Source organism: Diadema antillarum, unplaced genomic scaffold (assembly GCF_040938485.1).
Source record: "Diadema antillarum isolate AM-2024a unplaced genomic scaffold, OU_Dant_1.0 scf00000017, whole genome shotgun sequence".
Taxonomy (NCBI): domain Eukaryota; kingdom Metazoa; phylum Echinodermata; class Echinoidea; order Diadematoida; family Diadematidae; genus Diadema; species Diadema antillarum.
The window spans coordinates 597563-721428 of record NW_027270906.1 but is presented as its reverse complement, the minus strand read 5'-3'; the positions used below and the strand labels follow the sequence as shown (position 1 = coordinate 721428).

General features: G+C 38.6%; 4 protein-coding genes across 5 annotated transcripts; 2 read left to right on the top strand and 2 right to left on the bottom strand.

Annotated features, from left to right (window-relative positions):
* The first annotated feature begins 3038 nt into the window (after positions 1-3038).
* LOC139727071 (arf-GAP with dual PH domain-containing protein 1-like) lies at positions 3039-65173 on the top strand. Of its 2 annotated transcripts, none has more exons than XM_071638060.1 (8): positions 3039-3214; positions 29056-29192; positions 53945-54036; positions 55444-55636; positions 56995-57141; positions 61809-61892; positions 62457-62591; positions 64291-65173. In XM_071638060.1, the coding sequence occupies exons 1-8, from the start codon at positions 3130-3132 to the stop codon at positions 64543-64545; spliced, it is 1128 nt and encodes a 375-aa protein (XP_071494161.1). In that variant the 5' UTR covers positions 3039-3129; the 3' UTR covers positions 64546-65173. The 2 variants fall into 2 exon arrangements, with proteins under 2 accessions (XP_071494161.1, XP_071494153.1); XM_071638052.1 differs by having other exon boundaries at positions 3039-3238.
* A 12113-nt stretch (positions 65174-77286) lies between these two features.
* On the bottom strand, positions 77287-87400 carry LOC139726180 (N-acetyltransferase 9-like protein). The gene is made up of 8 exons (XM_071637256.1): positions 87313-87400; positions 86106-86195; positions 84844-84953; positions 83014-83070; positions 80863-80943; positions 79730-79789; positions 77962-78056; positions 77287-77409 (listed from the first exon to the last, which is right to left on the bottom strand). The coding sequence occupies exons 2-8, from the start codon at positions 86180-86182 to the stop codon at positions 77287-77289; spliced, it is 603 nt and encodes a 200-aa protein (XP_071493357.1). The 5' UTR covers positions 86183-86195; positions 87313-87400.
* A 14576-nt stretch (positions 87401-101976) lies between these two features.
* Positions 101977-106503, top strand: LOC139725368 (valacyclovir hydrolase-like). Its single transcript, XM_071636455.1, has 4 exons — positions 101977-101982; positions 103276-103429; positions 104893-105044; positions 106393-106503. The coding sequence occupies exons 1-4, from the start codon at positions 101977-101979 to the stop codon at positions 106501-106503; spliced, it is 423 nt and encodes a 140-aa protein (XP_071492556.1).
* Positions 106504-113660: 7157 nt separating this feature from the next.
* On the bottom strand, positions 113661-117325 carry LOC139725357 (D(1) dopamine receptor-like). Its single transcript, XM_071636446.1, has 2 exons — positions 117200-117325; positions 113661-115124 (listed from the first exon to the last, which is right to left on the bottom strand). Exons 1-2 carry the CDS (start codon positions 117323-117325, stop codon positions 113661-113663), a joined length of 1590 nt encoding a protein of 529 aa, XP_071492547.1.
* Between the last annotated feature and the right edge of the window lie 6541 nt (positions 117326-123866).

Here is a 123866-nt window from a genome sequence, read left to right as displayed (position 1 = left end):
TTTTCATATGCTTGCTTACACTACATTTAAGAATGAATGAAGACTAGCTGTAATTGTGGAATTTCTCATGAATAGGTTATAGAGCATTCAAACCCTAGCCATTATTCAGGACCATTGTCCTGCCATTGTCTGAGTGTTTATCTCACACTCCTATAAACACCAATTGTACAGAGGATTTAATATAGAGCAAAATCTGAAACCTAACTCAAAAATAAATCCTGAATTTAATGAAACTGAATTATGCTTTCATTTTACCTCTGAAAAAATGTACACTATTCATCCTGTTATTGCTCATATCAATGTCAGTGTTATCTGATATATAATTTTTGAACTATTGAGGATCATAAGTGGGAAATGTTTTTTGTGACACCTAGTATATATGATTTCTGCAGGTTCTGCACATATGGTACATAATTAGGATGGCCTTCCAAAGATGTCAAAATGCTAACATAAAGATACAATGTTAACCCACGTTAAACATCAAAACCTGACATTTCCATTATGTGTATACTGTATTTTGCCTAGATTGGCCAAGAGGATTTTTTTTAATGAATAATCAGCATAAAAATACAGGTGATGGATTTCACACTCCATATGATAGGGCCTACTGGGAAACTTCTAGTAATTCAAATGTTTTGTTGTTTTTTTCTTATTTTTCTAATTTGTGGATTAAAAAAGGATGGGTATGATATGAGATAGAATACATAACTTTGTGAATGATGTGTCACATTCTTTTTTGAGCCATAAACCTTTAAAATCTTTACAGATAAAGACATGCTGTTCATCATCATCATTGTTATCATCATTTAATGTCTGGATACATCTATATCTATCTATCCATCTCTCTCTCTCCCTCTCTCTCTCCCTCTCTCTGCATGTGTATGTATATTATACATACACACATATATATGATGTGTGTGTGTGTGTGTGTGTGTGTGTGTGTGTGTGTGTGTGTGTGTGTGTGTGTGTGTGTGTGTGTGTGTGTGTGTGTGTTATCGTGTGTAGAGTTTGCAAGCAAAAACATATTAACCATTTTCAATTTTGTTAAAGCAAGGTCATCTAGTAACAGATAAAATCTTTTCAATGATTCTCCATACATCACCTAACAATGATATTTCGAAGATTATATACACTGTATTCCATTATCTCATAAGTAACTGTGCATCACAAAACCAGCAAAAAAGTTGCTCAGCCTGATTTTGCTTGAGGACTCAATGGATAAATTGGGTCAATGTAGTCAGTCTTGAGGCTTTCATATTATCTGAAAGAGTAATAATTCTAAATTTTCCAGAAGCATGGAATAAAGAAAGAAAAAAAAATGAATGGGAAATAGTGTTTTAAGTATTTTTTCCAGAATACTTTTTATTGTTGTTGTGGAATAGTGTGTTACCTTTATGTCCTTTAGAAGTCCTTTTTCATTATTTTCTTTAAAACCCTTTACACATTCTTCACTTTCAACTCTAAACTTTTGAAAGGCTGATGTCACTGCTTTTAAAATTGCTATTAGTCATGGACAGAGTGTACATAGTAGAGCACAGCTAATTTTGAATTAATCTGATATATCGGATTCCTTCATTGTTGTTGCCTCAAGTTAAGGATTAATATCAAATCGCCACAAACAGCAAGTGAATAATCGATTGATTCGCAGATTCGCAGAATGTACATTAAATAGCCGATTAAGAGAGTTTCAGTTTAAACTGATGCATGGTATTGTTTATACAAATCACCATCTTTTCAGGTTTGGTTTTACTGCAAGTAATTTATGCTCTTTTTGTGAAAAAGAAGAAGAAACATACAAACACTTATTTTATATTTGTGAGCATGTGAAATTACTCTGGGAATCATGTGAAGAAATGATGGAGAATGTTGAATTTAAAAATTGTACTTGGGAAGAAATTCTGTTTGGGTGGAAGGAGGATAATAGGGGAAAACATCAGTTGTTAAATCACATTTTAATTTTGGTTAAATATTTGATTTTTAAAAGTAGAGAATATGGAAAGCCGTCTACATATCGTGAAATAAAAGATAATATTTTAGAGGATAGATTTGAGGAAAAGAAATTAGCATCAATGAAGGGAACTTTAACCATTCATTTTAGTAAATGGGAAAATTTGAAAATAAGTATGGAAGGACCCGGAGCCAGATGTCCACGGGGAAGGGGGGAAGGGAGGGGAAGGGTAGAGGGAAGAGGGAGGGGGAGGGGGAGGGGGAGGGGGTGATTAACGGGAATATCGATTCCATTTGGTTGTATATCGATTTTATTTGGGTGCATATTGATGTGTTAAATATTTCTTTGTATGAAGCACCGTTACGCTGAAAGTACAGCTCCATTTAATATAAATATTTTTTTTTTTTTTGAATGCGCTGTCATGTTAAAAGGACAGATCCATTTGATTTTAATGAAAGCAAGTAAGCAGTGTATGGTGTTGTTTTTTTTTTCTCGGTGAATTGTATTTCCTTTGCTAATGCACTGTTCCTGCTGAAAGTACAGCTTGGTTTGATTTCATTATAATTGTGTTTTGTTAAATCGTGAATTCTGTAATACATATGATTCGATTTATCATGAAATTGTATTGAATATGGAATCAATAAAAAATTATGGAAAAAAAAATAAAGAAGGTCAAGTGTGGACAGACATTGTATGCGTACTAGCGTACGTGCGGCAGGGGGCGATAAAGGGGAAACCCCTCCAAGATTGGTAAACGCCCTCTTTCTGTATTATCGGCTCACCATCCATGATCGCAAATGATACCGATCATGCAATCTGTGCATGATGCTGTTCACGTGTGTTGTCAGTGCGATTGAGCGATGACTGCTCTTCCGATACGATATACAGTCATGATTCCACTATGTTTTAGTTCGGTGTATACAGTACGTAAACGTGTAGACGGAAACTTCTAGTGCATGATTCAGTTTAGTGTGTGTGCATACAACACACAGCGTGTGAATGCGGAAGAAGTGGCTACACGTACGTCTCGCCGGGACTGCGCGGCCAACCTACCTGCAAATTACGTGGAGAAGGCGCATACTAGTAATCCGACATCTCAGTTTGCCAGTTTGACTTGGACGCTGGAAGTCAAATTGGATATATACCTGGAGTTTTTAATCTAAGAGCTTCTCGTCGGCATCATGAATGAGAAAAACAGAAAGAAGCTGTTGGAGATCATGAAAATGCCAGGCAATGACGTCTGCGCAGATTGTGATGCACCTTTGGGTAAGGACCATAAGACGACGCGAGGTAAGGGAGCCCAAGGTAGGTCAGCCGCTGGGCTGGCCGGGCTTGCGGCTGGTCCTCTGGCCACCGTTCTTCGTACCTCCGCACGCACTCCACTTCGCTGCATACCATCGATAAATTACACTTGCAAAATAGCTCATCTCAAAATAAAATTAGCTGATGATGGCACTGCAATTGCTCTTTCTTCACAAAGCACTTGTTTGATTCGCATTCTATCACCTGTGGTCTAGACTCTAGATACTCAAATCTCTATCGTAACGCAAGCCGGTCATAATTCGACCGCCTCCTGCGCACGGTCGAACCTTGTCCTTGGTACGGGAGGTCGAACCTTGGTTTGTATGCCGATAAATCTAAAAATCTATTTTATCTCTTGACTGTTAAAACAGTGAATTGTAGACTGTACTAGTACAATGACCATGATGACTGCTTCAACTATCCCAAAATGTTCTTGGTGATGTGTCTTCTGTATCTGCAATCAGTGTGGTGGTCAGTGTCTTGCTAGGTTGTTAGTACCGTAAAACGGGGTGAATAGGGACAAATTTAAAGTTCTCATGATTGTATTTTTTTTTTCATGCAGCCCAGAGACTCAATCTTATGTGGGGATTTTATGTCCACCTAAAATACCTTTAATTTGGTATTGTGAAAAAACAAAAAATATTTGGGGGAAAAGTATGTTTTTTGATAAAATGATGCTGTCCCTGTTGACCCCAAATTTGGGGTCAACAGGGACAACACTAATTTTGATCCAAAAAAAAAAAGCTGTTTGGAGGCATTTTTTTTTTTTCAATCCATCCAATAGATTGGATTAAGGGAACAACTGCAGAGTTTAAAAATGATATACAAACATTTAAGAGCAATCTATTCCATCGTTAAATCAATCCTTAACAAAAATTGCAACAGCCCAACATTAGGCAACAAAATGAGCTGATATACAAAAATGTGACCCATCAGGTCAAAGGTTAAGATTGAAAAGTATGTCAAAACTTTACAAATCCATTGAATTGCACTCAAATGTGACCCGCTACAACAAAATGATCCTAAAGTCGGGCGAGGTCTATTATATGAAAATTGCATGACACAATTTCCTAATCTTTCTGCTTTGAATTGATATATAACACGTCTTATAAAAATAATCGGCTGCGGAGATATCGATGTTTAAAAGAGAGCAAGTCAAGACGTCTGGGAAATCACTGTTTCGAGAAAAGCGCCCTAAAAGCTCTCCTTGCGACGCAATCACAATCAAGAGACACGCAAGTCTTTATTCACCTCCGGACAATAGAAGTTAAGCCCTAGCAACCCCCGGAATGCTCATTCAAACACAGCGTCGGCGGTCTCCTCACCGACCAATCAGTGACCAGGATGTCAGGAGAGGCGGCTAGGCATAGTGCAACCCTCCCGCACTCACCAGTCGACTGGGCAGTGTGCGAGCTTCATGCTTCTGTTAGCGGCAAGCAGCAAACTTACCAATGAGATCACTCTGGTCGTTGTTAGGGGCGGAGCCTATGTGTGGCGCTCTATCCAAATGTTCGAACCAGTTTCTGCTTCGTTGAAACGCCAAAAAACATGGCCCAGAAAAACGCTATTTTTTGGTCTTTCCTTTCGTCATTTTGCTTCAAAATTTCGACAGATGATAGAAGACATGTCAGACTCTAATAATGTGTCAAATTCAGAAAATTGTAAGTTTTGACCAATTTTGATGCTCTAACTTCAAACTCGATTTTCACGGCTTCGACGGTGCGCGACTTTAGGACCATTTTGTTGTAGCGGGTCACAAATATTAACCCACTTCTTCTTCAAGTGGCAAATCATGATGTAAAATCTTATTCATACACTTTAAATTCAGTGTAACTTGACTCTAATGATGTCGGGGATATTTTGAGAGTTCTTACAGTAATTATAAGCTGGCACTTATAGTATGGGTCTGGCCCAAACAGATGTGTTATTGGCATTAAAACATGCAGAAGACAGAGAAAAGGGTCATGAAATACAAGTGGAAAAGTCCTAGCCTGTCTTAGGCAGTAAAAATAATTCCCTAGAGGGTGGCCGGGGGCGGGGTTCCCAGACCCTTCCTGCCCTAGTTAGGGTTAAGACAGCAAAGTTCACTCTCATCTATGTATACAAAAGTGAAGCCACATATCCAAAGATCTTATTGCTCTCTTGTCAGGAGAATTAGAATAAAAAATCACACTTTTGGAAATAGCTGGACATAAACATTTCAGAGCAATTTATGACATTATAATAGTTAATCATACAGAAAATTTAAAGGGCCAATCAAACGACACCATGGTGTCCCTATTAAAAATGCACATTCAAAAAACTTTTCTTGGTTTTGTCCCTATTCACCTCGCCATCCCTGTTCACTCCGTTTTACGGTAGTAGTAATTTAATTGCTTGTGCTTGCCCGTGAGTTGGGGAATTAACGTTAAGCTTGACGAATGTCATGATACTTGATGAGATCATCCCTTACAATTGTATGTGTGCACATGAATCGCAGTGGATACTATCTAGCATTCAGTGCTTGACTTTGTTATGTTCATGCACCATGGACCTCATAGATGCCAAGTTCAAAAAAATTTTATGAGTGAGATTTTCATGACTCAGCATCTCGGCACGCGCACATGTGCGTGAGTGAGGGAGCGAAGCGACTGAGCGAGGGGAGGGTGTGGGAGGGGGGTGTCCTCCCTCCCCACGGTAGGGAGCTTTTTTAATTTGTAGCTCTTAATGGTGCAAGCTGGTGCATACTTAAGTGACTATTTTTTACTTATTTTGAAAGACAAAAGGGAAGTATGCCTTCAATTGCAACTTTCACTTTAATCCTTTAAGCTATGCTCCCAATACGTGAGAAAAATGGGTGTCATGCATGAGATTGTGAGACGGACCCTAAGTGCTTGAGTCTCGCTCACAATGCGTGAGATTTGGTAGCTCTGGGACCTACAACGTAGCCCATGATGCAACAAAGCACATAAAAAACCTAATTGCAGACGGATGTTGCTTTCTTTGTTTGAGATTTTGATTAGCGTATGTTTGTTTCTTGATTCTAGACTTTGTTGTTTGTACTATAAACATCACACGTAACTTTAGATATAGACAAGATCTTGAGTTTTTAAGGGAGTTGCCCACCTAGAGATCTAGAATTTAGTCTTTAATAACTGGTCAGCAGAGTGAATAACACATGATATTTGATGCATTTTAAATGCACAGTGTAAAATGTTTCTGTACTACAATGTAAGACCATTTCCCTACCAGCCATTGAGTCACTCTAAAGCCACTGAGGCTCATCCAGACCCAAAACCTGGATTCCTGTAGGACTAGGAATGGAGGGATGGAGATGGATCCTGTGGTTGTTGAAGCTAATGACAGAGGATAAACACATTTTGATCTAATAAAATCTGATTTGATCCTCATAATTAATACAAAGTCAGGATGCTGCCAATGTAGATGAGTTGTTGTGAGGAAGTTCCTTTGAGTTTAATTGTTTACTTCTGAAAGTAATTAATAGGATTTATATTTGAATATTTTGTATTGACCATAGACTACGCAAAAAAACATAATCACAAAATGAAGAGAAACTTGTGTTGCTTGATGATAGTGCTTTGAATTTACATGTACAGTGGTACTAGGTGTTTCAAAAAACATTTCCCACTTTTGATCATAAATATTTCAAAAACTTTTCATTCGATAAAACTGTCATTGATATGAGTAATAGCTGGATAGTGTACAATTTGGTTGGAGGTGATTTGCACGTGAAATCATAAATCAGTTTCATTAAATCTAAGATTGATTTTGAAGTAAGGTTTCAGATTTTGGTCAAATTTTAACCCTCTGTACAAAAATTGAACTTCGCACAGGAACCAATGATGTGTATGTGAGTGTGTGCTGACAATGGCCCTGAACAATGGACATGCCTGAACCACCTGTTGACTAGGCGTCAGTCTGGCGCTCCCTGGCACATGAATGCTTAATCAATAATTCATGTGGATTGCCCTGGGCACTGCTAGTCTGAATTCATGCACGGTAGAGTGCTTGCAAACACCACATTTCATTCCAGCTGGCAATCATTTTCAAATTTTGCTTCTGACATATCACTAAATTTGGGACATAAATAAGCATGAATGATCTAAAGTTCCTCATTTTAATACAACTGTCTACTAATTAAATAGTCTGACAAATTTTTCACTTTTTCGATAAAAAGAGATCATTTTTGGTAAAGAGTTCAGCAGCATTTATCATTGGGGCGATTTCTTTCAGAGTACATTTATTTAAGGCTCCATATACACAAGTGTAGCCTATATAATACTCTAATTGATTTTCTTTACTTCCCGTCACCACGTTTACGATACAACAGAAGGTATTCATTGTAATTTTGTTTTTCAGAAGTAGGGAGAGCACTGACGCGACTCTACGACAGTATCGACAGGCGTTTGACTTTACACAGATACTGCCAGAGGCTGAATAAAGACTAGCTGTGATAGTGGAATTTCTCATGAATGAATAATGAAGCATTCAAACCCTGGCCATTGTTCAGGACCATTGTCAGGGTGTTAACCACACACTCCCATACACACCCATTGACCCCTGTGCAAAGTGAAATTTTGTACAGAGGGTTGAAAATAGAGCAAAGTCTGGAACCTAACTGTGAAATTAATCATGGATTTCATGAAACTTATTTATGCTTTCATATTTAAACTACCTTCAACCAAATTGTACACTATTCAGCTATCACTCATATCAATGGCAGTGTTATCTGATATATAGTTTTTGAATTATTAAGAATCAAAAGTGGGAAATGTTTTTTGAAACACCTAGTACCTCTATACATTTCTGTATCCAAAGCACGGATTTTCTAGCGTGCAAGCCTTGTCACATTTTATCATAAGATGAAATATAAAATCTGAGCTTTTAAATAACAAAGTTGATAAAGATGAAAATACAACTGATTTTAATAGCGTACATTGTCACATCACATTTGAGATTATAATCAGATTTACAGAATGGTAGAAGTAACATCAGATTCAGACATAATCACAAAGTTGCAGAATCTCATATCATTGCAAGTTTTGACAGAGCTGTGGTATTTGTAGCAGCAATTTCTGGTTTGTTCACAGAAGTGATAAAAGTCCAGTTTTGGCAGGACATACAGCCCCTTCTCCTTGTAGAGTAGTCAGCAGGTTGCTAGGTTGTTACATGATGAAATAGCAAATGCAGAATATCGAGATTTGTTTTCCCCCAACTGCTTTAACTTCAAACAATCAAATGAAGAAACACAGATTAAAAGCGTGTCAGATTCACATTGATCAGCAAATGTCAGATCTGTTTTAAGACTCTGTCATTGTTGCGAAGGATGCTGAAGAGCAGAGTGAAGATACCACCGAAAGGTTGTAATTTGAAGTGATCATAAGAAAAGAGGAGGATCTACAGTCAATCGTTGAAGAAGCTGGGCTGTGTAGTAGTTGTCATGGTAATAAATCTATTGCTGGGTTGCCAAATGACACAGATTCTCTCAGAGGCAGAGCATGACAAGAACAGCTGTAGAATAGACTGGACTGCCAATTGTCGTGCCATGCATGCCCTCAACCGTGCAGGCTTAACATCATTAGAGCTAATGGCAGGCTACATTGTACTTGGAGCAGGAAAAACTATAAAGGCATTGTGAGTTTGTTCACAGAATACACTGTATAGAATGTGGAATGTAACCTGTACAAAGTTTAACAATTGTGCAGGCATGTACAGCTAAATGCATGCCTCCAGCAGGGCGCATTTCTACTATTCAAGCATAGCTCCAATCAGGTAAGATTACCACATATATTCATAGAAATAATTGGAGATGGGATAGATATTTTTTTCTTTTTTTTTAATGGCAAGGGCCAATTACATTGTACCTAGTAAGATACTCTATGCCTGTATGCCACGTAATACCAGTATTCTGTGGGGTATTTGTGTGTGTGTGTGTGTATGTGTGTGTGTGTGTGTGTGTGTGTGTGTGTGTGTGTGTGTGTGTGTGTGTGTGTGTGTGTGTGTGAATATTGCGAGTCAGCTAGGTGCCATTCAGGAATTTTACAACATTGTATGCAAAAGTACTAACTCTGATCTTGACATTTTTTAATGGGACAGGCGTGCATACATTTCTCCATTCACTACTTTATTACTCCACAATTCAGGGGGGTCTTTCATCAATGTTTGTCAGCAAAATCCTTGGTTTTTATTGGCTGAGATGCTCTGGTCACTGACTGTTACTATGGTGATTCAAGTTGTCAGCGCTGACAAACGTTGATGAAACACCCCCCAGATTTAATTTTCTGTCACTGCTGTGTAAAAGTTGTGCCTTCCACTCCCGGACAATAATACAGAGCTATAGGCCATTTGAGAGAACAGTACCGGTAATTGATCACAGAATGTCATAGAATTTTACATCATGTAGCAAAGCTTGAAATTTTCTGTACAGTTTTGCTCATTGCATGGCCAGTATAGAAAAATTATAAACTGCTTGATGGATTTGAAAGAATGCTTTAAATTCCAAAGCATACAAATGTACATGTACCTGAGTTGCAGTCTCAGAATAATGTGGCACACAGGGGGTTTATACCATTGGGCTTAAAGGACAAGTTCACCTTCATAGACATGTGGGTTTAGTGAATGCAACAATATTAGTAGAACACATCAGTGAGAGTTCGAGCAAAATCGGACAATCCGTTAAAAAGTTATGAATTTTTGAAGTTTCTGCCCAGTCACGGCTGGATGAAAAGACTACTATAGCTTGTGATGTCACATGAGTACAACGATATAAAGAAAGAATAAAGAAAATTCAACATATTTCCATTTTTCTCCCATAACAAAAGAACACTTGATTTCTCTCTTTCAGAAGGCAGGGGGAATAATATTACCCTTAACATACGTCAGTAGCAAGTCAAAGAACTGTGCACTTTATTCAAGAAGTAAAGTTTTGTGAAATTCTCTTTTCATTTTCCTTATATAGTTGTTCGCATGTGACATCATACACTGTAGTAGTCTTCTCTTCCAGCAGTGACTGCGCAGATACTTAAAATATTCGTAACTTTTGAACGGATTGTCCAATTTTCCTCAAATTTTCACTGATGTGTTCTACTAATATTGCTGCATTCTCTCAATCCTTATGTATATGAAGGTGGACTTGTCCTTTAAAGAGTTTTAAAAAGAAAAGTTTTCCAACCCCTCTTTAGATACTGGGCACTTTTTAAACTTTATGAGGAAAGGTAATGGGAATGACTTATTTGTTGTTGTGTTGGGTTGCTTTACAGTCGTTGTGTGTGTTTGTGTGTTTATGTATGTTCACATGTTATACACTGTATGCATTATTCATTCGCTGTGGTGTGTAGTATGAGTTTCACTTGTTCAGGGTAAATGATAAGTCGCTTTACTTTTAGAAATATGAGTAATAAGGCTGGTGACTCAAGGACCTAAATTTAGAAAGGGGAGTTCTTCATACACTCATTGTACAACAGTGATAGCGCTGTCACCTACAGCTTAGTGCCTGTCTTGTAGCCCTACGGTACAGCATACTGCTCTCTGTGATATTTTAAGGTACATGAGTAAGAACTCATTTGGCTCTATCATTCTTCACTGCTCAGTAGATCCTTGCTACTGCAATATGTTACTACCCATTGGCCTACTAAAACTTGCATGAGGCAGAAATAAGTACACACTTGCCTTGAGCTGTTGAAGAGTAGTTTATACAAAGAAAAAAAAAAGTTTATGTGATATCTGTAGTGTGCCTCTTACTTGTTTCTAGTGACCTTGCTCAATATAGGCCTATACACTGTCAGAGACTCCAACCCAAACCACCTTCTGATCTGGAGATTCTCCCGCCTGAAACCCCTAGCAAACGGGAGACTCCAAGTTGATGTGTGCGAAGCGCGAAGTTCCTATAAGGTTCTAGATGCTCTCTGGTGCTATCGAAGGCTTAGTTTTTTAACATACAATAGCAATAAGTAAGAAATCCTTTCCAACGGGAGACACAGAGCCAGGGCGGGAGAAATTAAATCTCAAACTGGAGAACGGGAGACTTTGCAAAAAGGGGTTTTCGGCGGGAGATCTCCCATCGAAAACGGGAGAGTTGGAGTCTCTGCACTGTCCCCATTGCCTACAGTGTACACATTTCCCAGCTAATCAATTTATTCTAATTATTCCCTTCATTTATGCTAGTACTGTTTGTCATTTACTGTAAGTCATGGCAAATATAGATCCAGGGAAGTTGCAGTTTGTATCTATTGAGTTCTGGTATCGACAATTCAAATCTCATTCTAAAGTCACAAGTTATTCTCTCTTTTGATTGAAAGATAAACTTCGTTTTAAAAGTGTATGGGTGTGGAGAATATGCTATCTGTTCAGAGGTTGTAATATCAGGTAACCTACCATTTAAGAAAAGTTTACAGATATAACCAATATTATGGGTAAAAATAAACCAAACAACAACAACAACATCAAAAACAAAACATATCTTGCCAAAGCATAGGGGAATGTGTATTAAGATAGATCCCAGGCTTTCCTGGAGCTATTCATCCTGTCTGTGAGTTCTCATATTCACCAAGTACCGGTACTGAAAAACCAGGAAGTACAAATTTGTAATAATGTGAGCTGCATTGTGTGTGCATTGCAATAATAGAAACTGTGTTTATTGTAGTACATTGCTGTACTTTGTGCCAAAAGTAAAGCTGAGATGAATGTGCAAAGGTCAAACTTTGCAAGCAGTAGGTGATTTAACCCTTTGAGGACGGGCTGATTTTGCTACAAAACGCATTTCCCATAGACACCTGCCGAGTAGGCCTACAATGTATACTCAGCAGGTGTCTATACTAGGCAGGTATACTCGGGACTTGTCTTCAACAAGTTAAAGGCAATTATATTTTTTATCAGCATAGTATACATTTCTAGGTAAGAAATAAACAATTTAATATTCAAGTCTTTGTGTATCTCATTCTTACAGTCTTTGTATCCCATTCTTGAAGGGTTAAGAGTTTGGCCAAACCAGGCAAGCAAGCATGTGTTATTTGAGCATCTCAGGTGAGGGGAAATTTGATTCAAGTTTTGATTTGGGGTCCATTTGTTAGCTCACCTGAGCCAAAGGCTCAAGTGAGCTATTGCGATCGCCCTTCGTCCGGCGTCCGTCGTGCGTCGTGCGTCGTGCGTCGTGCGTCGTGCGTCGTCCGTCGTCCGTCGTCCGTCGTGCGTCGTGCGTAAACTTTTTACATTTTCATCTTCTTCTTGAAAACCCCAAGACCGATTTTCATCAAACTTGGCAGGTAGCATCCCTAGGGGGTTAGGAACTCAATTTGTTAAAATGGGCACCATGCCCCACCCAGGGGGCCCCCAGGGGGGCCCAAACCCCCCAAAATTAAGGAATCTGTAAAAATCTTCTTCTCTAGAACCAGAAGTGATAGAGCTAAGTTAATACTATGAGTTAGTACATTGATGACTGTAGTTTCAAGTTTGTTCATGGCAGAATCAGGGGTGCCCCCCTTGGGACCCAGGGGAGGGGGGTGGGGAAGGGTTCTAATGGGGCCTAAATTGTACATTTTCATCTTCTTCTTGAGAACCCCATGACCCATTTTCACCAAACTTGGCAGGTAGCATCCCTAGGGGGTTAGGAACTCAATTTGTTAAAATGGGCACCATGCCCCACCTAGGGGGCCCCCAGTTGGCCCAAACCCCCCAAAATTAAGGAATCCGCAAAAATCTTCTTCTCTAGAACCAGAAGTGATAGAGCTAAGTTAATACTATGAGTTAGTACATTGATGACTGTAGTTTCAAGTTTGTTCATGGCAGAATCAGGGGTGCCCCCCTTGGGACCCAGGGGAGGGGGTGAGGAGGGGTCCTAATGGGGCCTAAATTGTACATTTTTATCTTATTCTTGAAAACCCCATGACCCATTTTCACCAAACTTGGCAGGTAGCATCCCTAGGGGGTTAGGATCTCAATTTGTTAAAATGGGCACCATGCCCAACCCAGGGGGGCCCCCAGGGGTCCCAAACCCCCTAAATGAAGGAATCTTCATAAATCTTCTCTAGAATCAGAAGTTATAGAGCTGAGATAATATTATGAGTGAGTACATTAATGACTGTAGTTTGAAGTTTGTTCATAGGAGATCCAGGGGTGCCCCTCTTGGGTAGGGGGGGGGGGGGTGGTTGGAAGGGTCCAAATGGGGGCCTGAATTGTACATTTTCATCTTCTTCCTGAAAACCTCATGATGGATTTTTGTCAAACTTGGCAGGTAGCATCCCTAGGGGGTCAGGATCTCAATTTATCAAAATGGGCACCATGCCCCACCCAGAGGGCCCCAGGGGGCCCCAATCCCCCCAAATTAAGGAATCTTTAAAAAATTGGGCCCTTATTGTACATTTTCATCTTCTACTTGAGAATGCCTGGTCAAATTTTAATTTAGATTAGTGACTGCGTGAAAGGTGAACTTGCGATACTCAGGTGAGCGCTAGACCCGCGGGTCTCTTGTTTGTATGATACTCTCTGAAGTTTGAAAGTATTGGCAGGAGTGTATGGCAAGCCAAATGCCCCATAGATGATTAAAAAAAACCCTTAATTTGTCAACCAATAAACTTAGTTTATCACCAAAGAACTTACTAGTTTATCTGTTAATAACCTAAACTCTGTTTATTGAATGAAAAACTAAGTTTATCTATTAATTCTGTTTATCAAATGAAAAACATTTAGATAATGATAACCTTTAGTTTTTCGCATAATAGATTTAGTTTATCTGCAAAAAACAAACAAACAAACAAACAAACTCTGAAGGTTTCCATACTGATATCACTATTTTATCAGCTGACAAACTACCATTAGTTTTTCAGGCATTACACCAAGTTTATCATTGATAAACTCAATTTATCACCTTCATGGAACTTTTGGGTTGCCATATGGCGAGCCAAATGTCACATAAATCAACAAAGTCAGTTTATCGACCTATAAACTCAGTTTATCACCTATAAACTCAGTTTATCACCCATAAACTCAGTTTATCACCTTTATGAGACATTTTTGGCTTACATAGTAGCTCATGATAAACACAGAACATGAAATGATAGGCAAGTCAAAGTATGGATAAATTGCATTTCTGTATTGGTGCAATGGGTGAACATATGTGAACTTGCAAATTCAGATTTAAGATTATATCCAGGTTTTCTCTGTTGGTTCTGACCCAGCTGCTGACTGGGCTGTGAAGTCCGTTGAGTAATTCCCAAACTCAACAGTTGTTTCCAATCTTGAGGAAGCTGTCATGTGACTCGTGCATGCCACAGTCATGAGCTCTGCTGTCTGACAAGGAACAATCTCTCTTGTCAGTAACAGTTCAGGTTTAGGCAAATTTATTGATGATATAAAATGTATTATCATACACATAAAAAAATATTTTTGTGCCTGAAATATTGGAAAACTGTTATGAAATAAAAAGGAATATTTAATTGTGGATAGATCTGTTAACCTTTTTTTGGGCAATTATATCGTATTCTGCTTACTTTGTTTATTTCCTTGAATTTCCAAGAATGACCAGCTGTCAATGTCTGCGTTTTGCTGTTTTGAGAATGAATGCTGTTATGACTTCCAGGAAGTATGATGTTATGTTGTAAGTCTGTTTGTCTGTTTGGTTTTATGGCTTTTATCTGTACGTTCATTGTAAATCTTAATCATTCTAAATTACTGTGTATTGTATTTCTGTCTGTTGATCAATTCTGGCTTACCGCACAAAACAGTTACCACAGAAACCAGATTATGTCGACTCAATGTTCTTGAAGTCCTTGAAAATTGATCTGCTTTTCCTCTACAGATCAAGAAGGCAGTTTAAAGTGACTGTTAAAACTTTCTGAGAAGTCAACCAAGGAACATTGGATATATGTGTGTCTTTTTCAATATTTTTTTTTTCTTAGAAAAACACAGAAATAACATACTCCTGGCTCCACAGAATATAATTTTGTTACACAAGGAAAATTACTGGTTTCATTGGGGAGGAAAAAAAATAAAAATGAATAATTCATAACAAAAAGTGCTGCGAGTGACAAGGTGTGGTAGTACCCCTGTTATGATGTGTGACAACTTTCCAATTTAAAGGAGGCATACACGAAGGTTCCTGTGGCTACTGAGTTTGAGGGTTGTTTGTGTAAATATGACCAAGGTTGAGTCAGAAGTTTCAGTGGCAAAAGTGGTGTTTTGTGGTTGTCCTTGAGCTGGCCTGCTGAATAGATATGCTCTCATTGTCATAGTGTCGCATGACAATATGTCCAGGAAGAATGACAATGGCATTTTATTGTTGCTACAGCACAGCATTGAAATATTGTTGACATTTATGCATTTTTTTCATTAACTCTGAAATGTTATGATTCATAAGCTACACGGTCAATAGTAAATGCATTTACTTTTGTGTGCCCTGACCCTCATGTAGTCTCCATTCATTTCATTTTCATTTTATGTAACATGTACAGTACAGTACATCCTTTGTAATGTTCATTCTGGTTTTTGTTTCATGTTTGTAATGTTTATATGTATCCTATTAAAATTCTTTACCTGGTCAAATAAATAATAATGATAATAATTCATATACAGCTGTTAGCATTGTAAATATCTTTAAATATTGATCATTTAGTGATTAATGTTTACCAACAGGCTTTTGAAGATCAATAACACGCTTTGTCATTCTAGTCACTCAATGTTCTTGTTGGCTTTCAAAATCAGATTCAAGTTTCATTGGATGAATGATCAGAAAGTCTTAAAAACATTTGACGTGTTTCTATGAATTAGTTGCAATGACATGCAAGTGATATGAGGTGAAATCATTGTCCCAGTCTCCCACTGTTACAAATTATGGCATTCACTAGCACATACATCATTTGCTTTTAAATTTGCTCTTTCACCTGAAATAGGGTAATAAACTTGTGTTCTTTGCAGCAATTACAGTATTTGTTTTGTTGTAATAACATTTACTCTGCTAATGTACAGGGGGAGTGGAATGTAAACATCTACTTCATTATCAGCCAAAGAAATTTGTTACTATTATCATCTTTCTTTCTTTCTTTCTTTCTTTCTTTCTTTCTTTCTTTCTTTTTTTGGCAGGGGGGGGGGGGGGGGGTGGCGGCACAGTAGGGTCCTTGTGTGTATAAACCAGTGGTAGGTTTGTGAGAAGATGAAATGTTCACGATCCATTTCAAAACTTCTACTGTACAGTGCGAATTACTCTATCTATTGAAGTCAATTTGAACACAGAATTGTACTTTAGCCTCTGTCTCTTGCATAATATGTTCCTCCCAATTTTCACAAAACCACCATACACTGTTGTATTATTACATGAAGATAGAACAGAATGTTATCACTGATCTATCAATTTCAATACGCTCCTTGTTTGTTAAGCCAAATAGACCGAAATGAGAGTAGTGCTCCCATACCTTTCTGAATTTTATTAGTGTGTTTATGTGCTGGCTTGTCATAATTAAGGTCTGAGTGATGCATTTGATAAAAAAAGCAAAAACACAACAAACAACAAACAAATGAACAGACACTCCGAGATACTTGATAAGATTAATGATTACTATCAACTCTTGGAAAAAAAAACAATGTCAAAATCTCCTTCACTACCACGTACCACTTTTTGAGATGTGTCTGTCCCACCATCTAGATGAACAATGCCCGCTGGCATGTATCGTAGATCAGCCTATGGTATGCCAGTCACAACTTTCTAGAGAATTACATAGACTATATCTACCTTTAATCTGACACTCCATGTACGAAGTAACTTGCCATGCTACATTTGTATCTTCAATACTGTACACATGAGCCTGCTCTCTCTACCTCTACAGTGTGCTAAAACAAACTTAACACAGGAAGTGTAGACTTACTTTACAAGCGTGCGTGAAGAGTGCGGTACATGTGCACAAGAACTACAGTACTGTATCAAATTGCATTGCTCTGTACATTTGTACATTTCCATATGGGTTCCATAATGATTGCAATGGAAGTTTCTATAGATACTGATTTTGTCTACTTGTACTTCTGCTAAAAGGGAAGCCAGCTCTTATTCTAATAGCATTACTGCCTATTAAAGATGCCCTTAACATACATAAATCATATAGAAATGCTATGGGTTTTATTATCAACTGCATCAAGAAAATTAAAGTGCAAGTCTTTTGATTAAATCAATTCATTTCATGGAGCGGAAGTGCATCTATTGTCATATCAGCACAAAGCATTAAAAGCATGTTGTACTGTATTACTCCCATTTGATACACATGACTATTACAAATCATCGGCTGAGAATTGGAAGGGTTTTATCGCAGTTTTGGGGAGTAATGAGTTAACAGTATCATGTTGTAGAACTCAATCTCCTCTACATTAAGGTGCCAAGTTTAAATTATTTTCATCTTCAGTAAATTGTTAAAATTCAAAATTGAGTGATATTTTACCCTACCGTACCTTTTTGGAACAATAGGCCTACTTGAATAGATCCACCCACTTTTGATTAAAGAAAATAAACTTTTAAATAATATTTCATGAAAATTGATTGTTTCGTTTTTATTTATGTTCAAATCTTAAAAAAAACAAGAGACCCGTGGGTCTAGCGCTCACCTGAGTATCGCAAGTTCACCTTTCACGCAGTCACTAATCTAAATTATTCACAGCTCTACCAAAATTTGACGAGGCATTCTCAAGTGGAAGATGAAAATGTACAATAAGGGCCCAATTTTTTCAAGATTCCTTAATTTGGGGGAATTGGGGCCCCCTGGGGCCCTCTGGGTGGGGCATGGTGCCCAGTTTGATAAATTGAGATCCTGACCACCTAGGGATGCTACCTGCCAAGTTTGACAAAAATCCATCATGAGGTTTTCAGGAAGAAGATGAAAATGTACAATTCAGGCCTCCATTTGGACCCTTCCAACCACCCCCCCCCCACCCCCAAGAGGGGCACCCCTGGATCTCCTATGAACAAACTTGAAACTACAGTCATTACTGTACTCACTCATAGTATTATCTCAGCTCTATAACTTCTGATTCTAGAGAAGATTTTTAAAGATTCCTTCATTTGGGGGGTTTGGGCCCCCTGGGGGCCCCCTGGGCGGGGCATGGTGCCCATTTGAACAAATTGAGATCCTAACCCCCTAGGGATGCTACCTGCCAAGTTTGGTGAAAATGGGTCATGGGGTTCTCAAGAAGAAGATAAAAATGTACAATTTAGGCCCCATTAGGACCCCTCCTCACCCCCACCCCCCCCCCCCCCCCCCCCCCCCCCCCCCCCCGGGTCCAAAGGGGGGCACCCCTGATTCTGCCATGAACAAACTTGAAACTACAGTCATCAATGTGCTAACTCATAGTATTAACCTAGCTCTATCACTTCTGGTTCTAGAGAAGAAGATTTTTGCGGATTCCTTAATTTTGGGGGGTTTGGGCCCCCTGGGGGCCCCCTGGGTGGGGCATGGTGCCCATTTTAACAAATGGAGTTCCTAACCCCCTAGGGATGCTACCTGCCAAGTTTGGTGAAAATGGGTCATGGAGTTCTCAAGAAGAAGATGAAAATGTACAATTTAGGCCCCATTAGAACCCTTCCCCACCCCCCTCCCCTGGGTCCCAAGGGGGGCACCCCTGATTCTGCCATGAACAAACTTGAAACTACAGTCATCAATGTACTAACTCATATTATTAACTTAGCTCTATCACTTCTGGTTCTAGAGAAGAAGATTTTTACAGATTCCTTAATTTTGGGGGGTTTGGGCCCCCCTGGGGGCCCCCTGGGTGGGGCATGGTGCCCATTTTAACAAATTGAGTTCCTAACCCCCTAGGGATGCTACCTGCCAAGTTTGATGAAAATCGGTCTTGGGGTTTTCAAGAAGAAGATGAAAATGTAAAAAGTTTACGCACGACGCACGACGGACGACGCACGACGGACGACGGACGACGGACGACGCACGACGCACGAAAAACGGTAGTGCCCTTCTGGTTCTCAGCTGACGGAATGTTCTTATTTCATGTTATGAGAATAAGCTTCGCTGTCAAATTACTGTAAAAGTGGTTTCTTTCGCGGTGGTTTTATTTTCGCGCTTTTCGCGCCTTGAGGTTGAACCACGAATTTAACATCATGTGAAAATGTTTTGAACTCGTCGCTTGTTACAACGCTATCATTACCAAAATTTAAACCGCGAAAAGTCGGCACCGATGGAAACTGCGAAAGTTTCTGTGCACGAAAGAAACCACTTTTACAGTATTCAGTTCCATCAAATCATTTCCTTTGGTACATTGGTTGTTTGTTGAATATGCCTGATACAATGGCCAAGCATTTGCTATCAAAGGAATCAGATTTCAATCCCCAAGTGCTGAAAAAGTTATTTGTTAGTATTATTGCAGCACAAAGTACAAACATATATGAGAGCTATGGAATATTATGTTTTTGCAGTGCTCATATTCACAACACTTTGTAAAAGGCCCTTTGCAATATATGCATGTGGTTTTCAAAAAAACAGGCTTGACTCTGGTAAAACACACTGTCTACAGATGAGGAGGAATGTGTTCACTCTACATTTATTCAGGGGTGCACACTAACAATTTTTTTCTACTGGTCTGTCAGACAGGTCAACCAGTAGGTACCCAGTTTTCCCAATTTTTACTGGTCCATTCCTGAAAGAGTTACTGGTCCGACAGTGATTTGTACTGGTCAGGGACCGTCGGACCAGTGCCAGTGTGCAGTGTCAACTTATTTCAGGTGCAACTCATTATTAAAGGACAAGTTCACCTTCATAGACATGTGGGTTGAGTGAATGCAGCAATATTAGTAGAACACATCAGTGAAAGTTTGAGGAAAATCGGACAATCCGTTCAAAAGTTATGAATTTTTGAAGTTTCTGCTCAGTCACGGCTGGATGAAAAGACTACTATAGCTTGTGATGTCACATGAGTACAACGATATAAAGAAAGAATAAAGAAAATTCAACATATTTCCATTTTTCTCGCATAACAAAAGAACACTCGACTTCTCTCTTTCAGAAGGCAGGGGGAATAATATTACCCTTGATATACGTCAGCAGCAAGTTGAAGAAATGTGCACTTTATTCAAAAAGTAAAGTTTTGTGAAATTCTCTTTTTATTTTCCTTATATAGTTGTACGCATGTGACATCATACACTGTAGTAGTCTTCTCTTCCAGCAGTGACTGCGCAGATACTTAAAATATTCGTAACTTTTGAACGGATTGTCCAATTTTCCTCAAACTTTCACCGATGTGTTATACTAATGTTGCTGCATTCTCTCAATCCTTATGTATATGGAGGTGGACTTGTCCTTTAAGACATCACGGTGTGCCATCAACTAAGAACATTACGATGATTTACAAGCATAGTGAAGGAAAGTTTCACATTGCATTAGTCCAAACCCACAGGTTTAAACAAAGATTTATAGAGGACACCAGCATACATGTATTTGTGGACTAAATTTACATCAAATGTCACATTTGCTATACAAAAAAAAAGTATGTTTCTTATCACAGTGGATGGGACCCACTACAAATCTAAAGTAATTTTATCCAATTTAGCTGTCAATGTTGGTCCCAGTGCAGTATCTTATCATTGCACTGCCATACTGTTGGATTATGTGGCAGTTCATTAGACCATAGAACAAGTCTCTTTTGTTCTGGTAGTGGTTACAGTATTTCACAAGGTCTTTATGCAGATTTCATGAGTTAACGTTGGATGCTATTCACCAATTTTGCAATGCATGAAGTCTGTGAATACATGAATGTGACGTGCACATGTGAATTTCTTTGTCATTACTGTACTCAATGATCGAGAATTCAACCACTCATGAAATTGTTGGGAAGTCCCAATTAGCAAAAAATTGAAGACTCGCTAAATAATGGCGTTCACCTTGTCCCATAATGATACAATTGTATGTGGGCTTTAAGAAGGTTATTGGCGCCCAGCCAGTCATTTCTCTTAAAGGGATGGTACAGTATTGGTGGAGATGAGAATTGGGCTTTTAACTTTTTGCAAGATACCAAGAAAATAATTATGATATAGTACAGAGCATAACCATTTTAAGAGGAATTCAAAGTTAATTTGATGAAAATCGGGTTTGGAATGTCTGAAAATTCCAAAAACAAAGTAAAACAAAGCGATTGTAATAAAGTGTGGGTCCCACACTTTAATAGAATCGCTCTTTTTTGGATGTCTCAGCCATTTCGAAACCAATTTTCATCAAATAAACATTGAATTCCTCATAGAATCACATGCTCTTTTCATATTTCATAAGATGTTTCTCATCATCTCTCCAAAAAATGTTAGAAACCTGAAATTAGGTCTCAACCAAAACTGCACAATCCCTGTAAGTGATTTCCTTCTCTACCAGGGCTTCCAAATCAGCCGAATGAGGCAAGCAGCGGTGTTACAAGACTGCACTGTCTCTTTCTGTCACATTTGTGAGGGGCTTGACAATGATTCAGTTTGTGAGTTGCTGTATTCTGAGCCAAGCTTGCTCTGAGAAAGATCAACATCCAGTAGAATCGTGGTGAGGAAAAATAAGATAACCAATCCAGATTCCCAAATAATGGAGGAAAGGGCAAGGTTTTTCTTTAATAATAAATCACATAATTGAGACAATGTGCAGATAGAATCCTTATCTACCATCAATAAGATCCAAACACACTATGTCAGTGATTTTATGAGAAAATACATTATTTGTACGAATAGGGATAACAGATACATTGTCTGTCACATGCTGGGGGGGGGGGGGGGAGATTATATGATCAGAAAACATTTTAATGCTGTTACAATGACTAGTTGCTCGAATGCTGAATTCACATAGCGTCTCCTCCCTGCAGACTATTTAACCACTTAAGTTTTGCATGTATTATTTTGAAGCATTTATAAGAAATGAGGGCTGCATTGGCTATGCACATATCAATAAAATTTACAATTCATCATGAATACAGTTTTAATGAGGCAGAAATATTAATAATCGCAAACCACACCGACAAAGGTTTGTTCAGATTGATTCTCTTCTGCAAAGTAGCATCATTTCAATGCAAACAGTAAAGCAAAGGATAAGATTTACTAGAGGGCTCTCTGTGTGTTTTGGTCCATGTCATACTGCAGTGAAAGACTGCCAGAGTGCAGTTCACAGTGCTCTTCTAGCCTTTCGTATGCACAGCAGGATCTCATTTTCTTCACAATAGTTCCAGTCTTTATGATGTCTTTCTGGGTGGTATACAAATGAACCAACAAGCCTGAGGGCATTGTTCCCATGAAATAATAGTTGGCAAGCCATAGTACACTGCAGAAAGTATGTAACATGTATGTAATTCAAACAAAATATCCAACTTTGTGATCTAGATATCTGAAGCTGACATGTCTTCATTAGGCCAGTTTTCATGAGTATATTCTTTGAGATTTCCGTAAAGAGACTGCCCAGTAAATGTTGTGAACATGGCCGGTGCCACATATTCAAAAGTGGGGGGCTCAGTTTAGATTTCTGGTGCCACTTCTGGGTTTCATCAGCTTTTAGGGTGTGTACAGTTCTGGTTGAGGTGAGGATTTAGCTTTTTAACATTTTGCGAGATATTCAGAAATCACTCTATGAGATGTCACAGAGCATGCAATTCTAAGGGGTATCAAAAGTTTATTTGATGAAAATCGGCTTTGAAATGGCTGAGATATCCAAAAACAACGTGAAACAAAGAGATCCTAATAAAAGGCGTGGCCTGTCGCCTTTTATTATTATCATCACTTTTTTGGATATCTCAGCCATTTGAAAACCAATTTTCATCAAATAAACGTTGAATCCTTCTTAGAATTACATGCTCTTTCATATTTCATAAGAGGTTTCTCATTATCTCACTTAGGAGTATTCAAAACATGAATCCCCACCTCAACCAGTACTGTACAGTCCCTTTAAACAAGCACACAAACAAAAAAAAAAAGGAAAAAAGGGCATCAGCTTGCAACTTTCTAATTCCACTTCTGGGTTTCTTCAGCTGACAAATGAAAAAAACAAAAACAAAACAAAAACAAAACAAAACAAAAAAATGCTCTGGTACAACTTGTTAACCACATTTTATTCTTTTCTAGTGCCACTTCCGGGATAAAACAAGTGGGGGCCCAAAGTGGTTCCACCGGCCCTGATCAATGGCATTAATAAATGTCGAAAGATCGCATGTTGTCTCTTAGTAACGCATCATGCTCTCTCTCCCTCTCTCTCTCTCTTTCTCTCTTTTTCTTGAACTGTTTCAAGTGGTCTCTGTCCCATCAAATAATTGAAGGGGTCGGTGCAGTATAGTGCTAACCCACACAATAGTCATTTTGAGAGAATCGCTGTTGAATCTTTGGAAAGTCCATACATTGAACATTAATAAAACATGAATGCATGCATTTTTTACCATCTTATTGGTTGAATTCAAATATGATATTTTCACGGAGGTTAGAGTGAAGGATAAGGATCAAGAAAATGCATGTAACTCAATTTTGACAAAAGTGTGGGTTAGCACTATATTGCACGGACCCCTTCAATTGGAAAATTTTAACGCTGATATTCCCTTTGAGAATCAATTATTTAAAAATTATAGAATATATCCATGGCATTAGTCTCAAACATTGGTTATGGCGTTATACACTGTACTTTGTAGGGTGTTCATTTCAAGAGCTGCTAGTGTTGTGCCAATCAAGTTTGAGACCCGTGTGATATGAATGCATTGCAAATGAGTTCTCCTATCTGTGTGTGTGTGTGTGTGTGTGTGTGCACCAGCACATGCATGCATGTGTGTGTTTTTCTATGTAGTCCATGGGCCAAGACCAGATTTTTACGATATTGGTACCACTTAAAGGGACAAATTCTGCTTATGCATTTTGAAATGGTATGTATCTGTAGATGATATTTTGCTATGATAGCAATTCCAGAGAAGTAGCTTAGGCCAAAAAAAAAAGATTGTTGTATTGGCGTAACCCGCCCGACCCTAAAAATTCCGCCGACCCTATGTTTTTTTATTATTTTTTTTGCTATCGATATCAAGTATCTTGTTGACTGCGATCGCGATCGCAAAAAACCCGGAAGTGGAAACGGCTCTGGGGCTATCGGATGTACGAGGGAGCTCCGGAGAGATCTCGCTAGCGCCTCGCATAGCCTCGCTTGATCAGTACGTCATCTGTTTCCAACACGGACGCGTACTCTATCAAGATTTATACAGTGTATACTTAGCATTCAGACTGCAATGTATTGTGCACAGTTTTGCCATAGGTTTCTTGTGTGGAGAACTTACACAAATCTGTATATGTGGGACTGTAATAGAGATTTGCCGTGTGCGATGAAAAGATCGTACATATGGGTCAATTTGCATCTATCTTATCTAAGTCAAAATAGTAAAATATGAAGTGAAAACATTCAGGATAGGGATTCCAACATTTTTTAATTCTGTGAAGGGGTATAATTCGAGTAATATCGGCCTCATAAATGATTTGTAGAACAGATGAACATAGCACATACGGTGCAGTAGTTGTAACTGTTTACCGAGCACGAGTTTTACACGTAAAATGCAGGTAGCAAAAAAAAAAAAAAAAAAAAAAAAAAAAAATCCGCCCGACTCGCGACCGACCCTATTTGAAAATCTCATGTTACGCCAATACAACCTTTTTTTTTTTTTTGGCCTTAGTCTCAGTATCAGCCGTTAACCCTCATAACTCCAAATACCTTTTTTAAGCTCGGTAAACCATTTACGGCACAATCCGCTCCCTCTATGATTTCAATATTTTTCAATCAATTTCTCTGAAATGTGGCACAAATGTAAATCAAGACATACTCTACAAAATGGCACCATCAAAACTTTTCTTGGAAACCACAAAGGGGGGAGCAATTTGTCAAAATACAAAGAAAACAAAGAGAATTCCATTAAATGATATTAAATTAACTAATTTTAAGACATATGTCGGGCAGTTAAGGCGAAATTGCAACTAGTTTTGCTGTTGATTTCTATCTAGACATATTAAGACATATTTGAACTTCATTTCAACCTTTTCGAAGCATTTACAGGTCCAAATCTTAAGAAAATGGTGCTCACCACAGAAAAAAATTAAGACAAAACACAAGAGGGCTCTGTAGCTTTTTCAAACGTGATATTGAATGCTTCCTTTAAAAGTATAAAATTTTATTAATTTATGTTGTGAATACATAAAATGATAAGTAACAAGAAACTAAAAAGGGGTCAAAATGTGAAACGGAACTTATGTTTATTTGTTGCCATGGTAACCAAAATACTTTAACACTAATTAAACATAATTATCTTATACAATGTATGATATGCGTAATAAGTTTCGGGAAACGACATCAAATTTGGAGGTGATCAGACAAGATATGAAACTTATAGTGAGCAAAAATTAATTTTCAGTATCAGCGAAGCACCTCCCTCTCCAAATTTTTGCTATTTTGGAGATAATAACAATTCATCCACTGTCACATTTAACAAATGCGAGGGCATCCCCATTCCACACACGCGAGCTGTTGCATTCTTCGTGTTCTTAGAGTTGTTATTCAACTACGCGGTCAACACTTTGGGGAATATTTAGGGGGAAAGAGTGAAAAAAAAAACACCAGCATTTCAAACTACACTATCAATGGCGAAATTGTATCTGTCACCTTTTGTTAAAATCGTGATTACTATATTCGTAATCAAATAATTCTGTACTACTCCAAATAATCAGAGCCACTATCATCACCAACATTTCAATATCATTTTGACATAGACACCTCAACAAACAACTCCCAAGTATCAACACGCCAATAGCGAGATATCTGCATATTCAGCAAAATTAAGAGCGCAACGAGAGCTAGCAAAGCATCATTCTTGATACTAATAATTCTGCAAAACGCGTGAGTTGATGTTACTAAATATACGAAACACTCTTTAGAGCAAATTTACTTCGACACTTAATAGAAAGGATAAAGTGACAGGAAATAGGATAGATAGTGCCATGATAATCATACCAAAAGATATACAAAAAAACGAACATTAATGCTAATTCAAACAAACTAATGAGCAAACACAAAATAGGCACGCAGATGTACTATATTATGGGCGTTAATCGAAAAGAGAGAGTTTTGGGGCGGCTTTGTACTTCTGTTTTGTTTTTATTGGTCACCGCCATGCAACTTCAGAAAGTCAGCAAGCCTCGATATATTACTGGGGAGTAGCAAATGTCCGCAAATGCAAATAGAGCTATGTCTACGGAGCAAATTAGTGTTAGTTGCAGAGTATTTGTCAGAATTTTCAGAGCAATTGCATTTAGGTGGAGTTTCATAAGTCTGGAACAGGGAAGAATTATTATAGCGATCCCCTCCGACACAAGGTATAAAAAAAAAATTCAAGTAGATACCGAGAAACAAATAGAATTGCTAAATCGAAATTACTTTGCTCCTTGCCATGCGTCATGCAAGAATAACCATGTTGCGAGAAGCACAATTAACAACCCCTCCCCCCCCCCCAAAAAAAAGAGGATAATTTCTTTAATTGTTGAATGACTTACTCAATATCTGACAAATCATTTGAAAATGTGATGTCCAAGTAAAAAAAATGGTATGGTTTTGGGGTAAAAGTCTAGGAATGGGAATGGGCAAAACCCCTCCAATTCCCTTGCTGTATACAACCCTTAGGGTACGACCGCGGTCATTTGCTGCATGGTATCAAGATCTGCAAATACCTTGTTTGACGCTGTTAACTAACTTTATATATATAATGGAATTTACATCAGTACTCTCTTCCGCTCTGTATAATCTTGTCATTTTGAACTGCCATCTTTATTGTGATTACTCCATAATTCCAATTTTCATTGTTCTTTCAAACAGGAAATTTAATATCACTTATCTTATCAGAATAATGTGTAAGCCTTGATTAAGCTATGTCTTAAATATTCATTGATACAATAGTCACTCATCCAGATGTAGCCCTTGAATTGGCTATAAAACTGTATATAAAGATATGAAAGTATGCACAGTGGAATGTTGCAATTTATCGTAGAAATAAATTTCCATTGGTATTTTAGCAAGAAAATGAATGGCAATGAATAATAAGGAAATACCGTTTTGCGGTACCGTCTCCCATTCCATACAATTTTTCCTACATAAAGAGAGAGAGGTACCATGCAGAACAGCATTTGGATATGGCCGCGGCTGCCTTGAACGTAGACTATCACTCCACAGAGGGATACACCGCGTTCAAATCAGCGCGCTCCGTAGAGACCGTGCTTTATCGTTCTGTGTATAGTCTCGGTTCAGACGCGCGGGCTGATTATTAAAGCCCAGAAGGCATTGATTAAAGACTACATTTTTCATGACTAAGCTACTCATTTGGAATTGCTATCATAGTTTGATACACTTATATATCCCTAACAAACAAAACGGCACCACAAAAGTTTTGTCCCTTTTGGTGGTACCAATATCAGACCTGGCCCATGGACTAATGTTTTAAGAGTACAGGTATGTATTGGTATGGGTTTCTTAATGCAAACCTTAACTGCTTCCTCATTTTGCAACCTCAAATGCTTCAACACGCCTCAAATCCAATGCGTCTACTATTAGAAGCAGAAAATATGAGATGCACAATGCTTTCTACACAGTGTTTTATAATTTGTCTTACGGACCACTAATTCTTTTTGAGTACAGGTATGAAAAGAGCAATAAGGCCGTAATGCAACCTAATGGAACCTAAAGCATTGTACAGTAATCAGACCGCAGCACAGTTATCTTGATATTCTACTGCATTAGCTAGTTTATGCTCTTTTCTACTGAGTTTTATTAGTTCATTACACAATTTTAAAACTGCACTCACTCTCACAACACTCTTGCTCTGTCATAAATGTGGCACTAAAATGAAATTGATGAAAGTGAATTGAAATTTTATGAAGATAAATTTGACCTCATTGATTTGTTTTCCTCTTTAAAATTTGCTCTGAAGATTTTTCATGTAGGCCAAAGATAAGCACTATATACGCCATATATTTCATAGGGTTTTTATAGTTGTGAATTTCGTCGGATGCTATTTCACGAATTTATCAACATTCGAAAATATGAGCTCTGATCCTGACTGGAATGTGATGTGCACGCATACATTTTTCCATTCATTCCTGTACCCCAGGATCATGAAGTTATCAATCAACTAAAATTATGTAATTGTTGGGTAGTCCTTCTTCGTGAAATATTAGATTTGCTATTTATATATGGCGTATATATGGTACTCAGTTTGTTTTTACTTGTGTTGTTTTCTAAGGTGCTATTCCCGTACCATGATCCAATTTTCTTTCATGATCAGAGAAAATCCAACAGAGTCATGTGGTCAATGGATTTCTGCAAATTTGGACTTACACTGTAAATTGAACTTTCACGTAGTGTCATATGAAATATTAAGATTAGTAACAACCATATGAATGATGAATAAGATGCATTGATTGATGTCATAGACCCACAGGTCTCCCATTGGCCTACACACAAATTTTGACTCTTCTGAAACCATAAGAAGAAAAGAAGAATTATACATAATAGCAAATGTGAGAAGGGCAAAAGGAACACAATAGTGTGTATTTGTGTGTTTAATTATGTAGACGTAAACGTGTTGGTCTGTTTACACTCTCTTGATATTGCTGATGCAATCTCATCAGTTTGCAGTGTGAAGAGGTCCATTATATTTTAATAGCATTAATGTCTCTTTCCTAGTATGCTTTGTGCTAAACAATGTATATGTCTGTTTTACTCATATCTTTCTGTTTTCTTTCCATATTCATCCATCTTTCCGTCCATCCATCCATCTCTCTTTTTGCCTGCATGCTCCCAACCCAACAGAGGACTCAGACTGGGGGGCCTACAATCTGGGTGTCTTCCTTTGTGTCCATTGTGCCACCATCCATCGCATGCTTGGAGTTCAGATCAGCCGCACCAAGAGCATCCCACTGGACCAGTGGACGGATGAGCAGGTGGCGGTAGGTACTCCTCTCATTTCCGATTGGGCCTTTTCTTATAACAACTAAATGTATCCATGAGCTTAAGGTTTGTATGAGAAAAGGTACATGTTTTCAATCCTCTTACCCCTCCCCCCCCCCCCCAAAAAAAAAGGGGGGGGGGGCTGGTTATAGGCTTGAAACTCAATATTTACACTATACATTGAATTTAGATAATGTAGTGATTATTATGAGAACACATCATTTACCTTTTCCTACATACATACCATGTATTAATTCTCTTATAAGTGATTTCAGTATACATACACAAATTACATAATCTTCGTGAACTTCCAGAGGACCAGACAACCTGATACTAAAAACAATTTTTAGGAGTAGTATCCTGTAGGATGAGTCTTTGATTTTGCTCTTAATGTAGATCTTTCATGGTTCTCACAATGATGAGCTCTACATTGTGCTCATAGCTGTGCCGACTGTATATAAGTGTCAGTTTTGAAATATCTTTTGGTTGTAAGATATCTGGCTTGTTCCTGTTTGTCATGAGTTTGTATAAGGTTGGTTACCTATTCTATATTCACATTCACACGTGTCGAAACAGTGTGACTCGGATTGCCATTCAAATTAAGATTCAAATCATACTTTTTTGCACTCTGGTTCACATGTACACAGGCAGGAAGAAAAGCCCACCGGTTCACAAAGCAAAATTGCAATTAAAAATTGCACTCTATAAAAGGGAGACCAAACTTCGCATGGGTGAAACTTAATGTTTAACCTGACTTTGACCTTTTTGTCCTGCACACCTTGCATAATGGGATACAGAAAACTGGTGTGATTTCTCACAGCGTTCATCATACTTCACACTGCAAATAATCACGACTATACAGAAAAAAGCTTGACTATTTCAGAAATGTCACACTTTTTGTGGTGAGCAGATCGTGATTTGAATATCACAAATAGTCATGATAAGTACATGTATTGTCCACACACATTAAAAAAAAAATTCTACCTTGCTTTTCAAATCCAATCCAAATGATTGTAACTATTGGTGGCTGTGTGAATATGCCTGTTGTCTTACAAGTGTATAATTTGTATTTCAGAGTGATCAATAGTTCTTCAGATACAAATTGATAAATAATCCATCAAGATCATTTAAAAGCTCATTTGTAATACAGTTGATAAAGCATTATACAAGATTTCCCTTTTACATGTAATCCATAGCAGAGGTTGCAAACATGTCTATCACTGTATCAATGAAAGTCTTCTGGCTTATCCAGTAATACTACCACATCTTGTATTGCACACTTGCTTGTGTGGGAATCTGCTGTCATGATGTGTCACACAGTGTGGTGAGGCAATGCAAAAGACTTTTATATATGCCCATGCAGTGCCAAAAGGAGTATTCCTCTCTCACAACTAAGCTAGCACGCAACAAAGCTGAAGCGTGTACAGGGAAGTGTCGGAAAGGAGAGCTGCGAAGAGCGAAATAACATTGTGTGGAAAGTTGTCGCTCCATGACAACTACACACACTGTTCATGTGTGAGTTAACCTCAGAAAAGATTCACTTCATGTTACTCTCTTGATCAACAGCTGTGTAAAAATAAAGATAGTTCTTAGCCATGTGCAGGGAAAAACTAGAGTAAGTATCCACTATGTTTGGATGGCCAAAGTGTCTGTCATACATTTTAACCTGCCTGACAGTGATTTATGGTTGCATGAGTAAGCCCATGTGGATTTGTAGTACCCTTCTTGGCCACAACAATCAAGTCAAGGAGCTTGATGTGCATTCTTACCATACCCCCCCCCCCACACACACCCCCCCCAAAAACAAACAAACAACAAACAAACAAACAAACAAACCAAAAACAAACAAGCAAACAAACAACAACAACAACAACAAACATACAAAAGAGACATTAAACCATGCTAATCAAGATTTTCTTTGTGAAAGTCATACAATCCTGTGATTTACTTTGTTTGCATGCTTATATTATGTTCGAACAGCACTTACAAAAAGAAGAAGAAAAAAATGAGGATTCCATGTCGCAATACAGTGGGATCACACAAAATCATGCTTCTTTCATAAAAGAAGAATTGTATAAAATTCTTTGGTAAGAGTTGAATTGTAGTACATGCAGGATCACTGCAAAATGTATAATAGAGCAGCGATTTGTTATCTTATACATTATTCTAGTGAATGCCTGTGTGTCATAATTCATGGTATTAAAAACAGGATTCTTTTTTTCAAAATGATAAGGCCTAATTTCTTTCTTTTGTGTACTCCAAGGTGCAGAGTTTATGGTGTGCAGATAGCAGTGTTTATTGAGCAGCACACTTCAAGCATTGCTCATTGTGTAGAAACCATGTAGGAAATGATGTAGTGGAAGACACTAATGTGTGCTGTAGGAATGTGTTTGATGCATCATCATGTACATGTAGTACAAATTTAAATTGAATCATTTATAATGAAGGGAGAAAACTTCTCTAGTCATAAAGGGATAGCATACATTGTATTCATTTGAATGCTGGTTTCATATCTCAGAGCCATGGTTGCAGAGAAACATTAATTTTATATTGTTATTTTGTCAAGGTTATTTCAGTTTCATTTTAGGTACAAAAGAAATGTTAACATAATTATGGGTATTGTAGCATTTGTTAATGTTATACAGCTGGACATAATTGCTGTGATGCATACTGTGAGAGCTACCAATGCCTCCATGGTGGCATCAACAGTTTTGGCTTGATTCTGAAATGCGTGAGTGCACAACGTAATTTGTTAGTTTAACAAACACACACACATTATACATTCAATTAGTCTCAGAGCTGTGATCACTGGAAATGACCTTTTCTTTGTGTTGGGTCACAACACTAGTCATTAATTTTGTTTCACCTGAAAGCCATTCAGCTTGTCAGTGAGATTGGCCATAGGTTTGGAATTTTCAGTAAAGAATAGAATACAGAGTCTGATTTTTTAAGGGGAATTCTGGACCAGTTAGTCTGATAAGAAAAGATAGAATTTTTTAAGCACAAAAAGTGAAAGTTTGTTCAAACTGGATGAAAATAAAGCAAGTTATGAAGTTTGAAAGTTTAGCTAAGTTTTCACAAAACAGTTCTTAAACAGTGAGTATGAATTTTGAAAGTTTAGCTAAGTTTTCACAAATCAGTTCTTAAACAGTGAGTTGATGATGTCATTGCCTCATAACTTTCATTGTACTGATAGTTTGTACACAAATCTTGTAATTCCAGTTTTGTGTTCTTTGTTTTTGGTTGTGTTCTTTCTTTTGTTGGTGTTGTTGTTCAAAGACCGTCATGCCCAAGTTTCATTTCATGATATATGTGATTGATCATTATTTTGAAGTTATTTAGCAAGGGATACGATCAATGGTTTGCACTTTTATCACAGAAAATTTGAATTTTGTCAGGTTTTTTTGTATGTAATCAATACTGTAAAACATGATATATTCGCGGCATGAAATTTTCACGAATTGGAGCTGACAGCCTTTTTCGCGGCATGAAATTTTCGCGAATTGCCACTGGCGTTCAATGCATGTAGTGTAGACAAAAACTTTCGCGTGCATTTTAATTTCGCGAATTTTGGCGCTCGCGAAATTCGCGAAATTAAAATGCACGCGAAAATTTCTCGTTTTACAGTAGTATACAAATGATGCACAGGATAGAGTGCGTTAGTGTAGGTGTATAGTGCACTCGAGGGTATTTACAATTGTGAAACATGCACGAGGCGAAGCCGAGTGCATGTTGCACTACATTGTAAATACCCGAGAGTGAGCTACGCCTCCACTAACGCCACAAAATAATCCTGTGCATCATTTGTTTTATAAAATGGGTCAAAAATTCGAAAACTAACAGCATTTTTCAGCGTTTTTTCACGGACCTTTGTGGGTCAAGACGTCCGAAGATGTTCGTCCCAAACATTTACGCATGTCGCACTCGGAAATCCCGCACATACAGTGTGATGGGGGGTTGGCTTTCCGGACACTTAAGTTCCCGCATGAAAACTTACTTATTTTACATAGAATATGCACCCTTTACCTTAAAGACTTGATATAGACTCCTCATATAGGCCTACTAGACAACATACTCTGAAAACGGCGTGAGAATTAACCTGCTAAATCTTTGGATTTGCCCTTCAAAGTGACTCCATGTACGCGTCCCGGTCCCACAACGCTTGGTCTACTGTACTGTACAAAGTGTAGCGAGTATACGTACGCCACACATGTTATGCACAAGGGAAGAAAGGCCGGCCGGCCGGCAGCCCGAACTAGAAGTTGTTTACAGGATTGACAGCGCGTATGCATGCAATTGAATTCAAAGGAGCCGCCGCGCGCACAGACGATCGGCAATAGGATTTAACACGCAGTGCAATGGGACTAGAATAAAGGAAGCACAAGTGACTCATTTCAGCGCTTCCTATTGGCTACATTCTTGAACCCATTTTATAAAAAACTTTAACATGATGGCATCAGCTCACTCATTTGCATATTCATAACTGTTAGAGAACAGTTTTGCAAAAAAAAAAAAGTTATCAGAGCTTCACAATTTTGTAACCTCCTTAATTTTTATCTGATTCTGATCAGATGTTTGCTGTTTTTCTTATAAAATGTTATTCTCTCTTTTGAGACTAACTTTTAATTAACTCTCTGAAATTCCCTTTTGATTACATCCTTATATCAGGTTATCAATGAATGATTCATCAGTTGAACATTTCTTTTTATGATATTGTGATCAATATCGCTCTCTTTTTTTTATATGAATCATCAAAATTCCACACATCTTAAACTGGAGTGAAATTTCTGCATTTCAGTTTCTTTGACTTATATATCATAAGTGTGTTTGATAAAGTTATTCACCTGATAACTTGAACAAGGAGAGGTATTCAAACATACAATAATCATAGACACACATCCAATCCTAGTACTGCACTGAATGCAGAAACCTGACCAAGTTTTTGAAATGTGGCCAGAAAACTGAAATTGGCAGTGAAGACATGTTCTTGATTGTCTTGTTGCCTTACTGGATGATGTTCATTATTCCAAAGGTTTTTAAATCTGAAAATGAAATAAGGTTTGTTATTCTGAACCACACAAGTACCTTGTACTAATAGACTTTCCTTTATAATCAGAAAATGAAAAAGGGTTTGTTATTAGCCTGAACAGTTACATTTATTTCCAAGGTTTGTTTACCTAAAGTTCATTAATCTTAAAATGAAATATGGTTTGTTAATCTGAAAATGAATAAGGTTCATAATTCTGGAGGTTTTTGATTTAAAAAAATCCCAAAATGTCTGTTAATCCAAAAATGAAAGCAAGGTGCATACTAAGGAACCTTTTGAATTACAAACCATAATTTGTTTTAGAATCAAACCTTGGATATAACAAACCTTCGGTATATAATGGACATTTAGAAGACCAAACCTTTGGAATAAAAACCTTTTGGATTAACAAACCTTCAGAATAACAAATATTGCTTAAATTGCATGTATATTCCCAGTCTTGGAACACAGACATTGGTGAATTCTGTGCATCAAATCTTTCTGAATATGACAAGTAGCTGTACTTCTTTTTTCATGCTCTTTTCAAGAGTTTATGCCCTCTTTTCCTGCCATGGCTGTTCATATATTTTGTAAGCAATTGTTTATGTTGTGATGTCCTTTGTCCTGATATTATCCGTTATCATCATGAGACGATGTAGTCATGTCTTTTACATTACCATTGTCTTGTCAGCTCAGAACCCTACAAGGACTGTAATTGTTTGTTTCATTATACCCCTGTCACACTTAGTGTGAAGGGGGTATATTTCCTCTGGCCATTACTCTCTGAATGACAGTAAAAAGATTGACAATAGACAGCCTGAGTATTTCAGTCCTCTGTCTGACGTATTCGTTCATCTGTCAATCTCTTCCTTAATCTTGCCCCGTAAAGTGAGGACCCTTGGGATATACTGCAAAGTTTTTTCATTCTTGTTGCACACATGAGTCATTGGGAAATTCATTCATTAGTTCCTCTGGTGCATGATCTGCTGAGGTTAAAGGTCATGGTCAGGTATAATGCCATTCTCATCATGACTAAACATTATAAAAATGTTGAAGTGATTCTGGTGCATTATGCTGATGGAGATTAGCCATGATTGTGGTGCATTATGCAGATGGAGATTAGCCATGATTCTGGTGCATTATGCAGATGGAGATTAGCCATGATTGATTGTTAACAGTTCAGTTGAGATTAGCACTAACTAATGACATTTTCATGTTAAATTGTTATCAGTGAAGGCATTTTGACTCAAAACTGAAATGCCTATTCATTTGTTTGTAGCTTATGTATTATCTGGAATATACATCAATTAGTCTGTGTGTTTATTGGAAAGTTGATAGGACAAAATTAAATTTGACATAGTGCTCAAACTACGTATTTCCCATTTAGGATTAATAATAAAAGGCCCGCTGAATTGATACTGTTATAAGGGAGCTTTTGATTTAGGACGGCAGTACTACGGGACACAGAATTTTCCTTTTGTTCAATCTGTGGGAATATTTGAGATGAAAGAAAATTGTGATTATGTATATATGCAATGTTTATGAGGAGAGTTGAGGAGGGAAATGACTTACACCGTATAGGAAGAGTGTAAGGAAGAAAAATAGTGACAATGGAGGGGCAGCAGTGAGCTGGAAGTTGAAATGGTGCATCTGATAGCGAAAATAAAGTCCTTGCTTGGCGTTGCCCTGTAGTATTTTTAACTATTAAATGTATAAAGGCATAATGCTGTTCATGAATTCAATGTACATTGTAAAATCAAATATGACGTATTTAAATCAACATCCTTGAACCAGGGCTGCACACTAACCCATTTTTTTTACTGATCTGACATGTTTGTTGGACCAGTAGGTATCCAGTTTTTTCCATGTTTTACTGGTCCACTCCTGAAAAAGTTACTGGTCCAACAGTAACTTTTACTGGTCAGGGACCGTTGGTCCAGTGCCATTGTACAGCATTGCTTACAGACTTTTAAATCTAATAACTCAAAACACATTTTTGTCAAGAGATTGTTTGTAAACTTCTAGCACATCAGGAGCTCTTACAGCTCACTAGAACACATAATTTGCACTAATATGATTATGATACAATTTTAGAATTCACCAGAAAATTCATCATGCTCTTTGTTACATACTGGAGGAAGTTTTGCTCTTTTAACTTGTCTAAGCCTTTGACATGTTAGCATTTTAATCAACATTCAGGTTTGAATCACGTAGTTTTAATATTTGTGACCCGCTATTACAAAAAGGTCCTGAAGTCGCGCACGGTCGAAGCCGTGAAAATCAAGTTGAAGTCAGAGCATTGAAATTGGTCAAAACTTACGATTTTCTGATTTTGATATATCACTGGAGTCTAACATGTCTTCTATCATCTGTCGAAATTTTGAAGCAAAATGATCAAAGGAAAGATAAAAAAATAGCGTTTTTCTGAGCCATGTTTTTTGGCGTTTCAACGAAGCAGAAACTGGTTCGAAAATTTGGATTGAGCGCCACAGATAGGTTCCGCCCCTAACAACGACCAGAGTGATCTCATTGGTCAGTTTGCTGCTTGCTGCTAACCGAAGCGTGAAGCTCGCACACTGCCCAGTCGACTGGTGCGTGCAGGCGGGGTGCGCTATGCTCAGCCACTTCTCACATCCTGGTCACTGATTGGTTGGTGAGGAGACCGCCGACGCTGATGTGTTTGAATGAACTCTTCGGGGGTTGCTAGGACTTACCTTCTATTTTCCAGAGGTGAAAACTGACTTGCGTGTCCCTTGATCGCGATTGCGTCGAAAGGAAGACTTTTAGGGTGCTTTTCTCAAAACAGTGATTTTCCAGACGTCTCGACATGCTCTCTTTTAAACATTGATATCTCCGCAGCCGATTATTTTTATAAAATGTGTTATATATCAATTTAAAGCAGAAAGATTAGGGGATTATATCATGCAATTTTCAAATAATCGACCTCGCCCGACTTTAGGATCATTTTGTTGTAGCGGGTCACATTTGTTTTCTCTACTCCAGTACTGAGTAGATTCATAATTTGCTGGGCATAAAATGGCACAAGTTTTACCAAAAGAGGAGAGTGAAGTTCAGATCCAAGTGAGGTGTACGTAGTACCCTGAACATCCAGTTTCAAATGGTTTGATGAGAGGCTTGTTGTACAAATGTATCTTGTAATGACAACGTGGGAATGGCAATGAAAAATGGCAGCATCATCTTTTTCAAAAGCCTGTGATGTCTACTCTACTTTGACCAAATGCATTCAGAATTGAGCACTTTCACAGTAGTTACAATTATATTGCAAAGATGGTGTTGTATTTTTTTAAAGCAATATATTCATATTCTTGACGATTTTACCTCAGTATAAGGACCTACAGTAACGAAAAGGTAGGCCATCCACCTGCACACATTAATGCATTTCGATACTTAGAATCCAGTTTGTGTGCATTAGATAGCTATTTGCTATCGGGCAAGCCTTGGGCAAGCTTGTGGTTGTCAAGAACAATTTTTGATACATGACAGATGCTGGAGGCAGTGACCTTTTTTTGTGTGTGCTATATGAGCCATCATTGCTCGACATTTATGGCGGTGGTGGCCTGGTAGGCCGGGGCCACTCAAAATTAGTATCTGTCCACCAAAATTATCTTTGGTAGCCCGATCGGGCAACTAAGATTCATAGTGGATCAATGTTACTATAGCTTTTATTTCAGGCCACTACATATCTTTTTCGGCCACTAAGACTTCAGGTTCAAAGATTTTAGTGACCCGATGGACCACTAGACAGAAAAGATAGTGTCAAGCCCTGCACATACACTGTATATTATCACCCATAAACATCAGAACTATTTCAATAGTTATTGGACTAATTATAAAACTAACTTTTTCCAATAATGCAATCATGCTTTCTTTTGCTGGGTTTACATGTTATAATGATACATTTAATTGATGCAGTCGATGTAACATAGAGTGATACAATACTGTATGTATTGCTGGCCCATGCATGCATTCAGTCGTAAATACCACACATAATTTTGTCTGGACACCTACAGTATTGTATGTGTACTTGCATGTGTGTGACCAATGCTTTACTGCTGTTGATAGCAGTGGACTCAGTAATTTAATAGAAGCAATAAGTAAGAAACATACATTGTACGTACTCATCACTGTGAAAATGCAGAAACAGACTAAAGTTGCACACAAGATTTGTATACCGGTACTCAATTGCTTCCATCAACTTCATTAATTATTGTGTGGTTTTCTCTTCATGCTGTAGATATACCATCAGCATGTGTTTTTATTGAAAGCAAAAGTAGCTGAAACAAGTTTTCCTTTTATAGCCTAGTTGTCACTTTTAGCATGAATGCCTGAAATTTGAGTATCAGTAAATAAACCATGTTATCATTCCATTAGGTCTATTGTACAAGTACCTTTTTGGAGACAGAATACTGGTATCCTGCCAACAGTACAAGTATCTAAATTTTATGTGCTGCACAGTTTTAATAGCACCTAATTAATCTCGGAAGTGCTTCCATAAAATTGGCAGTATCATAATTGAGTACATTGTGTCCCACAGCCCACTAGTCTGACAGGAATATAGTCCTGTCTGAATGCATATGTATGGGAAGTACTTTAAAAGTGGATACTTACGCATGAGTATTTTTTTTTTTCACTCAGTAGGGCAAGATGAATTTTGTGTTTTTTTAATGCCTTGAAATCAGAACATTGATTACTGGAACATGGCATGCAAAAATATTTTTATGCTTTTATTTCCACGCTAGCTTCTGGTTGTGCAAAATGTGTAAACATTTTCACACAGTGAAAATTCCCACTTATTCAGTAGTTTAAAGTAGCTATATATGTGTGCTGATCTACCACTGCTCAAAATGTGAAAATTTGATAAGACATTTACTTTACAAAGTAAGCGGAATTGGACATAGCTCTAAAACGAAATTATTCCCATACACCTGCACAACAAATCCATGTTTACTCCTGCATCCTCATCAATACTATCATGGGACCTATTTTGTGACAATCTACATAATTCAAAAGAACTACTGTATAAGCTGTTATTTTTGCAAGGGTTTAATTTTTGTGAATTTTACGAAGGTTTAATTTTCATGAATTTCGCGAATTACAGTTGGATCACAAATTTAACAACATGCGAGAATGTCCCCATACACTTTTATTTATAGAGCATTAATGTAAAGGTCGGCGTTGATTCGCGAAAACAACATCTCGCAAAAATATTTATGACCTCGTCATCTGCGAAAATATACACAAAAATAACAGCGTATACAGTATATTGACTGTTTATGACAAAATGATGAATTGCGAAGGATATTACTCCGACCATTAAATTGAAATATACCCACCCTATAGACTATATATCCAGCAGTCCAATGCATGCAGTAACTAGGGTAACCGCTAGATACTGTACGCCATATATTTAGTGAGTCTAATTTTTCACGGGACTTCCTAGCAACAATTTCGCGAGTGGTTAAATTAGGCTTGTGGAATACAGTACTGAACACAGAAAAGTATGCATGCATGTTAACCCGTTGAGGACGAGTCCCGAGTGTACTCGGGCAGGTGTCTATGGGAAATGCGTTATGTAGCAAAATCAGTCCGTCCTCAATGGGTGAAATTCATGTCGGGATTAGAGTTAATATTTTTGGGTGGTTGCAAATAGCACCCAACTTGTGAAATTCGCAAAAGTTAAAACCTCACGAAATATTCGGCATTATATACACGTATGTAAGCAATTACCCAAGGGAGCTTGGTGCATGTTTTCTTACATGTACGTATGTGACAGTCAGGGGGAGAAATGCCGACATCACGTGTAAGTCATTTAATATTTTGAGATTCCTGCAGTGAGCATTTTATTCATAAATATATTCCACATTAGACTTTACCAGCTAGGGTAAAAATACATGTATGCTCTCTCTTCTTTGTGAGTTTTGCATTAAACAACATTATGTTTAAGGCTGTTGATACAGTTGCTTGGCAACTTTGAGTGAAATGTTGCAGTATTTGTTGTGTGAATTTTGTCTTGCAGTGTGTATACCGGTAACCCTTTTAGTCAGCAGTGCAAACCTCAAGGAGCAGGGATACAATGTAGGCTACATGTTCATGAAGAAAAATTATTAGTTAGGTCTCATTAAAATATTTTAACAATATCTGTGCATGGACATTGAGCTGCATGTTTCAGACTTTAGGAGGCGGTATAGCTTATCATAATCCTATTTGTTCCTTGCCATATCAGGTACCCTGGTTACTGCAAAACCAGACATTTTAGTGTGCATTAAACTTTTGTGAATTCAACAAGAATTCAAATTCACGAAAGTAAATATGCACGCATAAGTGGTGTTCTTTTTTAATATAGAATGCCAGTGGCAATTTGTTAAAGTTTCACACCATGAAAACAGCCATGATCATCTCCAATTCATGAAAGTTTCGTGCTGCAAAATGTTTCTGGTTTTGCTGAAGTGTTCAAGAGCTCATAATTTTGTGTACTTGTAGAGTTTGTCATTTCTCCGCTGCTATCATTCAGTGGTGTGCAGCTTATCCATTGAAAGCGAGACTGAGTGCGTTGTGTGCATTCCTAGCTGCAATGTAGACAAATTGTCATTGTGTCACGTCTAGCAAGAGACCACATGCTTCCAGAGTATGGGAGAATTTGACCCCGTGTTGACTGATAGTGGAGCGGATCCTGCTGTAGCACACTTCCTGGTTTGGAGTCAGCAGCCAGCTCGATGTCGCAGCCTTGATTGTGTCATACATTATTGTAGGAGGGAATTCTGTAACCATTTTACTGTACACGATGGTTTAATGGAGGTCACCTTGCATACATTTGTGTGTCAAACTTGCAGGATCACAAGAAATAACCAATTAACCGACTTGATGAGTTAAATCCTCTATTTCAGTTCAGAACAGTTCAGTTTTTATTTATTGTCCACTTAGGAAATTTGCCTTGTTTGCATGCATACACATTTTTTGGTGCATACATACAATGAATACATACATAGCAACAGACATAGATCTTCTATGAAACTTCTTTTTTCTTCTGATGTTACATGAGCAATTGAGCTTTGACATTAGATTTTTTTTTTTTTTTTTTAGACAACGTGAAAGCATATCTTTCGAACACTATGACAGTCTTAGGTTAAAACAGTTAAGATCCTGTTACATCCAGCAGCATGGCGGTCCTACTTGTATCCTCTCTGATTTCCAATCTTTTATTACTTTAAAATGGTATCATACATAGTAAGGGTTATCATATTTTCACCTTCATTCACTGCATGGCTATCATGAACCCACTAAGTGAAACATTGTTCTCATTGGCGAAATACCACAGTAATACTTACCATGCAGGATGCTACATAACTTTATTTTACCACTTGCCCGGTCGAGAAAGCAGATTTTCATATTTGCTGCAAATTCACTTGCCCAAAAGGAAAGTCCAAAATATAAGGAAATAATACAGAAAATCATATGTTAGTCAATGGCTTAGTAAAACACAATCATTGGAATATTCAGAGCACACATTGATTTGCACGCTTCTTTGGAGTAACAAACTTGGTCCAATCAAGTATTGCCGTTGCATTGCATTGGACTTCTTCACATACGTGTTGGAAAGTTGCTGAAATGAAATATTCACACCAGCCATTATCTTTGGGCTTCTGTATGGTTGACTTTGTGGGTTTGTTTGGGGGGGGGGGGGGAATTTCGAAAAGTGAAAAAAAGGTAGCTTCAAAACTTTTTGCCTGCCCAATTTGTGTTCTTACTGTTCAAAAACCCTTGCCCGGATTTGATTTTCACTTGCCGCGGGTGATCGGGCAAGTGCTTACAAAGTAGCACCCAGCCATGGTATTTCTATTGGTACCGTTCTCATTCACAAAATCCTGTGGTATTTCTGCCCTGAAAGTACACCTCTCTGAGGCAAGCACTGTGCATAATGCATCTCCTATGGGAAGAAGACATAAAATGTGCCAGGTAATGTGAGAAATACACTGCTATGTAGTCAGTGGTTTTTGTATCATACACGATACACACTCAAAGCTCAGATGTGTATCATGCGTGAAGTTTGAATTACAACCCTAAATACCACGGTATTTCATTATGTATCATGTGAGGTATTTTGCAGTGTATATTTGCATTCACATTATAAAATACCACACAAGATATAGACCCCGTTTACAGTGCGAGGCTCGGCCGTGGCTCGGCCCAGCCCCGCTTCAGTGTAAACGCGCAAAAGGCCAAATGCGGGGCCAAAATTGGCCTCGCATTTGGCCTCGCTCTGGAGGTGGTCTCGGCCGCGACCGAGCTGCGGCCGAGCCCGGCCTTTTCTCAGTGTAAACGTAAACTGGGCCAAATGCGCGGCCAATTTTAGTCTGGCTTCCAAACCCTCTGTCTGTACTATTTCGTTATTCAGGATATTAACCACCTCAACGTCGAAAACTAGTATAGTTTAAGGTGGTTTTGTCCTGCAAAGAATTTTTCCTTCGGAAAAGGCCTTTGCCCGAACTGCGACTTTGTCGCCACGGAATCCAGTTGGCAAAGGGTCTGAAAACCAGACAATACCAAATTGTGTTTGTTTACAAGCAGAGCGCCACTACGACAATATATTGAAAGGTTTTAATTAAAAGTGCGGCCGAGCCTGGGCAGTGTTAACGGACAAAATTGCGGGGCTCGGCCTCGCAATTGAGTTTGGGCTTGGCCGCGCCCAGCCCCGCACTGTAAACAGGGTCTACACAAGTCTCCGTATTTCAAATACCATGGTACATGTGTTAAACCGTAAGAATGAATTGGCCTTTTTTCTCACTCTTGGTCTTTTAGGCTAGGGCCCCTTACTTTGAGCAGGTGGGTGGCCATTCATTCTTAATACTAGCCTGACAATGAGTTTTATATGCTCGGGGCAAGTGGGCAAGTGACCTTGTAACATCCTAAGATGTTATTGTACTTTCCTAGAATCGTCTGCATGAAAGTGGCAGTGTCCCATGTGATGTGACATGTAGTTACAGTTAGTAGTAGCTGAACATTATTAGAAGCATAGTATATATATGTGTACAGGGATTAGTATTATTCAGCTAAGACTCCATTTTTAGCTCACCTGAGCCAAAGGCTCAAGTGAGCTATTGCGATCGCCCTTCGTCCGGCGTCCGTCGTGCGTCGTGCGTCGTCCGTCGTCCGTCGTGCATAAACTTTTTACATTTTCATCTTCTTCTTGAAAACCCCAAGACCGATTTTCATCAAACTTGGCAGGTAGCATCCCTAGGGGGTTAGGAACTCAATTTGTTAAAATGGGCACCATGCCCCACCCAGGGGGCCCCCAGGGGGCCCAAACCCCCAAAAATTAAGGAATCTGTAAAAATCTTCTTCTCTAGAACCAGAAGTGATAGAGCTAAGTTAATACTATGAGTTGGTACATTGATGACTGTAGTTTCAAGTTTGTTCATGGCAGAATCAGGGGTGCCCCCCTTGGGACCCAGGGGAGGGGGGTGGGGAGGGGGGTGGGGAGGGGTCCTAATGGGGCCTAAATTGTACATTTTCATCGTCTTCTTGAGAACCCCATGACCCATTTTCACCAAACTTGGCAGGTAGCATCCTTAGGGGGTTAGGAACTCAATTTGTTAAAATGGGCACCATGCCCCACCCAGGGGGCCCCCAGGGGGCCCAAACCCCCCAAAATGATGGAATCTTTTAAAATCTTCTCTAGAATCAGAAGTTATAGAGCTAAGATAATACTATGAGTGAGTACATTAATGACTGTAGTTTCAAGTTTGTTCATAGCAGATCCAGGGGTGCCCCTCTTGGGGGCGGGGGGGGGGGGGGGGGGGGGGGAGAGATTGGGAAGGTCCAAATAGTGGCCTGAATTGTTCATTTTCATCTTCTTCCTGAAAACCTCTTGATGGATTTTCGTCAAACTTGGCAGGTAGCATCCCTAGGGGGTCAGGATCTCAATTTATCAAAATGGGCACCATGCCCCACCCAGAGGGCCCCAGGGGGCCCCAATCCCCCCAAATTAAGGAATCTTTAAAATTTGGGCCCTTATTGTACATTTTCATCTTCTACTTGAGAATGCCTGGTCAAATTTTAGTAGAGCTGTGAATAATTTAGATTAGTGACTGCGTGAAAGGTAAACTTGCGATACTCAGGTGAGCGCTAGACCCGCGGGTCTCTTGTTCTCTAAAGGCAGCTGAAAAGGTACTAGCCTGAAGTTTAATACAACAAATAGACAATATTTAATAACAGAGAAAAATAGGCTATTGGAAAGAAAGTCATTGATTGATTGTGATTAGAGTACTCTCTAGAAGTTCATACAGCATTACATTCGTATGAGGAGTGGCTATGGCTAAGACCTGCAGCCTTTTCGCCGCACCTCACTGTATGTTTGCAATGGTTACAGGATGTATGAAAAGAGGCACATCCTTGCTGCTATAACCAAGGATTGGACTCTGCTCATAGGAACACTCACAATGCAGTGATCAGGGGCAATAGAGAGGAAAGTCACAATTAAATGATCATTTCCCCCAATACAATGAATCCTTTGCATTACAGTGATGATGGTGTAACATTATTCAATTACAGTGGAAATGAGTGTGGCGCATAATCATATACACTGTATATGAGTCAGTATGAGATCTTTCCTGGAGAACATACCCCTCAAAAGTACTTTTCAGAATTTGATCTTTGGGAAATTAGCTTGTGGTTTGTTTATGAGTAGTCATATAAGAGAAGTGGGATGTTGCTCAATGTATGTTTTAATAGTCTTAGACAGGTTTCGTGCTGATAATGCTCAATTGATTTTGAAGTAGCACCCATATAGAAGTGTAGACTCTCAACTAAACTCCTAATTGCAGGGCATTATTTTATTTTATTTTTTTTTATTTTATTTTTTTTGGGGGGGGGGGGTGTTTTATATTGTATTCAATGATACATTCTGAAAGTTGCTTTTTGATGATTTTTTATTGAAAGGAGATTAATGACTTCTTCATATTGTGAAAGTGTAAGATGTAAATTTCAAGACTCTTTCATAGTTTTTTAAAAACTAAAACTTGTTTGAGTGCAGCTTCGATGATATTTTGATTGACGATTGTGTACTTTATTTGGATGATGACTAAGTACACAGAATATTCTATGTGAAGGTTTTGAAATGTCGATAGGCACTTAGTTCTCTGAAATTGTACCCATATCTGAAACCATGAGATGAGAGCTTTCTGTACTATACAAGCACCAAGTCATTATCTGTTATATCAATAACTTGGTCAAAGTACTGTACATATGAAAGTATCATTATCTCTGCCAAGGGAGGAGGTTATATATGTTTTCATCAGCATTGCTTTGTTTGTTGGTTTGTCTGTGTGCAAAATAACTCAAAAGTTGTGAACGGATTTGGCTAAAACTTACAGGAAAGGTTGAGAACAACACAAGTAACAAATGAATAAATTTTGGCAGTGATCTGGGAATTTTTGTTGATTTTATGAAGAATTTTCAATATTTTGTCAGGTAGGGTCAATGAACATTGGAGTTCAAGCTGCACATTTTTTAAGGCTTTCATACGCGGACTAAAGTGTATGGTCTAGTGTCTGCTAGGGCAAGGTACACAGCTTGAGTGTACCTTTTCAATATTCTGTGTGAAGTAGAATTAGATGAGTTAGTACAGCTTTACTTGGAGGCCATAGGCGCCGGAAGTGGGGGGGCAGGGGGGGCGGCCGCCCCCCCCCAATCCAAAAAGTGGGGGGGCAAAACACATTTTTGCCCCCCCCAAAAAGCCCCCCCCCCAAAAAAAAAAAAAAAAATAATAATAATGATAATAAAAATAAATGAATAAACAAAGAAAATAAAATAAATATGTATATATATGAATAAAAGGGAAAAAATATGGCTACCAACGGCAGCTTTTGGAGTGTAAAATGTCAAAATTTTCAAGCTCGCTCGCTTCGCTCGCTCGCATCCAGCAGTTGAGCCCGGTGCTCCTCCCTCTTAATTTCTAAAGCGAAAAACATAGCTACGACGGCAGTTGTTGGACTGTAGAATGTCAAAATTTTCAAGCTCGCTCGCTTCACTCGCTCGCATTGAATCGTTATGCCATTCTCCTAATGTTGCTGACAGTAATTGCCAGTAGTTGCGCCCGATGCCCCCACCCCTTAATTTCCAAAGCGAAAGATAAATATAGCTACAAACGGGAGTTTGGAGACTGTAAAATGTCAAAATTTTCAAGCTCGCTCGCTTCGCTGGCTCGCATTGAATCGTTATGCCACTCTCCTAATGTTGCTGCCAGTAATTGCCAGCAGTTGCGTCCGATGCCCCCCCCCCCCCTTAATTTCCAAAGCGAAAGATATAGCTACAAACGGGAGTTTGGGGACTGTAAAATGTCAAAATTCTCAAGCTCGCTCGCTTTTGCTCGCTCGCATTGAATCGTTATGCCATTCTCCTAATGTTGCTGCCAGTAATTGCCAGCAGTTGCGCCCGATGCGCCGCCCCATTAATTTCCAAAGTGAAAGATAAAGCTACAAACCCCAGTTTTGGGACTGTAGAATGTCAAAATTTTCAAGCTTGCTCGCTTCGCTCGCTCGCATTGAATCGTTATGCCATTCTCCTAATGTTGCTGCCAATAATTGCCAGCAGTTGCGCCCGATGCGCCCCCATTTATTTCAAAGCGAAATATGTAGCTACCGTAATTAAAACTCCAGTTTTGGAACTGTAGAATATCAAAATTTTCAAGCTCGCTCGCTTCGCTCGCTCGCATTTTATTGTTATGCCATTCACCTTATGTTCCTGACAGTATATAATTTGTCGATCGTTTCACACCGTCATTCCATAATCCATGTAAGGAAAACTTACAATGTTCCTCAATGACTGCGTTGTTGAATGTATCACGTTCCGTAATGTATTGTAGTCCCATTATTGCTCACGCACACACGCACAAGCATACAGACCGTCAAAATTACTTTATGGTTTTGGGACTGTAGAATGTCAAAATTTTCAAGAGTGAATTTCGAGTGAAATTGGAGTGAATTTTGAGTGAAAATGCTCATTTTCACTCATTTTGGAGTGACGTCAGGGATCACTCCAAAATCTTCGAGTGATCCCTGACGTCACTCCAAAATGAGTGAAAATGAGCATTTTCACTCAAAATTCACTCCAATTTCACTCGAAATTCACTCTTTTTAGAGTGAACATTTTCACTCGATTTTTTTTAGAGAGTAGACGTGTGTGCGTGTGCGTGTGTGTGTGTGTGTGTATGTGTATATTGTGTAACATAATAATTATGCATGGTCTAATCTTGAGCCCCCTCCAATGTTTGCCCCCCCAATCCAAAACTGCTTCCGGCGCGCCTGTTGGAGGCAAGAGGTTCAATGCACTTTCTCCTCTGTCCTTGCCATCTACTAAAGTAGTTGATTTATTTCAGCTCAGTCTTATTACAAGATACAGCCACAGTTCTAAATTAAACATTACTTAATAATCAAAGAATTTATTCTTTTTTTTTTGTATTGCAATTACCACCATCCCAAACATCTTCAGTGTTTTATCGGTTTTAAACAAGGATGTGAGTAAATGCTAGAGGAAAAAAGCAAGCTTTGATCAAATCAGAGTTTACAATGTCGAGGTTTGTCAAGATCAGAGTTTATTTACAAACTGATAGTTAAATACCTTGTCACATGGGAATTCATCGAGTTGGAAGGCTGGGCCAGTTCAGATGTACAGTGTATTTGAGGATCCTCATAACAAATGGTGTACAGCTTTATCGCAGATAGCTAAAAGTATGGGTGCTGTTCGTTATTCCGAAGGTTCGCTATTCCGAAGGTTCGTTATTCCGAAGGGTCGTTAATCCGAAACACGCAAATTCCCTATACCTAGAGGTTCGTTAATCCAAAAATGAAAAAGGGTTCATTAATCCTAAAATTTGTGGCATTATTCCGAAGGTTCGTTACTCCGAAGATTGGTTAATCCGAAAGTGAAATTCGGAACAATGAACCTTCGGAAAAACGAATCTTAGGAATAAAGAGCCTTGGGAATAACGAACCTTCGGAATAACGAGCTGTAACCAAAAGTACACACAGCCTCAGAATCTCAACTGGAGTTGACCATTACTGATGAGAGCTCGCTTCAATGCACATATTATTTGCTGACTGATGCCATAAATTTGTAGTTTTTGTATGTATATACCCCAGTGGTTAGCAAATTGATTAGACCCCCCCCCCCCCCCATATGAATTCCCAAACTACCGGGTCTTTAAAATTTCTACCTGTGAAGTGTTCAAAGGCCATATCACTAGTACCATGAGCTACTATAAACAATGTATCACCTGTGCTTTACAATATCCAGACACTTATTGTGTTTGGTCAGGTATAATTATCAGTCAACCTATTGAAGGTGATGTGATAAAGGTTGAACACACATTCCATCTGCACTTTAAACCAAAGTACAGAGGAGTGGATCTGTGGAGAAGTAGGTGAAAAATAAAACAAATGCTTGTGTTTGACTCTGTTGAAGTAAAGCAAACCATGAGTCAGATCTATGGTTGTTTGCTTATTGTAGAACAAATACACAGGCGCTAGAAATATTGTTGCATGGTAACTGGGTACAATAAATTGTATGTTTATATTGGTGCACAGACCGGATATTTATTCTGTTGATTATTAGTTTCAGTTAAACTAGCGGTTGAGAACTAAATGATAACGTTTCCGGATGGAAGGAGTGAATTTCCCCAAAACTCCCCCATGCAAAAGATGTGTGAAGGTTAACTAGTAGAAGAATAAAGTCAACAATGTGAGTCACAAGACCGTCAAAAGCTCACGAAATGTTCATTTATTTTATCAGCAACTATTTTGTATTTAGTATAAACAAACTATAATGTTGCATAATTTTTCTATGCTTATCAAAGGATGAGCTCTCGGAATTAAAATATGAAAGTGAAAAAGTATATTTGTGCAGAAAAAGTCTCAAAACAAGTCTATTTCCTTGAAACAGTATTTTTTTCTTTAATCAGCATATCGCACAATGAACTTTCAGAAGTAGAAATGTGCTTGATCATTTGAAAGAATAACTATCATAGATCTGTCATACAATTTACATCAAAGCAAAGCCTGGCATTTTCTCTACAACTTGCTTATTACATGTTAAACATGTTCAGGGTAACACAAATCTGTAAAAGTTACAGAGATTTGAAAAAAGAAAGAGAAAGTTTTCCCAAAGCATTCCTACATTGCAATCTCAGAATAATGCGGCACACAGGGAGTTCACACCATGGCAGATAAAGAGTTAACAATATGGAAGCCCTCCATATTGTTAACTCTTTATATTCAGTAGGAAATGTATAAATTATATATAAATTCAGTAGGAAACTCTGTTTGATAGTCAGTCACCACATAAAATGCAAGCTTAATGTGGCAGGAATGGAACTGTGAAAAACACTTTGATTGAACCGTGGCATTTGGTGATTTATCGATCAGTTTGGGCAGGTTTGTGAGTTTGAGCAGAATATGCGAACTTGGAATCAGTACAGTGCAATACGTGGTGTACTCAGCGCCTTGGTCACCGCCTCCGGGGCGTGGCGCGCATTATAATCAAGGGTTTAGGGTCTGTTGATAATACTCTTGCTGCCTCTCTATTGGCCGACGCTGCACAGGACTGGTAAAGGGAATGCTGAGTGGGAGGAGTTTATTTTGCGCCCCCTAATCAAGCTTCACCGTCAAAAAAGAAAAGCTGATACACTACTAGTATCCCACATAATACTACATGCTTATCACATGAGAACATATACTTCATTGGGTATGTCAAATCATGCATAATTCTGTGCATCTTCATAAAAACCTGCTTTTCATACAACATCAAATGATGATGAATTCAATCCAGTTAACCTTGTCTTGCCATGCCGAATCATGTGATTTATGTCTTGGCATGTGATTCTTCCTGCAGCAATATAAATACAAACCAAGAGATGTGGAAGACATGTATCATTTTCTTGAGATGGAGTGTGTGTTGCCGTGTCTGTGTACATTTGAAGAAGTATAAATGATTGTCCAAATCCAGCAGTTGTCTTGTGTTTCAAGCATGTGGTCTTTACAGTTTCCTAAAGACAGACTATGCAAAAATATTTGATTTTCTATTCAGATGTTATTGTTGTTGTTACTATTATTGTTCAGTTGTTGTTGTAAAGTGATTAGTTCAAAGAGCAAATTTGAATAGATCTGTAATAGAAATTCTATTTTTTATTGTTTGCTGTTGATACAGTAGCAAATGAAAATGAGTCACATTAGTCTGTATAGATCATAGGATTTTTTCCAACTTTCCCATTGTAAGCCGCCTCTTCAAAGGAGGCCCAGAGGTGTTACTGTAAAAGTGGATATTTTCGCGTGACTAATTTTTCGCGCTTGGCCGGGTCGGAAGAGTTTCGCGTGTTTTTAATTCCGCGGAATCAAGACATCACGCACAGGTACATATGGTAAGCAAAAATATTTGTGTGCTTTTATTTTCACACTAGTTTCTGGTTGCGCGAAATGAGCGAAAATTTGAACACCGCGAAAATTTCCACTTTTACGGTATTGTTTCTGAGATTGCACAGGCTGGCATGCATTTATAAATGTGTTTGTCGATACACACAAAACTTGTTATTTAAAGAGAATTAATCTTGATCAAACACAGTTAGAATTTACAGTATCATGTGTAATGTACTATCCCATTCATAAGTGATTTCACAGATTTTTTTTTTTTTAGCGCCTTGTAAAGCGCCTTGAGCATTTAATCAAAGTGGAGAACGGCGCTATAGAAATTGTATGTATTATTATTATTATTATTATTATTATTTTAGTCATTTGTGCATGTTTATCAAGTTTCTGTTGCCATGAATTGTCAAACCAATCTTGGCATTGAGTACCTCTATTCAAGATGTATGCATGATGAAGGCAATGTTTTGTGCTTGTTATTTTATGAAGACTCATATTGTACAAAAATGTCTCTAAAGTTTATATCATCTTGCTCTCAGTATGAGGGACTTCTTTTGTCTTCTGCTACCCCTATCATTTCCGTCGATATCCAGAAGTATCCTATTAATATACATTGTAAAGTACAAAATAATCTCAGAATAATTCTTGTGGTGATTTGTCCAATTAATGCTAGATATTACATTGTACACCGTACCACTTTAAGTTGAGTGTGAAAGGAGTCATGAAGGGTTATGTCTATAATATTACTAGATTTTGATCCAGACGTTTTGATGCTGCGTGAAAGTGGACAATTATAAAAGGGACAAAATAAAGCAGAAAACCTTTTAATGAGTATGAGAGGGTGTGACAGACTCAGATACACTTTACATGTAGCAATCTGTTTTCTGCCTATGTTACACTACCAGTGGTACTTCATACTTGTCTCAAGTACATACAGTGTATTGTCACATATTGTATCGACAGATATTTGTCCAAGCAAGTGTGTAGGCCCAGGGATAGAAAGTGAAACCATGCAATAAAATAAGGTTTGCATACATTGTGTGTAGAGAGTGATTTTAGGGGTGAAATACTTTTTAGTGAATACAAATACACTGGTCAGCATGCAGCATTTACTGACAAAGTAATTTTACATTTGATTGTGGATAATATCTTGCCAGTTTGGCTGGATTTTTTAACATTTTATATCATCCATAGGGTCTTGATTGTATAAACAGTATAATTTGTGACTATGCAATCAATTCATACACATACATTTTGCAATCAACACTAAGATATTTAAATGTTAATGCATCTATTCTAGAAATCTTCCTAAGTTTCTTTTTAAGTTTCTTCCTAAGTCAGAAAGTTAGAAAGTGCCAAGGAAAGACAGAATTGGTATTCTAAAATTTCTTCCTAGGAACTTCTTACTGCAATTAGTCCATCCTTATCCCCACCCACTGTTCTTTCTTAAGCCAATACGAAATGTTGTATCATAAGGAACCAACCAATGACAATCGCATATTATTATGACGTACCATGTAGGGTCAAATGCATGTGTGCGCAGCATGTCCCATTTTTGTCGAGCCCACCAGAGGTGCGGGGAGACTAAGGGATCGCCTGCGGCGTCTGTCCTTCCGTCGTCCATCCGTCCGTCGTCCGTCCGTCCATCCGTCGTCCGTCCGTAACGCTACAAAAACTTGAATAACTCTCTACTGAGGACTTCAATTTCAATCAAACTAGGAGGAAGAGTGGTTATGCAAAGTTACACATTTTACCAAACATTAAGTACACCTCAAGGTCAAAGGTCACAGACAGGGGTCAACAAACTTTTAGGGCCCAATGTTAAGTTTTTACGGCGCGTTTCGATTATGGCTCATAACTTTTGATCCCTATGTCTGTTTGTGACGAAACTTGGCTGGTAAATGTCCCTTTGGGAGTTGAAGGTCACCACAAGGTCAAAGGTCATAGGCAGGGTCAATGAACTTCTGGGAGTTAGAAAATGTTAATTTCTTCTACGCGAATGGGCGAGACACATTTTGGCACTTGCCTTGTTCTTCTTAAGTCAGAAATTTGCATATTTTCCTGGGATTCATCCTCATTTGCATATTTTACTAAGTTTCTTCTTAAGTTTAGGAAAAAAAGTTAGGAAGAAACTTTAAGTTAGGAAAATTGTTAGAATACCACCTGAGAACACTCCTAACTTTAATAGGAAGAAAAATCTTTCTAGGAAGGATTTCAAAATACCACCCCTAATGTGCAGATTTCTTAGTGTCAAGTGACTCCAGTCCAGAGTGTCTGAATGGTACCTACAAGTATGTGACTTTATGCATCACAAAACTCCTAATGTTTACAGAAGACGGATTCCGAGTAGGCCTGGAAGTACAAGTTTCAGTCATTTTTAAAAAAAAAATTACTTTCCTTTTGTGTGTACATCTACTTGCATTGAGAGCAAGCCAGTGGGCCTCACTAGACCCAATGTTTCAATGTCCCTTTCTCTCAGAAGCAATATTACTAGAGGTTGACAGGGGCAGATCCAGGAATTCCGTAAAGGGAGGGCGCCTTTGCAAAATTAAAGGGCGGCGCACACAACCACCCCCCCCCCCATTTTGTTCTTATTTCTTTTGTTTAAATAAAAAAGAAAGAGGGGGCATGCGCCCAGTGCGCCCCCTCTGGTTCCGCCACTGGTTGAGTTTCTATCATTTATTTGGTTTGATAGTGACATCAAATTTTTATTAGTTATTAAAGTGACTTTAATGCCAAGAATCTCTTTGAGAATCTGGCTTTAGAGGAAAAAATCTTGCTATTCAAGACATTTTGGAGTTTGTGCTGCAGGGTCACATCAATGTCAATGTACAACACACAGTCATTTTTTAGTCAAACCTGTGTATAGTGGCCACCCAAGGGAGATGAATGAGATTGTCATTATAGACAGGTGGTCACTCTAGACAGGTGACCACTGAAGCAGGTTTGGCTGGACATCAAGATATAACTTTAGGCATTTACACAGTAAAAGGTTACATTTCAGGGATGTCACTTTATTCTCTGTTGTCAATGTGCATTACCCCCCATACAATACAATATTTTTCAATAGAAAACTTAAATGAGAGATAACTTTGCCCTAAAATTGCTTCAAAGAAGCAGTTTCTTAGAATTGTTGCCAAAACGAATATGGGGGTACCATATGTAACACTGGACATATATGCATGTAGATGTCTTTTATTGCTGAAGCTACTGATTTCAATGTGCATTTTGCTGACAATCAATAATTCAATTTTCCTATCTTTATCTGTGGTATGTCTCTCTTTACTCTTTGTAGTTCATGGAAGCACATGGTAACCTAAAGGCAAAGCAGGGCTGTGAGCAGTACGTACCCAAATTCTACCGCAAACCAACAGACAAGGATTGCCAGTGAGTCAATATTGTATCATTATACAATGTATCCATAGTGTCACATGTTGTTGTCTTGTTATAGTAACATGTATTGACAAATTGAAACAAGCACGAAAATAATTACATAGCAATGATTCAATTACTTTTTTGAACAGATTTCTTTAGATGAAAATTGTGATATGTTTTATTGGTGGTGTATCTGTCATATAGCAAAAAACAACATTCTTGCCTAGCAGCACCCTTTTAGGCAGGTAAATACATGTACATGCATAAAATGTGCATACAGGATGCAGTGCTCAATATAAACCTCAGTCCTATGTGTTAACATCCCTGTGACAGGTCTGTGGCAGGTAGTTTCTGTGATGCAACTTTAACCTGTTGATAACGAGCTGATATTACTGTAACACACATTTCCCATAGACATCTGCCTGAGTATGCTTAAAGGGACAGATTTGAGAGTGATGGAGCTAAAAGTATGAATTATTAAAAAGAAAAATAATCTGTTGACACTTAAAATTGAGGATGGCTCTGGAGCTTTATATTAACAGATTGCCTTTAAAAACAACAACAACAACAAAACAACAACAACAACAACAACAACAACAACAACAACAACAACAACAACTGAAGTTGACAGGTTGGTCAAAAAAAATATGCCCAGAATATAAGGTTACTTGTTCCTCTTAGAGAGGGAATATGTAATTGAACTTGCCTTGCTCATGAACTCAGGTTACCATTATGGCAATAAGAATTTGAATTGGTAATAGCCTTGTCTAAAATTATTCTTGAAATTCCCCAATATTGAATTTGTTTACTTTAAATCGCTTTGTTGAGTCAAACATGGAACTTTGTTTATCTTTAAAAAAGGGAGAAAACTTTCACATTCTCCCACTATTTTTGTGATTTATGTGACTGGTCTCTCCAAACTCATGGATGTTGTGTTCACTGTTTGATGGCAAATTGCTGACTACAATGGCATTATCCTCTTGTGAAATTCTATGTGCAATGTATGAAGACAAGTTCTCAAACTTATGTGAAGGTTGTTTCTTTTCTGTGTTCCTACATCACATGGTATCTTATATAGGCTCTTGATTTCAAAGTTTCTGTTATAGTCACATGCAACAGCATGAAATGAAAGCAACAATGGCAAGGTAACCACACAAAATTGGCTATGGTGCCAACAACTTCCTGAATACCACAAATGAAACTTAAACTAAGTGACTGGAAGTACTACACTGTGTGTCAAAAGGATTGTATAAGAATGTACCAGTCTTTTCTGTATTGAGAGATGTTTGTTTCAGCACATTGTGAATAATCAACAGAGTGGTTTGCTGCGGTTAATTGGAACACAGACAAAAGGAGTACAGTGGTATCCTTCCTTCATTTTCTCCATCTTCCTGCATTTTCTCCATCTTTTCTGTACAGAGTTCTGAGGGAGCAGTGGATCCGAGCCAAGTATGAGAGGCATGAATTCATGGACATGGACAAACAGACATACCGAACGGGGAAGAAGACTGGCTACTTGTGGAAGAAAGGTCGCGACGACAGCAAATTCCAGCATCGTCTCTTTGTCTTGTCAGAGGATGATAACACTCTCAAGTATTACAACAAAGAAAACGTGAGATGATTTCTAGTATAGCTAGTTGCCTTGTGACATTATCTCTGATATCATGATTTTTATCCATAAAAATACTCTCACAAATTTTGTTAATATGTCGTGGGAATTGATACACAAAATTATAGTTATTACGCTTTAGATGTTATTAGTTAATCAGTAAATCCTTCTCTAAATTTGTGTGACCCAAATCTCTATGTAATGAATTTCTTGGGTATTTCGTGATCATTCAATGTGTACCTCGTGATCATTCAATGTGTACCAAAGTTCTTACCCCACCTCTTCAAAGTCTTCACTGGCTTCCAGTGTATTTAAAAAAAAATAATAAAAAACTCTTGGAGAAAAGGCTTGAATTTCTGCAACCCCACTTCTGTTGATTCCTGAATGCTTTTCCACTGAGGATCCAATCACTAGAATCCATAGAATTTGAAGTCATGTATGTTCGTACCTACTTTTGGTTAGATATTTGTTAGTCTTGTATCTCTCCCATTTCCTTTCAACTTTTCTGTGTAATATATGTAATTCACTCTATAATTATGTTTTTCAGCACATCAGATTTGGTCACTAGGTCAATGGGGCATTTAACCTGTGTAGGACAGTTTTGATTTTGCTACAACACGAATTTCCCATAGACGCTTGCCCGAGTATACTCGGGACTCGTCCCCAGTGGGTTAATACAAATGCTGGACTAATTACCTCTGGCAAGGTGATCATTTATTTCATTTTTTCTTGGGGGGGGGGGGAGGCAGTGGTGTGTTTATGTGCAAAATGACTCAAAGAATTTGGAACAGATTTAGATGAAATTAGCAGGAAAAGTTGATAATGACACTAGGAACAGGTGATTAAGTTTCGATAGTGAGTGATCAGAGAATTGTTATGACTTTAAAAAGGATTTTTTTATGTTTTGGCAGATAGGGTCAATGAACTTGGTAGTTCAAGCCACATATATTTGAGGTTTGTATACATATGCGCAATAAAACGCATGCTCTACTCAAGATGCAGCGCAGCATGCTGGAAGCTGATGAGGTAAACACAAGGCTGCTTTATCATTAGTAGAATTCACACCTATACAAATCTCGAGATATGGATTGCTATCGCTATCCCGCTATTTTGTATGTGTGAATGTGGCTATAGGAATATTGGGCGATTTTTAGTATGCATGTATGGTTGGAAATAGGCTGCTTGCTGGAGGTCTGTGCTCCCCGAGTGCTTTTCTAGTTATGTATGTAATGATAAAGTTTGTAGCATTCAGATAGAATTTATGTCAAGAGTTCTCTGTATGCAATACATTTGATGTACAGTATGTACTGCAGTCATGTAACCATCTTCCTGACAGAAATATTTTGTGCTTGTCTGTACAGGCCAAAGAGCCAAAGGCTACAATACTCCTATCTGAGCTCAATGCTGTCTTTGTGCCAGAGAAGATTGGGAATCCTAACGGCCTGCAGATCAGCTACTTAAAGGACAATGTTACAAGGAACATCTACCTCTATACCAATGATGGAAAGGTAAGATCTGTTAGCCAGACTTGAGCCTGGTTAATTCTTTATGTGCCATGGTGGAAACCCCCTGTGTGCCACACTATTCTGAGACACCAACGTAGTCATGCTGTGAGAAAACATTCTGTTTTTCAAATCTATGTAACTTCTACTTAGATTTCTGTTAAACTGGTCATGTAGTGAGTACAGTTGTAGAGAAAATGCAAAACTTTGCTTTGATGAAAATTGTATGACAAATCGATGATTGTTTTTCTTTGAAATGACCAGTAGCTACATTACTGTACAGGCATGACTTTTACCACTGGTACACACAAAACAGTGACAGAAACTTAGAATTGAATTACACCCAAAGCTATAAGGGAACACCTCTTGATAGTCAGTCACCACATAAAATGCAAGCTATATGTGAGACAATCGGAAGCGCGAGAAAAGCTGTCATTGTACTGCGGCATTTGGCGATTTATCGATCTGTTTGGGCGGGTTTGTGGATTTGAGCAGACTATGCGAAGTTGGCACGCCATCAACTGAGTCGGACATGCGAACGTGGCACATAAAGAGTTCATCATACTGATGGATCAATACGACCCTCCATCACTAAACCTGCAAGAGGTCACCTCACCAGATAATATATTTGAGTTCAGGTCAGGTTCTAAAGGAGGAAATTGTCAGTTTTGAAATCATATTTGGATTACTCATCAAACTTCAATATTTCTACTCCCCCGCCCCCCCCCCCCCCCAAGTAGATGGTAGAAATAAAACAGGTAGGATTGCTGCTGATCAGAAAAAGACTTTGACACACTCTCTTGCCTTATAACATGATAAAGAGATATTTGCACATTGCATAAAAATGTAGCCCTAAGATGAAGTGTGTCCAAAGACAATGTTTTCCTGGAAGGTGATATTGTTGGTAGGTAAAGGCAAGCTTACAAAATATAAGCCAGCAGCTATACAAAGTAATAGTGTTATGAATATCATACCTGATGGACTTGAAAGGATTGTTGTTTCTTGTTTCATCCTCTTCAAATTTTACACATCTTTTACAATAGCAGTAATTCAAGGAGTTGTATTGCAGGGAAAAAAAAAAAAAAAACTTATCAAAGTGTAAAATGTTCTCATAGCATGAAGATTGTTTCCTGAAATGTTAACAATTTCAAGAGAAGTAAATACCAGAGAAATGCCTGAAAAGGAGCATTGTGGTAACTATAAAAACTTTCATAATAACCTCTAGCCAGACTTTCATGGAAGCACTACATACCTGCTGACTTAGGTACTCAATTTCTTGAGTATTTTTGCCATTATAGCAAATGGTTACAGTTTCTCTGCGTATGTGGCATCATGCTTACCAAACTTACCCTTACCATTATACCGTATGTCCGAGAAAAAAAATTTACAACGGGACCCTCCGCAATGATAACTTAGTGAAATAGTGAATCAATCCAAATACAATTTCAGGGTATGAAACTATAACTTATTACCCACTTCTTGCAGAAAACCCACTCCGGTTTGCTTCAGTGGTCAAAGAGAAATGAGGAGTTTTGTAGAGCATGTCAGGAATCCTTCCCTCCAAGTTCTGTCCATTGTGTTCACACATTGATATGCCGTTCCTAGAGCATCCAAGTGCTAAACTTGGAAGAATCACATCCACGACATGCTTCACAACGATTCACATTTCTATGTGACCACTTAACCAAATTGAATGGGGTTTTCTGCATATGTAGGTAAGATGTTATATTTTCAGACCCTGAAATAGCGTTCAGATAGTTTAATCATATTGGAAGTTATCAATGCCAAAATCTGATTGTAATTTTTTGGGGGATATACTGTGTATCCACCTCAGAATAAATTCACTTAGAGTGGGAAGAGAGAATGAGCCAGTGGCAAGGCTTGTGGTAATGAGTAGGAAGGATATTGTGGATGTATAAACTTCCTGGGTTGATGTGTATCCTGCTTCATTGTGTCTGCCCTACATTACGTTTTGTATCTGCCAATGATAAAATGTACACCATTTTAGAATATATTTGGGCAAAAAGGGCCATTCATTGGTTTGTAATGCAAATTTTTTACACTATCTTTGTCCAGTAATAGAATTAATAGTAGGGTGGTCCACAGATGGTTTGAACATGATACGTAGCTGCAGTATACTTGAATTCTTGTGCAACATCCTCAAAAGCCAGCAACATGCTATGCAACATCTTCAAGAATTGGCAATATGCTCAAAATAGAATTAAATCAAATGTGAAAAACATGTGCAAAACTTGGGAAACATCAAACTACTTAGAGAATTTGTGCGGAAAGCACAAGACAGAATATTGAACATAAGCAACACTAAGGAAATAAGTGCTAGGATGTGCGCTCTGCACACATACATGTATGAGGTCTCCAATATTCTCACATTCAGAGCTTGCAACATACCCAGATTTGAAGTTGTGGACCACCCTAAATAGATTTAATAGATTTAAACTGTGGCTACAAATCTCAGAGTTTCAAAATCTGCCTAATTTTGCAGGAGGCTTCTTATAGACTTTTAAATATCTCTTCATGCCGTGAAAAGAGAAAATATGCTGCCTTTAGATTTCAAAATAAGAGTACTCTTGCCTACTGAGATGAATGTAGCATCCTGATTATATCGCTCCATGAAACATCCATTATTTCAATGTGTGAATGTTGGCAGCCTTGTATGTCGTAGGGTGCGTTCAAGCACTCCTAGAGCGAACTGTACCGTACCATACCCGTACCATACCAGAGGAGTGCTCGAATGCTCCTAAAGTGTACTGAACCGTACTGTACCAAGCTAACAGTGGACCACTTCCCGATGTGCTCCAAAAGGGTACCTATTAAAAGTGTACCAAAAGTTTGCATGTGAGAATGCATGTATCATCCGCATATGTCACAGTGCAAAGAGTTTATTTTCTTTGCTCGGGACAGGTGTGAGTACTGTAAAAGTGGATATTTTCGCGTGACTAATTTTTCGCGCTTGGCCGGGTCGGAAGAGTTTCGCGAGTTTTTAATTCCGCGGAATCAAGACATCACGCACAGGCACATATGGCAAGCAAAAATATTCGCGTGCTTTTATTTTCGCGCTAGTTTCTGGTTGCGCGAAATACGTGAAAATTTGAACACCGCGAAAATTTCCACTTTTACAGTAGTTGAAGCGCGCCAGGTGAATGACCCTCTTGCTACAAAATGCGTGACCCCCTCTAAAAATAACTCATGAGGTACGCTTTCTCAACAGAGTGCACGAACACTCCAAATCTGGCCCTGTACGGTATGATACACTTTAGTTCAGTTTGCTTTGGTTCACTGTAGAGCGCTTGAATGCACTCGTAGCTTGCTTGTACCACTAGTGAGATTGTGAAGATATGTTGGACTGGGTCAAGCAGAAATGCAACATGTATGATGTAGAGAAAGGTGCACAAATTATTAGAGTCAGTGAGATAGGAATTCTTCTACAGAGTAAACTTTTTGTAAGTTGAAGATCTTTGATTTTATCTGTTCATAGCACCACATTTTATGATTGTTTTGTCTCACTCTCAGAAGGAACCACAACATAATGTGCATATGCCATATTTTGTGAAGCACCATATCTTCTCAATTCAAAATATTGACTGCATGACATGGAGCTGACTTTACTTGGTACTTGATACTTCCTTGAGATCCTCCTGAATACTCCCACTGGAGTTTTAACTGGAGGTCCCGGAGGGTGGATGTTTGAACAAATATTTCATTGAGAAACATCTCTTCAAATCTAGCTGGATCAGTTTGTGTGATTACAGAGGTGTGAGTTTTATTCCATGCTTTAATTGTGCAAGGATAGAATGAATTTCTGTGGATTTGCAGTCTGGAGGATGGTTCTTTGAACTGGTGAGAATGTCCGCATCTGCTTCTAATGAATTTGGGTTTGGTGTGTAATAGATAATCAATATCAAATCTATCATTTAACATCTTGTGAAAGCAAGTCAGATGATGTGCTTCTCATCTTGCTTGTAGTGACTTCCATCCAAGAGAGTTCAGAAGTTGAGTGACACTAGATTATCTGCTGTAAGTGTTGGTGACAAAACGTGCAGCTTGTCTCTGGATTCTTTTGATGGACGTTGAGAAGAATGTTTTGGCACTAATTTTCAGACACCAGTCCCTCCATCCTCAAGAAGGCTGACAAAACAAAGATTTATTATATAAACTTTCCTCAAAAGCCTTTTTACCTTGTACTTTAATTTGCTTGGCAGCATGACATCATCTTAAAGGGGATGGCTAGTGACCGATCAGTGGGGATCAGTGGGAATGCTGGAGGATGATTTTTCCAATCCTTGTGGGATTCATTTAAGAGTACATTATATATCTATTGTTATGTGAAAATTATTTGCTTCAGAATGGTCTCATATTCAAGTAATGTGCAGTTTAATGTTTCCAGGTTAGCGTGCCTGGTCAGTGACGGGGCATTAATCTGCACATTACTTGAATATGAGACCGTTCTGAAGCAAATAATTTTCACACAACAGTAGATATATAATGTACTCTTAAATGAATCCCACAAGGATTGGAACAATCATCCCTCAGTATTCCCACTGATTCCCACTGATCGGTTAGTAGCCATCCCCTTTAACAAAGTAGACTGACAGGTCCCTGGGAAGTTTGCTTTGACTTTTTATTCTGATTTCTTTCCCCCATCTTATCTTCAGGATATTGTAGACTGGTATATGGCTATCAGGCATGCCAAGTTCAACAGACTGAAGGTTGCTTATCCTGGCGTAAGTGATGATGAGGTAAGAGTGAAGAAGTTATCTGGCTAAAAGGAAGTTGTTCCCACTGCCGCACCCCCTCTTTCTTTGAGCTTTTTACATTTAAGGTTACATAGATTGTATTTACACAACATTTTTCTATTCTTATATCATAGCTGTCCCAAAGGATGCTCGGAGGGATTATTAAATATGATTTTCTAGAAATTACCAGGTACTGTGAACATGGAAATTTTCTTATTGTGGAATTTTCATGCAATTTGCGCCACATGAAAGTAGTGTGAAAACAAAAGCACACAATTTTTTTGCTTGTTGTGAGTGGTACTTCAATGCACTTTATAATTATATTGAGTTCGTGGAAAGAAATGCATGCAAAATTCTTACTTGGCTGAGTGCGAAAAATTACTCGCGTGAAAAATTCAGCTTTTACAGTGGGATGAAAAAAACAAAGATTAGATCATTCGAACGAAAACTGAAAAGCATATTACAGGGTAAAAAGGTCCCTGCTAGACAACAGAAGGTATGAGAATAAAATTCATGATGAAATACAATGTAGGAATGTCGCTCACACCAATCATGGTTTGATTTCAGCTTGCCGACCAGCTTACAAGAGACTATGTGAAGGAGGGCTGGCTGAGTAAGACAGGTCCAAAGGGTAATGAGGCATACAAACGCCGCTGGTTCTCACTGGATGGAAGGTTACTGAGCTACTACCAAGAACCGCTGGTTAGTCTCAATCCCACTCCGCCAAATAAGGAGAGAATATGTATCTTTTGAGAAACATAAACATAACCGTGTTTATAATGATTTACATGTGCTTTTTGTATTTTTTCCTTTTTTTTTGTCTTTTTGTAACAAACAAAACATGGTACTTCAGCTGTGTGATAACCATTGTTTTTACATGTTATGGTCTGTATTCGTGAAAAAAAGTTTTTTTTTTTCCAAATGTATCTTTGGATACTGTTTTTTGAATGATAATGCAGTTTCAGGGAGTCTTTGTCATATTTTTTGTTCAACTGGATTCGATCCATGTTTCTTATGCTTAAGGTGTAATGAGTGAACTTCTATTTTTACCCATCATACATACACACTTTCCCCAAATTTTTCCCATAAATGCTCTTTGGTCTCAGTTTCATTACTTGTAAGAGAGCAAACCATTGCACGATTTGGTAGCAAAAAGCCAAATAGTTTACTTCCAAGACCCCAGCACAAGTTTACAAAGGACTGGTCTCATGTGCATGTAAAAATAAATAAATATATCATGATAAAAATGATATCAAAACAAACAGACAAAAATCCTCAGTAAATAATTTCCTGAAATTCATATACTTATATCTGGCAGAATTACCTATGATAGATGAATGATATTGCATCAGCAATGAAATATTTTTATCCATAGCCTGCAGGTGCTTAACCCTAACTAGGCCGGGCTATTTAGGTAGATGATAGAGCCGGGGGGGGGGGGCCTCCCAGGCCCCCCCTCCAGATCTCGGCCATCGACTGCGCTATCGCGATGAAAATTGGCACACACATTGCCTATGATGTAATCTAAAGTACCATGAAGTTGATTTTTTTTTAAATTATCATTTACACTAAATTATGCTAATTTATGCATAATGATGCATGAAATCAGACAATTTGGTATAAATCACTAAATAAAGCTCAAAACAGGCACATTTTTTTGTGTAAATATTCTTTTTAGTGTCCATAGCAAATGTAAGAGAAAAAAATTGCACAATCAGAAAAAATTTCCTAAGTATTGTATTGTTTTTTGAATTTCTTATTTATTTCTTTGTTTTTTCGACTTTATGTTTTTCATTGTTTTTTCAATGAAATTTGTTCGCGACATCGTTCCAAACAAGGAAATGTGTTATTCATTGATTTTAATCAATAAAACCCCAAAATAACCATGCTTTTATGAAATTTGCCTGTAAACACAGTTTGCATTGAAATTGTACACGAATTCACGTTTTTGAGCAATTTTTGGTCTGACATGCACGTGCATATTTATGCGCAACTTCGGAACCGCGTACCCGGGCATCACAAATTTGGTGTCAAAAGATGCGGGAGACTCGAAAGAAAAAAGTCATGAAACGTCGCGGCGATAGCTTCTCGCGATAGCGATACATAGCGCAAAACATCGAGGCCCCCCCGGCCTAGTTAGGGTTAACATGAAGACAGCTAATTACATAACCCATTGAGGACGAGTCCCGAGTATACTCAGGTAGGTGTTTATGGGAAATGTGTGTTGTAGCAAAATCAGTCCGTCCTCAAGGGGTTAAGGAAGATATCTCTATACTGATATAACACCTCTTTCTCCAAAGTATTTTCTGTGAGAGTCTCAAATCAGGGTCCTGTTGTATATATATATATTTCTTTTTTTTTGAGACATATGGTAGTAACCCCTCCCTCTCTCTCACTTCAGGATGCATTCCCCAAGGGGCAGGTTGTTCTGGGAACCAAGGCTGATGGCTTCACAGTACGAGAGGGGGTTCCCCCAGGCCGGCTGGATCAGCTCTACAGCTTCACACTGGTCACACCCACCCGCCAATACTACCTGAGCGCTGAGCTGCAGGATGAACGCCGACAGTGGATGGAGGTCTTCATGAAGACGATAGAAACACCGCTGTCCAGGCAAGACATGACGCTGATGAATTTACTCAACAAGGAGTGTAGATAGATCCACAAGCTGTGTAAATTTGCTATGCTTTAATAGCAGTCTTCCATTTTCTAACTCTCTCTCTCGCTGTCTTTGCAAGGGAATCATTGGAAATGTATTTGGGGAATGTCTTGTTATCCGAATTGATTCCACAGTCTTTGGTTTTGACATGCTTGATCCAAATAAATCATTGGTGTATATATAGATAACTTCATATCGTGCAGTTATCCTTTAATTTGAATGCAAATTATTCTCCTTCTGAAGAGCGGCATTGAAACATGATCCTGACTTGATACATCTCTGAATTACCATGCATGATACTACGTAGCAATACCTGTATTTGTATTTAATTGCTGTTTTTATATTCTGCTTTACTGAAACAAAAAAAAAAAAACCCACAACAACATGTAATTGTAAATATATTAAGCATCATCTTCACCACGACAATGCCATGATGTACTGCATGTTATAGGTGCTTTGTAGTATCTTACCAAACAGTGTAGTGCCTATAAAGAAAAAAATGCACAGAACATGCGATAGGTAGGTACCTAGAGGTTTGAAAAAGAAAAGATATCATTGCTCTCTTTGTGTACAGACTGAACCTGCCAATCAAAGATATATAGGCTCCGATCAGCTACAGTGTAACTCACACAATTCTTCATTCACCAGTATTAAATTAACTTTTGGCTTTGATGTGGCATGTGTTTCATGCTTGAAATTGGATAGGAAGTGTTATCTAGCTTAACATGTGGTTCAGCCATGACATCAGGAAATCACTCTTATTTTAGTGCTGAAAGTTTTCAAATAGAATTTATTGCCTCTGGGTTTTTAGCCATTATAGAAAACAGTAATAATAATTGTACAATAGTCAAAATGCATGATTTGTGTCGTTGCATTTATTAAAATAAAATGAGTCACATTTTAGATCATTGCAAACTGGTTTCTGCCATCAGTACAGAAAAAAAAGACAAATTTTATCAAGGCTCTACTGAAAGTAGTTTTGAAAGTTTTCTATCATGGAGAATAATGTGCATCCCGAGTATGTGGCAGATATTAAAACATCAAAATTAGTCAGAGATAAACTTATCCAACCCAGTAGCATCAAATTATTCTCTGGTGCCATAACGTGTGTTTGTTTTAACAGTTCCATGTCAAACCAGGAAAAACAAGAGACTACAGCTATGGCAGTCAACAACTTTTGCAAAGTTTTCTGTAATCCTATTTCTTTAGCTGAATGTAATCTATAGAATATTTGTGAAGACATGCTTCAACCTCTTGATTGATTTCTAACACAGAAAATGATTTTTTGACCCATTTTGGTGATCAGTGTGCCATTTCTGAGAAATCATGGTGATGTATTATAGCAAGGTTTGTAAGATCAAGAGAGAATTTCTATTTCAGTTATTATATGTAGAAATGATTTTCATGATACTGTACATGCCATATATGTCGTGAGGTTTCTATTTTTGTGAATTTCGCAAGTCTGACGCTATTCGTGAATTTAACAACACACAGAAGTATCATCTCTGATCCCAACATGAATGTGACGTGCACGCATGCATTTACCTCCCTTCATTACTGTACTCCACGGATGTAAATTTAACCACTTGCGAAATTGTCTTGAAGTCCTGATTTGCAAAAACTTAGACCCCATTTACAGTGAGTGAAAGGGCCGGGCTCGGCCGCGGCCAAGCCCGGCCTTCATTTCACTGTAAACGCACAAAAGGCTACATGCGGTACCCAAATCGGCCGCGCATTTGGCCAAGCTCTGGAGGTAGTCTCGGACGCGGCCGAGCCCGGCCTTTTCTCACTGTAAACGCAAACTGGGCCAAATGCGGTTCCAAATTTAGTCTGGCTTCCAGTCCCTCTGCCCGTACTATTTCACTATTCAGGATATCAATGCCCTCAGTGTCGAAAACTAGTACAGTTTAAGGTGGTTTTGTCCTGCAAATGACTTCTTCGCCGCTGAGTCCAGTTGGCAAAGGGTCTGGAAACCAGACTATGCCAAGTTGTGTTTGTTTACAAGCAGAGCGCCACTACAACAAAATATTAAAAGGTTTGAATTAAAAGCCCGGGCCGAGTCCGGCACTGTAAACGGACAAAATTGCAGGGCCGAGTACCGCAAGTAAGGCCGGGCTCGGCCGCGGCTCGGCCCGGCCCTGCACTGTAAACGAGGTCTTAGACTCAACAAGTATATGGCATATACAGTAGTCATTACATGCTGTCCTTGCTAATGATTTAATTCTTTGTTTGAGAACTTCACTTGCTGAAAAACAGTATAAAACAAGATTTGTGCCGACACCACTAAAAGCAAGACCAAATTAACTGCTGCATTGAACAGTAATGACCTTTTTCTTATTTTATTAAAGGTTTAGATAAATATAGTAATCAAGCTGTATAGCATATATGATTTTGGTTACAACAGTGATTTTGGTATAAGATCTTTATTGGAGTAATACATGAGAGATTTTGTGGTGAAGGTTGTTGAAATTTTTTCACCTTCTTGATGGAGAATTCACACATGAGATACTGTAAGTATAATCTTGTTTCTGTAGGTTGAAAGGAACATTTCAATGTGATTTTGTGTAAATAGCAAGCTAAATGAATGGCAGATTTATTCAAATTTTTAAAGTAATGAGTGTATAACAATAAATGTTGTACTATGCAAGTTTTATATCAAAAGGAAATACGGTATAGAAAATTGGAAGACTGTAATTCATGTTTCTTATTGCATTTTTTTTTTACTTAACGGTGCTGACAAATGAAATCACACAGTAAAAGTCACTTGCACCAGCGTAATGCTAAATAGGAAAGGCAGAATCACTGACAATTGAACTTTACACTCATGTGTTCAATGAATGGTATCCCACAAACTTCAATCACCAGTACATTGAAAACAAAATGCATCATGGATAAAGGATGTATTGTGTACATTAAAATCATGTAGCATGCACTTGTATTGAAAATTCTTCTGGCATTGTAGAACTCTGTTGATTAGCATCAGGATCTTACCAAAAAATTATATGTATGGTTTGGTTCAGTGAGAATTAACAGACCTGGGTGAGGGGGGGGGGGGGGATAAAGAGGTTACCTGTACAGTGTGTTTCAAATCCTTTTGTTCCTTCTTATTTGGAGCCCCTAATATACTGTAGCACCTTTAAATACATCACAATGCACAGAATATCATCAGCCAAAGCCTGTACAGTCTTACAATAATGTACAAACATTTTTTGCCCATTGCATTGTATTCTGATACTACTCATTTCCTTGTATATTTGGATACACCAGTATGCAGTAGTAAGTCTGACAGGGCAATTGATGTGTATGAGTTCAGTGTGTCAGCATGAGACACACACTGGACATGTTATCATATCTGAAATCCAGTGATACGGTGATGAGCTTGGCAAGTGGTATAAAAGTTTTGATCATCATTAATGAGTGCAGGAGATCGTACAAAGTTATACACATTCTTTTTTTCAGAGTGGGAGTGAAAACTGTGCTGTGAGTTCCACTGTAACTTAGAAAGTTAAGTTGAGATTTTAGTAATGGGTATGACAACTGGGATCCATTCACAGAGTAAGTTTATGTGTGTTGACGAGTCAATTTGCTTCCCATGTATGCAAACATGTAATACAAACATTGGTCTGTACTTAATTTCCAAATGCTGTAGGTCACAAAATGCAAGTCTTCCAAGCTCTTTCATACACAGTAAATCAAGTATTAAGATGTTTTATCAGGTTTTACAATTTATTTTATTGTACAGGCAATGAAAAATGGATGTATAAATATATATTTTTTTCTTTTTTTGCAGCAGAAGATAGAAGCTTTAATGAAATGACTTTAATTTTGTACACTTGAAACATTTTGTATGAATCATCAGAAAAGCTGAACACACATTCTTGAATTGTGTTTGATTGTATGCATTGCTGAGGTGTAAGTTTCTTTGTATCTAATTGAATTTTGCTGAAACATGAAGTTTGCCTTTGCATTGCTCTGTGCATGCTGTTTACTTTTTTTTGTCTGCTGAATTACTGTCCTCTTCATGAAGGATTTTGTGCAAATGTGTAATTTTATGACCAGAAATGCAATCTAATCATTACTCTTACAACTCCTGAATGCACTGTTCTTAAGGTAGTTCTTAGACTAATATGTTAATAGAAGTAGTAGATAGAACATGTAGTACGGATTACTGTGACAGATACTAGTCAAATTCTTAGGCTTCAACTTCCATCAATTCCCTTTTGTGACTGGCGATGGTCGCATCTTAAACGAGACAAATTGCTCCTAAATTACTTTTAAGAATTTTGACTGAAAGCCAATTTTGATGATATTTTTTTCTTCTTTCTCCCTCAAATTTTGAATGTGAGAAATAAGGTAAAGATATATTGCAGGCCAAGTAATGCTTTCCAGAATACTGCCCAAGGAATGCAAACTTTGGAATTGGTTTTTAAAGATCAGTGATACATTTTGCACTTTACTGTATATATAAAAGAGAGATCAAGGGAAACTGGTGTGTCGTATGTTTATTATTTGTCCATAGATATTGTTCTATTCCTAAGTAACGTTTGAGTGTTGGTCTCCAGAATGCGTCCAGTAGCAGGTCGACAACCGACACTGATATTTCAACATTTTGTGTAAAAAACAATCAGCACACACACACACCACACACACACACTAAATAGATACAGTGCACCCCCGTTATAACGAAATGCTCGGGACCAGCAGTTTTCTTTTGTTATAACGAAATTTCGTTATAATCGAACAAATACAATATATAACGAAAACAAGGAAACCACGTACATATATCATATTCTGTTTGCTGAATACTCATCATACACTGGAAAGCTATGTGAAATGTGATGGGATAACTGTATCACAATAATAAAAGCAAGTTCCCCTCAGAAACTGTGCATGACACAAGGAGCGAACACACAGTGGTGAGAAGCGTTCACCCACTCAGAGACGCTATGCTCGCTCCGCTATGTATTTTCGAAAGCAATTCACATTTTGTTATAATGGAGCACATTTCTTTTGGTTTTCTTTGTCGTGACACTCAAAAAAAGACTTCGTTATAACGGAAATTTCGCTATAACCATGTTCGTTATAAGCGAATTTTGTACCAAAGACTTTAATGGTGATAATTTTGGGACCAGAAGATTTACTTCGTTATAACGAAATTTCGTTATAACCGTGTTCGTTGTAACGGGAGTGCACTGTATATACATATGACAAAATTAAACTTTCATTTCCATGCTCATTTGAAGGAGACAAGGATAAAATGATAGGAAAGTTCTGAAAAAAATTGTTTTTACCTCCTGAATTTTGACAATCAAGTAGCAGCATGAAACACTATGAAGCATTCATAATATTTATGTATGGAGTGTGCAGTAAAGTTTCATTTATTGTGAGTTTACTAGTCAACTTGATTTCAGAATAACAAGAACTCAAATTAGTGGTTATTCTCAAAAATGTTTCTGCAGTTTCCTGGATATAAAATCCATTACGTGTACCAGGAAATTGGTAACAAGCTGGAAGAAAAGTGGAATCTTGTCCAACATCACACTAACCATCCCAACATAGCACCAAGAAAAAATGTTGGTGTGGAACTGCCAAAATTGTGTTTACATTTGCACTTCTCTGAAATATCAACCTTGTATCATATCGTCTCATGCATAAAAGGATTGAATCTTTATGTCACAGTGTAGGAAAGATTCCAACATCTAGCTGTATAGCCACACTTTAGGCATGTTCTATTGCTCCACGATTCATGATAGCATTACTATTTATTAGTATTTAATCAAGACAGAGTTGTGTGGCATTGCTGTCGAATACTACTAAATACTGGGCTTATACAATATTTACCAGCCAAGTTAGTTTATTTACAGCATTGTTTAGCATGTAAATATCACTGATTAGATGATAATGTCAAAGACACTTGGGAGATGCCACACGAAAGGATAAATTGTGATTGCATACCCTCATCACACCATAAGCTCAAGTGTAACTTAATCAAATCTGAATGTGTCACAAATGACTGCTTCTATAGTCATCACATGTTACTGCTTTCATTTTTTTCTACATGTATGTCCTGTTTTGTACCAAGAGTATGTTTTGTATATATTTGTATGTAAGTGTAAGGTCTACTAATGAAATGCCAAAATTTAGGCTTGTATTATGTTAGCAAGGTTTGTCTTACGTTGTTGACATTCACCCATATTGCACCTGCATTTTAACACTAATACAAGACACAATTATGAAAAGGATGAGATTGAAGAGGGAAAAAATTGTTGTAACACAACATGCATTCTCCACATGCCCCAACCCAAGTCTGCTCATGTCAAGACTTGATGAAACGGTTAGTGCAAGGTGCATTGAACAATAGAGGGCTCCCTTGCAAACTCGTAAGACTTCTCTGGACACATGTTTCGCAAAATCTTGCAGAATGACATTTGTTTAGACCCTCCGAAGTCATTTAGTGTTCACCAAGACGTCAATGTTTCACAGAGATGGAATGATACTGTAAACGTTGATATTTTCGCGCAAGTAATTTTCCACGCCCTGCTGGATGAGATGAATTTTGCACGATTTTAATTCTGTGGAATCAAGACATTCATTACTGGAACATATGGCAAGCAAAAATATTTGTGCAATTGTATTTTCGTGCTAGTTTCTGGTTGCAGAAAATGGGCAAAAATTTTCACACCACACAAAATTTGCTCTTTTACAGTAATTAAAAAGTTGACAGAATAAAAGGCTTATTTCAAGCAGATCCTGGTAGCTGGGATTAGGTTCATGTTTAACCCTATTGGAAGCCCCATCTCAAATCTTTCACTGTTATTATATAGAGTTGCCTTGCCTTTGTGGTAGAGTGAAAGTGTTATGATACCAATCCAGAAGATGCCTTTCTTGGTGTTTGTGGAGTTTACATGTCTAAGTTTACAACTTAATAGTCTTCCAGAGATCATGACGTAGTATTAGTCACAGTCATGGATGAAATCTCTACTGAGACATATCAATGTAATGGCTCCCAAGTTTGTGTCAAGTTAAGACTCATTTTCTGTACCATAACTTGAACACCAAGGACTTTGTGATTTCTGACAATCTCTTGTGTAGTTGTGTTCATTGACAAACCCCATGAAAAGAGAATCCAAAGAAGCAGTCTAGGATGTTTGCAGAACATTCATGTACATGTATGTCTCATCTATTCTGCAATACATGTATACATAATATATCATGCACCTGTACATGACAACTCTGTATTGTATCTTAGATGCTGTCGTATGTAAAGCATGCTGTTTGGAATTGCTGGTATCGTAATACATTGTAGCAAAGTGACATCGGCCTTTTGTGAGCTCAAAAATCAGACTCTTAGTTCTCATTTGTTGTGTCAAGAGAGGTCCATTCTGAGAGGAGTTTGTTGTGAGTTGGTTGGTCATGGTGTGGAACTCCTATGGAGGAATTGTAATGGAATTGTGAATGGCAGAGTATACAGGATTGAGGGACAAGATGTTCCATAGAGTGACTTTAGTTCCAAAAAGTATTACAGTGGACTCTTGTTACAACAAAGTCCTCGGGACCGGCAATTTTCTTTCGTTATATGGAAATCTCACTATTGTATAACCGAACAAATAAACATTAAAAAACAAAGAACAGATAAATTTGCGGCCTGAATTTATATTTTCTTGCATGTTGGAACCAGAATTTCGTTATAACAGGAGTGCACTGTACAAAAACTCTTAACCCTAATCAGGCTGGGCTTTTTTGGCTATGCTATATCTGGGGGGGGGGGGGGGGGGGGGGGGGGGGGCAGATTCTGCCCCCCCCCTTCAGATCTCGCCTATGGAACGCGTGATCGCGCCGAAAATCGGCACACGCGACGCCCGCGACGTATACTATCAAAATGTATGGTTGCTTTCTCCGAAAAATTTTTCTTATATTTTATATTAATTAATTATTGTAATTTATGCATAAAATCAGTTTGGGGCTTTAAATCACTTATTAATGCTCTAATTAAGCTGATTTCTTTTTTCAAACGTTTCTTGTATCATTCTCCTGAGACATAGAATAAAAAAAAATCTGTATCTAAATTAATTTCTTATGTATTTGATTGTTTTTTTAATTTCTTATGTATTTCTTTGTTTTTCGACCTTTTGTTTTTGTTTGTTTTTTGGCCAAAATTTGTCACAGACATTTTTCAAAGCTTTATTCTGCTAAAATAAATTAATTTCGTCCATTCTAAGTCAAGATATGAATTTTTATGTGAATTAATTGAAAAAACACAATTTGCATTGGATTTGTACACAAAATCACGTTTTGGAGCAATTTTGGGGTTGACAAATTTTTTTCGAACGGTTGTCATGTCAAAACGGTACGCGCGGGCGCAACAATTTGGTCTCAAAAGTTGCGCGATACTTGAAAGAAAAAAGTCATGAAGCATCGCGGCGGGAGCTTATCGCGCTGCGAAGATATTGCGCGAAACGTCTAGGGGGGGCGGATTCTGCCCCCCCCCCCCAGCCTGATTAGGGTTAAAGCCTCCTACAAGCCCCTATGATGTTCACCGTCATTTATCACTTTGTTCATACTCTTGATTTTATGCATATACATAATGTACATGTACATATTGTATACATAATGTGACTTTGCTGTTACATCAAGTTTAGCCTGTAAACCTAGATTTAGAAAAAAAAAAAAAATGTCTTTTGGGTAGGCCCTTTTCAGGGCCACTCACATACTCCAGAAAGAATATGTGGTGCACTGTGAAGCCTTCTACCACCCAATCAAAGTTAATTAGATGAAAATCAGTTTTGGAATGGCTGAGACATACAAAAACAAAGTACTAAAACAAGTGGGTGCCACCTTTTATTAGGATTGCTCTGTTTTGGATATCTCCGCCATTTCAAAACCAACTTTCCTCAAATAAATGTTGAATCCCTCTTGGAATTACATGCTCTTTCATTTTTTTAAGAGGTTTCTCATTATCTCACCAAAAAAATGTTTGAAACCTGAAGTTACGTCTTAACCAAAACTATGCGATCCCTTTAAAGACCTAGTAGCTTGGGATTCATGGGTGGCCCGATTCATTCACAAGCCACATGGGTACATTAAAAAAACCATGAATAGCATACAAATAGTGAATGGTCACGAGTGCAATGGTACAAGATTTCGCACGAGGTGAAAGATGGAGGCACTCTATTCAACGAGGCGAAGCCGAGTTGAATAGTGCGATTCTATCTTTCACTGAGTGCGAAATCTGGTTCCATTGCATGAGTAAAGACCATACACTATTTGTTTTATACAACACCTCGAACGTCAACAGATTTGGTACTCACAGATTCTTGAATTTAGCACAGAAATGGCAACCATTTTCCGTGAAAGACGAATGAGTAGCCCCACAGTCGCAGTCACCGTGTATGTACATGTACGTATCCTTTGCGAAACAAAGTTGTTTTACAAAAATGAGTGACAAAAGTACGCGCTTGTAAGCGCGCGTGCAGCACATGTTTGTTTATTGTGACATCAGAACGCGTGCAATGAAACATTTTGGTCGAACCAAAATTGCACTGCTGATAGCCAGAGCGTGCAATGGAACTCTTCACTAAATGTCACATGCTGGGCAATCGACCAATCGGATAGCTACATTCTTTGTAGGTGTTGTATAATACCAGTTAGCAAATATGTGGATCATAGCACAAGCTAAATGTTGACGGTCAACTCCAGTCAAGATTCTGTGGCTCTGTGTGTGTACTTACAAAGTGGTCAGTGATAAAGCTGTACATAATTCATTTTTATGGGGATTCTCTAATATCATATCCAATCCAGGCTAGCCTTCTCACTCCATGGTATCCCCATGCTACCAGTAGGGTGTTTCATAAAGCTGTTCTTAAAGTTACAAATGACTTAAGAACGACTGGAACATGTTCTGATGTGCTGTACTTATCAGAATTTCAATAATTCAACACAAGTGCTGATCACCAGCCGTTCTTAAAGTTAGCCTAAGAACAACTTGGTGAAACACCACCCGGGTCTTTAATATTTGAGGACATAACTACACTCCCCAAATCACACAATGCCTTAAATTGGTGTCTTCCTTCCTCTAATAAAATTCTGCACGTCAACTAAAGTACGAATCATGTAGATCAGTAGTTTGCAAGCAGTTGCACACACTCTGATATTGACCTCCAAATTTGAAATATACAGTAAAACAAGAAACATGATGCCCCTGCTTGAAATTCTAATGCCTTGTGATATAGAAAAGTCATTAAAAACAGGACTCATCATTTGCCTTTGAATTTATTTCAATAATCTGTCCAAGCAATGGCCACAGACTTCACAGAGGGAACATCAACTAGAGTATTACCTGGTCATCAATGGCTGACCACAATTATGGAATGGGACATGATGAATATTTTCAGCATAATATCACTATACCTCATACACACTGTTAGCCATGCACACACAGTAAAACAAAATCCATGAAACGATTTTCATTAACTTTTTTTTAGCGGTCGTAACATACTCACTGTTCCAATGTGCTTACATACAGGTGTGAACACAATCAGTTCATTAACATAGCAGTCATAACACAGTCACTATTCCAAGTGGCAATGTATACATGTACATACATGTGTGAACACAATCAGTTTATTTGCATTTCTAGCACCCTGGCAACAGGAACATGGCTGTCATACTGGCAATGTATGCTTGGCTATGAGTTTCATAATGCTCTGAAAAAAGCATTTTCTTCCATTTCTCCCTTTTTGGCAAAAAGCTGAGACTGCTTCTAAGCAAGACAAGTAATACGTACTGTTAAAACCATATTTTGAAGTGGTTAAATTTTCACATATTCAGAGACTCCAACTCTCCCGTTTTCGACGGGAGATCTCCCGCCGAAAGTGCATTTTTGCAAAATCTCCCGTTCTCCCGCTTGAGATTTGATTTCTCCCGCCCTGGCTCTGTGTCTCCCGTTGGAAAGGATTTCTTACTTATTGCTATCGTATATTGAAAGAAAAATAAGCCTTAGATAGCACCAGAGAACATCTAGAACCCTAGGAACTTCACGTTTTCGCACACATCAACTTGGAGTCTCCCGTTTGCTAGGGGTTTTGGGCGGGAGAATCTCCAGATCAGAAGGTGCTTGGGGTTGGAGTCTCTGTATATTTTCCAGGTCAAATGATGTTTCCACCATGATATTTCCAATATGCCAAAACTTAACATACATGCATATCATTGTACATTATCCCCAAGGTAAAAATTGATAACTTAATGCCTCTTGAAAAGGGATAACACCAATATTTCATTCTATTCTTACAATTTGAGACCAAGTACTGAACCAATCACAAAACTGTTTACAAAATCTTATTCACAATAAAAGGCCCGGACAGTGCTGTTTACGATGTTCTATCTCTCAAGTCATGTCTATGACTACCTTTCTCCTGCATACTGACAAGACTGATAAGAGGTAGAGGAATATAATCAGGTGCACGTCACGAGACTGACACCCATGAGTTCGACACTAAGCTAACAAGGCCCACGAAACCGATACATTAAGCCACGTGTTGTATCTGTCGAACTTGTGGGCTGTTTTCACCTAGTGTCGAAGTCATGGGCTTTATTTGCCTAGTGTGGAACTCGGGCTGTATGACTCGTGAGCTGTATGACTCATGGACCTGTTTTCAATGTCGAACTCGTGGGCTGTATGACTCGTGGGTGTCGGTCTAGTGGGATGACCCAATACAATCCTTCCTTCCAGGCTTCCAGCCAGGCAGCTATCTTGAAGTCAAGATGACCTCGCTCAGTCCTGTGAAATCCTTTCTCATGGATATTTTCCATAACATTTGATCCTGTCCACGTAGCAATCGGCTGGCTACATCCTCATCAAGAGACCAAGGATTGAGGACCCACATCAAGGAGCGGATGAGGACCTGGTTTCCTTTGATTTATCCTCTTCTCAAGTTTCACCAATATTGCTGCAGGGTGTCAGGTAAAGAGATAAAAACAAAATGGAAAGCAACAAAATTTAACTGCCTCCTGTTTGTTTCATTAGGCAGTCATCATGATGTTATGGATGCTATTATATTCGAAATAACTACCGGGTATCATCATTTGTAATCATTTATAATGGCATTCAAAATTCTTGCATAATTGATATTTCTTCCAGTCTGGAAAGGAACCACATGCAACAATTCTCTAATGTGACACTCAAACCACAACTCTCAAAATATAAGTTCATCTGATATTACTAGCGCAGCAGCTCATACAGTAACAGGGAGCTTACAGTCAATAAAACTGCATTTTTGACTCTCTGCTACTTTTTGTTTGAAAAGCTGACACACCCATAGACACCCAGTTTATGACATCACCAGAGCTTGAAAAAAAATCCTTGAGATGTTTGAGAAGTCAAACATAATAGATTGTGCTTCTCTTTGGGCAGCAAATAATGACCTCTGAGGAATTTTGTTCATACAAGCCTCTAAAAGAGACAATTTGAATTGTCAATGGAAGTACGGTAAGTTTTGTGCCATTTACTTTAATACCACAAGTATATTTAGCAAAGTACCACATTGCAATTAAGGGGGGGGGGGGGGGAGCCACCTTCAACTCTCCTTAAAAAAAAACAAAAAAAAAACCAGATAAAATAAAACTACTAATAAACAATGTATACAAATTTTGAATGTGTGTATTGTTTGCATGTGCATAGGAGAACCAAATTTGTATAGATACGAAACTAATTAATGCTTGACCTACCTATCTCTTGAATCTGTGCTACCTCTTTGGGCTGTACTCTGTGATATTCTGGTGGTTTGTCTTCTCCTCCAACCACCGCTGGACATCAGGATTGACCTCTAGCTCAAGGGTCACTTCTTGGAAGACTTTACTCACTGATGTCTGAGAATTAAAATGTAAAAATCTAGTAACAATCACCAAAACAAGTATGATACACAACGACAAAACCACTTGAGGAGAACTTACTTATTTATACAGATATTATCTGTATCATGTGTTTAGAATTGACGAGATACATGTGCATCAAACTTCCACGCAAGACATTGCATTGTAATTTCTTTAAGTTGAGAGAGGGGAAGATGAAACGAGATGACATTCTACACTGCTGCACAGTAATAGAACACAATGGTGACTTTTTCTTTAGTAGTACAGTCAGTTGTAGTTGCTTCTCATGAAATTACATATGCTGCAAAACAAAAAATATTCATGGCATGAAATTTTTGCAAATTGGAGCCCATGGCCATATTTACAGCATGAAATTTTGGCGAATTGCCGCTGGCATTCAATGCATGTAGTGCAGACAAGAACTTCTGTGTGCATTTTAAATTCTGCTAATCTTGGCTCTTGCAAATTCTTGAAATTAGAATGCATTCCATTATTTCTGGTTTTACAATTGAATTTACAGTAACCCGACAACATAAAATGGAGACTCACCTCTTGAAAGCCAAGCTTTTTGAAGAGCTGGAGACTAACTGTGTTCTTCTCTCCAATCTTTGCCACATATTTCTTCACCTTTAAGAATCTAACACCTGCCATCATACAACAGGAAATAATATTACAGAAACAAATTGCAGTAGGATTTATAATGTGCAATAACTATCAGCACTGATAGATTATACACATTGCTGCCAAAAACACAGATAATGCATAACATATATGCCTTTGCAATATGTGACAGTGCACCTCAAAACAAACAAAAAGTCGCCAGACATGAATTTTTAGTTAAGACCATATTCTGAAAGGGCAGACTTTAAGCTTTAAAATGATGTATAACTCAAATCAAATGGACTCTCCTAACCTATTTTAATATTGGAAAGAAAGCACAACCTCAGGAAAAGTGTGAACTGAGAAAAGAGGCTCTGAAGTGCAGTGTCTATTCAAGCGCTTAATCTTTACCAAACCGTGCTGGCTGTGCGATGAATGGGACAAAACACAGGAAGTAAACCACCGGAGTAACAACAATGAAGGGATTATTAGATTAAACTGAAATTAAGCATGCCTCATTAACACATTCTGTCCATAATTAATGCCAACTTTCAAAGCAGTAGCTCTATCCTTTCAAAAGTTATTAGAGTTGAAAGTGAAGAGTGTGGACAAGGTTTTTCAGAAATGAAAAAGGGATTCTGAAGACACACCTAATCACACTATTCTATCAAAAATGTTCGAGATAAACTGCTAAAAAACGCACTTTCCTGCCCGTTTTATGATACCAAATTTTAGCATAATGTAAAAGAAGACCTGCTCTTTCAGAAAATATGAAAAATTCAAGTTCGGCTAGGTTGACCCATTTCCCTTATTTTCAGTCCTCACGCAAAATCAGTGTGTGCGACTTTATGTTCGTTTTGAGGTGCACGGTCACATATATTGTTCAATCTAAATGTGAAGAAACCTTTAAAACATTTGCTAATATTCAAACAGTTCAAGAACTCTACATAACATGAAATTTGTGTGTATCTGTCTGTACACATGGACTTAAACATGGTGTTACCTCAAACCTCTACTCCTTTTATACCACCATGCAAACTTTCAAACAAACACATACAATTTGTGAGTTAATGTAAAGCTATTTAAGCCCTTTGTCTTAATCTTTTAATACCAGTGAACACACAGAGCCTTTCAGAATATTTCCTGAACTCTTCTCTTTGTGCAATTTTCAGCCAAGGTTTGTTGCTTACTCTCTGTGTCAATTCTTCCTGTACTACTGCAATTGCTTGTGCCCTCCTCTTCCCTTTCACTGCTAATACACTCCCCTACCACAGAAAATTAAGCAATTTGTCCACTATCCATTCACACAATTATTTAAAGGTCTTGTTTACCATTTGGAGCAGTGATTTAAAAAATGTTCACATTTGATGCATGTGTGTAGGTCAATTGTATCATAAAACATCCTACCATATAAAAATTTTGCAATAAAACATAAAATATTTAAGGAGATAAACCGTAACTGTAGACGGTTTAGTTTGGAAACATTTTTATTATAACCATTGTTCACATTTTGAATATTTAACAATACTTAACATTGATTATACAAATTCAAATTTTTACATAGGCGGTGTCTATCCCTAACTCACAGTTTAGAACTATTTTAAAGCACTAATGCTGGGTTTTTATTTTATCTGCAAATGGTAAATTATGCCTTTAATCTATGAACCACTCATGTTTTAAGTTGTCAATAGATCAGTGAGGCATCATATCTACTGACCATAGTGCATCATGACTAGAATAGCCTCCTTTCCAATTCCCTTTCCTCTGCAGGCCTGTTCTGGGGAGAGAAAAAAAGAGAAGATAAAATAGATAAGTAAAGATACATTCATATCATGTTCCGATTCATGTACATCTTTTAATCAACAACCAAGTTTAAAAACTGACTACGAAGGCAAGGGGTCAAGCTTCCACAAGCCTATTTGGGCCTGATTAGTCGACTGAATAACAGACCTACCCAAATACATTAATTCAACCAATAGTATTGTTTCTTCTTCCACGAACATACCAAGAGTGTTTATAGCAAGTTTGAAGATGTTATCATATCCAGTAACAATTTCATTTTTAAATGCCAAATGTTGAAGACTGAAACTACTAGATATCAACTGTTGTATTATGAGTCTTCCCGGGATTACTTAGGGAAATGAGAGGAAAGGAGCAGAGCAACTAATGAGCTCACATTCATTAACCCATTGAGGACGGGCTGATTTGGCTACAACACGCATTTCCCATAGACACCTGCCTGAGTATACTTGGGACTCGTCCTCACCGGGTCAATATAAGACTAAACTAATGGACTGGTTTGGAATCATAATCAAATCACATGCATACTATCCACAGATTGTTCTTGATATTCAGAAAGCTTGCCCAACAGGACAACTACAACTATGCATACAAACATTCATGTAGTGAAAAACACATTTATGGGAACATGTTGTAGACAAGTTTGGTACAAGGTTCTATGGGAGGAATCTATTAATTTGATGGTTCGTAGCAGTATAGTGACATTTTTTGATGCGTGTGAGCACTGCAGTCAATGGAAGTATTTGAATGGAGAACAATGATCTACTCAATATATTTTGCAAGGTTTTCATTTTGCAAATTTTGTGAGTACGATGCTAATTGTGAAATTAACAGCAAGCTAAAATATAAACTCTGAAGCGTACATAAATGCAACGTACATTTCTCCTTTCATGTACTGTACTCTACGATTGCGAATATAACCACCCTCAAAATTGCAGGAAAGTCCCGATACATGAAAAATCCCCCTCGCTATTTATATGGCATATGCAGTTACTGTAGTCAGTGTAGTGTATCACTGTGGCAAGCTAAGGTTACAGAGCTAACACTCACCTGCAACCATAATTTCAATCTCAGCTGACGATGTATCTTCTGATACATTGAAGAACAAATTCACATCCCCACACATAGCATCTATAAACCAAAAATAATGGCAATATTCAGCAATACTGACTATATGTAATATTCGCTGATTTGAGGCTTGTAACAGATCATTAAGCTTCCACATTGGCAATACAGAGGAGATACAAACATGTACACCTAAAATCCATTTAAAAATTTGCTCGAAATTTCTGAAATAACAGCTGTGAGCTCTACCTTAAAGGACAAGTTCACCTTCATATACATGTGGATGAAGTGAGGGCAACAATATTAGTAGAACATATCAGTGAAAGTTTGGGGAAAATCCGACAATCCGTTCAAAAGTTATGAATTTTTAAAGTATCTGTGCAATAACTGCTGGAGGAGAAGACTACTACAGTGCATGATGTCACATGCGTACAACAATATAAGAAAAATAAAAAGAGAATTTCACAAAACTTGACTTTTTGAATAAAGTGCACATTTCTTCAACATGTTACTGACTTATGTTAGGGGTAATATTATTTCCCCTGACTTCTGAAAGAGAGAAATGGAATGTTCTTTTATTATGTGAGAAAAGTGAGAATATCTTGAATTTTTTAAAATACTTTCTTTATATAGTTGTACTCATATGACATCACAAGCTATAGTAGTCTTCTCATCCAGCCGTGACTGAGCAGAAACTTCAAAAATTCATAACTTTTGAACGCATTGTCCGATTTTCCTCAAACTCTCACTGATGTGTTCTACTAATATCGCTGCATTCACTCAACCCACATGTCTATGAAGGTGAACTTGTCCTTTAACCCTTTAAAGCCCAAGGGGGGGGGGGGGGGCACATTGTGCCCCCCCTACCAGATTTTCGTTTGCCACTCCTTCGTCCTTAATCCGATTTCAACCAAATTTGGTGACTTTTCCTAAAATCTTACTGCGAACATTTTGATATATAATTTAGCTATATTTGACGTTGCTGGTTTCCATGGCAACCATAAACTGACAACCATGTCAGTCAGATTTTGCATCTTTTTTCTGTTCCCATTTCATTTTACAGCATTACAGTGTATGAAATGGGTGTTTCTTGGCTGAAATTTGTTGAAGAAGCAAAATTTGAAGTAATCATGGTCCTGGAAAGTTTTTCTTGTTATTTCCTTTGTTTTTATGTGACAAAGGCATAAAACAATAGATATAATAGAAATAATTGAAAGCAATAATATTTTCTACAGATTGCCCTTATATTTTGAGTTATTTTGATTCCTTCACCCAAGTTATGCCTCTAATATCATTATTTTATAATATTTTCAATTTGCAATCTCAAAATTCCACTATTATGCAAATATGAAATGTCATAACTATACATGTACCCATCCCAAACATTTCATCTCAGGTCTCATAATGTATCGCTATGTTGATATGAATAGCGCCCCCATGTGGTGACTTTGAGAAATTTCAAACATCACAAATAATAAAATTCCACTTGCTTATCATTTGTGGCAAATATGAAAATGATTGGTCTATAATAAGACATATATAATGGGGATAAAGAAATTATACCGAAAAATCATGTTTTTAGCATATTTCCTATGTATTTCTTTATATTTTTGTAAATAGCGCCCTCCATGGGTGACCTTGTGAAAATTCAAATGTACGGTCAGGTAGAGTATGAGTTACTCTACCCACGTGCCAAATATGATGATGATACATCAAATAATAAAAAAGTTATATAGGGGGGGCACAATGTGCCCCCCCCTTGGGCCTGCGAGGGGTCAAAATAGCTTGGGCTTAATAGGGTTAACTTTTTGTCCATCACACAGTTAGACAGAGCTCTCGGTGATAACGACTTATAAACTAGATCAAGAAAGGACTAGACTAGCTCATTATATTACATAGAATTTAGACTCACTGCCCTATTCAGTTTGTCAATAGCATATTCAAGAACAATCCTTTAACAGCAGGCAAGTTCTTGTGTGCATGTTGGTTTTCAAAATACTATACCAGCCCTCCAAAATTGTTAGTGCTACTCGCATGGCACATAAATGTTCTCATACTTGTAGTCTGACACAAGGCTATCTTGTATCTAAAGTCACTCATCCAGTACGCAGCTTGAAGAATTTCAATAAAACTCACCGATTTCATTTTCTCCTCCTTCCCACTTGCATCTGTCCAGTAATATGAATGTGCATTCTGATAAGAGTTGAAACAATGAAAAACGATGCCATTATTTTGTTGCTTGCAAACATTATTAAATCCTGAATTACTCATGAACAAAAATATCAGTGACAAAAAGATATTATCAACAATTCATGAATAATTGACACATAGTGATTCACCCAGAAATAAAAGGGCCTCACACAAAGATCTTTTTTTTTCTCTCCTCCTTCCCCCCCCCCCCCCATTTTCCCCCTTTGTACTGCAAAGCTGAATTGATAACATGACCAGTGTACAGTGCACTCCCGTTATAACGAACACGGTTATAACGAAATTCCGGTTACAACGAAATAAAATTTAGGGCCGCAACATTATCAACTCTATGTATTTTTATTGTTTATTCATTCGGTTATAACGAAATTTCGTTATAACGAAAGAAAACTGCCGGTCCCGAGGACTTCGTTATAACGGGAGTCCACTGTATTGACTCAATATCAAATTGTACTTGTTTTGTTTCAGATCATATAATATATACATTATGTTATTCTGCCATTATTTCTATACTATGTACATACTTTGTGAAATTGATTGTAATTCAGCCTTGGGCTGCAATTAATGATTTTACTGGATGAAATAAAGGTACCCTTCGTCAATCAAATCAATCAATCAATCATTCAATCAATCAATCAATATCGTCTGCTAAGATCACAAAATATTAGTCACAAATTAAAGCAGCAACATATTCCTGATGTGGAAGCAGGATGAAATAACAGGAATAAAAAGTTGTTATCAGACATATCAAAAACTGTCAAAGGATTTGTTGTGTTCCCTCTTACCACACTTGAGATACTTATAATTTCTGTATTTCATGTGGCAGTAGGGGAAAAGGGGGCTGAAAGACTCCATTCAAATCAAACCCAGTACAGATCACCAGAACATAGGAGACCAAAGCACAAACAACAGGCAAGATCTGATATCCAAACTGACTGAATCATTGACTATCTGAATTACCTATGTATGATGATGCCCTGTGAGTAAAAGACTTGTACAGGGCCATTCAACGGGTCTAATTCTGAGCCCGGACAGTTCAATTTGATGTATAGAACCACGGGGTGGTCAGTTCATGTCGTCTGGATTTACCTAAATTTATTAAACTTCAGTTTCCCATGGGCAATGAGCCTACACTTGAAGGCATTAACTGATGATGCTTCCATAGTATCTGCAGAAAGGCTGTTCCAGGAGTTCATCATTCTCTGGCTGAAGAGTGTAACCTCTTTCTAGTATGCCGTTCCTAAAAAAACCTCCATATTTTCACTTCCTGAATCTTTTCCTTTGGTTTATTCTGTCTTTGTGTTAACTCATTGTGTGACATTTATCCCAGAAGAGAGCCTGAAACAAATACTCACACAAGTCACATTAACATCACTATCATAATCCTGTATTAGAAGGAGACTCCTGTATGTGGAGAGCTCTGTGGGTCATTCAATCCTTTCGAAAAAAAATGCGAGTTTAAAAAAAAATAACAATAATTCAGTGTAACGGGTATTATCATTTATCTCAGCTACACTGTTATCCTGGATGACTGAGGCACACACTTTGGGTGTTCTCCAGTGAATTTACGACTGACAAGGGGGGGGGGGGTGATGGAAAGAAATACCACTCTACAATGTATTTGAAAAGTGTAATATTGAGTGACACACAGTGCAGTTATTAAAATGTTCACAGAGCCTCACTCAGCCAAGAGTTTTAAATTTTGAGCAGTGCACCACCATACACAGTGTACTACTCCTTGCAGAGTGCTAGGCTTACTGTTTTCATCAAGATGCCAGCTCTCCTGCATCTGGTATTCCTCCTCCAGGGTGAGAGGTTCAGAGGCTGTCAACTCCTGAAGCTCACTCGACTGCATCCAGTCATGATACCTGCAAACGATACAAAAATTCAATCACAATCCACCTGATATGTTCTTCTCTTTTCATCTTCACATTTTAGTTTGTCTTTGTCTCACTACCATATATTCCATCTGTTCTCCTTACCAGTCTCCTTACTTTCCTTTTCCATCGCTCATTTATTCTTCTTCCTCCTTTATGTTGGTTTTTTCCCTCTCTTCTTTGTCATTTCATCCTTGCAAAGAAAAAAAACAATGCCTTTGTCAATCAAAATATTTAATATGTGACCGTGCATCACAAAACGAACAAAAAGTCGCACACACTGATTTTGCGTGAGGACTGAAAATAAGTGAAATGGGTCAACCTAGCCGATCTTGATTTTTTCATATTTTCTGAAAGAGCAAGTCTTCTTTTACATTATGCTAAAATTTGGGTTCATAAAACGGGTGGGAAAGTGATTTTTAGCAGTTTATCTCGATCATTTTTTGATAGAATAGTGTGATTAGGTGTGTCTTTAGAGTCCCTGTTTCAATTCTGAAAAACCTTGTCCACTTTCTTCACTTTCAACTCTAATAACTTTTGAAAGGATAGTGCTACTGCTTTGAAAGTTGGTATTTATTATGGACAGAATGTGTTAATGAGGCATGCTTAATTTCAGTTTAATTTGATAATCTTTTCATTGTTATTACTCAAGTGGTTTACTTCCTGTTTTTTGTCCCATTCATCGCACAGCCAGCACGGTTTGGTAAAGATTAATCGCTTGAATAGACACTGTACTTCAGAGCCTTTTTTTCTCAGTTCACACTTTTCCTGAGTTTGTGCTTTCTTTCCTATATTTAGATAGGTTAGGAGAGTCCATTTGATTTGAGTTATACATCATTTTAAAGCTTAAAGGTTGCTCTTTCAGAATATGGTCATAACTGAAAATTCATTTCTGGCGACTTTTTGTTTGCTTTGTGGTGCAGGGTCACATTCAGTATGTGATACTTGTATTCAAGTGCAAAAAGATACATGTATAAATATGTTTAGGATTAGCTCACACTGTTCATTAATTTACAAGAAGGCATGCTGGACTCTACATGATAATTAGAATAAAATTGGAAAATATATTGTAGTCATCACTCTCAAAGGCAGCCATAAGTCTGTGACAGACAGGGTGGGTGATGTAAAACTTGACAAACTAACCTTGGGACATGATACTCCTTGTATGGAACCAGGACCACACTGCTCCCAATGATACAGGTCGCTTCATTGATGCGCATCTTGACAATGAATCTATAAAAGCGACAGGATATTACAACAAGCAGTAAACACTGAATGTCTGTCTGTAAGGTTACAACAGTGCACAGAAAATAGTCTGATGTACAGTTATTAAGTTAACACAAGCCGTAATTCAATCACAAAGCCATCCCAATTTTGACTGCCTGCTACTTGTAAGAAACCTATAGGCTATACTACTCCTATCCTAGATCCTGTGTGAATGCTTTTGCGCACGGTCATTCGAACCTTGGCACGGGAGGTCAAACCTTGGTGCGGGCGCCGATACAGGTTGAATACAACTGATTAATGTGTAGGAGGTCTAATTTGTATCTAACTAGATATCTATACAACTATAGCACTAATTTACACCTGAATTATCTATAAAAAAAAAAAAAAAAAAAAAAAAAAAAAAAAAAAAAAAAAAAAATTGTTAGAGCTGGCATGGACCAAAGACCAAAAGACTCTCTGATCATTGCTAACCGAACATTTCAATAGTATTTGAACGACTACTTCTCTACATAATCTAAATTAGCACTGTGCATATACCATCCCATTGACTGTTTCATAGCAGTCGTTGATACTGCCCCTGGGCCCTGTTTTATGTAATTATATAAAACAGCCCAGTCGCTGTACAGCGACGCGACTGGGCTGTGTATACTAGACAGTAGACTTATGTTTTATGAAGACTACATTAGAGCTAGTGAATTTAATTGATTATATTTATATAACTGTTAGATATGTATTCAATTGATTCCTAAAACCCTATTTTTAAGTCGATGGCAGCCTGTGTATGTATCAAGGAAATTTATAATCGATTATATCTTTTGATATAACGGGGCCCTGGTGTCATTCATCCGTGTTTGACCATTACAACACTGCAACACTAGCCAACCGCAACAGCTTTTTTTTTTTTTAACAGGCAGGATGATATTATGCCATGGTCAGCTATCACGTTACTCATCACTATATAAATTTTAGTCCCACCTGTTTAAAATTGTGTTGTTCATTCGTGAGTCGGTACTTCAGGTCCGGCTTTGCCAGCTTTTATTCACAGTTTACCGTCCACTATAATAAATACCAGCTTACTCCTATTTCGTGCAAGGAAAAGAAGAATAAGAAAAAATACACTTACCTCGTACCATTTAACTTTCGGGGGACACTTGAGACTATTTGAGGTGATCCCACGTCTGGTTCATCCACGTCACCAGTCTCCGAATCGCGGTGAGTGTGCGAGTGCTAGTGCCATATGCGAGGCGGCGCGCGCGCGGCGGATTGGAGGGCCAGGGGGCGCGGCGCGGGCGGGCGGCAAGGAAGGATGTCCGACCCACCGCATCCGCCCCGCCCCTTTCGGTGGACGTCGTCTCGTCCTTTAATCATTGGAGGATTCCACCTCCCTGATGTAGGGGAGGTGAGCAACACACCAATACTAAAACTGTGAAAGCCCTGTTCTAAACCAAGTTCCACTTCATCTCCGCACCGGCTTTGATAAAATCAACACTCAATAACTCCTTGCAAAGGCTCCTTGTAAAGGAGAATTTCATGCGAAAAAATATAATGCATGAGAAGTCCCTGCGCTTGTTGCTATGGGAACGTGAGACAAGCTTTTAGAGCCGAACAGGGAGAGGGAGCGCATCACAATGAAAAAGGCACAACCCCCCCCCCCCCCCCACCTCCCATCATCGGCCCAGGGGCCTGTCTTATAAAGACTTGTGATAGAAATCAATCACAAGTTTTGTGTGTGCTGCAATGCAAGTTGCGATTGATTTGGGGACTTGTGATTGATTTGAAGGCTTTATAAGACGGGGCCCAGGTGTCGGCTTCACCAAAGTAGGTTCAACCCCTTCACACACCGTTCTCTTCTTGAAGACTTTTAAACCACCCCAGTTTTATACAGTTACCTTGAGACAGAAATTAAGTCCTTTTAGAAGAGCAATATCATGGAATGTTCGTCTAATAAAGTCGCTCATTAACTAAGTACGAAGATTACACAGTGAATTTCAAAGCTTAACTCATTTTCGCAGAAGATATATCGTCTGTCATATTCACGTGTAGGCCCTAAATGTAGGCCTAAATTAATTATTTGTAGCGAAGAAATGATTGATCAATCATTTAGTTATGAATAGGGCCTATAAAGGGGGAATATCATGTGATGAACAGTCTACCAAGTATAAGAGTGGCACAAAGTATTGTGTAATCAATCTTGATGAACTCCTTTACCACCACTTATAAGACAATCAGAGTGCGTGTAAAGATGTCACGATAACTTATGCAGTCTCCTAGTCGCACTGGGCCTGAGCGGTTAGATTCACGACAGAAACACTTCGCTGAGGCACTGCATCATGTAATTCGTGGATCATTTTGCTGTTTTTTTTTCTTAAGAGTGATGTTTTCCCTTCCCTTCACGTGACTGATAGCAGAAAAGTTACAGGAATGGGAAATTCAAGAATTTATAAACTTTACAGTTTCAGCTAACTTCTCGTAGCTAATTTTTAGGTTCTGGGTTCAACAATATTATCTAAAACACTCGTTTCAGATACCGTTATCATCAGCAATTTACGATAATTTTTCCGCTTACGAGATCCTTCCGCTACCCACAAACTGATTAAGAACCTGCACCCACTGTTTAAGATAGGTCTTATACATATAGCATGAATGATCGATGACTTGTAGGCCCTATAGTATTGCCTGGTCAGTTTAAAGGACCAGTCATTTAGCTGACCTATATTCCATCTGTAATTGGAGTATCACTGTTGGCCAAAATATAACGTATTTAAATAGAATAACACCGCAGACGCCCTTCATCGACGTAAGCCCCATACCCAAAGTGCCCCCCCCCCCCCTCCACCAAGACTGGTCAACCGATGATATCACAAAGTATGACCTCTCTCTTTTGACCGGACAAGACCTTGTCCTTTCATCATAAAAGATTCTCATCACACAACGGCCTCGGGCAAATTTAACAGCTGCCAAGTGGTATCAGGGATATGTATGAGGTTATGCTACGGCATTGCAAGGTTACTTACACTGTTCACAGTGAAATGGAAGGTTGTGGGTGATACGAATTTGGGCATTATATTCTGAGCTGTAGAACGAAAAAGACAACTCTTCAGGCTGCTACGATTGAGACTCAAATCATGGCGGAAAATGAGCATCTGGAAAGCAGGTAATGTAGAAATTTAACGTATGTTCACAGTCATAACTTAAACGATATAATTCCCCCATGATTACATACAAAACATGCATTGTGTAAGACATATAGTGTTGGCGAGAATTTTTTTAAGGGGGGGGGGAGGGGAGGTTGATGCAAAAGGAAAGTAGCTTGTTAGTAAACGCACTATCACTGAATGATTTACACTTATAGTATTTTCAGACTTGAAAGGGAATAAAGTGCATACACGTGGAAAATGAATTATTACAATGGTCATAATTATTGTTTCCGTCACTCAATATAACAAGTTGCGGGCATTGATGTAAGCAGGGAGGTTCGTCTCGATCACCTCGCTGATGTAAGTAAGGACCGCCACACCATTTCTGTTACAACGATTTTTGGCATCATGCATTCATGCATTCATGCTTACTATCATATTATGCAATCTCTTGTTGACAAAGTTTACAAATCCATGAAATCGTTTCTACTTGGACAAAAATAAGTATTATATACATCGCTCTTTGCTTGGATTTATGATAGTAAGATTACATAACAAGAAGATCATCAGTATCTGGATTTGTGAGAAACGATACCACGTGATAGTTTTCTCAAACATTACCTGTACATTGTACATTGATCCGCTTACTACTGATTTTAACAAGACGTTTTGCTCTCTTTAACTTTGATTGCTTGTTTGTAGTGGTTTTTATGACTATATTTATGTAACATGATTTTATATTTCATAAATATATATCAATTAATATCTAATACATAACTATTATTGTAATTTTATAATATGTACATATTTGTATTGAAAATGTTCTTTTTCTCTCTCTCTCTTTTCACAATAGGCATATCTCTTTTGATTTCTCTCTTTGTTTGCCATACTTTACACAGGTCACCAGGTTTAGAGAGTGGCAAGATTTGTGTCAATGGAGTCAAGCTATACTACGAGAGAGTTGGATCTGGAGAGCAGGTGCTACTGCTAATGCCAGGAGCCGTGGGTAAAGACATGTTAACACATCATTCGATGTCGTATTTTTGTCCTTCTTTCGTATGTCATGATATGTTCATTTTTGATTATTTCTCATATCAAAGTGTTTTTCCTATTCTCCATGTTTATTTCTTTCATTAATTTCCTCCCCTTCTCTGCCTCTCACTCTCCATCTCTCTCTCTCCCTCTCTCTACCTCTTTCGCCCGTCTCCTTCTCCTATATACTTAAAGATTTGTCGTCATGAAATATATTATGTATTTATCACATGAACATGTACTGAGAACTCCTGTTTATATGTCCGTGATTTGTGAATAATTGTCATATATACTTATTTTTGTTTATACAAGTGGAAAAATACAACTTACTGGAACTGAAACTGAAGCATTCACACCATGCGTCATCCTATTTATTACTCCATGCAGTATTTGTCGGGGTTTTTTGATCTAAAACTTTTCAATTTGAGCAATAGCAAAACTTATAAAGCATTACATTACTTGCATTCTGTATTTTGCTGAAAACTCCATACAACAATGGTGACACACACACACACTCTCTCTCTCTCTCTCTCTCTCTCAATGATGTTTCTTATTTTTAATATGATATGAATTATTGGGTTTGACTCGTAAACAAATACGTGGGTTTAAAGAAAAAACACACAGTGATATTAAGTCCTTTTCAGAATCCAATTATATATATATATATATATATATATATATATATAATATATATATATATATATATATATATATATATATATATATATATATTATTCCAAAGAATGTCTGAATAATGGGTACCGTTTTAAAACAAAATTTCTGCATTCAGGAATGAGAAAGTTAATATCAAAATGGAAAACTGAAATTTAAAGGTTTGTTATGAGTTAAAATGTTCATACACGTTGTCATGCGTGATTATCCATCAATTTCATTTCATACATTAAAATATTGAACATCTCTTGGTAATCAACATGGTCATCACTTTGTTAGACAGACGTTTTCAGATTATGAAGTACACATGCCTTCACATTCAATCTGTTTCATGAAATATAAATTGATCTTTTCCATCACAATCAAGCTTCGATTCGGTCAAGCTTTCAGCCCCAGCTTGATAATCTGAATCGAGAAATCTTCACTCTAGTGGCGTTCGATCCACGGGGCTACGGTTGGTCGAGACCACCAGGCCGAGACTTCCCCGAGGATTTTTTGCTGAGGGATGCTAGAGATGGAAGAGAACTCATGAGAGTAAGAATTCTATTGCCCCAACCGTACTTGGCATAACACTCATACATCTACGTACGCAGGTTCCTTTATCCGAAAATGAAATAGGGTTCGTCCGTCTGGAAATTAAAACACTTTTTTTTTCTCTCTTTCATTTTTCATTTTCGGATTAACGGACAGTTGACGAACCTTCGAAATAACAAAACTTCATGAGAGTAAGAATACAAACTATTGGCAATCGTGATGGCATAACACTATATGGTATACAATAATACTACGAGGTTCCGTTAATTCAAAAATGAAATAAGGTTTGTTCGACCGGAAAACTAAAACGAACCTATTTTGTCGGATTAATGAACCTTTGGAATAATGAATTAACCTTCGGAGAAATAATCTGCTACCATAATCTGTCTATGCATGCTGATTTTGATATCTATTTATTTCTTTGTTCGTTTCAATATTAAACGATTACTCGGTACAATAGCTGAAGGAAATTGCGAAAAGTTGAGAACAAGTACTCGCGCGAGAGAGAGAATGAACGGAATATATAGTTTTCTAATTATTGTTCGCCTAAGAGGGGACCCATCACAGAAAGTATAGGTTTACCTGTCATGTATTATGCAAAATCACAAACGATCATAGTGGATAACGGATTACAAAGTAAATCTGTGAAGAGACAAGGAAACAAAAATATTTCTCTAACAAAAATAGACCAAATTGATGTTTGGAAAATAAGTCCACTGTCCCTTTCAGCTCACATTGTTACGTCCCTAGGAATGAGATAGCTGAAAAAGGAGCAAACGAAAGTACATTTTTTTGCTGTCATTCTTTTGTAATTGATATTTTTTCACATCCAAAGTAGGCCTGAAGGTTCGATTGCGAAAGCAAAAAAGAAAGTATAGTTAGGTGTTTCTCTCTCTCTCTCTCTCTCCCCCCTTGTTTGGTCTTCTTCCGTGGTATTCAGGTACATATCCAGGCTGTGGTTGTCATGCATTTTGCAGTGATATGTAAAGATAATTATACAGAAATTAGTACATATTTTGAGGTAACAGAAATTAGAAATATGGGTATATGTTTATAGAACTGCTCAGAAAGAAAAATATTGTTGGCGAATGAGGAGGGTTAAAATGTCAGAAATGGATATTGATTTTTTTACACTCTTATCTATATCTATATCTATATCTATATCTATATCTAACGAAGAATAAACCGGTAATGCAATATTTCGCCAGTATAAAGAAAGAATGAGTTTATTGAGCAACTCAAATTTTCGGTGGCTTCCATCCACCCTCTTCAGGAGACTCCTGAAGAAGGTGGATGGAAGTTGCTCAATAAACTCATTCTTTCTTTATATTGGCGAAATATTGCATTACCGGTTTATTCTTCGTTACATTGGAGCCAATAAGTGAATTCGCAACATGTTTATATCTATATCTATATAATTATATGTATATATAATGTACATATATATATATATATATATATATATATATGTATATATATGTAACACAGTAATAAAGAAGGGTTATATATGGTTGTGCCCTCCAAGGAGTATGTCCCCTTTGCATTCACATTGTTTGAGAAAATAAGTCTGTCGATAGCTAAGTTAGTGTTGGAAATACCGATACAATTCTGATCAGACAGCCAATACAATATATTTCTATACTTGCTCTTGTAGACCTCTCTATGAAATTTCTTGCAACATTGTTGTATATAGTGTATATAAGTGAGCATATTTTGTAGTTCAGCAGTGTTACATCCATTTAAAACAGTAATGATTTGTTTTCGTAGCAGTAGGACTAGCCCTCTCCCCATCCCCTGCCTGAGTTGTGGTTAAAGCCCCCTGTCTCTTATCTTCCTTCCTGTTTATCTTTGTGGTCATCGCTCTACTGGTGGAGGGCAGTGCAGAGTGCTGTGTTGTTATCTTTTATGTCTTTCTTGGAAAATTTAGGGGAAAAAGGGGATGGAGACCACTGGGGCTGGAGAATATATAGCAGATGTAAAATATCGAGACTCTCTCTCTCAATTCTGGTACCAGTGAGGCAGCATGTCAGTGCAAGAAATGTGGGGTGGTTCTGTTTGAAAGGAGTCTATAACTAGTGGCTTCGACCTGTAAATATGTCATTATTATACCTGTACTGTATAGTTTCTGGTGGTTTATTTGTGATTACCGACCTGCTTGGTTTGTGAACTGGCGAAGGAAGGAGAAACTACCTCGGACGACATCGCTTGTATATAAACGCCCTTCAGACCTGAGACTAAAAAATCACCTTGCCCTCTTTCGCTATACTCGTCCCAAATCATCATATGTGTGAAAGATATGTGGGCACATCACGTTATATCGTCTTCACCATTTGTATCCTGCTTGCTGTGCGTTGGAAATTGTGTCCTACTTCGGAATCGCAGTTAATGGAAATGGAAAGTATCAGCTTTATGGATGGCTATGACTGTGTTTGTACTGTTTACCGGAGCTAATCAACCCAAGTGAAAGTGCATTGGTGTATGGTCGCAGAGTGCCACCAGTCGCGTGAATCTTGTGTCATTGGATCCCCAGCACTGAACCGGTCCCGCGGTGAGGAGAGCTTTATGTTTGACACTAGTCATCGGCGATATAGTACAGAAATCTGCCGCGTGGACTGTGGAGGACTCTCTATGAGAATGTGAGTCATATGTGCCTTATAATTATATTACATGATCACTGGTTATTGTGTATGAGCCCCGTTGTACTATACAAATGTGTAGTATAATGTATATAAATGTAGACAAGTGAGGTTAATGTCATATCCCTTCTGAGATTCTTGTAGTATATGGATTGTACGTTGTGGGAGTAGTCAAACACATTTGGGACCTGACGGTATTGTGTAAGATACAGGAAAAAGAGTTCCAAAGGACTGCAATAATCCTCTGCATGGAAAAATCGGATATTGATTTCTGTCATGTTATATGTCACTCAAAATTTGTGTATAAAATGATCCTGTAGTACCCTCAATGGATGAAATATTAAGTTAAAGTGCACAAACAAATGCACGTTCACGATTCTGAGCATTTAAACTTGACACATGAACCGCTAGAGGCCTGTGAAGTGGCCAAAACTGTTTTATACACTAGTACACTCTGAGCTTAGTATAGTTCGACATGCCGGTGATACAAGAAGTTTCTTAATGTATGTTGTGATGTTATAAGAAAAGCTTGTAATTGCTTACTGGCTCCATTATCATTACTCTATGTATTAAACCACATTTATGAGTTAAATTGGTGTTCAATCGATTCCTAATTGTGGAGTGACGTGTCTTGTAAGAAGAGCTATCCCTGATACGAACATAAATAACGGTCGCGTTACATTGGTGGCAGCGGTGGGATAGCTCGCTACGAGGCACCTTTTGGAGCACTATTTTGTCATAGTGGTAAGAGTAGGTACGTGATAATGTCCTTGAGACACAGTGCAACACTGGATGGAAGTCCTGGCATTGAAGGGGGGTCAGAGGGGTGGCATATTGTTGATGAATGCACTAGCAGCCCTAACCCATTTGCACCCTCATCTGAGTTGCTAGGTAATCTGGGAGCCTGTGTCCAGGGGGATGGCTCCGACCATGGTATGATTAGATCAAGGGTCACCTCTACGCAGCCATTTGTTAAGCCAGTTCCCATGTCCCCTAACAACCCATTTCTCCCAGAGCTGATGGACAGATCTGGAACAGCCTGGCGCAGGGCGACCAATTTTCAACAGAATGAGGCGGCAACTTCTGCTTCCTTCAAGCCAATTCCGTGGGAACATAACAGACGGCAAGAGGCGTTTGCAAGGCCAGATCTACCAGGACATAGTGGCATTGCTGCACATGTCGACGGCGTCTCTGGTATACGTCCTGGTCCGTTTGATGGGTCAACGTCGTGGGATGACTATCGAGTCCAGTTCGAAGTGATTGCAGAGCTCCATCAATGGAGCCTCCCTGTGATGGCCATGTGTCTTGCGGCAAGCCTTAAAGGAGAAGCACAGGCTGTGTTGACCGATTTAGATTGTCGTGAGCGGAAGGACTACCATCAGCTGGCCAGAGCTTTGTCAAGGCGGTTCAGTCCAGAGCACCAGACGGAGGTTTTCCGTATCCAGTTGAAAAACCGGGTGCGAAAAAGGGATGAAACGCTCCCCGAGCTGGCCCATGAGATCAGAAAGCTGTCCCGACGAGCTTACCCATCTGCTCCCCCTGAGGTCTTGAACTTCCTGGCAAAAGATCACTTTCTGGATGCTCTTGACGATCCAGATATCCGCCTGGCTGTGTACCAGATGGCACCCAAGACGGTAGATGATGCCTTGAAAGCTGCTCTTGAGGTGGAAGCCTTCCACCTGGCAGAGAAACAGCGAGGATTCCAAGGACGGAGAGTACGTGCAGTCCAAGGGAGAGATGCTCCACAAACTCAGACCCTCGCAGAAGAGGTAAGCAAGGCTGTGGCCGACGGGATGTCGGGTCACAGAGAAGCCCTGACTGGCCTTCAGGCGACTGTACAAAGGTTGCAAACTCAAGTAAACAACCTCCATGCAAGGGTAAACCAAACCAACCAGGACAATCAATCAGGAAGTCAAAGACGATGCTACTTCTGCAAGGATATTGGACATTTAAAGAGGAATTGCCCAAAATTTCTCTCGACCCAACAGGAGGGAAACGAGAAAGCGTCGGATGGACGGGTCGACAGCCGACAGTGATAAACTCCTGGCCCATACGAGTTGCACTACACAAGGAGATAGAAGGGATGTCCAGTGATGGAATATACTTGCATGGGAGGGTGCATGGAGAAGACATAACTTGTCTCATTGATACAGGCGCCAATGTATCCATTCTACAAGCTGCAGTATTTAGGCGGTTTGCCGAAGGAAATGGAATAGCACTAACAGACGCAGAATCCAGGATGATTCTTGCCGACGAAAGCAGTGTACCGGTTCTGGGCAAAGTAAAGGTAGAATTGGAAATTGGCGAACATGCACTCTCCCATGCATTCTGGGTTGCAGACATTGGCCCTGACTGCATCTTGGGGTTAGACTTCCTCAGGAGGCAGCGGTGTTCGATCGATGTAGGACTGGGCCAGGTATCCCTCGATCCACAAAGGAGTTCTGAGAAGACCACGCCTGACTTTCACTGCAGGATAGTTCTGGCTGAAACAGTAGAAGTACCTGCTATGTCCGAGATGATCCTACCAGGGAAAGTCAAAGACTTGCAAACGGAGTGCCAGGGCGAGCTAGGGCTAGTTCAGCCAGCTGAATCTTTCCTGGAGAGGAAAGGACTGTTAGTAGCTCGTAGTCTGGTAGTGGCCCAAGCGGGAGCGGTACCTGTCAGAGTCGCTAATCTTGCAAAGGATGCGGTAACCATTTACAAGAACACAACTGTAGGGACTTGTGAAGGTGTCCATACTATATCCAAGCTTGGCAACGCAGAGAACAGCAGTGATCAAGGCGAGTCTGTTCCTGCCCACCTGGAGGAACTCTACAAGGATGCGACACAGGAGCTGACTGATGTGCAGAAGGGGTTGGTTGCCACGATGCTTGCAAAATGGCAAGGCATATTTGCCTGTGATTCACAGGATCTTGGGAGGACCAAGGTTACCCAGCACCATATCGACACTGGACCACATCCCCCGATCAGACAGGCAGCGAGGCGACTTCCCTTCCATAAACAGGATGAAGCCAGTGCAGAAATAGACAAGATGCTAATGGCTGGAATAATTGAACCCTCCTGCAGCCCTTGGTCATCTCCGATTGTCCTCGTGCAGAAAAAGGATGGAAGCCTCCGTTTCTGTGTTGACTATCGGAAACTGAACGAGGTCACGGTCAAGGATTCTTATCCACTGCCGAGGATCGACGATACCCTTGAGATGCTAGGCGGGGCCACGATCTTTTCCACCCTTGACCTTGCCAGTGGATATTGGCAGATCGAGATGGACCATGCAGCCAAACCAAAGACAGCCTTCGCTACCCATCGTGGCTTGTTCCAGTTTAATGTGATGCCGTTTGGGCTATGCAATGCCCCAGCCACATTTGAGAGGCTCATGGATCAAGTCCTTAGTGGAATGCAGTGGGAGAGTTGCCTGGTGTACCTTGATGATGTCATAGTCCATGGGCGGTCATTCGAACAGCACATTCAACGACTCGATCAGGTATTCCAACGTCTTCAAACGGCTGGACTCAAGTTGTCACCTAAGAAGTGCAAACTTTTTAGGAAGCAAGTTGCCTTCTTGGGTCATGTTGTATCAGAGAGTGGCATACAAACTGATCCTGAAAAGGTCAAAGCAGTTCAAGACTGGCCGACGCCAAAGACTGTCACAGATGTACGCAGTTTCCTGGGCCTTTGTGGATACTACCGTCGCTTTATTGAGGGGTTTAGCACCATTGCAAAGCCCCTTCATAGACTGACAGAATCCAACACCCCTTTTCAGTGGAAGGAAGACTGTGAGGTGGCATTCAGAGAACTGAAAACAAGGCTTCTTCATGCTCCCATCTTGAGCTATCCAACACGAGGTGATCCTTTCATCCTCGACACAGATGCCAGTGATACAGGCGTCGGTGCGGTGCTATCACAATTACAGGATGGAAAGGAACGGGTCATTGGCTACTACAGCAAAACTTTGGGGAAGGCAGAGCGTCGCTACTGTGTTACCCGGAAAGAGCTGTTGGCTGTCGTCCTTGCAGTCAAAGCGTTCCACCACTTCCTCTATGGCCAACATTTCATTGTGCGGACTGACCATAGTGCTCTCAGGTGGCTGACTAGTTTCAAAAATCCGGAGGGGCAAGTAGCCAGATGGATCGAGTTACTGGGAACCTACAACTATACAATCGAACACAGGGCAGGAAGAGTACACAGCAATGCCGATGGCTTGTCAAGAAGGCCATGCCAAGATTGTGCCTATTGCAGGAGGCAGGAAGAGAAGGAGCAAAAGGTGCTTGAGGATGAACACCCAAACCAGATGCCCCTGCAGTGCTCCTGTCACAAAGTCAGGGCACTGGCATCAGAAGAAGGGCCTGCCGAATGTCAAGAAGATGTAACGGCAATGCAGTGGTCTACTGGTGAGCTCCGGGAGTGTCAACTTCAAGACCCCGACATCGGTCCTCTTGTTCAAGCCAAAGAGAAGGGTACGCGACCATCATGGGAGGAAGTGGCGGGTGGAAGCAGGATATTGAGAGCCTATTGGTCCCAGTGGGATAGCCTTCACCTCAAGGAGGGGGTAATCTACCGGCTCTTCGAATCCCCTTCAGGAGACCACAATAAATGGCAGTTGCTTGTGCCCAAAGAGATGAAGCGGAAGGTATTGGCAGTTGGGCACAGTCATCCCCTGTCAGGCCACCTGCGGACTAAGAAGACGATTGCCAGGCTGAGAGAGAGATTCTACTGGAGTGGAATGATGCGAGATGTGGACAAGTGGTGTAGGGAATGCTCCACATGTGCCACCAAGCAGAACCCCCAACCGAGGAGAGTGGCCCAAATGAGACAGTACCAATCGGGAGAACCATTCCAGAGGATCGCTCTAGACATTCTGGGCCCTTTGCCAACAACAACAGCTGGCAAGAAGTACATCTTAGTCATTTGTGACTATTTCACCAAGTGGACAGATGCAGTTGCCATTCGCAATCAAGAGGCAACCACCATTGCCAAGGTCCTAGTAGAGCAGTACATCTGCAAGATGGGGGTGCCGGACGAAATCCACTCAGATCAAGGACGGCAGTTTGAATCGGCTGTGTTCCAGGAAATGTGCCGCCTACTAAAGATCCACAAGACGAGGACCACAGCATACCATCCACAATCGGATGGTATGGTGGAGCGGTTTAACCGGACCTTGGAAAACATGCTCTCCCTCGTAGTGACCCCAACGCAAAAAGACTGGGATGCTTGGCTACCATACCTCTGCATGGCATACAACTCAGCAGTACATGAATCAACCGGTTACAGTCCTGCTGAAATGGTGTTTGGGAGACCAGTGAAGACACCTTTGGACATGCTGCTCCCAGTCAGAGAGCTTGGTGATGCTGACAGCTACCCGGAGTTTGTGGATACTTTGGAGGAGAGGCTACAGCAAATCCATGTTGCCGCCCGCCAGCATCTGAAATGTTCAAGTGCTCACCAGAAACGTTATGCTGACCGTAGGGCTTCAACTCAGACATATGACAGAGGAGACTGCGTCATGATCCACTACCCCGTGGTAAAGCAAGGCTTATCCCACAAACTCCATCGACCATGGGTAGGCCCGGCCATTGTCATGAAGAGGATCAATGACTCCATCTACCGTGTCAAAGCAGGGCAACGGAAGAAACCCCAGATCATGCACTTCAACAGACTCAAGAAATATGAGGGACAAGCGCCAGGCTGGTTTCAGGATGTCCTACGCTCTTTGGGGGGAATCAGCCGTGGGGAAAACGCAGGAAGGGATGGGACTGTAAATGTCCCTAACAGGGCAGACCATGAGACATCTCTCACCCTTGAGACAGAAAGTAACAATCAGCAAAAGAATGAAGCTGATGGGGGACAATCTGCACACCCAACTGCGCCTGTGCATGGGGAAATTGGTGAGGTTCCCGAGGGGGTGGGGACCGAAACTGACACAGGGGCAGATGACTCCACAAGCAAATGTGATGAAGGAGGGGTTGATAAAGAGACCCAAGTCAAAGAAATCTTTCAACGTCCTCGTAGGAATGCCGCCCCACCTGCGAGGTTGGGAATACATGAGTAGGTGATAACAGAATATGATTGTTAATTCTACTTTTGTTGTTACTTTGATGAGGTTTGAAGAACTTATGCGAGGACGCATAAATTTGAGGAGGGGGTGATGTAACACAGTAATAAAGAAGGGTTATATATGGTTGTGCCCTCCAAGGAGTATGTCCCCTTTGCATTCACATTGTTTGAGAAAATAAGTCTGTCGATAGCTAAGTTAGTGTTGGAAATACCGATACAATTCTGATCAGACAGCCAATACAATATATTTCTATACTTGCTCTTGTAGACCTCTCTATGAAATTTCTTGCAACATTGTTGTATATAGTGTATATAAGTGAGCATATTTTGTAGTTCAGCAGTGTTACATCCATTTAAAACAGTAATGATTTGTTTTCGTAGCAGTAGGACTAGCCCTCTCCCCATCCCCTGCCTGAGTTGTGGTTAAAGCCCCCTGTCTCTTATCTTCCTTCCTGTTTATCTTTGTGGTCATCGCTCTACTGGTGGAGGGCAGTGCAGAGTGCTGTGTTGTTATCTTTTATGTCTTTCTTGGAAAATTTAGGGGAAAAAGGGGATGGAGACCACTGGGGCTGGAGAATATATAGCAGATGTAAAATATCGAGACTCTCTCTCTCAATTCTGGTACCAGTGAGGCAGCATGTCAGTGCAAGAAATGTGGGGTGGTTCTGTTTGAAAGGAGTCTATAACTAGTGGCTTCGACCTGTAAATATGTCATTATTATACCTGTACTGTATAGTTTCTGGTGGTTTATTTGTGATTACCGACCTGCTTGGTTTGTGAACTGGCGAAGGAAGGAGAAACTACCTCGGACGACATCGCTTGTATATAAACGCCCTTCAGACCTGAGACTAAAAAATCACCTTGCCCTCTTTCGCTATACTCGTCCCAAATCATCATATGTGTGAAAGATATGTGGGCACATCACGTTATATCGTCTTCACCATTTGTATCCTGCTTGCTGTGCGTTGGAAATTGTGTCCTACTTCGGAATCGCAGTTAATGGAAATGGAAAGTATCAGCTTTATGGATGGCTATGACTGTGTTTGTACTGTTTACCGGAGCTAATCAACCCAAGTGAAAGTGCATTGGTGTATGGTCGCAGAGTGCCACCAGTCGCGTGAATCTTGTGTCATTGGATCCCCAGCACTGAACCGGTCCCGCGGTGAGGAGAGCTTTATGTTTGACACTAGTCATCGGCGATATAGTACAGAAATCTGCCGCGTGGACTGTGGAGGACTCTCTATGAGAATGTGAGTCATATGTGCCTTATAATTATATTACATGATCACTGGTTATTGTGTATGAGCCCCGTTGTACTATACAAATGTGTAGTATAATGTATATGAATGTAGACAAGTGAGGTTAATGTCATATCCCTTCTGAGATTCTTGTAGTATATGGATTGTACGTTGTGGGAGTAGTCAAACACATTTGGGACCTGACGGTATTGTGTAAGATACAGGAAAAAGAGTTCCAAAGGACTGCAATAATCCTCTGCATGGAAAAATCGGATATTGATTTCTGTCATGTTATATGTCACCCAAAATTTGTGTATAAAATGATCCTGTAGTACCCTCAATGGATGAAATATTAAGTTAAAGTGCACAAACAAATGCACGTTCACGATTCTGAGCATTTAAACTTGACACATGAACCGCTAGAGGCCTGTGAAGTGGCCAAAACTGTTTTATACACTAGTACACTCTGAGCTTAGTATAGTTCGACATGCCGGTGATACAAGAAGTTTCTTAATGTATGTTGTGATGTTATAAGAAAAGCTTGTAATTGCTTACTGGCTCCATTATCATTACTCTATGTATTAAACCACATTTATGAGTTAAATTGGTGTTCAATCGATTCCTAATTGTGGAGTGACGTGTCTTGTAAGAAGAGCTATCCCTGATACGAACATAAATAACGGTCGCGTTACATATATATATATATATATATATATATATATATTCATTCATTCATGCCTTTACTCACTCACTCATTAAGTTTTCCTTTAGTAGGGTAGCCCTTTCAGTTCACTCCGAACTGCTCTGCCAAGGGGTCCTGCAATACATGCAAAAAAAACCCACAAACTTACAGACACACTGACAGAGAAGAAACACAAACACAATAACATAAACAAATATAAAAATAAAAATGCTCTTTAGGTTTTTTAATTAGTGATACAGAGACTCCAACTCTCCCGTTTTCGACGGGAGATCTCCCGCCGAAAGCCCATTTTTGCACAATCTCCCGTTCTCCCGTTTGAGATTTGATTTCTCCCGCCCTGGCTCTGTGTCTCCCGGTTGAAAGGATTTCTTACTTATTTCTATCGTATGTTGAAAAAATAAGCCTTAGATAGCACCAGAGAACATCTAGAATCCTAGGAACTTCGCGCTTCGCACACATCAACTTGGAGTCTCCCGTTTGCTAGGGGTTTCGGGCGGGAGAATCTCCAGATCAGAAGGTGCTTGGGGTTGGAGTCTCTGGTGATATCCAAGGATTGTTTGATTGTTTTCCTTTTTTGTTACTTGGTTGTTGTTGTTTTTTGGGTGTTTTTATTGATATTGTAGGTTTTGATGTGAGCTATGATAGGGAACCATTGGAAGTTAGGATGGGGAGGACGAAGAAGACATGGGATGAGAATTAGTAAGAGAAGGGAGGATGCGGAGTGAGACGTTGGGGAAAGGGAGGTTTTCGTTGTCATTTTTATGATATATTTCATTTAGTGTATTTCTCTGAGATGTTGCATATTGATCAAATCCCTTTAATCAATCAGTTATGTTTCTGTAAAGATGGATATAAAATGTCCGAATTATTTCTTAATTTGAACGTTCAAATAAGAAAATAGGGGTTTCACTTTTGTAGACTGTATTATGCAAAATAAATGAAAGAAATGATACCAACATTTTGTTTATTGGGAAAAGGTTATTCTTACACGTGCATGCATACGCGTGAATTAATGTGTGTACCCGTTACATGCGTGCGAGGTTGGACTCCCCGATCTTATTGTATCTTGTTCCGACCTCACAGACTCTAGGTTACTCCAGGTTCAGTATTCTAGGCTGGTGTGCAGGTGGCATCTCTGCCTTACTTCTGGCGGCAACCTATCCTGACGATGTGAATAAGGTCGTGACTTGGGGCGCGTTTGCTTACATGACTGATACGCTGGTGGACACATTTGAGGGTACAATTTGCTTTCTGAAATTTTTATTTATTTATTTATTTATTCCGTGTTCTTTATACAGGGTAGTCTCTTCAGTACATAAAACTGCTTTACAAGAGAGCCCTGTATTACATAAAAATATTAAAATACAATTTACAATTTGAAACAAATTTTAAACAGTACAATGTTACAGTCCATAACGATATATTACATAAAATACAATACAAAATACGAAAAGTTAAAAAGGCAATCAAAATATAAAACTGAATATGATATGTTGAATAAAATGTATAACAATGTAAAATTAAAGCACAGCTTACATTCAGAATAATAGTATACATTTATTATAACCAGTAAAATATCACACATGATTGAAAAAACAAACAAACAAACAAATGCGATCTATCCATTATCCCCTATCCCCACATCACCCGCTTCCCTTCTCCGGATAATACAGTGTAGTTGCTGCGGCAAGATTTTTTTTGTGTGTGTGTGTGTAAAAAAAAAGAAAGAAAAAAAAGGTGTATACGGTCGACAAGAATATATTCAGCTAAAATAAAAGCCAAAATCAAACTCTCATATTTACATAATTTCTTTAGATATTCAAACTACACATACATTTGTACATAAATAAATAGTCACTGTTTGGTTTGGGTAAAAACTCAGATGACAAAAATGTATAAAAATCAAAACTCAAAGGTCAAAACTTAAACATTTACGCTGTTTCATAAAATTTTCGAACGACACAGAAGTTTGGACTTGAATAGGTAACATATTAAGATACAATGTGCCTTGATACGAAAATGTTGACCTCATATATTCTGTACGTGGTTTAGGAACAAAAAGAGGATTGTTTGCAGCATATCTTGTATAATAATATATCGGTCTATTTGAAATGAGTTTCTTTGAATACATGGGTGTAAGATTATTGATAATTTTAAACACCATTATACAATGATTAAATTTAATCCGTTGTTGCACTGATTGCCAATTAAGCAGCCTCAAGAAATTATCAGTTGATGTATATCTATCAGCATTTGATATCATTCTAGCGTATCTGTTTTGAGCACGTTGTAATCTTTTTATATTACATTTTGTCGTAACGTGAATTAAGGATGTCTATTTCATTCGTCCGAAAGACATATACATGTGACAGCCTCAATGGCTCTGAATCAGTCGCTTAACCATGGTAATAAGATTCGAGTATTAAGAAAGCACCATTAATTGCATGCTGTAATTGAGAAATAGAAGCTATTGACGACTTACCTTACTGAGCACATACAGCAGTTGATAGTCCGGCATCTTAGTTTTCTCCCGAAGTGCAGGTCGTGTGCATAGAGTGACAAATCTGATTACCAAACAATTAGAATGTTAACACGATGTTTGTTAGAACATTAACTTATTTTTTACATTGCAAGATATTATCGACTTATATAATTATTTTCCCCTGCCCCTCTTTTTTTCCGTTACACTCTCTCCTACAGCTCTTCGTGATATAGATAGCTGGACTTTTAGACCAATCGTTGAGGAGCTGACCACGCTCTACGGAGAGAAATACTTCCGAGACACATGGAATAACTTCTGTGACGCCATGAACGCTTTCATTTCAAATCCAGATGGCAATATTTGCATAGAGGTGAGAAATAAGCAGAAATCTATGGTCGAATGGAGGCTTTCATTATTTGAGCTTAGAACTTTCCCTGTTTGAAAAAGAAGCACAGCTAAATATAATATAAACATCAATATAGTTCATTAGCAAACAGGCTCAGAAGATCTGCAAGCCAAATGTAATTCTTGTGGCCACTGATAAGTCCCTTCCCGATTATAACCAAAGAAGCTTTGAATTATCTTTCGGCGAGGATAAAAGGGATATCATCCATAAAATAATTAATATTTTTTACGTTCCTTTGTGGAGATATTCATTAGGAGCTCCCTCGTGGAGACCAATATATTTCATGACAATGTAAATGATAATGTTTGATTTGTTTAAGATTGATTGTGGTCTGATTTGATGTCAGTATTGTTTGGGGCTTTTTTTTTTTTGTAGGGTCCCATTTCTTTTCTGTCTCTCTTTTCTTATAACAAATCCGTGAAATCTCACTGTCTGAAGACTTAGCGCTTTAGAATCTTTTGTTTCTTCATTCACCTTTACTCAAAAAGAATGTGAAACTCTTTTATGGCCCACAATTTCAGAATGGCATCTTACAAACGGTCCATTATGGAAATTACACCCCTCACCCCTAAAAAAAAACACACACAAAAAAAAAACACCCACGAATGAAATAAATGAATAGATAAATAAAAGATAGCCGAAAGCAACTAAATTGTGATACTCAAACGTTGGTGGCTCCAGCTCTATTTGGCAGGTTTTTGTGCTTGAAAACTTTCTTGCGCCTGAGCTTTAATTGGCCCCATTGGTCTACATGCTTTATAAAGCTAACAGAGTCTGCAATGAATTCTTGCATCATCGTCACAATGGAATGATCGAGCTGTAGCTCCTGAAGATTATTGTAGATTTCCACCTTCTAACGATAATTGTAATAAAACAACAATATCACACTGAAATAAAAAAGACGGGACGCCATAACACGCTAATAAGGTACACACAAGGTCGCCTTCGTCGCACAGGAGCAGAAATGACCCGCTGCGTTTCAGCATCTTCTGAAGACGAGCAAATATAAACAAAACAGAAGAAGCAAATTAGAAAAAGAAAATCTTTTCTTGATGCATATATAATGGACATGCTGCTAAATACTACCCAGTTTAAAAAACAACAAATGCATGTATATGCATGTATAGTTGGGTTTACGTCTTGTTGGATCATTCATTTATTATTTGGAAACGTTATCTGAGCATAACAACATAGTATTACTATCATACAGTTAATCGTCTGTTTGACATTCGCTTACCATGGAATAAATCATATAAAGTATGTTAGTCGTCCATTTTGCTTATTTTCTGTCTGCATGAATTGATGTTTGTAGGCGACAGAGCGCGTCACCTGTCCCACACTTGTCGCTTACGGGAAGCTGGACGGACTGATACCGGAGGAACATCCCCTCTACCTGGCTGAGAAGATCAGAAAGTCTCAGTGAGTTAACGGCATACATTTTTCATAAGTCATTAATGGTTGCTTTTTAAGAGCATGCAAACATGCATATTCATCATTATTCATGAACTCTGCGACAGTCTCGAAAGCAGAAAGTTTTTGGGAAAGAAAGAAAGAAAGAGAGAGAGAGAGATTAATGGCGTTCGAGAGCATCAGCTGACGAAAAAAAAAAGAGGGGCTTAAGCGCAGTCACCCCCTAATTTTTTTCTTTTCTTTCTAAAAAAAAAAGAGAGCACAATTCAAGGCGGGGTGTGCGCCCGGTCCGCCCCTCCCTGGATCCTCCACTCATGTGTTACAGTAAGAATGGTAATGTTAGTAGCTCCCCCCCCCCCCTTCACATACACACTTTCATTACATGTAGGCCTGCTTTTCATTTGGTCATTATTATTCAGTTCAAATTCACTTCAAATCTATTTCATATTTCCACTTTCTCGATGAGTGAGTTCACGGCATACATTTTTCATGAGTCATTAATGGTTGCCTTTTAAGAGCATGCAAACATGCATATTCATCATTATTCATGAATTCGGCAACACTCTCGAAAGTAGAACGTTTTTGGGAAAGAAAAGAGAGAGAGAGATTAATGGCGTTCAAGAGCATCAACCCCCCCCCCCCCCAAAAAAAAAAGGCTTAAGCGCAATCACCCCCCCCTTATTTTCTTTTTTCTTTTATTGAAAGGAAATAAAAGAAAACACAATCAAAGGATCTAGGACCCTAGATCCGCCAATGTGTTACAGTAAGAATGGACATGATATTAATACCCCCCCCCCCCGCCCATAGACACACATACACACTTTTATTACTAAGTAGGCCTACTTTTCATTTGGTCATCATTATTGGTAGTTTTGTATGTGATTACTGAAATACAGTTTAATTTTAAAACAATGTTTTACCACAGATAGGTGAAATATACCCTAATCTATAAGCATATGATCGGCAGATATTCAATAATCATACTCAATTCTGATGTAAATCGTTGACACTATCATTTCTATTGATATCCTGTATTGATAGATGACCAGGCTATAGTCTCTATCGACACTTTAAGATACAACAAAATTGATTTCATTCTTTCTTTTTTTCAAACCTTGTGACTTACGTTTCATGTTTTGTTGCTGTTTATCCATCAGGCTAATTATGTTCCCAAGCGGAAAGCATGCCCTACACTTGCAACACTCGAAGACTTTCAACGAAATGATTGAAAAATTCTTGACGGACTTGTGAAAGAAGAGCTGTGGACCGCAAGGAGATCGTGAAAATTGTGGAAGATAAAAATTCAAACTCCTTTTGGCTTGACGCACAGCTTCCTTTCTAAGATTTAAAGCTGGTATATGTTGGTGAGGCATCGCATGGCACATTCAGAAGCTTTTTTGTTGGGGGTGGTTGGCAGAAGAGGATTCAATTTAGTTTAGCGTTTGAATATTTGTTCCTTTTAAGGTTTCCTGCCCTGCGAAAGCATAAAGCATTGTTTTTAAAACTGAAGAGGCATAAATCAAGTTTTCGATGCGGCTTTTTTGTGTAATCATTAGAGGGAGAACAAGTGTATTGTTGAGTGCACAATCATTTCATCTGTTGAAACATACATCTGAAGGCACTTTCATAATGCAAATAAGACTTGACTTATGCTGAGCTGGTATGAATGCTGAAAAAAAGGACTACTACTTGTAAATGGTTGTTATGACAATCCAGGTTTCCTTCGGTCACTACACAATCAGACCTCAACTGAAAAAAAAAAAAGAAATGGGACGTACATTGTATATCGTAAATTTCAGTGCTTCAGTGTGACATGTGAATAGATTGATAGATAGATGGATAGATAAATGGAATAAAGTAATAAACAAATAAATAAATAAGCATATGTGTGTGTGTGTGTGTGTGTGTGTGTGTGTGTGCGTGCGTGCGTGCGTGTCTGTGTCTGTGTCTGCGCCTGGATGATGAGTGCCTGAAAAAGGCCATGTAAACAAATGGGAATGATAAAATGCAGTGCACACAAGTAAACCGTCATCTTTACAGGCACCGAGTGAGTACATAGACAAATTTGGCCAGTTTTGCTGAATATTGTGTCGAACAGTACACAGAATATTTTTCGGGATGATGGAAATTGTGATTCTTTTGATATTTCTTGTAAGAACCATTTCGTGATGCTTTCAATAGGGAAAAAACAAACAAACACACAAACAAACGACGTAACAAGTATTGTATTTACCATCCTAACCAGAAGGAGAGTAGACAGGCGCAGGTGCGAATCTACAAGTCGTTTTGTGATGGCCGAAGAGGCGAGGACACGAGACAAAATAAATGACATCATTTATTAAACATGGGGCATTCACTATCATTCTTCTTTTTTCTTTTTTTTTTGTGCGCGTGTGTCTGTCTCTTTGTGGTGCGTGCGTAACGTCTGCGTATGTGTCTCTTTCTTCATGGCGCCTGCACCTGTCAGCAGGTGTAAAGAAACGCCCTCACTGCACCAAAACAGAGTCACACCATTCGATAGCGACAGATAACTAAAAGTCCCTTCCTTACCGTAAACTCTCATACCTACGTCCTTCATATTTTTCAACTAACACGTCTTCAGTCTAGCAGTTGCTGAGTAAACTCCACGCAAAATTAATTCTGCAAACCTGAGGAACTAATATTTCCTGTCATCTCTCATCAAAATTTTGAAGCCTATAGTGATAATGATTCGTATCGTTGGAAATTGTGGATAAATTGTAAACTCGCCGAAAAGAAGGTATTGTTTGTTCGTTTGTTTATCTATTTGGTTTTATTTTTGGTCTCGAATAGTGTGTATCTTATACCGAAATGCACAAAGACGTATGAACTGTGCAATTTTGTTTTTCTATTTCATCTGCGTGCAGAATTACGTGAGTTTTAAGAGTTTGCAATGCGTAAAATATATCTGCAAAATACACTCAGCAAAAAAAGAAAGTAAAACTTTTCAAGTTTATATTTCTCGTAGAATATTTGGATAGAGGTTAATGTACTATATACCATAATGAAAGGTAATTTAATTGGCTATCACCCCGATAGGTCAATAAAAAGGGAAACCGTACGCATGAGTGAACACCTTTGTTTTTCTCTCCAAGGCACAAAACTAAACATTTCAAAAAATGAACAAGTTGTCATTCATGCGTTAATGCTCTTCCATGTAACATTAAGAACAAACGACAAATTTAACACAATAAAAAACATGAATTAGGTTGCAAAAATAAACCCGTGATATCTATAGTATCTTTGAAGCCAAAAAGATCAATAAAGGCGAAAAATAATGGGGGAAAATGACAAATCTTATGTCAAATAAAAAGTCTAATTAAATTAAAGCGGAAGCAATATTAACAAAAATGGTTGGAATTTGAATTGATTGCTCAAATAAGGAAAATCATAAATAATATTTGATTCTTTAATTTGTCTCATAAACTCTTGAATTACTAAATCTATTACTAAATTAAAATGTTCTGTTCACTTTAATAATCATCATTGTGCCCTTACTCCCTATGGTCATTTGAAGTTTGAGTTAACAGTTTCTCTAGTTTCCCACTTTGATTTTGTCGCAGATTATAAACAGAAAAAGAGTAAGAAAACTTATTTATTTCATTCATGTCTCTTATTGTGTTAAACTGGTCTTTTGTTATTATTGTTATCTTGAAGGGCATTTGCAAATAAAAGAGAACATGTCAATTTTTGCAATTTTTTACTTTTGTGCCTTGGAGAACAAAAACGAATGTGTTCACTCATACGTGAAATATCCCTTTATATTTACCTACTAGATCGATAGCCAATAAAATTACCTTTAATATGATATATGATATATTGATTTTCATCAATATCTTCTATGAAAAATATTAACTCGAAAAAGTGTTTTGCTGAGTGTATATCATAATCAGTTTCACAGACACCAAAGACTACATAGACGCTCTATCATTTCACGGTTTTCATTCTATTTCACACGAACATACAGATGATAGGAATTATGACAACAACTCCATACAACATTAAAGTTTGGTAAGATATCCAGAGATAGATATCCAGAGATCGAATTTCGAGAAATTCTTATGCTTCAAAACTAAGTCATGAATTTGTTGGCCTTGGAACACTTTCCCTCGTCAAAAAGTAATAATTCGACGCGAAGTCTATTTTACGGGCATTGATGAGTGGAATTTGTGTAATCTCACTCTCTTGTATTTCATCGTCTCATGATTATTTTCATAAAACTTTTTATTGATTATGTAAGCTATGATTGCTTTGGGTGTGAGCACAAGTTGTTCAATGCCACGCAAATATGTCAACAAAATATATCATAATTATTGTTATAATTATCATTGCTATTGTTGTTATCGTTATCATTATCATCATTATAATCATCATTGTTATGTTACCATTACTATCATCAATAGTATTGTACACTGTACTACCATTTCTTAAAGTGTATCTTTGCCCAAAAAATTATTCTTGATATGTGAAAGAGACACATTTCAGGAGTCCATTGCACCAACTTTCAGAGAAAATGGGTCATTAATTAGTGAAATAATGCGTCTGAAAGTTTCTAAACACAATGGGTCTGCGAAGCAAGACTACAGCAAACCCTATTGTTTGCACTGGGTTACGGAACCACAGCGGTTCCTGAATCTCCCAGACACAGTGTGTTTGGAAATTTTGAGATGCATTATTTCACTAATTAATGACCCATTTTCTCTGAAAGATGGTGCAATGGATTACTGAAATGTGTCTCTTTCACATATCCAAAATAATTTTTTGGCCAAAGATACACTTTAAGAAAAATAATCAATATATATCAAGGGATCTATGGAGTATCAACAGACGTGGGACAATGAGAGATATTATGAGACATTTGGGAGTACAATGAAAATTTTTCTGTAGCACTGCTTTCACTTGAAGCAATCAACACAAAGTATGCACTGTATCAGATGAGGACATTTCAAGCACCCCAGTAGTAGACGAGAAAATACTCACACTTGATCGAAACATTAGGCATCGTTCACGATTCGGCACGATGTATTGCAAAACCTTCTTAGCACAGATATATCTCACTCCTGATGGGATCGTATTCTAACCGTGGCCCGAACAAAAGTCTTTTACAGTATCTGCCACAAGATAACACACTAAGTAAGTTAATCGGTGATCTTTGAACATCTCGTAAATAATCTATGCACAAATGCCCACATATTAACATGTAATAGCACACACATGATTTTTTGACTGTCAAGACTTAAATAATTGCAGACGCATATATTTGTGATTATGGTACGAAAATATATGGAAGTTAGAAAAAGATAAATACTCATGTTTCAGCCTTCAGCTTATAGAAAACACTTGCATCGATGAACACAGTGATGAATTATTTTTTCTTCAGCGCAATGCTTTAGTGATAACAATCTTTTTTCTTAAAAGAAAACGTACAGGTCATATCGCATTCCACAGTTAATGGAAGAGTCAAAATGATGAACCAAACAATACGGCTTCACACAGTGAAAGATTAACCGATATTGAGATAAACTGACTTTCAATAAAAACGAAGATCAAGTGCATTGTGACCGACAAGGCTTTTTAAAATGCCACTGTTGTTTAATCCCATATATATATATATATATATATATATATATATTTTATAAAACCATTTTAAAATGTTACTCTGGGATATGTTAATATGTTGATTAGTCTATACTATCAGTGACTGTTGGTTTACAATTCGACATATAAGAGCTTGGCATCATGCTTCCATTAAAGTGAACAAAAAAATGATATGAGTAAACACAATATTTAGGTGATTATATCAATTGCTCTCAAAAAGAAGCTGAATCTATACCATAACACAACAGTCTAAAGGGGTTTGATGTTATTATACAAATAATGCACATGACTATTGTGAGAGATCGTTAGTGAAGATGTACCGCGCAGGAAGGTATTTACAATGACCCATCATGCACGACATTGACATCTCCACTAACATCACTAGCTTAATCCTGTGCATTATTTGTTTTATGAAAAACTAAGTAGGTCCATAAACTCTGAAATCAGCTGATAAAACTTTGTTATGCTTTACAATGGAGCCTCTCTTCAATAGGGCGTGCAGACATCCGCGCAAATCAAAGCAATCGTTTGTGTTTAGTAAAATGTATTAACCCCTGCACAGAGCACTTGGTAAACAGCCACAGCTCAATAAGCAGTGGAGTTACCGGTATGCTTTTTGTTGTTGTTGTTGTTGTTGTTGTACACAAATTTGCACTACATAAGGTGGGCACACGTGACTCATTTCAGCCCCTCTGATAGGCTACATTCTTAAACCCATATCATAATGGTTTTTATCAGACCACTGACGGTTCATTTTGAGATTGCGATATGAAAATTGTTATACAGTGGCAGTGAAATTTTTTCTCCATGTGAAAGAAATGCAGTCTACTAATTAACAAAAAGATCAACACAGCTTGTCACATTTACATACAATACACAATAGCACCAGTGCATTTATAAGCATTAAAGCACCAAATACAATACAATGTTCCTTTGGTTAATTTTAACGTCTCTTGGATCATTCACACCACTTCTAAATAAAGTCAAAAGACAAAGTGGCAATATTGGGAAGAAAATGACACACCCTGTACGCCAGTTCGTTCACATGACACCATCATAAGCTGGTGTACATTGCTTAATGCATGCTCACTTCACATTGCACCAATTAGTCAAAGGTAAGTCAATCCAAGTAAAAAGAAGAAAAAAAGTACTCAAGACGTCATTTGGTAACGGCATTTTGTCCTGACGTCACAGCGAACTGCGTAAAGGGATCATTACCACAGAAGTTCAGAGTGAAAATGTCTGCTACTAGTTGATCGTAACCACTGACAAGAATGTCCGTCCATATTCAACGGACATTCGGCGCACGTTGCCGTGAGTGACGTCACTGCATGTCTTGTAAAAGGAAGGACTATAAGGCGCCGCTTCCTTGTGGACATGACACGCCATGGAGCAGTGCTATAATAAGGGACACATCGCGCATGTTACATTGTTCAGCAGATGGTATAAATTCAAGATGTCGCCTATTTTTGGGGAAAGAGGTTCGTTTACAAGTCTAATAAACACCTGTATGTTGAGCTTGTCTATGACCTTGCATTGGTTCTTGTCAGCTGTCTATATGGACACGGGTACTGGTGACACTGATGGCGAGTACTTGTGAGCGTACGCTTTATCAGTGATAAGCTGGAGTTCTGGACAAGATGGAGAGTTGAAACTCCGAACCGATGTACTCCTTTTCCAACTCGTAGTCGACATCGATCGAGGAATGGTATTTTCGACGTCATGTCCCGTTTTTTCACATTGGTCATTACTCAATCTAGAAAGAACATCATCACTTCGTTCACAAGTTCTTTCCTTGGCAGTATAACTCCCTAAGTCTCGGTTATCAACATTAGGCTTACTCCGGCTCTCATCTGCAGAAGAGGCCGTTCCGTTGTTTGAATTTACGTTTTCTGTCGAGCCATTGGGTGTCCTTTCCGCATCCTGTGGATCCCCAAGGAGCTCTGGGGAACTCCTTTGCGGAGTTGCTCGAATGATTTTCACCTGAACCTTTGATTTGAACCGGATGTTAATGGAAGGTGAGTTGCTATGAGCGCACGAGTTGTCCATGCCGTCCGCTCTCCATGTCAGCCTGTCGGTGATGCATTTTGGGAGGAGCTTGATGAATGCTGACCGGAAGTCTTCCCGCGTAATTGAGTAAATAATGGGGTTACAACAGGGGTTTATAAAGCCGAACCAAGAGGCAGCCGTGTTGACGTAGAACGGCACGGCCTCGTTGTTGATCTTGATGACTTTGATAAGCTTGGTGAGTGAAAATGGTGTGTTACAGATCGTGTAGGCCAGGATCATGACGAGAATAGAGCGGATGGCTTTGGTGGAGTAGAAGCTTGGCGTGTTTTGCTTGCCCCGCTCGTCTTTCTTCTGTCGCCGTGGCCTACCAGGTGTTCTAGACGTACTGTGCGCAGGTGAATGCCCGTTTTCTTGGCGCGCAAATTCGCTTTGGGAGTAACTCGACACTTCCCCGCTCAGCGGAGAATTTCTCGGATCTCTGTCGACGAAGTACCCCATCACCTGCGGGGGCGCTATTCGCTTTGCATGACTGTTGGCCACTTTATAGATGCCGACGTAGGAGTACACCATGACAAAGATGGGTGACATGAAGCAGATAACGAAGGCAGAGATGGTATAGGCAAGTATCTGCTGGTGATTGCTTTCCCAGTTGATGGCACAGATGATCTCCGCGTTGTCGTAAATCACCCATCGCATTAACGGTGGCGCGGCGGCGAAGACAAACCCGACCAGCCACGTACAGAACACGAGCACTATCGCTCTCCTGTGCATCATCAGGCTAGTGTAGCGGAACGGATGGACCACGTAGATGTGGCGGTCGACGCTGATCAGCGCAAGGCTCAACATGGAGACGATGATGAAGCAGTAGTTGAAGAAACAGGCGACGTCGCAGAGGAAACCGCCGAAGATCCAGTCATCGTGCCAGACTGAGACGAGAGAAAAAGGCATAACGAGACTTGCACACCCCATGTCAGTGATGGCTAGATTCACGATGAAGACGTTTGACACCTGGATGGAAGAAGCAGGCAACAAGAAATCAAAACATTGTTATGTAATGATTAATATAAAGACAGATCCATCTTATTCAGTTTAACATTGTTTCAAGAAGAGAATTGAATGCCCTCTTCATTTTACAAGTCACCCTTCTATAAATCTTAAAAGTTTACTCTGACAGAACAAAGAGACGTTCATTCTCTTTGTTCTTCATTTATGAGTAACTCAATCACTGGTCCTTCCCTTCCTTCTGATATCACTGTAAAGGCGACTTGTACTTGCAAACTTTAGGAGTCTTGAGTCAAACTCTAAACTCAAGAAATAAAGCTACTCTGAAAAACAAATCCAGTCACTGAGACTTATGTTTCTCTTGCGTCTACTCACATATGATATTATCTGGACTTGGTACCTCTACATCAAACAATAAACATACCAATCCCGAGTAGTGACATCGCTTCACAACAATATCACGAGGTAAAAGAGCTGACTGACAGACAGACTTTCAATCCCAAGGAAGATATCACATGAGACTACATCTTTACTAGGATGGACCCATTTGCAACTGTTCCCTTTAGCATATCTCCTTTATATGATGAAATTACTGCGCAATTAATTCTGACTCCCCCGGAACGCTTGCAAAAATAGAACAGACATTTTGGAAGAGCGGATGCAACTGAAACAAACAAGAGATTCCTGATTGAGTTTGATTTTATCCCAGCTCTTTATGACAACGTCCGTGTTAATCTTAGTCATCATCCGTGCTTTCTCGCTGATACTCTCGACCATGTGTCTTCTAGACACATATATCCAAGTCACATACTTTCACCGCCGCTTGATTATAGTGTAACTCTTCAGTGTTAATAGGACTCTCACATCAGGATAAAGTGGGCCGTGGGCAGGTGGAAGCACGTTCAAATTATTTGCGCCAACACATTGGGGAAATCAATGTCTTCATTATTGCAGCACTGACTGCCAGAAGCCACAGCAAGCAAAGATCGTTGAATTACAAATATCACTTCAGCATCAACTGGGCGCATCAAGTAGCTGCTTGTTATCAAAACCGACGAATGAACTGGTGCTGACATAAAGCTTCTCAAGGTTTGAACTAAGATTCGCCCAATCTTTATGCACATCCGATGAAATGGGAAGCTTACTAGATCTTTGAGCCTAATGCTATGATACGTCTCTGTAGCGGTTTTGACAACGTGGGCTTTATAAGCTAGTTCATAATTAGCTTATGTGCACATTGCTACAAAATGACCTTTCGGGGTTTTTTTTTTCTCTCAGTTGGTTATGGCACTTCATTTGTTTTCAAAGCGTTATAATGCGTAATCGTATGCTTGTCCAATGTAACAATATGGAATTCATGCACAATGGTCTGTCAATATTGACATTTTGGCAGGAATCCACTTCATATATTGTTTTATATTCAACACTGTTTAATACATGAACAATCTTTGTCTATTATTGGCAAATAGAAGGCTTACTGTCATGTGGATGTGCTAGCAAGCACCTTAAGAATTACAAGTATAATCGTTGCATTACAGAATGCTTACCGTAGTGAATTTGAAAATCAGCATGCCTGATTATACAAATGACCTTTTTTTTTTTTTGGTCATGTGCAATCTGGAAAATGTGAACTGGCTTATTGGGAGCAGCCGACTCGCATGAGCATGACATGCGCAGAGCAACATTTTAGCATTAATGTCGTTGATCTAAAGTTGCCTATAGTATGACAACAGCGAGCTTTAGATCTGCGTCGCGAACGCTAAGAAGGCAGTATTCAGCAAGAAAACTGCTCTGCACATGCGCAAGACAGCTGTTTGCATTGTCAAACCCGGGAAAATGGCGTCGTCCACTGTCTTCTAAGCGTTTGCCTCGCAGATTTAAAGCTTGCTATGTAACAAATGAAATGATGAAAACGTTGACATTAGATCTATAGTTATAGAAGTCATCAATCATGTCAAATTGTCAATGTAGACGGAAAATGATATCAATCGGTAGGCAATCAGTATCTCAGACCAAGGTTGTCTCTATTTTGTGGAGATTTGGACCCTGCTAATTAGTACTCTTCGGGAGGTTAAACCTACCTGCGATCGGAGTGAGCGCGACCTGGACACGGCAAGACAAACCATGGCGTTCCCAACGAGCGCCATCACTATGACAACCATGAGAATCAGCGTGAGAAAGATCTGCACCGCGAAAGGGAGACTCATTGAGTTCGCTGTGCTCGCCACCTGTGGTATCCAGAATACAGCAGGGAGGAGGAGGAAGGCGGGAGGGGGGGGGGGGGGGATGAGCGGTAAAGACGATGATTAGGATTATGATACAGATAATAATAATAATAATGATAATAATAACAGTGGCCTCTTATAAAGCGCTGAAGTCCATCAATAATGATGCTCATGGCGCTCTTACATAATAGCAAATGAAATACAAACAAAACAAGATGCTTACTATACAATAACGAAATAGATCTAAGAACATAAGAAAAACCCTTCATGTACAAATTATAAAGTAACTTATACAATGTACAAAACGACTCAAATTATAACAATCACGTTCATTCACGATTGGGAATTAAACAGATGTGTTTTAAGGAGTTGCTTAAAGGAATTGGTTGAGGAAGCCTGACGAAGAGAAAGGGGAAGATTGTTCCAGAGAGAAGGACCGGCGTGGGAAAAGCTGTGGTCTCCCCAAGAGTGAGAGGATCGAGGAACATGGAGAAGTGAAGTACCAGCTGAACGGAGTCTACGAGGGGGTTAATATAAATGTATGGAGTTCCGGAGGTAGAGTGGCGAGGATCCATGGACTGTGTGGTAGACCAGTAAGAGAACTTTGAAGATGATACGCTTTTCAACTTGTAACCAGTGAAGTGACTGAAGAACGGGAGTTATGTGACAGGATTTCTTAGTGAGGGTGACAAGTCGAGCTGCAGATGAGGTTAAAATGTTTATCGTGAAATTTGATGATATTTGTACCGCAAGAGATAACATAAATGAAAATGCTGAAGATAATATTCATCATTATAACTTAAGTTTCGTATAGGCCTAGGTGTATATCGAGTAATCATAGTATAATTATAATTTAGAAGGGAATCAATTGACTGCAACTTTAAGACATGGAAGAAAACTCTTATACACAATAATAACAATCTCTGGATTTTCAATAGTAAAAAAGAAACAAAGTTACATATTTGTACCCATAAAATGGTATGAACAAAAACAAAATGTATGAAATGAAGATACATATCTTTTGAGGAATGAAGTTCATAAAAAATCCAAAAGTAAAATACGTTGAAATTTCTTCAAACCTGATAAAACCATATGACATACTGTCTTTGACCATTTAATACACATTTATTTTTATGACACACTTCTTTGAAATATTTTTGTTTGAATTTTCAATTCATCAATGAATAAAAGTCTCCTTCCGGTATCAACCAGCTCCTACATCTTTCCACCGCAAATGTATCTAAGACTATATGCCTTAAACTTTATGACGTTATGTATTATGACATCATGACAAGGTTCATGAAAGCTTATTCATTCTTTTACAAGAAGTTAATTACAATGAGACAGGAAACGGTGTGGAATACGATATGAAATGTTTCCACCCTTGGGGCGTTAATTGAGCAGTACGTGGGTTTCTCCCTCATGGTTTGATCCTGGAAAATGTTTTTCACCTATTTTTTTTTTTCTTTTTAGGGGGGTTCTTTTGGTTTTTTTGTCAGAAGAAAATCAATTTCACACCTCGTCACGCGAGCGAGGAAGGAGAGCTACAACATTTACATCTACAAGGTTGTGAAGGACGCCATCCTGCTCGTGACTGTGACTGCTTGGTGCTGCTTGTCTGAATTCTCTGCCATTCCATCACTGATGATCGCGTTTACTCCCTCTGTCAGAAGTCTTATACGTAATTTACACCCAGGAGAGATAGCGCAATGATAGTGCGATGTCACGTGTTCAAATGTTGCTTCGAAAGTTGGCAGGGATGTGAACGTACTTTGAACTCATTGCCCTGATTCCTTGAAAATGAATTTTACTTTCATTGACTGGTATCGTTACATGACATTGTTATTTGCAATTATGACATACAATAGATAAATGGAATTCTAGTCAGAATCGGGATAAGAATAATGTTTTATTGGCCATCGTGGCTTGGTTTCAAAAAGTTCATAACTCTTTGAGCTGAACATTCCAGATACTTTATTCAGCTGTTATGTATTTGTAACAAGGCCCACTGAGGGCGACAGAACACATCCGTTTATAAAGGATACACACAGACGTGTGTCTATACAACACTAGTATTCAGCGTTGATCTCTATATTGAGGCACCTCATGAAATGACTTGCAAGTAGGCCATACAGGAAGTTTGTCTTGGAATATCATTTCTCACGCAGAGAGAAAGCTCCCTAAGGACTTTTGATTGTTCCGTTACACATTAATTTTGATTGTACTCGTTGTCATTAACTGCGTGACTGCTTGTATCGCTTTTCCTTTCTGTCTGCATTTTTCCATTGTAATTCAGGAATCTATAGTTGTAGAAATGAAATTCATCAAGTTATAACCATGCCCATAAAATCTATTAAACTTGCTCTTTAATGATGCTTGTGAAACTGTCTATTATTGAGGCGAGAATCAACTCGCCTATAGACAGCTGTCAAATTTAATTAGGCACAAACATGATCCATATCTGCAATCAAGTTTCCTCTCCGTTGCTAGGAAGACTGAGATTTATCGTTTACCACGTGACAAGGAGGTCAGGAATAGCTGGGAATATTTTTCGCCGGTTGCTAGTTACGAGCAGATGTCTGAAATTAAACCGTCACGAGAGAATAAAAAAGGACTCATCGAACCTCATCCACACCGTATCATATTCACTATAAGTTATGGCACGGTAAAGCGATTGATATACCCAGATCTACTTAACAGCATTATTGCAATAATTGCAAAATTTCATCACTCACTTGAACAGACAGTTCTCTGGTCGTTATACGTTTATAAAGGCATTCGCTCTAAAATCGTCAAACTTATTTTGACATAGGTTGATAATTAACTTCGCGTGGAAGATCTATACGTAATGCGTCACTCCTCATTACCATCCCACACCTCACTCGATTTAATTGTAGCGCGGTCTTTGCAAACAGAAGAGTAGGAGGCTGTAATCGTTATTCCCAAATTGAATAAAGCCACACAAAGACATGGGGTGCAACGCCTGAGCCGATGAAGGACAGGGAAAAAAGCCCAAGGGCATTTGAATTGGTTGAATACCCTTCAACATCAACCTCACTCTGTCCACGTTATGTGTCATTAACAGATATTATTTGACCCTTGCGGAAACTTGTTAGAATGCAAGTAACAATTACTGAAATGTCTCAATTCCCTGCGGCACTAATTATTCGTAGAAGTCGGGACTGTTTGAAATCGTAGCGTGCTTCTGGTCAAATTCCCCGGCTTGGGTGTGGTGATGTGAGAGAGCGCGGCCGTGAGCCAAGCAGTTGCCTACGATGGACATGCTCTTTACGAGTACATGTATCATTGCAAAACTTCATCATCGCCTACAGACGTGACAATCTCATGGTTTGAACCATGGTCGCAAAACTCTACATTTACGTTACATCATTTCCTTTCAGAAAATATAACTCTGCCTGAACTTTCTGTTCTATGTCTTGCTTCTTATTCTGGTAGTTGCACCTAATTTTTGAATGAATAGATTCGTTCAAACTGTGATACGATAAAAGCAAGTCTAATACTAGTAACAGACTCTTTTCCACACACACACACACACACACACACACACACACACACACACACACACACTTGTGACTTATCAATGGTCAGGTGATGGTTTCAATTTATTGCCACATGGGGTGCTAGAACACCCTGATAAGCAGAGCTAGATACCATAGAGTCCACGAGGGTTAGCATGTGTGTATAGATGCTTTGAGTATATGAGTATTTCTTCTCACCCCCCCTCCCCCCGCACTCACTGAGATGCTCAGCTCAATGACAATCACATTTGTTTTCGTTTTCTTTTTTAGTGAAACAAAGAAGTCTGTTTCTAAGGTGATCACTCCTGGATTCACGCAATATGAAAATCAGAAACCCTTGCTAACATCTAACTTTCCCACCTATTTAAACAAAGCCTAATTTAATTTTGTGCGCGAGAGAAAGAAGCAAACGTTGCATAATCATTGCCATGACATGATATGATATAGACTATATAACAAACGGAATGCCGAATATATCAAAATAATTCAACACGGGATGCTGAAAAATTGAAATTAATCAAATGAAATCAAGTCAAATCAAAATTCAATCAAGTTGACTCACAGACATCGATTAAATATTGTAAAGATAGAAGAACAGCAAACCAAAGACCTGTTTAACTATTCCTTGTACATCGTTTTTTCATATACTGTGAATTTTTGGATCGAATTGTCCTTTACTATTGTAAGAATAGAAGTAAAATAATCTGTGCAAAAAGAGAAATGTTTACAGAATTTCATTAACAGGGAGACAAGAAGTATTTAATAACGTAATGTTTTCTTTACACAATGACTGCATGCGAGCTGTTTTCTCCACTCATTGGCGTGACTGGAGATACGATTAATCTAATTTCTGACTTACTCTATACATAATCAAATCATTATTGTTTCATTCATTTTCATGTGTATGTTTGTGTAATGATTTTTGTACTTCATAATTCACTTTTCCTACCTTGACCTAATTAGTCATGTGGAATGGGCGCATCATAAATACCCTGTATTATTATCATTATTATTATTATTATTACTGTCATTATTATTATCATCATCATCATCATCATCATCATCATTATCATTACTATTATTGTTATCATTATCATGATTATTATGAAACAGAATGAATATCTTCTAAACATCATTAATTTTACATGTGGGGACATTTTTACAGTGGTGATGAATACCGCGCGATATTAGAAACGCAAGGAATTCTATGATTGTGACGTCACCGTGTTTCGTGTGGATACAGGTCGATAAGTCTATACTTTCTTCCTCCTTTGATATTATTATAATTGAGACATTTAGAAATTGCATCTTGTCTGTAAACCAAGGAAACTTAAAGAACCGCACGAACACACAAAGACATGCGAGCACAAACACACACCCACATGTACACACACAGAGACGTATACATAATTATGCACATTATGTATCAGCATAAATTGCTATAACAGTCGGAAGCAACTAAGGTTTGGATGCAACTTTTGTAACTATTTGCAAGTCGAGTAGATTTTTCTATGAATCCCGACCTTAGACAGTTAGAGTGAAATTGGCACTGCCCCCGTTTTGGCAGAAACCGTAATAAGAGCAACAACAAAATTGTGTAATGTGTCTGATATATTATCATCGAGAGTAAGAATTTTATCCAAAAGCTGTGGCCAACACTTTGATTGAGAATCCCGACTACAGAAAGTGGGTTTTAGAAATGCGAACTGATAGTGGGTAATTTGCGATGCAGGAGGCACGTGTTTCATCAAATCAACTACACGCACGGATCAACGCTTTATCTGTTTTCAGATTAAAATTAACCAAATCCACCCAACACCACAAGGCCACTAAACACGTTTCCCGCGTAGTTAATGTTGCTTTAATTGTATGGGAATTGTGTCGTTCGTCCATCTTTAAATGGTGTCGAGTGATGCACTCGTTTACCCCACCTTGACACAAGGACTTGATCGATATTGGATATTTCATTTGCGTCGGGATTCAAATCTGTCAATGATTAGTCCCCCTCCCTCCCCTCTCCTCCCCTCTCCTCCCCTCCCCCTCCCCCTTCCCCTCCCCCTCCCCGTATTAATGAATTCCAGAAGACCATTGCTCCAATGAACTCTTTGCAGTAGGGAATCCTGTTCTCGATAGTAAGAGCAGTTTCGGTTAAAAATGACAAGCAGTGACTCCTCGTGAGGAGGACATAGTTATGAAAACAACAATGGGCAATGAGCACATCATAATGATGTTACTGTGAAAGCGTCCTCATCGATCTTCAGGCGACAGTGAAAAGACGGTGAAATTCAGCTAGTGCATAGTCAAACATACTTTGATTTACGATGCTATAGGTAGGTCCTAATTAGAATGCACATGCAATTCAGGTGACTCGCGCAAGACCATATTAAGTGGCGGATGATATATTAGAACATTATGAGGTAATAATATATGAGAGAAGGGAGAGCCTCTCTTCCACCTCCCTGCTTTGAGCACGTCATGTCTAACGTGGATGGGGATGGAGATGTATGTTACAATGAAAGAGACAAAGAGGTAGGTCAAAGAAGAGATTTCTAGGTGTAATTGTGAGAGGTAGGTTCAGTGGCGGATCCAGAGGGGGGCGCACCGGGCGCTCACGCGCCCCTCTTTATTTTTTTTTTAGAACAAAAGAAATAAAAAGAAAAAATTGGGGGCGCGTGCGCCCCCCCCCCCCTTTGATTTTGTAAAGGCGCCTCCCCTTTACGAAATTCCTGGATCCGCCCTGAGGCTGAAGGAGTTTCTGGCACTGGGAATCAAGAATCGTTTTACATTAGCAGCATAGACAAAAATTATTTGAGTCATCCACTAGAGCATTATGGAGACATTTCACCAACACTGTTCCGCAACATTCTTTATAACTCAGTGCAAGAATCTTCTATACAGTAATGTTGACCTATGTACTTTGGAGAAGAATATTTGGTGGTTTTGGACTGGATGTCAAACAGAAGGAAAAAGGTGCTGAGGATGGA

Bases quoted from the DNA above. Each gene is read 5' to 3' on its own strand.
- LOC139725357 (XM_071636446.1), bottom strand. From the start codon at position 117,325: ATGAGTCTCCCTTTCGCGGTGCAGATCTTTCTCACGCTGATTCTCATG. The intron at 115,125-117,199 runs GTAGGTTTAACC...TCTTCCATCCAG, and splicing joins CGCGCTCACTCCGATCGCAG to GTGTCAAACGTCTTCATCGT.
- LOC139727071 (XM_071638052.1), top strand. From the start codon at position 3,130: ATGAATGAGAAAAACAGAAAGAAGCTGTTGGAGATCATGAAAATGCCA. The intron at 55,637-56,994 runs GTGAGATGATTT...TTGTCTGTACAG, and splicing joins AGTATTACAACAAAGAAAAC to GCCAAAGAGCCAAAGGCTAC. The intron at 62,592-64,290 runs GTTAGTCTCAAT...CTCTCACTTCAG, and splicing joins GCTACTACCAAGAACCGCTG to GATGCATTCCCCAAGGGGCA.
- LOC139726180 (XM_071637256.1), bottom strand. From the start codon at position 86,182: ATGCGCATCAATGAAGCGACCTGTATCATTGGGAGCAGTGTGGTCCTG. The intron at 83,071-84,843 runs GTAAGCCTAGCA...AACTCTTATCAG, and splicing joins CTGGCATCTTGATGAAAACA to AATGCACATTCATATTACTG. The intron at 79,790-80,862 runs GTGAGTGTTAGC...TTCTCTCCCCAG, and splicing joins GATTGAAATTATGGTTGCAG to AACAGGCCTGCAGAGGAAAG.
- LOC139725368 (XM_071636455.1), top strand. The intron at 103,430-104,892 runs GTACAATTTGCT...TCTCTCCTACAG, and splicing joins GCTGGTGGACACATTTGAGG to CTCTTCGTGATATAGATAGC. The intron at 105,045-106,392 runs GTGAGAAATAAG...TGATGTTTGTAG, and splicing joins ATGGCAATATTTGCATAGAG to GCGACAGAGCGCGTCACCTG.